Source organism: Marmota monax, unplaced genomic scaffold (genome assembly GCF_021218885.2).
Source record: "Marmota monax isolate L192 unplaced genomic scaffold, Marmota_monax_Labrador192_F-V1.1 WCK01_AAM20220418_F8-fsc00298, whole genome shotgun sequence".
Taxonomy (NCBI): domain Eukaryota; kingdom Metazoa; phylum Chordata; class Mammalia; order Rodentia; family Sciuridae; genus Marmota; species Marmota monax.
This window is the reverse complement of record NW_026694888.1, coordinates 265,117-404,095: the sequence shown is the minus strand read 5'-3', so window position 1 is coordinate 404,095 and position 138,979 is coordinate 265,117. Positions and strand designations below refer to the sequence as shown.

The 138,979-nt window shown below is 51.8% G+C and overlaps 5 protein-coding genes and 1 pseudogene across 12 annotated transcripts; 3 read left to right on the top strand and 3 right to left on the bottom strand.

Annotated features, from left to right (window-relative positions):
• The first annotated feature begins 28,426 nt into the window (after positions 1-28,426).
• Positions 28,427-37,368, top strand: Bok (BCL2 family apoptosis regulator BOK). 3 transcript variants are annotated; one of them, XR_009225158.1, is made up of 6 exons: positions 28,445-28,649; positions 29,105-29,356; positions 31,381-31,509; positions 35,177-35,340; positions 35,941-36,225; positions 36,406-36,535. XR_009225158.1 is itself a non-coding variant. In XM_046426782.2 (5 exons), the coding sequence occupies exons 2-5, from the start codon at positions 29,134-29,136 to the stop codon at positions 36,529-36,531; spliced, it is 642 nt and encodes a 213-aa protein (XP_046282738.1). In that variant the 5' UTR covers positions 28,453-28,649; positions 29,105-29,133; the 3' UTR covers positions 36,532-37,368. The 3 variants fall into 3 exon arrangements, 2 of the variants coding, with proteins under 2 accessions (XP_046282737.1, XP_046282738.1); XM_046426782.2 differs by lacking the exon at positions 35,941-36,225 and having other exon boundaries at positions 28,453-28,649; positions 36,406-37,368; XM_046426781.2 differs by lacking the exons at positions 35,177-35,340; positions 35,941-36,225; positions 36,406-36,535 and adding an exon at positions 33,054-33,970 and having other exon boundaries at positions 28,427-28,649.
• A 4,392-nt stretch (positions 37,369-41,760) lies between these two features.
• Thap4 (THAP domain containing 4) lies at positions 41,761-66,006 on the bottom strand. 3 transcript variants are annotated; one of them, XM_046426843.2, is made up of 7 exons: positions 65,836-66,006; positions 62,824-63,974; positions 51,390-51,549; positions 48,715-48,824; positions 47,723-47,826; positions 42,153-42,314; positions 41,761-41,988 (listed from the first exon to the last, which is right to left on the bottom strand). In XM_046426843.2, the coding sequence occupies exons 1-6, from the start codon at positions 65,910-65,912 to the stop codon at positions 42,186-42,188; spliced, it is 1,731 nt and encodes a 576-aa protein (XP_046282799.1). In that variant the 5' UTR covers positions 65,913-66,006; the 3' UTR covers positions 41,761-41,988; positions 42,153-42,185. The 3 variants fall into 3 exon arrangements, with proteins under 3 accessions (XP_046282799.1, XP_058429440.1, XP_046282800.1); XM_058573457.1 differs by lacking the exon at positions 65,836-66,006 and adding an exon at positions 64,273-64,360; XM_046426844.2 differs by lacking the exon at positions 42,153-42,314 and having other exon boundaries at positions 65,836-66,004.
• A 230-nt stretch (positions 66,007-66,236) lies between these two features.
• On the top strand, positions 66,237-89,306 carry Atg4b (autophagy related 4B cysteine peptidase). Of its 3 annotated transcripts, XM_046426845.2 has the most exons (14): positions 66,313-66,346; positions 67,505-67,593; positions 74,039-74,140; positions 74,267-74,338; positions 76,640-76,738; positions 77,310-77,411; positions 77,994-78,066; positions 80,484-80,563; positions 85,350-85,543; positions 86,633-86,711; positions 86,876-87,021; positions 87,950-88,006; positions 88,382-88,475; positions 88,863-89,306. In XM_046426845.2, exons 2-14 carry the CDS (start codon positions 67,536-67,538, stop codon positions 88,934-88,936), a joined length of 1,230 nt encoding a protein of 409 aa, XP_046282801.1. In that variant the 5' UTR covers positions 66,313-66,346; positions 67,505-67,535; the 3' UTR covers positions 88,937-89,306. The 3 variants fall into 3 exon arrangements, with proteins under 3 accessions (XP_046282803.1, XP_046282801.1, XP_046282802.1); XM_046426847.2 differs by lacking the exon at positions 67,505-67,593 and having other exon boundaries at positions 66,237-66,346; XM_046426846.2 differs by lacking the exons at positions 66,313-66,346; positions 67,505-67,593 and adding an exon at positions 70,919-73,644.
• Positions 89,307-91,467: 2,161 nt separating this feature from the next.
• Dtymk (deoxythymidylate kinase) lies at positions 91,468-99,082 on the bottom strand. Its single transcript, XM_046426804.2, has 5 exons — positions 98,929-99,082; positions 97,304-97,412; positions 95,899-95,989; positions 94,612-94,809; positions 91,468-92,893 (listed from the first exon to the last, which is right to left on the bottom strand). Exons 1-5 carry the CDS (start codon positions 99,056-99,058, stop codon positions 92,783-92,785), a joined length of 639 nt encoding a protein of 212 aa, XP_046282760.1. The 5' UTR covers positions 99,059-99,082; the 3' UTR covers positions 91,468-92,782.
• A 2,394-nt stretch (positions 99,083-101,476) lies between these two features.
• Positions 101,477-102,117, bottom strand: LOC124080774 (signal peptidase complex subunit 2-like; annotated as a pseudogene).
• A 12,810-nt stretch (positions 102,118-114,927) lies between these two features.
• Positions 114,928-134,933, top strand: Ing5 (inhibitor of growth family member 5). 2 transcript variants are annotated; one of them, XM_046426779.2, is made up of 8 exons: positions 114,928-115,047; positions 116,744-116,815; positions 117,539-117,705; positions 118,979-119,090; positions 119,263-119,356; positions 126,236-126,371; positions 126,493-126,554; positions 131,929-134,933. In XM_046426779.2, the coding sequence occupies exons 1-8, from the start codon at positions 115,011-115,013 to the stop codon at positions 131,969-131,971; spliced, it is 723 nt and encodes a 240-aa protein (XP_046282735.1). In that variant the 5' UTR covers positions 114,928-115,010; the 3' UTR covers positions 131,972-134,933. The 2 variants fall into 2 exon arrangements, with proteins under 2 accessions (XP_046282735.1, XP_046282736.1); XM_046426780.2 differs by lacking the exon at positions 114,928-115,047 and adding an exon at positions 115,376-115,477.
• The last annotated feature ends 4,046 nt before the right edge of the window (positions 134,934-138,979 follow it).

Here is a 138,979-nt window from a genome sequence, read left to right as displayed (position 1 = left end):
CTGAACAGGATGAAAGGAACAGGAGGCCATGCTTTGATGCCCTTTTGGAGATGTTAACGGGAACTGGGGAATTTGCAGACCTAGAGAGACAACTGAATTGTGATCTACCATTTATAATCAGATCACTGCATGTGCCAAAAGGGCGTGGTTCAAATATCTTCCCAACATCAATAGAAATCAGATTTTAGTCTGATTAGAAGAACAATCCTCCGATTTTGTAGCACACCTGTACCAGGCAGCGAACAGATTTATCAAAGACTTGAACACCTCAGAATTCAAAGTGAAACAGCTAGCATTTGAAAACACCAATAAAGTTTGTCAGGACATTCTCCAACCCCATCAGAAGAAAACAACAGTTTCTAAATTCATTCACCTTTGTGCGGATGTTGATCCTACACAATTAAAAGGTCTTATGCTCACCACGGCTTTAAAACAGGTATGTCAGCCCCAATCCTGGAGACACCATTCTTGAGGGTGGTGTTTTAATTGTGGCAGGACTGGGCATTTGGTGCGGGACTTCAAATCTCCAAGCAATATGGCAGAAACCTCCCGGGTTCCGGCAGGTGGTGCTACCAGACAGAAAGCCGCAGGGCGAAGGGGGATGGGAAGAGAGATGGCTGTGGCCCACCTCCATTTCTGACCTCACTTCCACCTCCTTCAGGGCCAAAAAAATGGGGATGGGGCCTACCCCAGGCCTGACAAACAAGGGGGCTCTGCAGAATGTGGGGAGGAAGAGGAGGAGCTCAGGCCCTGACCTCCTCAGAGCCGGCATGGAGGATCGTCACTGTCACCAGCCAGCTCCACCCAGCCATGGTAACAGATTTAACACCTCAAATGGGACCACAGCGAGCTCCTGTTGGACTCCATGGGCCATTACCCCCATGTACCATAGGCCTGATTTTGGGATGAAATAATTTAAAAGAGGAAATTCAAGTAATGCCAGGGGTTATTGATTTGGATTTTAGAGATGAGATTAAAATCACTCATCTCTAAAAATCAGAGCATGCCATTTGGCTCTCCACAAAAGACTTGCTGCACAGTTAGTACTTCTGCCTTGCCTTCCTCAGACAGCCCACTCAAGACCCCAGTTTCCTGGTCCCCAGAGTGTACTGGGCTCAATTATTCCAGCAGGAGCGCCCCCTACTGGAACTTAAAATCAATCATAAAAAATTTCAAGGTATCATAGACACTGGGACAGATAAATCTGTTTTATCTTGAAGATTTGGCCTTTACATATGGTGCCTGCCAATTTTAGAAGGCATAGGGAAGATCTCTCAACCTGCCCAGAGTGCCCAGTATCTTCACTGGGAAGACCAAAAGGGTAACGCTGGAATCTTCAAGCCTTATGTTTTGGATGCATTACCGGTAAATTTATGGGGTAGAGATATTTTAAGCAGCTCAGGATTATTATTAGTAACTCCAAATACTATCATGTCATTTGAGGGACTTAACCAAGGATCTGCTCTTAGGGAAATTGGGGGAAACTTACAGGGCAAGTACCTACCTATGACCCAACCTCTTCCACAAAGATTAATTAATGCACCCACCAAAATTTTTGGTAGGGGCCCTGACCTTTTCACTGACCAAAAAAAAACAACAGAAAAAAAAGAATTGGCTCACAGAAGAGCCAATCTGGGTTAGTCAGTGGCCCCTAACAGGGGAAAAACTTAAAATAGCCCACATGTTAGTTGAGGAACAGCTTCAAGCTGATCATTCAGAGCCTATGCTCAGCCCTTGGAACACACCCATCTTTGTCATTAAGAACAAATCTGGTAGTTGGAGATTATTCCAAGACCTTAGAGCTATTAATCATGTCATAGAGCCCATGGGAGCATCACAATCTGGGCTTCCTTCTCCTCCAGTTATTCCTTTAGATTATTATTTGATAGAAGTAGATCTAAAAGACTGTGTTTTTTCTCTATACTTTCCATCCATATGACTGTAAAAAGTTTGCCTTTAGTGTCCCAGCAATTAATTTTAAAGAACCAGTTAAAAGAAATTGCTGGAAAGTGCTGCCTCTGGGAATGCATAACAGTCTACCCTGGGTCAGAATTCTGTGGCACAGGCTATTGCGCTTGTGAGGGAAAAATTCCCTGATGCGTGTATTATTCGTTTTATGGATGACATACTTTTAGCTCGTGCTAATTTAGATGTCCTTTTAAAAATTTTGCCCATTTAGAGACTTCACTCACGGCAATGGGTTTGTACATTGCAACTCAGAAGTGAAAAAGACATCTCCTTTTCAATATCTAGGTCATGTGATTGAAGGACATAAAATCCATCCTCCAAACTTACAAATAAGAGTCAAGGAGCTACACCCCCTAATGATTTTCAAAAGTTATGAGGAGATATTAATTGGCTGAGGCCATCTTTAAAACTAACTACTTCAGATTTAAGTCCTTTCTTCCAGATGTTACAGGGAGATCCTTCTCCAACTTCTTCTCATCAGCTCACAACAGAGGCAAAGTTGGCTTTAAAGAAAGTTGAAATTGCTATTAAAAATACTCAACTTACTAGAATTAATCCCCAGAGCCTGTATATTTATTGTTATTTCCAACTGCTCATGCTCCTACAGGGATGATATGACAAACAGTGGGAGTTATTGAGTGAATCCATTTAGCCCACTCTCCTCAAAAGTCATTAACTCCTTTTTATGATTTTGTTGCTCAATTAGTGATAAAGGGCAGAACAAGAGTTTTACAGCTAGTTAGATCAGAACCTAATATTATAATCATTCCACTTTCTGCTCAACAGAATGATTGGGTTTTTCAAACTTCTAATTTTTGGCAAGTAGGTTTTGCTAATTTTCCTGGTCAGATAGAGAGTAATTATCCTTGTGATAAAATTATTCAATTCACATTGGTAACTCCATTTACATTTCCAAGGATTGTATGTGCACAACCAATAGATGGTGCAGTAACAGTGTTCACTGATGGCTCAAGCTCAGGTAAAGCAGGTTTTTATAGTCACGCTCATACAGAGGTGAAACAAACCTCATATGCTTCTGCCCAATGAGCAGAATTGCAGGCTCCTGTTTGTGCTTTAAGTCATTTTGCAAATGAACCCATCAATATTTATTCTGACAACTTATATGCTGTTGGAGTTACAAAAAATATTGAAACTTCAATTATTGGGTACACATCAACACAAGAGTTATTCAATTTGTTTCACACCCTACAAAGGATGGTGAAATTCAAAAGCACCCATGTTTTATAGGCCACAAATGGTCCCACACTCATTTTCCAGGGCCTCTGACATCTGGTAGTGATAAGATTGATAAATTGGTTGCTGTTTGTCAGCAAATATCTTTGTATGATGGTGCACAAGCTTTGTATTCTTTGCATCATCAAACTGCTTCTAGCTTACATAAAAATTTCAATATTACTAGAGAGCAAGCTTGTCAAATTTTACACACTGCCCCCAGTGTGTTATACATACTCCATCTTTACCATCTGGGGTGAATCCCCATGGATTAAAACCAAATAAATAATGACAAATTGATGTAACTAACATTCCTTAATTTGGTAAACAATGATATGTACACGTAATTATAGATACTTATTCTAGATTTATCTTTGCCACAGCCCAAGCAAAAGAAAATACTCAACGTGTTATTTCCCATTGTTTAGCTGCCTTTGCAGTATTAGGATGTCCTTTACACATTAAAACTGATAATGCACCAGCTTACGTAAGCTCTTCTTTTCAAAAATTTTGCCAAGAGTTTTGTACTGACCACAAAACAGGTATTCTTTCCAACCCTCAAGGTCAAGCCATTGTAGAACAAGCTCATTTATCTATTAAGCTACAATTACAAAAACTAAACGTATGAAATAGGACTAGGACTCCCCAAAACAACCTCAATCGTGCTCTGTTTATTTTAAATTTTCTAAATTGTGACTCTGAAGGTCATACTGCAGCTGTGTGACACGTCTTCCACAGCCACAGGCCCTTTAGGCTGAGTTGGTGGAAGGACTTACATACTGGTCAATGGAAAGGACCAGATCCAGTGGATTATGTGGGGTAGAGGTCATGCCTGTATTTTCCCTGAAGGTGCTTTTTGTCCTATTTAGGTACCTGAATGTGCCATCAGGCATGGAGAACATAGACCCAAGATTCAAATGACTGAAGATCAACCCAGAGATGCCAGATCTGACTTCCCTCAAATAGAAGAACTCTCAAAGGAAGAGAAGAAGAAAGATGGCCCAGTCAACCTGAATGAGGAAGCTACCCTCATGGAAGGACCTGAGGAAACTGATGCTGCAGGCTGCAATAAAAAGTTAAATCTCCAATGATGATGCTTGCTACAATATTAGCTCTATTAAGCTATCAGGTAAAAGGGAATCAGAGAAAAACTTATTGGACATATTTTCCAGACCCACCTTTAGTACACCCAGCAGTGTGGACTGAATAATCCATCCCAGTATTTGCTAATGACTCATATATGATGAGAGGATTCACAGACACTCATATTACTCCCAATCTTGTGACTGGATTTAATTATTCTGTGCCCAACTACCTTGTGTTGGTCCCATGATAAACATACTGGCTGTCTCAAAGTGTCATTTGAGGAAAAGACAGCAGTTGGGAGACCTAGACCAGTGAATTGTACTGTTACTGGAGACTCAAAACCTTTTATCAGATCAGTTATTAAAATGGGACTTTCTCAAAACAAACCAGTCATCTCACCAGAACGTCCACAAACACCTCATGGTCCTAACCATTCTGTAATAGAAGTTGGCACCTTTCCTCAGTGGATGGATTGTATAAATACTTTCCCAATACAACATAAGGTGTCTAGAAATAGTGGGTATATTTTGGACTGGTCTCCTGGAATTGACAAAAGGCAATTGTGCAAGGGTACTGACATGACTCCTAGAGGATTTGTTAGCAACATCTTGACCTTCAGCGAAGGTGGCATTCAAAAAAAGATGTTTGGTACTTAATTGCTGCCTCAGAATTCTTACATTTTACTGACAAACCTTTACCAGATTTTATACAAAAACTGTAAGAAAGGTTCTTATTATGGCTTACAGGCCTGTGTTCAATCTCCTTACATTTTAATTATTGGAAATGTAAAAGTTGAAAGGAAAGATGATAGATATCTTGTAACACGTAATAAATGTAATTGACTAACTGTATCACTAGATATAATAGAGAAAAAGGGACGATTATACTTCATCAGCTCTCTTTTGTCTTATTTCCAGCTAATATTTCAGAGCCATGGTACACTGATGCTGGTTTTCAAGTCTTACAACAAATACATGCCCAGCTAGCAAGACCTAAACATACACTCATAATAGTGGGAGTTGTTGCCTTCGTTTCTTTTATTGCTTCAACAGTTACAGCTTCAGTGGCCATATCTCAAAATATTCAACATGCAAATTCTCTTAATAATTTGGCTCAGAATACTTCCAAGGCTCTTCATAATCAAATAAATATTGATGAAAGGACTGAGACTAAGCTAAATGTCTTAGAGGCTACTACTGTCATAAATATTGGTAATGAACTTTCGGCTTTGAAATTCAAGAAAACATTTAAATGTCACGCTGACTATAAGTATGTGTGTGTTACTGCTGCGAAATACAATACTTCCCAATGGGATTGAGAGAAGGTTAAAAACCATTTGTTAGGTATTTGGCAAAATAATAATAACATCTTGGATCTTTTGGAGCTCTAATCATCATATTCAAGATATACAAAAAAGTAATATTGATTTTTTTGGATCCTACTTCTTTAGCTGATCAAATACTTAAAGAGTTGAGGGACTGGTGTTGTGGCTCAGTGGCAGAGTGCTTGCCTATCATATGCGAGGCACTGAGTTTGGGTCTCAGTACCATGTATTAATAAATAAAATAAAGGTCCATTGACCACTAAAAAATATTTTTTAAAAAAGAATTGAATGGCTTTAACCCTGGAAACATTCTTAAACATTCTGCATGTTCTCTTTGCTACTAATTCTCTCTTGTATTGTAATTGTAGGATGGCGAACCTTCAAAATAAGGATTTGGGGACTTGAAATAGGACCATCACCTGCTTTTTCAAAGAAATAATGGGGAACTGTACCTCTAGATTGAGTGTCCATCAATCCCCCATGAGATCCCCAATGCAACAGAAAGATTCATGGATAAGGTGTGACGTATTCAGGCCATAGTAACAATTTATGTGGTTATGGGGAAAGCATGGGGATCTGTTTAATGAATAGTCAACATTAACTTTCTGCCAGGCAGAAAAGCCTCTGCCTGTGAGAAATGTGAGCCTGCCCTCTTGATCCTGTTCTTCAGGGTCATGATGAACCCAGGTTTGAGGCTTGGTGTGGTAACAATATGAATTATTGAGAGAAACGCAAAGTGGAGCTTAGGAGGACAATCCTGAGTAATTAAACAACAGTTGTTGGGTGGACCCTGTAGTCAACAAAGAACCAGGCAAAAAGGGGTGGCATTAAGATAGCTTGAAGGGGGAATATCAAAGCATGTTACTGGGTGAGCAGGCTGTGGAATATGGGCCCAATAATCCTCTGCCATTAGCCATGCTCACAGTTGTGCATATTACGAAAATCAGCATGACAAACCCATTAACAAGAATAGTAAATTGATCTATTTTCCATATTTCAGGTGGTCCTGGAGCTATTTAACCTTGTCTCTTCCCTCCCCTTGGGTTTACATAGAAACAGCTCTCTTTCCCGACTAGTTTTGCAGGATGACAGATACCAGGGAGTCCAATTAATTTGTAAACTCAGTACCAAACCAGTGATATGTTGGATATCTGCAATGACCTATGCTGACTCTTTTTACAGTGAATAGAGGTTCCAATCCTGCTGCTCCTGTGTTCGTCTAGCCTTATGAGTAGGAGAAATCTGGGAGCTCCCACATCTGATGTGTGCTGTTATTGGAATGGATGGACTTTGGTTGTGGGGTTAAATGTCAGTCAGAGGAATAAGGGAGACTAAGGGACAGAGGCCAGTTTAATTTTGGTAGGCAGAGATAAGTATGAGCTTCACAAAGAAAAAACCTAAAGTTTGGGGACATCAAGGCCGTGGAACTGACACGAGATACTCCTTAAGTTCTATTTAGAAGAACTGTTTTTTTTTTTTCCTAAAGTGCCTAGGTATGGCTGTACTTTGGTTATACCTGTTTTGCTAGGTGTTTAAGACCAAGCCTGTCAAATGGACCTGGTTCCTATCCGCTGTGAAGAGTCAGCTGAGTTCCCACAGGGGTCACTCTTGGGAAACTTAGAGCAGATTCTTAGCCCTCTTAGCCATTTGCTTGCCAGGATGGGTTAGGGCCTCCTTGATGAGGTGCTTCTCTGGGAAGCATCAGGGATGTCTCCCTTCTCCAATGACTCCTCTTTGCAGCAGGTGCACTGATTGGCTTTCCTTCTTAAGTGGCCTCATTAATCTCCCCGATTGGGAGGTCATGTGGCCCAGGGTTGCAAAGCTCCTTAGAGAAGTTTCCTGTTCCCTGGGTTCAGGCCGACTCAGAGGGCAGGAGCCAAATATTGGTTTTCCTGGCCCTTTTGTTTGAGCCTTGATCTTTAAGCCTTGGTCCTAAACATCCAGCAAGCCAGTCTCACTAGTCTTAAAGTAGGAGAATTGAGCTTTAAACTTAATGTGCATTACCTTACAGTCATTTACCCTTTTATTTAATTGAGGTCTGTATTAGTACTGGAAGTTAGCCTTATATCCTATCTGTCTTTGTAGGTGATGGTTCATTATCTCAAATTAACCCAGGCTGTGTGTTCTGGAAGTAATACCTCTGCAAAATATTAACAGGCAATAGTTATAGAGTTTACAAGGAAAGTACAAAATGAAATCAACAAGAGTAAAAACATGTTTAGTTTGTGCAATAGCTATCTTGAATTTTGGCAGAGTTATACACCATATCCCCTGTTTGAGACCACAGTAATCTTTATAATAAAAATCAATCCTTTGAACATAACTTTAAATGAGCTGAAGGCTGACCTGTTTCAGAGCCATTCTGACATGCAGTAAGGTGGGTGGCAGAGCTTTATCTCAGGTAAGGCGGGACTCCTCACAAATCTTAGGTAAAGTGTTCTAGTTCTTTTTTAATTTTTTAAAATTTTAGGTGAACACAATATCTTCTTTATTTTTATGTGGTGCCTCACACATGCTAGGCAAGCACCCTACCACTGAGTCACAACCTCAGCCCCCAAGAGAGCTTTTAACTTTTCTTTTGTATGGAAAAGTGACAAAATGCTTTTATGTTTTACTATATTAACCTTTAAACAGATTAGGGTCTCATTATCTTTTAGAAATACATTTACATTTTTACTCCAGTGTAAAAAGTAACATAAGATTTTTTAATTGCTTTTATTTTTTAAAATACATGACAGCAGAATGCATCACAATTCTTATTACACATATAGAACACAATTTTTCATATATCTGTGTATAAAGTATGTTCACACCAATTCATGTCTTCATACATGTACTTTGGATAATGATGTCCATCACATTCCTCCATCATTGCTAACCCCCTGCCCCCTCCCTTCCCCTTCCACCCCTCTGCCCTATCTAGAGTTCATCTATTCCTCCCATGCTCCCCCTCCCTACCCCACTATGAGTCAGTCACCTTCTATCAGAGAAAACATTCACCATTAAAGTAACATAGGATTTTGGTTCAGTTACAGAACATTACATGATATAAATAAATCACCAATCAAATTTGCTATTCTTATAAGCCTAAAATTACCATTGCAGACAATTTTAGTTTGGAAAACATTAGTTTGGTAAATGTCCTTTTAACCCTCCTGCTCTAAAGACTTGGATGCCTGAAAGATATGAACATATTTAGAATGCTATACTGATGTTTTTGTATTAACCAAGGTTAGCTTTTTTTTAAAAAAAAAATTATTAGTTATTTTAAAAAACTTTAATTGTATTTGGATCTTTGTTTTATTTGTTTATTTATATATGGTACTGAGAATTTAACCCAGTGCCTCACACATGCTAGTCAAGCGCTCTACCACTGAGCTACAACTCCAGCCCTTTTATTAGTTATTTATGGATCTTTATTTATTTGTTTGTTTATATGTGGTGCTGGGAATTGAACCCAGTACCTCACACATGCTAGACAAGTGCTCTACTACTGATCCATGACCCCAAGTTTAGCTTTTAAAGAAAAATTTAGACTCTGTAATGTAGTGTAATACTTTAAAATAACCATTGTTGCTATGTAAGCTTAATTCCTTTAAGACAAGGTGCTCTAAAGAATAAAACTTTAACAGACACAGTGTTAAGAATAAATTAATGTTTTGGGCTGGGGATGTGGCTCAAGCAGTAGCGCGCTTGCCTGGCATGCGTGCAGCCTGGGTTTGATCCTCAGCACCACATATAAACAAAGATGCTGTGTCTGCCGAAAACTAAAAAATAAATAAATAAATAAATATTAAAATTCTCTCTCTCTCCCTCTCAAAAAAAATTAATTAATGTTTTAAGAAATCCTTGTCAGGTTAACCTATATATTAAACCTTGGTTTTATTTCAATAATTGATATTTGACCTTTGGAAAAAAACTTAAATAGCTTTAACTGATTGTTCCACATACATATAACCAACTTAGTTACAGATACACTTGTTGAATTTTGTCCTTAACTTGCATGGATCCTCATGTTTCTTATTTCATCACACAAGATTTTCTTACCCAGAAACATTTTCTTTTTCCCTTCTACTAAATGTATTTTCATACCTAGAACCTTCTAATTTCTTTTCCCTATCTGTTGACCCTTCTTTTTGTTCACACTCTGAAACAACCCTTATAAAATTTCTGAATTTAGACAAATTATTCCATTTTAATAAGAAAAAGTACTTTATGTTATTCACAGTACTTTAATTGAAACTTGAAATTTTTGGACCCTTTATACATAGAATCATGAAAACACAATGTTCAAGTATATCATCCCATGGAATTCAAGAAGAGTACTTGATATTATATTTAACAGTTAGCATTTTAATTTGTAAATTAATCAGATGCCTCTAACAAATATATTTATGAAGATTAATCCCATGTATGTCAAATCTGATTTATTTATTGACTATAAGAATCAAGGTATCAGACAAGTGTATGGAACAGCATTCACTTTAAAGACACCCTTTACCCTCATTTGTTTACCCAGTTCAAACTGGACCTTTTAAATCACATGCATCAGAGGTCTTTGGATCCATATTTTTGAATTTTAGTTTAGGAGCACTCTATATGTTGGTCTTGGTACACAGACACATGTAGACAGAACAATGCCAAGAACAAACAAGCAAAGACCTTACAGGTATTGAGACCTATTAGATTAAGAGCCAACCCTCACAAATTGGCCTCAGAACAAAGCAGAATGAAAACAAAACAAACAAAATGTAAGGGTCCAGCGAAGCATCGGAGAAAGAGACCACCAAGTGACCACTCATGCAATTGGCAGAAGGGGATTTATTGAACCAGCATGCTGGGGCTCCGTGCCCACTCAAGAAGGGAAAGCAGCCCAGAGCCCCGAGCAGGGACTGAGCACTGCTTAAGTACACTTTTTTTTGGGAGGGCGGGGATTTTACATACATCACAGTCTCCTTTAACAAATCATTATACACCGCGGGAAAATCAAACAACAATTCCTAAACATGATTAGTTCATTCATTGGCGGGAACAGGTCAGGCTGGAGTGATAGGTCATTCCTAAGGAAGGTACACATTCAAACTGATTGGTTTAGGCCCTGCGATGCCTACGTGCGACCACACAGAGCTCTTCAGTTATTAAACAACCAAGCAGTCAGGGGAAATGTTTACTGGGCGGTTCCAAGCATTGTCTTAACAGCTACAGAAATTTCAGGTTTTGCAGGTAGCATAGAAACCTAACAATACCTAATCCTTTACATTTTAACTCAGACCTTGCAGCTTAGAAACTTTACAATACCCGGTCTTTTACCCTTTAACTTTTACGCTTTAACTTCAATTTCTTTTACCCTTACAAAAACAAAACAAATAAAGCCTTTGTAGTTGGATAAAATAGGTCTGACCAGAAACGTTAACTGAGGCACACAGAATCAAGATCATGAACTCAAACAATACGGAACGGCTGGGTTGTGCTCAGTGGTACTGCACTTGCCTAACTGAGCGAGCCACTGGGTCTGATTCTCAGGACCCATATAAATAAATGAAATAAAGGTCCATTGACAACTAAAAATATTTTTTAAAAATATAGAATTAAAAACAAGAGTCCTAAAAATATGACATGACCACTAAATATTTCAATAAAGTGCCATATAGATTACCTTTTGCCTCAAATTAGCATGAGTTCATGGAGAGAGAGAGAGAGAACCCTGAAATCATCGTTCTCCCTGGGCCACAGCCCAGTCCCAGTCTCCTGCTGTCTCCCATTCACATTCCAATGTAAGTTGACAGGTTCTGGCCAGGGAAACCCTTGCTCAGGGCTTTTTAATGCTTTCCCCCTGAATGGTAGTCAGGCCAGGTTTGTATGCAGAAAATCCTGGAACCTTATTTCCCATTGCTTTTGAGAATGAGGCTGTTTACGTATTCTTCCTCTCAGTGACAAACAGGTTAAATTGTTGCTACAAAGGAAAGTCGAGGGTAGGGCTTGGAAAAAAGCTCCTTTTACATGACTTTGGGCTGGGACCTCACTCAGAATGGAGGATGATGATCAGCACTTTGATAATCGATTCAAGTTAAGGGAGGAGATTTACCAGATAGTTATACCCTGACAATCTCCTCAGTAGGGGCTATCTGCCTGCTGCTTGGCTGTTCAGATCCCTGTAACCTGAGGCTCTTGGATGGGCATATTAGGGGATTTGGGAAGCTGGCTGCACTGAGGGGGGGCATCCCCATCCGGGTACCCAGCTTCCAGGCCTGGAGGCTTAAGAACCCTAAGGGGTGTCTCCCTTTTGCTGTGCTGTGTCAGAGTGTGAGCCTGTGGGGAGCTGGGGGAGGCCCAGTGGATCTCCACTGCCCCTGACTCTCTTCTCCACTTCCCAGGGTGCACAATGCATCTTCAGGTGGCAGCTTCCCAGAGGGGGTTTCCCTGGGAACAGTCCACCTTCCAGTGTCCCTGTTGCCCATAGATGGGACAGGGCTGGGTGGAGGCCTTGGTCATGTTTGGTTTTGTCTTCCCCATTGTTAAAGTCTTGAAAGCAGTATCTAGAAGTTGCTTCTGGGAGGCTCTGGCCCTCTTCTCTGTGAAGTCTTTTATGGGTATCAGGTGCAGCCTGGCTGATAAATTGGACAGGGAGAAACAGGGTATCAGCAGGAGTATGAAGACGGAGGGTGGTGCATTTGGTAATTTGTGGAGAGCGATGACAGAGAATGGGAGAGCAGGGTCTGACATCGGGGTCACTGATGGCCTCATGGCTGTGGCATGCCTGGTGCCTGGGAAAGTTTCTGGGCAAAGGTGGGGGATCCCTAGTTGCTATGGTAACACCCTCCATGAGGAGGCTCTGTGGTGGAGTCTTATCAGCCTCGACCTTCACCTCAGGCACACAGCTCCTGGGGATAGAGGAACCTTCTTGCTAGACAACCACAATGTTTCACCAGCTCACTGCTCCTGAACCTGCCTGCCTAACAGTAACTTTGAACAACGGACTTTCTGGAGAGTAGCACCATTCTCCTAACATTGCACATCGCAATTGTAGAATGCAGCTGCAGAAAAGCTGCATAATGTTGCAGCCCTGTAACTTTCTGGGTACAAAGAATAACACTTGTCTAGTCTTTAATCTGATTAATGAGACACATATAATAAAGATTGCTGGTGTGATTCTTTAGACCTGCTTCTCCATCAGAGAGCAGTGCTCCACCTGATCCCAGCTAAATAGATAAGTCATGCCTCTGGTAGATCCACTTTCCTGGTGAAAAATGGGCCACTGGACACAGGAGGGGACTGGGCTTATATAGGTTATACTCAGAGGTGACTTGATTAGTGAGTATGTCAGCTTAAGCACTCAGAACTTTGGGGTCTGCTTTACAAATTAATGAATGTGTCAGTTTAGGCACTCAGAAATTTGGGGTCTGTCTTACTGGGTGAAATGGGAGAGGGTCTGGGGTCAGCAGTCAGTATCTGGGATTCTCTTCAAAATCTGCATTTTTGAGTCTCTATTTTCTAATCCTCCCATACCCCCTTGCTGGAACCCACAAGATTGGCAGCGCTGGTAAGGGCAGTAATTGAGTGAAGGAAAAAGAATGCTTGGAGGTAGAAAGCTCAGACAACCTTGCCATTCTGTAAATCCCAGACAGTTTTGCCAATCTGTAACAGGTAATTTGTAAATTTTGGAGAATTTTTTGATCAAAGGTTTCAAATTTGAGCCATCAGTGCAGATTATCTAATTTGTATTGTGGCCAAATTTGAGTGCTGAGCCTAATGAGGCATTTGATTTCGATATCAGTATGGGAGTAAAGGGTCTTACAATTGGTAGACAGCCCAAGTGGGTGTCTCTGGGAACTGACTGACATATTTGTCACCTCAGGCCTGACTGAGGTGACAGCTGAGGGCAAGCCTCCTCTGCACTCTTATGTCACTGGTGTGCCAGTCTCTGGGGATCGGGGAAACATCTTTACCTTAATCTCAGTGGTGAGGGACCCCTGGGGTCCCAGTTAGCCAAAAGGTGGTGGTGTCTACTTGGTAGAAAATGGATGAATGGGGTCTTACCTCTCCCGAGAGATGAGGAGGCTGTGGTGGATGCAGAAGCATAATGGCAAGGAGGACCCTGGATCTGAGGTTTGCAGGGTGCACAAGGAAGATTGGGGAGAAGCAGGTCAGAGAGATGTTACTTCCAGCACCATTAAAGGATTTGATACAAACCTTGCAAGGCTGCAAAAACCTAGCCCAGGGCTGGGTTCATTACAGGTTGCATACCAGCAGCTGTTCAGCCAAACAGAGGGTGTGGACGGTTGGTTTCTGTAGGGTGGAGAGGGAGAGGAGGGATGCAGTCAGTCTGGGGATTCAGCTGTAGCTGATGAGCTGTGGCTGAGCATCCCCAGAGATCCTTGGGGGTGCTGGGTGCTTAACAGCCACTTCCAGGTCCCATTGGTCATTTAACTTAACAGCAGGGGAAGGGGAAGTGTCATTTCGCCTTACTTTTATTCCTAGTCAGGGAACAAAATGTTAGCACAAAAAGACCGGCCAGATGCAAACTTCATGGATCAGCCAAAAGCCTTTATTTAGGAATGGAGTCATCCTCTGATGGACCCGCTTTCCTGGTGGAAAGTGGGGCATTGGACAAGGAGGAGACTGGGCTTACATAGTATTGGCATCAGATTCGCATTTTAGGTCAGGAGCCATTTTATCTAGAGGCTCCAAAGTTTTGATTCTGAAGTGAGAACATGTGCCTGCTAACCAATCAGCCCCACCCAGCTTAGGATGAATCCTAAGCAGCACATGAGATTCCTCTTGTGGGCTATAAAACTGTTCTGGAGGCCGACAGGCTGCGCTCTCTGTCAGAGTCCAGTTCCAACAGGGGGTCTCAGGAGACCAACCGGATGGTGAGGAGTCGGGAAAGGGGGTGGAGAAACAACACAGACACAAGAGTGAAGGTGCCGAATCCCCATCTTTACTTGTGAGGTTTCGTATATACTTTTCATTTTGGCAGGCTCACAGTACTTTGTGGTTACAAAACAGGAATCATTATTCAAAGAAACAAAATTTTATGTAGCTACAATTAGAATAGAAGAACGTATCTTGGCTTACCCATAAGCAAGCATTCTTACTTTCAGTTTGTGTTTTGCTTTGAGCTGTTTCTGCTTAGTTAGCTTTTAATAATAGTTAGAAATGTCCCAGACTATTGGCCTACACCTTGACTATTCTTTCTTGACTTACTGACTAGAATCAGTGCCACGCTTATGGCAAGGGGTTAACTTGAAAAGAGAGGCTACCAATTTTAATCAAACAAGAGTAAGAGCACAAACCATTGTGCACAGGAACAAGAACAAGTTGCCAGTACCAAGCACTAATCTGTCTTCTTAACATGAATTCTTCTTCTCTAGATTTTAATTTAATTTCTCAAAAAATTCCTTGACTGTTTTTTCTACAGGGGATTTCCTCATTAAACATTAACAATTTACGTTCCACAGCTGAATCATTGCATTTAGAGCAAACAGATCCATTCTTTAGAAGTAGTTGCATTAATTGGGAAAGTCATGTTTTTTCCTTCAAACTTAATGGTCATATGAGAAGTCGCAACTTATTAAAGGAATACAGAAACAAACCAGCCCATTCCCAGAAACATGCTGCGCTCCTCCAGAGGATGGACGCCTGGCGCCATCCACCTCAGTAGGGCCTTGCCGTTGCCCGAGTCAGGGGAGGGGCGCAGCAGCTCTCCTCGGAGGGAAGCGACAGCCTTGTTGGTTTGTCCCATGCTCCTGACAAAGAATCTCTTGCATGAGATTCTGGTGTGTGGTGTGGTCTGTGAGTGTCCTTTCATTCAGGAATTTGGGGTCTGTCTCACTGGGTAAAATGGGAGGGTGTCTGGGGTCAGTGGTCAGTATCTGGGAATGGATTTGTGTAGAGAAGGATCAATGCTTTGGCCTCTTCCCAGAGGCTGTCATTCCAGACTTGATGGATCTCTCCTCCCTGGGGCCCGCCTTGACACTGGGAAAGGATCGATGTTATCAATGTATGGCTTTCTCACTCCTTTTGCACAGGCCTCATTATTTAGTTGTTCACTTCCATTCCACCATGCGACCAGCGCTCTGGTTTCATTAAAGAGGTTCTTGGCATAAAAGTTAACTAGTGAGATTGAAATAAAACACACAGACTCAGTTACCTTTTTCTATGACCAGGTCCGAGATGGCTCCCCCTCTGGCTCCACCCTCAAACCACCCGGTAGGGTAGCAGGGATTACTCAGGGCTAGCAGGAGAGAGAGAGAGAGGGAGCACGCCAAGGAGTAGCCTTTTATTGGGGAACAAGAAATTCAGGGGAGAATTCCATCCAATGAAGTTTGAGGGGGGCCGCACTCCAAGGTCAGGGTCAGTGATTGGCCCCAGGGTCAGTGGTCAGTCACACCCCCACACGGACAGGCTCTCGCACCAGGAGAGGGTCGGGAAAGCTCCGACACAGTTCAGCCAGAGCGCCTCAGACCCAAACCGGGAGTTGCCCAGTCACGTGTGAGAATGGCTCCCCACACTTCCATATCTAATAAAGAGGATCTGACCTCTGCCCTGCCTCTTCAGTCCCCTTTTCCATTAGGAATGAAACCAAAGTTTGAGAACAGGGCTTGTAACAGTGGTTAAAATGGGGCATTTCTTTCCCTTCCTCTCTCCCTTTATCTCTCTCCCTCCCTAATCTCAGGGGGAACAAGATTGCCTTTCTTCCCCATTTTAGGCAGACTTATCTTTCCTTGAACACACACTCTCCATAGGAAGGAAGCAATCCAGACTTTGGGGATGGCACCAGAAGATCTCAGATATTACTGTCTCCCAAATTAACAAGTCAGTTACAACTCCCACAAAGAACCCTTGAAACGCAGCCATGAGTCCCCTCTGTGAAGCCTGTTCCTGCTCACACTCTGGCGCAGGAGTCCCCTGTGTTTCTTCTTTGCTAGCAAAGCAGTAAAACTTTTTTTTTTTTTTCTCAAAACTGTCCTAATTACTGGATTGGCATTGGGGACGCAGACCAGGCTTTTGGCAGCAGGCCCAGTTCACCACTTCTGCTGATAGATGAATCTATATGGGCTATAGGACTCACTGATTTCTTTCTGGGTTCTTGTCTCATGGGTCCAAAAATAAAATCTATGACAAAAATGAAAGGAGAAAGATCTGTTTGGATGAGAGAAGACGGAGCTCCTCTGATGTGGGGGGACCTCACAGGTTTTTCCCACTTGGTGTGCTAGTCTGGGAACTATGGCTTCCGGACAGAGACACTGATCAGAGTCCATGCTGAGCAGATATGAGAGTGCCGGGCTGAGGGTTGAAATCTAAGAGGCCCAGGCCCTGGGAGGGTACCAAGACCACTGCTTGGCCATGACTTTCTAATTGACCGTGCCCTTTCAGTCCTTGAGGCTGAATTTTTCTGTAACCTCCATCCGGGTCCACTCCCACTTGCATATCCCCACTGCTCTGGGACAGAGGAGTGGACTGGAATGTCTGACCTCACAGGATGGCCTTTACATTTGGGAAAAACCTTGACTGGGGCCCATCACCCTGACCACCTGAAGGTTAACTATCCTATCTTATTCAGGGCCTGAAAGCTGTTAGTCACAGAGGACACAGCAAAGGGTTCCAGCACTATTAGGTTGTAACCTGGGGACAAAAAGGGTCTCCCCTTTTAAGATCTGGCTGATTGGCGCATTTGGTCAGGGGATACTTCTGGAAAGGTCGGGAAAGTGTTTTGCCTGTTGCCCCCAGAAGTAAACTACCGGGGCCTGCTGAAGTCTCCGTATGCAGGCATCTATGTCAGGGCCATGCTCGTTTCTGTAGAGAGCGGCCCCTAACAATCTCTGTAAGGTCGATGTGACCTTCACTGGACAGAGGGGAAAACTAACCCCTCACCACTAGTTGACAATGCCTTTATGGTATACAATGCCTGGGAGGGACGGAAATAAAAGTCCACCTGTGTTTTGTTGGCACCTATGCAAAGGGATCCTCAAGGAAACCTAAAGAAAATGATAGAAAGGGCTCCTCCATTGGATACCAATATGCCTAGGGTAAGAAAAGGGGCCAGAGGAACCTCTGGTTACAAATGACAGCGGGGAACCCACTAAAATATCCCTGTGCTCCAACCGCCTCAATGAAGCCCGATGGGGGGGGGACACAGTGTTTTGTTGTTGTTTTTTGTATAAGCTGGACTGTCCAGCCCTTTCCTGGGGTAGGACCTGTTGTGCAGGAGTAAATGTACAGGAACATTCTCACCTGGGGAGCAGCAACTTCCTTTCCAAGTGCCTCCCAGTGAAAGGGAACAAAGCCCGCTCTCCTGGGAGAGTTAGAAGTGAGTGAGGCCCTTTGGGCCAGAGGGACATTGAGAAAGATGATCAATGCTATGTGACCAAGACTTTGTTTAAGGAGGAGTTAACCTGCCCCAGGAAAACACACACACACCCCTTAAAAGAGAGGCATTAATGGGGATCCATTCTCTTCTGGACAAATTTATAAAACATGAATTGAGCCAGCTTTGCCAGGCACCTACTCATGTACACATCTAAAACCTAGGAGAGCACTTTCCCAAGGGAGTTCTGCAAACTAAAATGGGCTGTAAAGGGAATCTCCTTCAGATTTACACAGAAATAGCAAATTTAACTGGGGATTTATTTATGTCTTTAATGTTCTGTAACTGGACAAATGTAACCTGTTATCAATAAGATATATGTAGAATGTTGTGCTATTTTTCATACTGGGATAGGAATTAAAATGTATTTTTGACAGTTAATAAGGAGAACATGATTTGTTTAAAGGTTGACATTATAAAACATGGAAGCATTTTGCTACTTTTTCCACAAAAAAAAATTTAGGAGCTCTCTTAGTTTTTTGATTCATGTTTCAGATGTAATGTTGTGTTATTTGTTAAAAACCCCCACTTCACCTAAGATGGGCTCTGCCTCTCATGCTACTCCATGTTAAGATGACTCCAAAGTAGGCTGGACTTATGCCCATTTAAAGTTATGTTCAAAGAATAGATTTTTGTTGTAAAAATTTCCATTATCTCAAAATGGACAAGAGATATAATACATAACTAAGCACAGGTTTAGGATTATAAAAATTATGGTTCATAGCTATTATATAAAGTGGATGTTTTTAGTCTTGTTAATATCATTTTGAATTTTCCTTGTAAAACTGTATCTGTTGCCTGCTAATGTTTTGCAGAACCACTGTTTCTAATAAAATAACCTGAGTTAATTTGGACAATACACCATCACCTATAGTATGGTAGGATATAAAGCTGACTCCCAGTATTAGTACTGACCAATTAAATGAAAAGGGTAATTATGAAATAAAGTTTAAATCCCAGAACTCCTACTTCAAGACTGTGTGAAACTGGCCTGCTAGATGTCTAAAACTAAAACTTGGAGACCAAAGTCAAGGAAGTAAAAGGGCCAAGGAAAAAGAAGCTGATATTTTGGCCCTTGCTCTCTAAGGTCAGCCAGGATCCAGGGAACAACAGGACACCTCTATGGGGCTTGTGACTCTGGTGAGTTACCCAATCTCCCTAGCAGGGGGATAGTGAAGACCCTAGAGAACAGGAAGCCAACCAGTGCACATGCTGCAAATAGGAGGACCACTGGAGAGGGAAATGGCTCTCATGCTTCCAAGGGAAGCCACGTGTGGTCAGCAAGACACTGACCCAACTTGGCAGAAGGCACAACTGATAGAGGAAAAGCTAAAGGAGCAAGAAGCTTCTCACAAGTTCCCAAGAGTGATCCCTGACAAATCTCAGCTGACTCTAACAGTGTAGAGGAAAGAGATTGACTTTGACCACCTTGGTCTTAAACACCTGGAGGAGAGTATGAGTAAAACACAGCCGTGCATGGACATGTAAAAGATAAGACAATGGCTCTTTTACTTGAGATGTGCATTTGTGTCAGTGCTCCTAAAGTTAAGTCAAACTGGGAGGTTGTAAAGGAAATGTTTTTGCATGGGAGTGCCTGATAAATATCACAAAAACCTCTGTAAGACTCACAGTCTGTTCTGAGTCAACTTGAGACCTTTCTGTGTATATTTTTTTATGGTATGATTATTATGAGCTGCTGCTCAGACTCTTTTTTTTTTTTTTTTTTGAGAGAGAGAGAGAGAGAGAGAGAATTTTTTTAATATTTATTTTTTAGTTTTTCGGCAGGCACAACATCTTTGTTTGTATGTGGTGCTGAGGATCAAACCCGGGCCGCACGCATGCCAGGCGAGCGCACTACTGCTTGAGCCACATCCCCAGCTCCAGAATCTTAATTTTAATCAAGACCTGGAAAGAAGACAAGCTACAATGGAGCTGGGAAGGGCCTTACCAAGTGCTCCTGATCATTAGGACAGCTATCTGAACTACTAACCAGAGGCAAACTCATTACCATGGGTCATTTCCACCCCCCAAAAGTTAACATGTCTAGGATGGATGGCAATGCCAGAGGGCACATGATTCTCATGAAAATGAGACCAAAAGGTATAAAAGAAAAATGTGGGAAATACAAATTTCAATGTTCCTTTCTCAGAATATAGCATTTATCCTTAATTGGGATGTAAGACCCAATCATAGCCATTCTATTTTATTAATTTTTTTTGGAACAGAAGACTTTTTAGAGTTTATTCTTTGAGTTATTTTTCATATGCATTCCCACAAGTTTTAAGTATGAAAAGTTATTGGTATGAAATACTTCTGCAACAACACAGTTTACTCTTTTCCTTTGTATTACCACAGTTTAATCTTACCATTCATTGTTTCTCAGGACTGGGTCCTCTATCGACTCCTATGATTGCATCAAGCAAGCTCAAGTTGGCTAAAGCAGAGGATGCAAGAAATGAAGGCACATCAGTGTCCCACATGGGCATGGGAAATTAAGAATTTTTATTGATTTTTTAAAATAAATGACAGAGGAATGCACTGCAATTCATAGTACACATATAGAGCACAATTTTTCATATCTCTAGTTGTATATCAAGTATGTTCACACCAGTTCATGTCTTCATACTTGTACTTTGGTTAATGATGCTCATTGCATTCCATCATCATTGCTTACCCCCTGCCCTCTCCCTTCCCCTCCAACCCCTCTGCCCTATCTAGAGTTTGTCTATTCATCCCATGCTTCCCCTCCCTACCCCACTATGAGTCAGTCACCTCATATCAGAGAAAACATTTGGCATTTGCTTTTTTAGGATTGGCTAACTTCACTTAGCATTATCTTCTCCAACGCCATCCATTTACTTGCAAATACCATGATTTCATTCTCTTTTATTGCTGAGTAATATTCCATTGTGTATATATGCCACTTTTTTTATCCATTCATCAACTGAAGGGCATCTAGGTTGGTCCCACAGTTTAGCTATTGTGAATTGTGCTGCTATAAACATTGATGTGGCTGTGTCCCTGTAGTATGCTGTTTTTAAGTCCTTTGGGTATAGAATGAGGAGAGGGATAGCTGGGTCAAATGGTGGTTCCATTCCCAGTTTTCCAAGGAATCTCCATACTGCTTTCCATATTGGCTGCACCAATTTGCAGTCCCACCAGCAATGTATGAGTGGACCTTTTTCCCCACATCCTTGCCAACACTTATTGTTGTTTGTATTCTTAATAGCTGCTATTATGACTGGAGTGAGATGGTATCTTAGAGTAGTTTTGATTTACATTTGTTTAATTGCTAGAGATCATGAACATTTTTTCAAATATTTGTTGATTGTATTTTCTGAGAAGTGTCTGTTCACGTTCTTGGCCCATTTATTGATTGGGTTATTTGTTTTGTTAGTGTTAAGGTTTTTGAGTTCTTTAGATACCCTAGAGATTAGTGCTCTATCTGATGTGTGAGGGGTAAAAATTTTCTCCCAATATGTAGGCTCTCTATTCACCTCACAGATTATGTCTTTTGCGGAGAAGAAATTTTTTACTTTGAATCCATCCCATTTATTGATTCTTGCCTTTAATTCTTGTGCTATAGGAGTCTTTTTTTTTAAATTAGTTATAGATGGACACAATACCTTTATTTTATCTGTTTATTTTTATGTGGTATGGGGGATCAAACCCAGTGCCTCATGCATGATAAGCAAGCGCTCTGCCACTGAGCCACAACCCCTTCCCTTTGGGAGTCTTATAACAAAGTCAGGTCCTAATCCCACATGATGGAGATCAGGGCCAACTTTTTCTTCTATTAGATGCAGACTCTCTGGTTTAATTCCTAGGTCCTTGATCCACTTTGAGTTGAGTTTTGTGCATGGTGAGAGATAGGGGTCTAATTTCATTTTGTTGTATATGGATTTCCAGTTTTCCCAGCACCATTTGTTGAAGAGGCTATCTTTTTTCCAATGTATGTTTTTGGCACCTTTGTTTAATCTAAGATAATTGTAATTTTGTGGGTTAATCTCTGTGTCCTCTATTCTGTACCATTGGTCTACCAGTCTGTTTTGGTGCCAATACCATGCTGTTTTTGTTACTATTGCTCTGTAGTATAGTTTAAGGTCTGCTATCGTGATGCCTCCTGCTTCACTCTTCCTGCTAAGGATTACTTTAGCTGTTCTGGGTCTCTTATTTTTCCAGATGAATTTCATAATTGCTTTGTCTATTTCTGTGGGGAATGCCATTGGGATTTTGATCAGAACTGCATTAAATCTGTATAGTGCCTTTGGAAGTGTGGTCATTTTGACAATATTAACTCTGGCTATCCATGAGCAAGGTAAATCTTTCCATCTTCTGATGTCTTCTTTGATTTCTTTCTTTAGGGTTCTGTAGTTTTCATGGTATAGATCTTTTACCTCATTCATTAAGTTGATTCCCAAGTATCTTTTTTTTTTTTTGAGGCTATTGTAAATGGGGTAGTTTTCCTCATTTCCCTTTCAGAGGATTTGTCACTGATGTACAGAAATGTCTTTACCAATCATAGCCATTTTAACTATAGCCCTTCCCTTTGCCCACCAATTTTACAATTAGCCAATTGTGTAGGATGTCACACCTGGCTCTTCCTGTCAGAGCAGGGGGCAGTGCTGTGTTAGGGATCAAGGTAGGGGACTGCCGCCCAGCTGTGCAGGCTCCCCAGATGCCTTTCTGCAGAAGTAACCTTTACCTCACTGAGCGGCTTCTGAGCACATGTTTGATTTCTGTGGCACCCTGGATTTCTAACAGCAGGGCCAAGTGCCCTGGCCACTACTGTTGCAGAGAAGGGTGGATTCTTCAGAAAGTTCAGGAGAGACCACCAACCCCATTTAGAGAAGAAGAAAAGTGAAGAAAACCTTTCTTTATTCTTGTGTGTGTGTGTGTATGTGTGTGTACGTTGCTGAGGTTTGAACCCAGGGCTTTAGGCAGGCAAGGCAAGCACTCTTCCAACTGAGCTACGTCCCCAGTCCCAAAAACCTTTCTTTGTAACATTTGCAAAACTGTATCTTTAAAACCACTTCAGGGGCTGGGGCTGTGGCTCAGTGGTGGAGCGCTTGCCCAGCACGTGTGAGGCCCTCATGGGTACATCCTCAGCACCACGTAAAAACAAATAAGTTAAACAAAGTTGTCGTGTCCACCTACAACTAACAGACAAATAGACAAACTGCATCAGAGCTGGACCCTAACATATGTCCTTTTCAAGTATATGAAAATAACATGGAGTGCGACCAGCACCAGAGGGCAGGAGAAGGTCAGGAGCAGACGGGAGAGGTAGCTGGTGGACATAGCAAGGCCCCGTGCAAATGCAGGGTGGGTCCAGGTACCCACAGCCAACATGTGCACTGGTACCAGGAATGCAAGGTTTGAGATAACAGCCTGGGGAGGTGTCCACACCACTGAGAGCAGAACAGGACCAGACTCCAGAGTTAGGACAGTCCATGAGAAAAGAAAGCACCCCGGAGAGCCAGGGTGACCTCCACCCCTGGAGTCCAGGTTTGAATGAGCCACAGAGGACAGACTGGAAGATGCTCCACGTTCTGACCAGGACTGTGCCACTCATAGCAGCCTGGGGTCCTTGTCTACCCGTGGACAGGAGTATTCTGAACCCTCCCTGGCACCAGGCTGCCCAGGGCACCGTCAGTGGGGGAGGCACTGGGATGGCCAGACCCTTGCAGACAGAATGGCTGCTCCCATGGGTACTGACTTGAGCCTGCAGCTGGCTTCTCCTTCCCAGGTGCCCATGGGAAGTGGGGGTCTCGCTGGGGAAATGACACACAGCCATGCCAAGGGAAGAAGGGACAGCCGATGCCGGTGGCACTCCATCCTCCCAGTTGGCTTCGATTTTCTGATCTTCGTGGAGAGTGGTAAAGGTGAGAGAAGCAGGAGCCAGCAGTCAGAACAGAGGCCAGTGTCCTATGCACACAGTGGCTTGGACAGGGGCTATGGTGGGCACTGGGGCAGGAGGCCCAGGAGGACATGGAATCTTGGTGAAAGCACAGGCCCACCTGCCCCAAGCTCCTGGGTCACTCTGCACATGCCCAGCAACTGGTCAGTGAAACCCTACCCACCAGACAAGCAGGCCATGCAACGGTCAGGAAGGCGACCCAGAGGGAACACCAGGCCCTTCTATTCCCACGGTGGCCCATTGTACTCAAAGGCTCCAGCCCCTTCTGGAACACCCAGCCCTTTCGTGCCCCTGCAGACCACCCACACTGCCCAATGCACCCATTTTGTACCCATGCATATGCTGCCAGCTCAGTACCCTTATGAGGCTGGGCTCAGGAAGTGGCCTACACTGACTTGGGGGTGGCTGGCAGCACAGACAGGCGGCTCAGGGGCCTAGGTGGTAATGCCTCGGAGGAGGACTGACCCTGTGAGCACAGAGCCTCCAGTGTGGCTGTGGGGGACCCGGGAGCAGTGGGGCCAGGCAGGGGCCCTGCCCACTCCAGGGGGGTCTCCCCTCCCATCTCCCTCAGGCCTTTCCTGTGACACTGCTGGGCACAGCTGCCTGTTACAGCGGGCTCCTGGCCATCAGCAGAGGAGGCTCCCTGCTCCTGCATGCTCTGAGCATGCCCATCCTGGCGAGGACAAGACCTGCAGCGACTTTGTGGGCCCGCCAATCCCACTGGACGGGCCTCAAGGCAGGCCTGGCCCTGCTCGGTGTCCGCCAAGCCCAGAGCGTGTGCAGGCTGCTCCCCAGAGGGAGGGGCCTGCTGGCTGCTGGCTCAGCTGCTTGGTTCCTGGTGAAGGAGCTCTAACCCTAAGCCATCAGGGGAGGGGAAAGCCCAGTCGTGGTGAGACAGCTCCCCAGAGTCCAAGGACTCTGTGTCCCCTGTTCCCTGGGGCTGATGCCAGCTCCGCACCATTGCCAGCCCCCGCAGCTCCCCTCTCTGTTGGCCAGAGCAGTAGGCTTTGCCCCGGGATGGGGCTCCCTGTGGGGGCGGAAACCACAAGCGCAGGGAGAAGTCTCCCAAAACCTCCCCAGGACCCCAGCAGACCCCACTGCCCACCCCAGAGTAGGAACCAAGCCTCAGACTGGCCCCAAGCCCATCAGGCAAAGAAAATGGCTGACAGTGCACTTGAGCTGGCTGGGATCCACTGCTGCCAGGTCAGGTGGCCACCGAGAGGAAGCACCCTTCTGCTGGGGCACCCACTGTCCGCCATGGGGAAGGCTACACAAAGCCACAGTCGCCTGACTCTCCCTCTGCCCCCAACTGTGCCAGGGCCTGAGCAGGAAGGCAAGTGCCCATGTGTACAGCAAACAGAAGTTATAGGGGCCAGCAGGGTGGAGACAGGGGGAAGCAGGCTGGATCTGGGTCATGAATGCGGGAGGCACTGGGCTATGGACCCCTCTGCTCCCCACACAAGATCCATGACTCAGGGTTAGGGTTGGGGTTAGGGATTTTGTGGAAATTCTGCCACTTCCCACAGGAGTCCGCATGGAATCGACAGCCCCTGTCCCTGTCCAGGGCCAGATGTGACCCAGGCCTGGCAACTGAACACTTCCTGCCCCCAGCCACAGCTGGGTCAGAGAAGGACGTGACACAGAAACTGCCCCCCCCCCCCGCCCCAGGATATCCTCACCCCTCCCAGAAACTACCTGGAAGGACTGGCGTTTTTTCACTGTTAGACTGAAATTATGGTGTGTAGGCAGGGATCTGTGGAAGTTATCCTGCAGTGGCTCCTGGACAGTCTACATGAAGGAAATTCATCAAAGCAGAACACAGATCCACAGATGGACAGACTCCTGGATTTAGCCATGCCTGAAACCAGCAGACCTCGCTGGAAGTCTTAGTCACACAAATCAACAAACCTCCCAGTGCCCTAGCCAGTTTGGGCTCGTGCTGGCACTCAGAAGGCTCATCACCAACCAGGGACTGAGTTCCAACCTGGGTCAACACCAGGCAGACAGAGCCATCAGATGCAAGACAAGAATGGAGAGCATGAATTCCACAGCCACATGAATTCCAAGCCCAGATTGAGTGGAGGAAAGAGAAGTCAAAATAATCTTGGGGAGTTGGCGGCTGGGGTGCAACTGGGTGGATCAGACCAGCCACCTCTAGGTTCAAAGGACTGGGAGACCCTGCTGACAGCAGCACAAACTGGCCTTTTAAAGGTCTGGACAGGGTTTGTGGTCACGTTGGCTCAACCCCACCTGGGTCATTTTCAATTCCTGCTCCTGTCAGTATTCTGTATGGGACACGTTGGGGCTTGGTGCTAACTTGGTTTCTCCAGCTCCTGGAGGAGAGGGGCTGTGTCCCCTGATTTGCCGTGCCCCATGATTCAGTGGCTATGCCAGAGCCCAGGAAACAGGAAGCAGAGCACATGAGTCCATTTTGCATGGGAGAAAACTGAGGCTGTGAATGGGGCTGGAGCTGCCTGCAGGAGGCCGGGAGCGGGTGTGAGCGACCACACTCAGGTCAGGACTGCCCTTCCCAGGGGTCACCACCAAGGCACACAGTCTGGCTGTGGCCAGGCCTGCAGCAATTCCAAGGATCAGTCTCTTTCCTGCTCTGAGCTTCTGTATTTCTATGTATAAACTACAGGAAATCACAATCCTGAGTGCTCTTCAGAAATTCAAGACATTCTGTGTTCAGCTCTGCATTAAAGAGCTCATTAAGCTGGGGTAGGGGCACAAACCTGTGATCCCACTGATTTGGTGATCTGAGATGGTGGTAGCAATTTTGAGGCCACCTGGACAACTTAGTGAGACCCTATCTAAAAAGAAATAAAATAAAATAAAAATAAAAAAGGTCTCAATACATTTTCAATCCCCAGAACTGGGGAAAAAACTTTTTTCATTCAAATTTACTCTTTCGTTTTTTTAGCACAATGGCTTTGGTGCAAAGACAGATAACAGGCACTTACTACAGGATGATTTTTTACATAAATCAGTGATTCATCAGAGACCACATGAGTTAGGTGTTTTTTTTCTCTGTTCCACAGATGCCACAGCAGATGGTCCACAGGCCTCTTAGCATCCCACAGTGTGCTCAGCAGTTTTGGACTGTAAGATTGTCCTCACAAAATGATTTTGGGAAACATATCCTCATTTTCTGTATTTTGGACAGGTTTGTGTAAAACTGAAGATATTTCTTCAACTATTTAGAGTAATTCCTCAATGAAACAATCTAAAACTAAAATTGTCATTTTGAGAAGATTTCAAATCATGCACTGAATTTATTTAATGATATAGGACTCTCCAGGTGTTCAGCCTCTTCTAATGTCAGTTTTGTATGTTGTGTTCATCTAGAATGTTCAACATCAAGTTGTTCACGCCTTCTTCTTCTGACCCTTTCCATGCCTGCAGCACTCCTGAGAGTGGAATTGTTTTCTTTTACTCAATCTTTCCTATCAATTATATTGATCTCATCAAAGAACCAACTTTCATCTTCGTTGAATTTCTCAGATTTTTTTAGAAAAGTCTTTGTTATTGTTTTCTGCTTTTTCTTTACTTTCAGCTCTTAATTCTTCTTTGAGTTTGTCATTCTTTTTGTAGCTTTTCGAGTTGGAGCTTGAAGCACTAATTTTCAACTTTTTCTCTACAGCTAAAGTACCACTTTAGCACTTAAAGGATGTGTGATATTTTGCTTCTGTTTACTTGAACATATTTTACAACTTCCATCTCGATTATTTTACCCCTGATTATTTACAAGTATGGCATTTCACTTCCAAGCAATTAGTGACTTTCTAGTAGTTTTCCTGTAATTTAGCTTTAATTCAGAGAGGACACACTATAGGATTTCAATTCTTTGAAATTCGCTGTCACTTGTCTATGACCCAAGATATGGTCTATTTTGGTAAATGCCCTATATGCACATGGAAAGGATATGTATTTTACAGTTGCTGACTCAAGTGTTTCATATACATGAATTAGATCAAATTGGTTAACTCTATTGCTCAAACTGTGTGAGATTGGTCCAAAGATAAAGAAATAGGTGAGTGGGATAGAACAGACCCCTACATATGATGCTTTCAATAAGTGATGCTGGGTTACTTGGAAATCCAAAAGGGCGAAATAGATCTCTGACCTCCTGCCACGCCATTTACAAGAACTTGTGATCCATCATACATCTAACTGTGTACCCTAAGTCATTTAAGCTTCTAATAGGAAACAGAGAACACTCTAATAAAAGCGGCTAACCGCAAAAGAAGACATTGATTGAAGAGACTGGACTTCATTAACAAGAACTCCTGTTCGTTAAAAGCAAACCCAGTGCGAGGTGTCTTTGCTACAGTAAAAATCTAAGTGTCCGACGCAGTCCTCGGACACGAGTCCGGGCGCACCCACCCAGCCAGCCAAGTGCCGCGGGACGGCACTGCCCGGCCCCCGCGTGCCAGCGCCTCCCGGGAACTCGCCGGGCCTCCTTAAGCCGGGAGGCTGGGGCGCTCGGGCCGCAGCTCCGGGCTCCGCCCCCGGGGGTTGCCTTCTCCTTAGAAGGCCAAGCCCCAGCCTCGCCTCTCGCAGGCGGGCGTCGCGCGGTGCGTTCCGCGCGGCCCGGCTGGGACCAGAAGCCCCAGCGCGCGGGAAGCGGCGGGACCCTGCGCGTAGGTCCGGGCGCACGCTGGACTGGCGCGAATGGAAGGCCGGAGGCCGGCGGAGGAGGCGCGGAGCACAGCCTGAAGCCTGCGCGCCCGCGACATGCGGCGGGAGAGGTGAGCGGGCTTCCCGGTGCCTGGCCGCGGGGACGCGGGGTGCGGAGGCGGCGGCCCCGGAGCCTGCAGGCCAGCGGGTCCCGGCTGGACGGCGCGCGTTCCGAGCCGGCTGGGCAGCCTGCGCCGCGTCCCCGCCCGCCCGCCCGCTCGTCTTGGAGCTTGAGCACTGCGGCCCCAGGGAGTTCGCTGTCATTCAATTTGGAATCCCAAAGCGTATAACATCGTGTTTTTAAAGATCGGGGCACAAAAACGAAAGGGTGCCGGCAGCCGGCCGCGGCCCCTCCTGAGGACCGCGCCCAGCCCGGCCTCCCGGTGCGCCCTGGCTCGCCGCGCCGACGCGGCCCGGGCGCACGCGGTGGGGACCGCGGTGTCCCGCGCCCTGCCGCGCGCCCGAGAGCGGGCGCGGCCTCCCCGCGGCCAGCCAGTGAGCCCGGCTGAGCGCTGTCTGCCCACAGGTGCGGCGCCCCCCGCCCGCGTGCCGGTCATGGAGGTGCTGCGGCGCTCCTCGGTCTTCGCCGCCGAGATCATGGACGCCTTTGACCGCTCGCCCACCGACAAGGAGCTGGTGGCCCAGGCCAAGGCGCTAGGCCGGGAGTACGTGCACGCGCGGCTTCTGCGCGCCGGCCTCGCCTGGAGCGCGCCGGAGCGTGCGGCGCCGGCCCCCGGCGGCCGCCTGGCCGAGGTGTGCGCCGTGCTGCTGCGCCTGGGTGAGTGCGGGCCCTGCGGGCGGTCCCCGGCTGTCACTCCAGACCCGGCCGGCTGGGCGGGCCCGCCGAGTCTGGGGTCCGCTGAGCCGGCGCTGGCACGCCTGTCGGGCGACTGCGCCAGTTGGTTACACCCCTGGGCCTCCGTTTCTCCGGGACAGAGAGGGGGCTTGCCCGGGTGCCCCCGTGTGCCTGGAACGGCCGAGGCGCAGGACAGGCCCGCCTTCTCGGGATGACCAGCTTGCACCCGCCGGCACAGCCCCCACCTCTAGCCCTTCGCCATAAACCATAGAAAGCTACAGAATGATGTTTTAGTGTCTGAGCTTCAGAGTGACCCTTGTACTCAGCAGGGCTCAAAAATCCTTTGTGGGACCACGTGTCCGATGTTTGTTTTGGAAAATAGGTCTTTTGGTCGCTCTTTTCCCTTGATCTGGAGGTTGGAGGAGGCCGGCCCCTGGGAAAGTTCCGGAGCACTTGTTTCTGGGGCACAGGCTGCCCAGTAACTCCCATCTTTCCCAGGGTCTGCACCCAGAAGGGAGACCCAGGCAGACTCTTGCCCTGGGCTGTCCACCTTGCCCCAGCCGGACGCTGGGCCAGGGGAGGAGCCTGCGTGGGTGTGAGGAGAGCCGGGCCATTGGGGACAGGGGTACCCAGCTCCCTGGGCTAACACTGGCGTGTATGGGTCAAGGAGCAGGACTGTGCAGACCTGGCCTGCCCAGAAGTGTGCAGGGTAGAGGGTCAGATGACGTGGGGACCAGCACTGAGCCTCCAGGAGGGTGGATCTCATCTGGGAAGGGAAAGAGGGCCATATCTCAGGTGTGCAGAGGCAGCAGCGTGCAGGAGTTTGGGGACAATCTGGCTGTGGGGTCCTGTGACACCCACTTCTGCTGCCTCTTCCAGCTGGGCTGAGGGCCACTCCAGGACATCCCTTGTCCCCCCCAGAGCCTGCCAGACTTCTGGGATGGCTGGGAAGACATCCTGCCTGGCCCTGACCTGCTGTCTCCCTCTGTTCCCTCACTCCTGCTCCCCCCCCCCCCTCAGGCCTTTGGCCAGGGCCCTTTCCACTGCCCAGCTCTGCCATGTGCCCAGCCAAAGGGGACCCTGGAGGGAGGCAGTTTGAACTCCAAGGTGTTCTTATTAATGTCTGCCATCTCAGCTATTCAGGGTGAATGCCTCCACAGCCTGGCACTGTCTGCTGACCCCCAGCATGTCCCCAGCCTGGCTTGTGTCCCACATCAATCCCCAGGACTAGTCCCCAGAGGCCCCCAAGGTCTGTTTGGGAACAGCCAGGCCAGCTTTGGGAATTTCCATGCCATGTCCCCATCCTCTGGCTGGCCTCTGGGTTCTGCTCTGGTTCCAGATCTTAATTAATTGGATGGAGCACAGCTGGCCCCAGGGATGTCCCGGAGGCTCTCATTGGCTGACTGGATAGTCAGCAGCACCCTGTTTGCTTTGGCTGGAGAAGTGGCCCGGCTGGGACACCCGACCCAGGGCTGTGTGGGGTTCCCAGCACCATCTTCCCAGGGCTTCCACCTCACCTCAAGGGCCTGCCGCCAGCAAGGCAGGCTGGGCCTGTGGGGGGCGTTTCCCCCAACAGGGCTGGGCTGACTCGGTGCCACATGACACACCCGCTTGCTACTGGGAGCCCAAGTTGGAGAGTGGGTGGTGCTGGTAGCCCCCCAGCCATGGCTTGGTCTCTCCAGGTCCTTCACCAGAGCCACCACCAGGGGTTCTGGGGCCTGGACTAGGACCCCATGTGAGGCGCCCACCTGTTGGGGTCTCCCTGCCCAGCCCCTCCCCAGGTTGGGCTCTGGCCGCCTGCCTGAGCAGCCCGGCTGCTTGCCTGCCAGTGAGTCACTAGGCAGACACCACCCACGCTGGGCAGGATTCCCACCCCACTGGCCCAGCCAGCGTGGCCTCAGGGCCTGGCCCGTCAGAGGCACCCACAGCACCTCCGTGGCCTGCTTCCCTGGGGTTTGAGAGTCAGGCAAAGCCAGGGGCGCCTGACCTCTTGTGTGCCCACGCAGGGGATGAGCTGGAGAAGATCCGGCCCGGTGTGTACCGCAATGTGGCCGGCCAGCTGCACCTCTCCATGCAGTCGGAGCCCGTGGTGACAGATGCATTCCTGGCTGTGGCAGGCCACATCTTCTCTGCAGGTAGGCATGTCCACCCCAGGGGACCTCAGGGTGGGTCCAGTGGCTGTGGGACCCCAGGAGGCAGCCTTGTGGTGCTCACAGTACTGTCTTGCTGCTGGGGTTGTCTGAATCTGGGAACAGACCAGCTCAGATGGTGCTGGCTTTTGTGGTCTCTAGTGGTTCTGAGAGCTGCTGGCCCTTGGGCAGCTGGCATGGGCCTCTCAGGCAACTGTGGTCCAGCACTGGTGGGCATGGCCTGCTCCGCAGGACTGCTGGGCCCCCGGTCCTGGGGCTGCAGAGCCGGCTGTTGGCTGGATGGGCCGGGTGCCCACCGCCGGGCTGGGACTTTTCATAGTGAGGTGCTGGGCCCAAGGGGAGTGTCCAAGAGGGAGCATCCTGGCCTCCAGTATGAAGTGTTGGGGTGGGCTGGGCCCAAGGAGGAAGCCTGGGGCACAGGCGTCCTGGGCTGGTGGCACCCTCACCCCACTCCACCCTGGGGCTGCCCTCCAGATCGTGCCCTGTGGGTGGCCTCCTGGGTCTGTCTCCGGCCTGTAGCAGACTGGTTTACAAGCCACGGCCTGATTTTTCAAGTGTGGCTCTGGCCTGCTGGTGTCTGCCATGGAGCTGGGGCCCTGCGTGGTGGTGGGTGTGAGCCCAGGAGGGGCCCGGGGATGCGGAGCCCATCTTGGCCCTCAGCCTGAACCAGAAAGCAGCAGAGTACAGGCTGGGTCTGGGAGGTCCTGCGCAAGGCTGGGGTGGAGGGGAGGAAGGCAGGAAAGCTGGCAGGGGAGGGTCCCGGAGCACTAATTTCCTCCCCGGGGTCTGCTGCCTCATAGGGTCCAGGGGGAGCCTAGGCCACCTGCCCCCCTCAACCCATTGCTTCAGGCCCCTTGTGACAGTGTCCTTAGCCCCATGTGGACTGTGTGACCTGCAGCTATTTCTTGATCTCTCTGAGCCTGGGAGAATTAGGGCTTTGTCTGCCTCTCCAGTGGCCAGATGGCTCTTAGGACACTCCTCAGACCAGCTTGTGGCTGCCTGTCACACTTAACCCCAGCCCTCCTAGTCCCAGGGGCTCTGGGCCCTCAGCCTGCTGGCTGGGCCCCCTCAGCCCTCTCTGCCTGTGGCGTGCCCACTCTGCCTGGACACTGGCTGCTTTCCTGCTGGGAATGCAGCCCGTCAGCTTCATCCCTGCCGGGACGCTGCCACCCTGGCCTCCTCTGCTGCGGCCACCCTGGGTGGCTCTGTGGAGCTTCTCCTGGTCTCCAGCCCCAGGTGGCAGGAGAGCCCAGTTGTGGTGCAGCAGCGACCACTGGGGCCCTGCCTGTGCTCTCCCGGGGCCCTGCCCGTGCTCTCCCGGGGCCCTGCCTTCACGCTGCTCCTTTCTTTTTCTTCTTTCTTTTTTTAATATTTATTTTTTAGTTGTAGTTGGACACAATACCTTTATTTTACTTGTTTGTTTTTGTGTGGTGCTGAGGATCAAATCCAGGGTCTCGCCCATGCCAGGCAAGCACTCTACTGCTGAGCACAGCCCCTGCCCCGTGCTCATTTCCCTTTCTGGTCAACAGTCAGCAGTGGTGGAATATCTTACCACAGAAGACAGGAAAACAAGGGAACCCTTAGAAATCACTACCAACAAGGCACCCACCTGAAAGATCAGCAGAGGAACTGGGTGTGGTGGGCACACCTCGAACCCAGGTCAGCCTCTGGGAGGCAGAAGCAGGCAGACTGTGAGTTCCAAGCCAGCCTGGGCAGCTCATTGAGGCCCTGCTCAGAACAGAGTGAAGAAGACTGGGGATGGGGCCCAGTCCCTCGTGCCGTGTCGTGTGTCTCTGTGCATGCATGTGAAGAAAAGGACGATGTCTAAGTGGCCACCACAGGGCTGGGGTGTACCTTGGGCAGAGATAGCCCAGTGCTCCAGGTCCTGGGCTCCACTCCATCCAGACGTGCACACACAAAGACCAGCAGGCACATGAGCCTCTATCCAGCACCACCAGCCATTAGGCATCCTCATTCCACCAGGATGGCTTGACCTGCAGCTGCAGGTAACGGCATCTGTGTGAAGCGTCGGAACCTGGAGAGGTGGTGTGGGCACGTTGGAAACAGCCTGACAGGTCCTCAAAGCATTATGTGGAGTTTCTGTGTAACCTGGCAACTCTAGGCAGATGCCCAAGACCTGGAAACACGCAGAGAGGTGGGAACAGCCCACAGGTCCCTCTGTTGACAAACAGATATGGACACCATTCAGTCATGGACAGGAGGGACAAGTGCCCTGCACCAGGGCGGCAGGACCCCAAGCACCCTGCTGGCATCCTGCTGAGCACAGAGGTGGAAGTCGGTTAGGAGTAGCCATGGGTCAGGGGACATGGGAATGGTCTGAAATTAGATAGTTGTGAACTGTGGGAATGTCTAGAAGGCGATTCTCCATGTCTGAACGATTATGGTAATGGAATGATGTCTTAATAAAAGAGAACAGGAAAACCCAGGGCAAGCAGAGCTACCAGACCAGCCCTGGACACCCCTCCTGCTGGCCCCTGTGGGCTCCAGCTGTGGGATTGTGGCCACCCATGAAACATGCTGTTCTCTGCACATCAGGCCCCACAGAACACTCTGCCTTTTCCCCTTACTAGTGCCTGCTGCAGGCATGGGGCAGGCGCCACGGGCACGGGGCAGTGGGTCTAGAGACCTGCCTGGGCATGGTCAGGAGGTCCTGGGGCGCTGCTGACCTCGAGCAGAGTCCTGGGGTGGGAGCTCAGCCATGGAGGACCAGGGCTGACCGTGTGCACTGTCCTGGTAGCAGCTGGCCCATGGAGCCGTCTCAGCCAGGCTTGAGACTTGGGTTTGTCTGATAGGATGAAAGGGTTTCACACAGGGTGGTCCATGGTCTGTGCTCAGTGCTCAGAGCTCTTTCTTCCTGTTGAGGTGGGATGAGTGTGGCAGTGTCCCCGGCTGAAGTTGTAATTTGGTACTCCAGTGTGGTGACCCACCACCGTCCCTGCGCCCAAGCCACGGGTCCGCGTGGTCGCTGCCCGTCTGTTCTGGACGTTGCGCACGGTGGTCGTGCACGGTGGTCTCGCCCAGTGTGCATGCTGCGCGTCTGGCTTCTTCCACTTGCTGTTTTGAGACCCTCACTGTGTTCACTTTGCTCTTCTCTGTGCTGGGGTGGAACCCAGGGCCTCTCACTTTATATATTCAGGAAGGCATCTAACAGGTGGCTTGAGAGTACTTTCCCCCAGGGTCATTGGTCTGTCTTCCTCGAGGTGGCCACAGCTCAGTTCTCCTGCTCCATGGGCTAGTGGTCCAGGGAAAGCTCTTTCCATGGGCCTTGGCTTCTTCATAAAATGGACAACGGTGCTGTCCAGCTGCAGAGGGGTGAATGTGCCCTGGGAGTCCTGGCTGCTTTCTTCGTCCAGCCCCAAGGCTGCTGGACCCTGTGCTGAGCTGCCTCCCTGAGGCCTCCTCTGTCCATGAGGCTGGACAGGTTTCCTCCTGGGCCAGTGCAGGTGTGCAGGGGGCTGGGAACCTTGTCTGCCCTCAGGGTGGGCGGGACTGACCCATGGGAGACGGTGGCCAGGCTCGCACCAGGCTATCAGCTGGCCTAGTTCCACCGGGGTGCGGGCCTGTGGGAGCCACCTGACGACTTCTGGGTACCTCCCACTGACCAGCCACTCACCAGTGACTCTCTCTGCAGGCATCACGTGGGGCAAAGTGGTATCCCTGTACGCAGTGGCTGCAGGACTGGCTGTGGACTGTGTGCGGCAGGCCCAGCCCGCCATGGTCCACGCCCTGGTGGACTGCCTGGGGGAGTTTGTGCGCAAGACCCTGGCAGCCTGGCTGAGGCGGCGTGGTGGATGGGTGAGCCCCTGGGTGCGGGGCTGTGGGAGCTGGTGGGGTTATGGCGGGCTGGGTCCCTGACGCAGGGTAAAGGAGTGGAAAGCGCTCTGGGGCAGGCTCTGGGCTTTCTGCTGCTGCCTGGACCCTGCCACCCGCCCCAGTCCAATCTTGCCCCGCCCCAGCTGCAGACCTGCTGTCCCTAGATGACCTGGGAGAGGTAGGACTCTGGCCCCCTCAGAGGGGAGATCCTGGTCCTGCCCAGAGCACCCTCACCTCCTCGGAGCCTAGCCTCCCCCCACGAGAGGAGGGTCACAAGGCCTCGAGGGGTGGGTGTCAGACCTCCCCTGTCTCCACGCTCGACTGGCCACCTGGGCCTGGGCATACCATGGGTACTGCTGGACCTCGGCATGGAGGTGGGCTGCACCTGTAAAGGGGGTGGCAGGGCTCAGTCCCCCCATTGAGCCTCTGAGTCAAGGTCTCATGAGGTTGAGTTAAGGGTCAGCTGGGAGTGTGGTCCCAACTGGAGGCTGGGCTGCGGGGAGGGTGTACTCCCAGAATGACCCCTGCAGAGACACCAAAGCTGCTGACCCCTCCTGTTGTCTTGTCTGCAAACCCTGGCAGGCGCCCTGTGCCCAGCAGAGAGGACACTGAGCAGCACTGTGGCCAGAGTCAGCTGAGGAGCCTTCCTTTCCTTAGCAATAGAAAGGAAAGGGAGGGTGAGGACTAGTCATGCACCATCCTCCAGAAGGACTCGAGTCCCAGGGCGTCTCCACTTCTGCAAAACTCAGCCTCTGTTCCCACTCCAAGGGCGGGTCTGAAGCTGTCCAGTGGCCCTGGACGCCAGGCTGTTGGAGACTCCTTTGGGGCAGCTGGCAAGCAGGAGGGTGTTTGGGAGCCCTGGTGCAGGTGGCTGCTCTCCTTCCCCACCCTGAGCTCCTCCCTGCTGCAGTCCAGCGCCCTCACCGCCTTCCTGCCCCAGGCAGCCTGCGGGTCACAGTGTGCTGGCTTTGTGGGTTGGTGCTGCTGAAGCTTGTGCTGGGCTGGCGAGGCCGGGCTCTGCTCTGACAGTACCCTCTTCCCTCACAGACTGATGTCCTCAGGTGCGTGGTCAGCACGGACCCTGGCCTCCGGGCACACTGGCTGGTGGCTGCGCTCTGCAGTTTCGGCCGCTTCCTGAAGGCTGCCTTTTTCATGCTGTTGCCGGAGAGATGAGCTGCCCATCTGGACAGGAGCTGTGGCTTGGCCCCCTGGATCCACCCCTGGAGGCCAGCAACACCTGGGAGGCATCTCTCCTCTCTGAGCCCCATCCCTCTGCAGACCCAGGCCCCTGGAGGGGTGAGTGGAGAGGGCTGCCTTCAGTGCAGCTGTGGCCCTTCTAGGGGACCCTGCAGCACCGGCTCCCTGATCCCCCTGCCTCAGGAAGGGCCATCCCAGATACCAGCTGGCTGTGGTCCTCGTGGGCTGCGGGCCCTGCCCAGTCCATCTGAGGAGTCTCTGCCTGCTGAAGTGGGAGGACTGAGCGCTCTGACCAGCTGTCAACAGCATCAGGCTCCCGTGCTGGTGGCCTCACCCATTTCTAGAGGGGGGAAGTGCCCTGATCGTGGCGGAGTACTCACGTAGGTTCCAGGCCAGTGTCCTGACCAGTGGACCTGTGATCCTGTGGGCAAGTGGGACCCCCGGAGCTTCACCTCGGTGGAGGACGCTTGTGTGCCCTGCTTTCCTTGTGTCCCCCTCATCCGGCTCCCAGAGAACTTGACACCAGGAAGCCCAGCCCCGTGGAGTACACTGGAGTCCAGGCTGGCCCAGGCGTGCTCCTGTAGCCCCAGCAGCCCAGCCCTGCTGAGTGGGGCCTGGGTGGCTGCGCTAGTGCCCTTCCTCTCTGGCTCCTGTCCCCACCCTGCAGCTCCACTGGCCTAACAGCCTGTCCCCAGGCCAGGAGCTGGAGCCTGCCTGCCTGGCAGAGAGGGCCCTGCAGGAAGCAGCCCCAGGGTCGTGCATGGGGGATGGGCAGAGACTGGACAATAAAGTCCCAACTGTGGTTTCATTTTAGACAGCCGCCCTCCTGCCTGGGGCACAGAGGGAGGTGTGTGGTTCTCTAGTCTGCTCAGATGGAGAGGTGGGTGCCTGTTCCTACAGCAGAAGGCGCTGGAAGTCCAGGGTGTGTGGGCAGTAGAAATGCACAGGACATTGCCATGGGTCACTGGTGCCACTAGTCAGGCCCCAGTAGGGTCCACGGCCCTGGACTTTGCACACCTGGAATTCTGTCTGGGGCCTTCGAGGGCAGGGCTGGCAGCTATTTCCCATGAGAGGTTTCACTGGACCCTGGCAGCTGAATCAAAGGGACAGTCAAGTGTGGGTGCCTCTGAGACCTCCTGGGGGTGCTGTCCTCTGCTCCTGTGCTACCGGAGGGCCCCGTCGTCTGCTGCTGTGCTACCGGAGGCTCCCATGTGCACACACACAGTAGGAACTGAGGCCAGGCTGCTCTGCAGCTGTCCCCTGGGCCTCTTCCACTCTAGCTCCCTCTGTCTAGCTGCTTCCAGGCCGGCTTCACTGCAGGGGTGGGGTCCCACGCAGGCCTACACTCCCTGATTTTCTGATGCAGGGACCTTCTCCCAAGGCCCATCTGACTCCAGGTTGGGCCACAGGATACTGTGCTGGCAGGTGGCCACATGGCCTCAGTTTCCCTTCTGCACAGCACAGGATTGAGACCGCCGACTCTCAAGGTTCTCTGGCCCTGCTGGCTTCCTGATGAAGCGAACCCCTCAGGTCTCTGCAGCCCATCCCCACCTTGTCCCCTCCTTCAGGGCCCCTGCTGCTGTCCTGGCCCCTTTCCCTTCCTGGGAAGTCCCACCGGCTGCTGTCACATCCCCCAGCCCCTGGCAACAAGCACAGGGTTCCAGAGGCCTCTTGGCAGCTGTGTGAAGTCAGCTCAGGGTGCGCACTGCCTCTGCACGGCCACCAGCTGGGTGGTCTTGGCACTGCCTGTCTTGTGGACAGCAGCCTGGGTGCAGGGCGGAGGAACTGCGCGGCTCTGCAGGCTCCCATCTGCATTTCCTGGAGCAAAGCCTGTGGTCTGAGTCCAGCACAAGAGTGTCTCCGTGCTAAGGACCCAGAGAAGTGGCACTTTGAAGAGGCAGAGAACAGTGGCCTGGCTGCAGGCCCCGCCAGAGGACATGGAGGAAGAGATGACCCATCCTGGCAGTGACAGACTCAGCATCAGTGGAACAAGCAACGTGAGCCCAATGTGAGGAAGACCAGGAATACCTTCAGGGCCTCAAAGTGGACATCAACAGGTAGAAAGAGAAACGCAATCCTGGGGGCCAAAAAACAGCCATGATTCAAACATAACCCTTCTAAAAGCAGCAGACAAATCTAAGTCCCACAAATCTAAGCAAGCTGACTATAAAGATCATGAGAGGAGTAAAAATAGCCTGGACCACCCTGGAACAGAGACGTGGGGAGCCCCCTCGCCAGCCACTCCAAGACCATACCAGGCGGCTCCAGGACAAGGGGGCAGGGCAGGAGCTGACCTCCATGCCCAGGAACTGAGTTCAAGGCAGGTAGCCTCTCCCCACCACAGGAGGAGGCAGCTTCTGACACTGACCCCTGCCACCAAGCAAGGCCAGGGGACTGCGGATCCTTAATAACTGGGGAGTGACCGGAATTGCCTACATGAGATTTTAAATCTAGGAGCAATAAATACAACACAAACTGGAAAAAATGTCAGCCGCAGAAAGCACACGGCCCTCCGGGCCCAGGGCAGGCATGTGAGGATGCTGGCGTGGGCTCCCTTCTGGGGTGAGGATCTTTGGAAGGAGAGTGGAGGCATAGTATTATGATAGCATTGAATGCCACTTTTAAGATGTGAGAATGTGGGGCTGTGGCTGTGGCTGCGGCTCAGTGGTGGAGCACTCACCTAGCACGCATGAGGCACTGGGTTTGATCCTCAGCAACACATAAAAATAAAGATACTGTGTCCACCTAAAACTAAAAAAAAAAAAAGATGCCAGAATGTTGGTTTTATGTAATGTGTATGTTATCTCAATCTAAAAAGGGTGACTTACGAGAAAGACATTAGCGTCATTATTCCAATTCAAGAGTTCATGAGCTCTGAAAGTCAAGAAAAAAAAGAAAATATAAGAGAAATGCAGACCAAAACTACCCCCGGGACTTCATTTCCCACCCATTAGCTTGGCCCAGATCCAAGCTGGACAGCAGTCCCTGTGGTCCCGGGGTGGGCAGCTGTGGTGCCAAGGCCAGCTCTGTGGAGGAAGGGCCACCTCTGAGCTGGCCAGGCAAGCCTGTACTGAAGTCTGCCTTGATCAGACTGCAAGAAGCCAGGGAAACGCTCTGGCCTGGGGACTGCAGGATGGGCAGGTCCTGCTGCCCCCAGTGCAGCTGGCAGCCTACGGAGCATGGGCAGTTCCCGCATGTGGACATGCATACAGCTGCCCGGACAGCACTGACCCCAGGCAGGAGACCTTTTCTAAACTGAACAGCTGTGTTGGTGACTTAGGCACAAAGAGAAATTAATTATTCCAACTGTATCATATTTTAATTTTATGCCTTCAATGGGAAAAGTATAGAGTAGCTCCCCAAAATATCAAACTTCAACAGCAGTCCTTATTGTAACTATTATTATTTTGAACGAATTATATTATCCTGTAGGATAAAGCAAATAGTGCTGTGATAAACCACTGTTTTCAGCTTAAGAGAAATGAGGTAAAGTCCAAGTATATAAGTAAAAAGTCACTATAATCTTAAAATGTGAATTGGAAACATTAATATGAACCCATAATTTTTTTCCTTTTTCTTTTTGTCATTCTTTTTTTTTTTTTTCTCTCCATACTGGAGATTGAACCCAGGGGGGCTCTTCACCACTGAGCTATACCCCCAGCCCTTTTTATTTTTTTATTTTGAGATGGGGTCTAAGTGACCCAGGCTGGCCTTAAACTTGCCTCAGCCTCCTGAGCTGCTGGTATTGCAGGCATGGGCCTCGGGCTGGTCCTCTGCCAGCAGAGCTGGGGAGGAGGGTCCTGAGCTCTGCAGGCTTGGGGAAGGCAAACGAGGAAGCTGTCCTCCAGGCTGGGGGGAGGTCTGGAGGAAGAGCAGCCGCCATGAGGCTCTGTACCCCACCAGTGGGGCCAGGCTCTGTGGGGAGGGCCTCTGGGTCGGGGACCTACAGATGGAGGGCTCCTGGGCCAGACGGCGTGTGATGTGGGCCCTGCACTGATCAAAGAGAACTGAACACCTGGGAAGGTCAGGCAGAGCATCAGCAGGAGTGGAGCCTGTTGGATAGCCCTGGAGGGCCAGCCACCTGCTGGAACAGCACACCTGTTAATAGGGGGAGGGGGAGCACCCACACAGGGCACCCAGGGTGAATGGGAAGGACTTTGGGACTCCCAGGACAGCCAAGAGGGCTTAATGGCAGGAGGGAAGAGGGGCCACGCAAGGTGGAAGGGTGACAGCCCAAAAGGGCACCCTGTCCAGGTGGAGGGGCAATAGCTTCAGGTTCCTCAACGTGGGCCATAGTGCCAGCTCAAGTCCTCGCCACTGGCCATACCTGCCTCAGAGCTGGACACAGGCCTGGGCTCTCCTTGAACTGAGATGTGGGCCACCCAACCTGGTAATGCCTCTTGTCCCCATTCCCTGACGCAGGGCTGCAGCTGCCTGAGCAGATGTCATCCCCTGCAGCCAGAGCCCCCTATGTCTGCTGCCCATCACTCCCAGGGGAGGCCGTTGGTATAGAGGGGTTTGGAAAAGGGCTCTTCCCTGGTGTTTAGGTGCATGCCAAGTAGTGCAGACCTGGGCAGCCGCCATCATGTCTGGAATCCACTCACACCCAGCATCAAGTGGGGGAGGTACAGATTCCCCGGGGCTGGAGCTGGGTGGAGGGAGGGCTCACGGCAACAGAAGCAAGCCTTATGGAGTATGAGTGAAACAGACACGATGCTGGCAGTCCCTGCAGGCCTGGCTCCCAGGGCACCTGACTTGGGGGAAGAGGCCTAGACTCTTGATCCTGAAGGTGATGGAAATGACCTCGACTCTTTCTCTTTTTGGAGGCAGCGGGATGGGCTCAGGTGGTCCTCCTGCTGCAGCCTCAGAGGCTGGGACCCCAGTGTGGCCACTGCACCCAGGGCTGGGATCCTCCCCTTCACCTTTTGTCTACAATGCTGAGGGCTGCTCTGCTGAAGACTGTGGGTACTTTAGATGGTGTTAAAAAAAAAAAAAAAAAAAAACTGCAGGAAGACAGAGAGAAATGTGTCTATTCTGTAGATTTTCTTTTGCAGGGCAGGGGATGGAACCCAGGTCGCGCTCCACCGTGGAGCTCCATCCCAGCCCAAGAGAAAGTATTTAGGGAAAAGACTTTGTGAAGAAGCGGCCAGCAGCAGATAGAAACGTGTGCAGTCTACACAGGAGGTGACATTCAGTCCTCAGCCATAAAAATAAAGGCCTTTTATTTGGTTTCTCGACACCACTCCAGGAACATCTGGACAGCGCAGCCCCGACAGCCTGCAGCCATGCAGGGCCCGGGCTCTGGAGTGCTGGCTACAGGGTCACCTTCTTGTAGGTGACATGAAGATGCTGGGTCAGTGGCTGCGTGGTGGTCGCCATGGACACTGTCTGTTCAAGTTTGCCTTCAGAATTCAGCCTGAATTTTCGGGTAATCTGAGTAGAGAACAAAACAAGATGCCTTAGTTTTATTTACAAAAGATCCACTCACCCAGGCCTCAAACCAGTGGGTGATGCTGGGCCCTGAGCCCCCGCAGGGCACCAAGGTCCTGGTTTCCCACCCTAGGCCTGCGCCCACAGGTGAAAGTGGAGCTGGTCACCTCAGGTTGAGATGTCATGTTCTCGGTCTCCACTCAGCACCTCACGTGCTTCCCTGCTGTGACCTCCACCTTCACCTGCAGCCTGGATTCAAGGCCAACGTGTCCTTGGGAAACCCCAGCCAGCACCTGTGCAGCCACTAGTCCATGAGAATCCCGATGAGGCTGTTTCCACGAGAAAGGAGCACGCAGTAATCAGGTGTCGGGTCAGAAGGTCCCGCCTGCCCCAATGCTTGCTGACCCACCAACACTCTTGTAGGGTTAGGGTTAGCTGGAGAAATCTACCTACACCTGCAGCCCCAGACCAGCCTAGAACTCAGCCCCGTCTCAAAGTAAAAAGGGCTGGGGTATGGCCTGGTGGCAGAGCACCTGCCTAGCATGCCCCAGTGCCAATCAATCAATCAATCAATCAATCAACAAGGGCACCAGAGAAATAGTAGGCATCCAGGACCAAGGCCCAGAGAGAAGAAATCTATAAAAAAAAGTCAGTGAAGTAAATGATTTTAACAAGATTATGTGATAAAAGAATATTTTAAGAGTTCATTGTTATTTCTACATACTAGCAAAAAAAATTGGAAAATTAAAAAAAGTCATTTATAACAGCACCCAAAACCACAAAATCCTTAGTGATAAATTCTACAAAAGATGTATAATACCAATACATTGCACAGGGTCATGACATCTGGGACAGGAGAGACCTAGACCTGTCAGAGTGCAGTGCCACGGACGTCCCTGGCCTCATGATGGGTCTACAGACCATCTCCTCTCGCTGCAGGCCTCTGTGTCCACGGGTGACAGCCCCACAGGGCTGGAGGCTGCAGCTGCCCCTTCTGCTCTGCTGTTGGGGGCACACACCACACACCACAGCACGACCAGACTGACCACAGACTGCACCGAGGGCTCAGGTGCCCCCTTGCACATTCAGCTGGAAATTCTAGTGACCCAAACAAATGCTCCTTTAGAAACTAACAAGCTGGTTCTAACTGGGTCCTAGAAGAGTCAGATGAATTCTGGAAAAATGGAAATGCTGGACCATGAGTATTAGTTAATTTAATAGAAAGCACAGGGTCCACCCAGCGTGGTGTTAGGAGGAAGAAAAGTGGAGTCCAGTGTCCGCCCTGCACACGGACAGACTCACAAACATCGAGTGGAAGGCAGTCTTTGAGAAACGAGAAATGGTGCTGGAGCCGGGGGGCTGATGGGGGGAACCTGGCCACCCCACATGATAGACCTCAAGCCAAAGGAAAGGCCAAGAAGCCTCCTGAGGAGCGTGAGCTGTAAATCTCTCCAGCTCTCCTTAAGTAAAAAAATCCGACAGGACACGGAAAACACTAACTGCAAAACAAAGAACTGGTAACAGCACTAAGATGTTCTGTTCTTTCAAAAGCACTATTTAAGAAGGGGAGGGAAAGGCGCAGGAGTGGAGCACAGACCCAGAAGACCCCGAGAGCAGCAAGGTGCCACTGGCCTGGCGCAGCAGAGGGCAACAGGCACAGTGCCACCTTGATTCAAAATGCGGTATGATATGCGCAGGTGGACAGACAGAATGAGAGGGCTGGGGCGAGGCTGGGTAGAAGAGTACCCAGGGTCCAACCCCAGCACCAAGACAATGGCCAGTCGGGTGCAGTGGCCACACCTGTGATCCCAGCAGCTCAGGAGGCTGGGGCGGGAGGATTGTAAATTTGAGGCCAGCCTCAGCAACTTAGTGAGATCCTGTCTCTAAATAAAAAATAAAAAGGGCTGGTGTGTGTGTCAGCAGTTAAATACCCCTGAGTTCAATCCCCAGCGCGCACACACACACACACACACACACACAAATAAAATAAAAAGACCCAAAAGGTAGGCACCAGCACTAGCCCCACAGAACCTGTCCACACCCCCCCATCCCTTTGTCCCCAGCCTCCAGATGCACCCAGAGACAAGCACCCACACAAGCACCGCAGAGGAGCCGTGCAGCCCGCAGGCCACGCTCCCCAGGGACCCCACACTTGTCTCCACTGGTCCCGCTGGGGAAAGAGCAGACACACACAGGTGGGCACTGTCTGGCCACTTGCCAGCCTTCCAGCATGGGACATGTCCTACTGGGGACCCTATGGGCATCTGAGGAACAGACAGACGTCCTGTGAGGGCCTCGTTTTTCTGTCTGTCCACCAGCATGTAACATCCTGCACACAAGTGTGGATCGTATGTGACTGACTGCACGAGCACAGAGCATCCAACAGCCAAAAGATGTATTCCACCAAGAAAATGGGGCACATGACGGGGTCCAGTGATGGACAGAGGTGGCAGGGCCGTGTGGGAGAATCCTTGCAGGTGTGGGCAGCTGACCCCCCTGGGAGGGCAGGCATCTCCCACGGCACACAGGCCCGTCAACGCAGCGGGGTCAGGGACACCGAGGGAGGGTCTAGGTTCCACTGTGCGGCTTCCAGGAAGCAGAGCCTGTGTTAGTAGAGAGACTGCTTCAGTAAGACACCAACACAGAATCTAGGAGGGACAACACTGGCAACTTGAATCAGATAAAATTAAAAATTTGTTCTCAAAAGCAAGTTTAAAAAACAAAAGCGATTCCGTCTGAAGAGGTACTGGTGACTGACAGAGGCAGGGTCCCCCCAAGGAGAGCTCCTGCTGGACACTGGGAAGAGTGGCTCTGGGTCCTGGGTCCTCTGGGTCCTGGGTCCTCTCTGAACCTCAGGGGGCAACGGGCAGCCCTGCTCTGGCCAGGCTGTTGCCAGGCCTGACGGGCTGCAGCACAAGGAGTCAGACAGCAGGACGGCACAAACGAGGGGGTGGCCAGACCTGGGGAGCAGTGCCCGCAGGTGGCCTCCAGAGGCTGGGCTCCTTGGTATCTGCAGAGGGCACCAGGAGGCACCACCCAACCTCCTGGACCTGGGTGGCAGCTGGGAACATGCAGCCTAGGAAGAGGAAAGCCCGACTCCTACCACCAACAGCACGACCCCAGCCTGCCCATCAGAGACAGACGGACAAACAGAAAGCTGCCTGCCCTGGACACACCTTGAGGACGTCGGGCCTAGTGAGAGAAGCCACACCCAAGAACATGGCCCCATCTTTGGAAGCGCTCAGAACTGGCCAGTCTGGAGACACAGATGAGCGTCTGTCAAGGGCCAGGGAGGGTGGGGACCTGAGGGAACCAGTTGGTGGCACAGGGTTTCTTTTGGGATGTGAACATGCTGTAAAATCAACTGGTGATGGTTTCACAACTCTGGGTACACTAAAAATCACAGAATTGTGCTCTTTAAGGGACTGACTGCTGCAGTATGTGGATTATATCTTTAACATTCAGAGAGCAGGGCATCAGTGCCTCAGAGCACCAGCGGGCCTTTGGCTAGGCCCAGAGCACAGGGCCATCAGGAGGAGATGCCCAGCCCTGAACCCGGCAGCTGGGCTGGCTTCCAGCAGCAGGACAGAGTCTCCTTCTTAGGAGTCCATGCAGAAACCTCTTTCCTCCTGGGGTCTGCACTGACACACACACACACACACCGGGAGGGTGCTGTGGGACCAGCCCCAACAACCCCAGGTGTGCAGCCTGCAGTGTTCTCCCTGGCCTCACTCTTATGGGGACTGGGGTGTGTTCTGTCAGAGAGTTGGTGCCTGTTTCCTCCAGACCTACCTGCCCCTGTCCCTTTCCTGCCTTCCTTGTGTCCCTTCTGTTGGGGGTGAGGGTGCCTTGGCTTCCAGTGCTACTCTGCTCAGTCCTACTCATGAATCTGGCTGGGGGTGGTCTTGGGACCCCCGCAACACATCATGCATCTGAAGAAACCTCAAAGAGGAAGTGCAGAATCAAAACAAAACAAAACATTATAAAGCAACTTGGGAGGAACAGAAGAATGGAGAAAGAAGAAAACTAAGACCACAACCAGCACCTCAGTGAGAAGCAAGTGTAGAGGCAGCGCCCGCAGCCCCAGCTAGTAGGGAGGCGGAGGCAGGGGGAGCATCCCAGGCCAGAGTGCAAGACCAGCTGGGGCAGCACAGTGAGACCCCATCTCAAAAACAAATGTTCTCAGAGGGAGCCCAGGAGAAGCTGCCGAGCCCACGGATGAAATCAGAGAAGTCGGTCTAAAAAGGACACAAGGGGAACAGAAGGCAGTCCGTGGAAAGGAAGTCTACCAGCAAAACTCCAGATGCAGCACGACAGCTGGGAGACAAGGACAGCTCCCTGAGAGCAGAGCAAAAGGACCAGGACAGAGAGAGCAGAGAGGAAACGGAGACCCCTGGAGAGGCGCCCGCACGGCCACACCAGGCCTCGCACTCTGACATGCGGAATCGGGCCATGATAACTGGCAGACAGTGGGGCTGACTCGGGAAAAGCACATAACAGAGCAGACTCAAGGGCCCTCTTTAGCCTGTGTGTGAGGAAGGAGTCCCTTCTGGCCGCAGCATAGGTGGCCCAGGAAACTCGGGGTGCTCGGGCATGAGGTTGAGGGAGCACAACCTTCTTGTCCAAGCTGTGTCTGTGAGGTTCACCAGCAGGACATTCACCAGGAGCAAACAACACACCGTCAACACAGACGGCCCCCTGAGCTTCAGGAAATACAGTGGGACGCTGGGGCCTGCTGAGCATGATTCCTACCACAGGACAAGGCGTAGAACAGGACAGTGTGCGAGTCCTGCAGCTAGGAGGGAGGCTTCAGGATACAGCAGGGCTCTGGACCCAGCAGGGGACACATGTGCCAGTGGGCTCAGCAAGGTCACTTACCCGCTGCACATTTGGCTGTGAAGGAATTCCAGGCTGGTGTGGTGGCACATGCCTGTCATCCCAGGGACTGGGACCCGCTGTAACAGCCTGCCAGCCCCCACCAGCCCTCAGGCTTATTTGCATTTCGATGTGATCTTGATGCTTAAGAACAATAAGAAACTTGTGGACAGAGGCGTGTGGGAACCTCCTGCAGACACGGAGGGGCACAGGAGTCCTGAGCCCCTGCACCAGGTATCCCTGGGAGAGGCTGCGTGCCTCTCTGCTCAGTCCCTTTGGCGTCAGGAAGGGACCCTGCTCACCCCCTGGGGCGCCAGAACTGCAGTGCGTCACCAGAGCACACACGTCTGGGAGGTCAGGGTCTGACTGTGCAGGAGCATGGGAGCCCAGGAGAACCTGGCAAGAACACAGGCCCTGCCAAGGAAGGGAACTCAGAGAGGGCTGCAGGGGAGCTTCCGCCACCATCCAGCCAGACAGAGCAGAGCCCAGGCAGAGCTGCCCAGGCCAAGCCCTAGGCAAAGCGGAGGCAACGCACCAGCAGAGTTGCTGCGGCTCCACCAGGGGGCGAGCCCTCTCCCTCAAATGCTGGGTTCAAAAGTGAACAGTGCTGTCACACTCAAAGGGACTGGGGACAGCAGCATACAGGAAGAGTGCCCACAAGGAGGGGCAGGCCAACCTCCACCAAAACGCAGAGCACATGTGTCCTCTGACCCAGCAACACAAGGGTGATCACGAGGGGCCAGCAGCCTGGACCACCAACCACCTACACACCAGACAGGGAGGAGTGAGAAGGCACAGAAGGTCGCCTGGGGAGGCAACCCAGCCCCACACACACCACAGACCGCGGGAAAGGCGGGCTCACCTGCTCCACGTGGGGCTCCTTGGCGAAGGAGATCCTGGCGATGGAGTGGGATGCGATGCACAGCTCCTGCCCATTCACCTCACCCTCCTCCACCTCCACGACGCCTGCAGGGGGTGGAGCTCAGCTGCAGCCTCCCCCCACCAGGAAGCTGGTCTCTGAACCCCCCCACCAAGAGGCTGGCCTCTGAACCCCCCCACCAGGAGGCTGGCCTCTGAGCCTCTCCCCCACTAGGAGGCTGGCCTCTGAGTCTTCCTCCCCTCACCAGGAGGCTGGCCTCTGAGCCTTCCAGTGCAAGGCCCCCCTGGCCTGCACATGGCCTTCCGGGTTTTGAATGTGTTACGGCACAGGACCAGTGCTGGGGGGCTGGCTTCTACAGAGGTGCCCTGGACCCAGCCTTCCTACCAGAACCCCCGGCTGGAGCACTGTGTGGTGGGCACACCCTCTGACTTCCTCAGTTGCCATTCCCACCAATGCCTGGGCAGCTCCGCTCCAGGCTGGGTGCTTCCTGAACACCCAAATTGAGCAGCTTTTGGGCAAGTAGGTAAGGTCAACAGCTATGCAAGCTAAATGAGGGTAATTTCTTTTTCATTTTTGGTACTGGAGATGGAATACCACAGCTCAAAACCTAAGTTGCTGAGGCTGGTCTTGAACTTCCGATCCTCCTGCCTCAGGCTCCCGAGTCATAGGGATTTCAGGCATGGGCCAGGACACGTGGCAGTCTTCTAAGTCATGGTGTGGCTGGGGAACTACTTCAGAAGGAACTCATGCTGGGGCAAGCCTGCCTTCAGGAAAGGACCCTGCCACACACCTGCCTGCCCTCGCGGAGCCCTGCTCCTCAGCTGGCACCTGCAGGCTGCAGCTCACAAGTACACCATGCCTCCACTGTCCCCAAGCAAGGATGCTTGGGAGGGCATCTGCGAGCCCTGCTTGCCACACCACTGGCCAGCGAGCTCTGTGGCCCTTGCCCCTGCTCTGCTGGGTGTAGGCAGTACCTGTGTTCTGGGCGCTGACGAAGGCCACCTTGTTGGTGTCGGGCTTGAGGCGGATAAAGCCACACTCTCTGTGCATGGGTTTGCGCGTGTCAGGGTGGAAGGAGTTGAACCTGGAGGGAAATTGAGATGTCAGGCAGGCACTGGGCTTGCCAGCGCCCACACCCAGATGTGAAGCCACCCCAGAGGGGCCATGGGCCACAGCAGCCAGTCTCACCTGAGACAGAAGTGGCGCTTGGAATCTGCCACCTCTACCACTCTAGGACTCGGCTCTTTCATGTCCACCCCTGGTGCTCTGTTCCCCAAGCCTATTGGTCACCCACCTCCTGCACAGTGCTGCCCAAGCACCTATGGATGCTGGGGGCAGCTCCAGGACCTCCCTCTGTTGAGCTATACCTAACCCAAGTCCAGTGGTTTGTATGGGAGAGACATAGCAGGCACTGGGCTGGGGCACGATCCCTAGCCAGCATGTGCCCCTGTAGCAGGCACAGGAGCACAAGGAAGAGGGGTCCATGGCTCCCACGGGGCATGTGCCCACAGCCTGAAAACTACCTCCCTCTACATCTCCAGGCAACCTGTGTACGACTCTCACAGGTGAACTTCTAACAGGTCAGGGTCAGCAGTGCACCTTGCCTGGGGCATCTGCTCACAAGAGAGGCATCGTTGAGTCTAGGGGACGTGCATGTCTAGCACTGTGTTCACACGAGATCCCATCCCATTGTTCTTTCATGCTAGTTACAAGGTGGACTCGCCAGCCCTCTGGCGGCAGGCCATAGTTTAAAGAGACTAATGACATGTGGGAGACCAACCTTGCACGTGACTGAGTCACACTCCCCGGCAGGGTACTGAGGCGCTCAGTCGCAGAAATGTGGCAGAGCTTTCCCCACTCTTCTTGGGTTTGAGGGATGGTGTCTCATGCATGGGTGTCTTGCTATAGCCCCATAGGTGGAGCTGTGCTCACCTGTTCCTTTATAATCTAACCCCTTGCCTTGTTTAGGATGGAATGTTCCATGGAAGAGCCTTGTGTGTGTCCCCTCCTCTTACTGTGCCATTGCGTGTGGCCTACCTAGATGTCATCAACCTGCTGACAGTGGACATCATGAAGATAGATTTAGCCCCTTGAAACCTGACCCCTTGCCTCATTTGAATAGCTTTTCCTCAATACAAGGGGTCAGCGCGTGCTCTCTCTCTCTTCCTGGAGACCTTAAAGTCAGAGGAGCCGTCACAGTGACCCCAAAGAAGAAGGTGTTTGTGTCTCTTGTGTGGTTTTACACACCTAGTTAGCCCAGTTTACCTGAAGTGACCCATGCGTGTTTTAGTCGTGAACGGAACCCAGCAATGACACTGGTCTGCATTATCTGTATCACCCAAGATCCCACTGTTACAGGTTGGACTGTGACGGCTGTTCCCTGGTCTGTCCACCCTGTGTGAATGGCTGGCTGTGGGGACTGTGGAAGGTGGGCATGGCTGCCCTGCAAGGTGTGTCCTCCCTATGCCCCACCCCCATCTCTCTGCTTCTTGGTCACCCACCTCCTGCACAGTGCTGCCCAAGCACCATGGATGCTGGGGGCAGCTCCAGAACCTCCCTCTGTTGAGCTACACCTAGCTCCATGGGACCTTTCCTTATGAATACTGCCTCACCTCGGCCCAGGAGAAGGCCATTTGTGGGCTGAGACCTCAGAAACTGTGAGCCCCCTGGACTTGCCCTCCTCTAAGTGCCATTGGGTCTTCTGGTCACAGCGAGGCAAGGCTGACACAGACACCCGTTCTGGTTCTCAGATACTCACTCTGGTTCATAGGCCCTGTCTGCTCAATCTAAAACACCACATCTGGGCACAGATAGTGCCTGTGTCCAGCGGCCTAGGAGGCCGAGGTAGGAGGATCCCTGAGCCCGGTGTGACCTTCTAAATCCCTCCAAGACTGGAGGTGTTACACAAATACAAGTGGAGCTCCTAAAATCTGAAACTCAAAGCGGCATAACGTCAGGGCTCAGGAGTGCTTAACTTGTGGAGCACTCCAGATTTCTATTTCAAGATTAGCGTGTGCAACCGGAAGTCTGTGCACACGTCCCCAATCTAACACTATGCAGCTGGAATAGGTCTGGTCCTGAGCACCTTAGAAGAGGTCCAGTGCGCCAGGCTGAGTCACTGCCACTGCCACTGTCAACAGACAGCAGAGGCAGGAGGAGGTGCACAGCTCCCTCCTCATTTCTGAGACCATGGGAGCACTCTGCCCCCAGAACAGAAGTGTTCTCCCAGTGAGTGTGTCATGGGACACGGCTGAGGACCTCAGAGGATCTCTGCTTTCCTGCAGGCAGAGACTCTGAGAACCACAGTACTAACAGATTCTTCGATCCTTAACTAGCTCATGGGTAAATATGAAGGAAAGCCTCACCCCTTGTTCTCAGCAATACTGGGGTGACTAACTTCCACACGGGAATTCAGCTTGAAATCAGATTTAAACAAGCTCTTGCTCCACGCTTGGTTAACAAGCCTACGATTCTGTGGTTTGCCTAACATCTTTCTATAAGTGATGGGACCAGACAGACCATCCCGCCACTCCTGCCTCGGCCACCAGGTTCCGGAAGCCAAGAGGCCACCAGGTTCCTGCTGTACCTTCCTGCTGGTGTCTCTGTTTTGGATCAGCCCAGACTCAGGAGCCTATAGTGGAGGACTTACGAGAAGTTCAACATGGGCTGGCCCACATGGGAGATGTGCACCTCTTCCAGGTACTGGAAGGGCTGCAGGGTCGGAAAGGTCCCAGCTCCCGGAGGGTCAGACAGCCAGGTACCCAGCATCCAAGACAGCGGCTCCACCACTGGGTTCATCTTGGGAGGCTCTGAGGACAGAAGAACAGCAGAGTAAGTGGCATCCTCCTATACACCTTGCTGGGCTTACAGGGAAAATGCACACGTTGCCAAGAGCATGGCTCAGACAGGTACAGCTGAGCACCAGCATATGTCATGTGCAAGACCCATTGTCAGAACCTCTTGAGTGACCACAGAAAACAGAACCCAGAGGAGCCTGGGTGTCCAGGGAAGGGCCAGAGGTCCCCCAGGTTCCCAACAAGGGTGGGTAGCAGCTCCCACACGGGATCAAGGACCCTGGGCAAGGACCTGGAGATGGAGAGCAGGGGTGAGAGGCCGGGCAGGGCAAGGTAAAGAGTACAGGGGTGTGGGGCTGGAAGGTGAGGCTGACTAGCTTATGGAGCAGGCTCTAGGTCTTCCCCATTGTGCATCATCAAGCAGCACCTTAGCTGGGCTGAGAGGCTTGGGGGTGGGCAGAGGTGGGATGGTGGTGGTGGGGACAGAGTGGCTTCGAGTGACCCAAGGTCAGCTGGGTGGAGTGCCTCTATGTCCCCTACCTCTCACTGCCTGTTGGGGCTGCCTCCAGTGAGCCAGGACACTTTTCCCCAGTGTGGACCCTGCCTTCCCAGGGCCTGTGCTTGGAGGCTGGAACATGACACCAGGGAGCAGCAGAAGTGTGGGGGGCTGGGCTGACCCCACCCACCTACGGCCAAGGCAAGCACCCGTGATGCCCTCCAGGCCAGCTCTGCCAGGAGCCTTGAGTGGCAGTAGGGGAGGTAGAGGAAAGATGAAGTCAGGACCCCCGGAGAGCAACAGCTATCGACAGCTTAGACGTGTGACACAGAGTGGCCCTGAGGGTTCTGGCCTGAGCCCCTGGACAATGAGCTGCCATCATGAATGCCAGAGATACAGACCGAGAACAGGCTGCAGGCCCAGCGCTGTCAACCAGCGTCCGGGGCAGCCTGGGCCTGGTGTTCAGGCCAACAGCTGTGGCTTTGAAGAAGCCCAACCCCGAGTTTCTCAGACTCAGCACTGAGACGGAATGTCCTCCTCACACCTCAGGCTCTCCAGGCTCTGGCCCCTGAGTGCCACACATGGGGTGACTGTCAGAGCCGCTGTCACAGCCCACCCTGCCTCTGCACCAAGCAGGGCCCACTTCACGAGACCCTGTTCTGGACAGGCTGATGTCAAAGCCCTGCCTGTGGTTCTTACCAGCTGACCTGGCCCTGGGCTAGAGCCCAGGCAGGGGCCGGTTCAGGCCTGGCCAACTCAGTAGCCTGGGGTCAGGGGAATGGATGGGAGCTGGTCTGCCTGTGAATCAGTCCAGGGCTCCAGAATCTGACCTGCTGCTCCTCGAGTGGTGATCTGCAGCCTCAACCCCCAACACACCTGAGCCTTCCAGGGAGGGAAGCACAGGTGTCCTGCTGTGGCCCTCTGCAGAGGTCAGCATGAGCTAGCAGCAACCATGTCCAGGAGTCAGGGCTGGAGTACAGCGTGCCTGCCCTCATAGGGAAAGTCCTGCACGTTCCTGACTGCTCACACACTTGACCCTGGCACACGAAAGCCGGTCCTGTGGACCAGCAGACCAGGGCCTGGGATGAGCCACAGCTGCCCCCTGGTGGGTAAATGCTCAGTGGCAGCAACAGAGCTGGATGCTACTCAGGAGGCAGGACTGGGGCCACTGGCCTGGAGGGACTACACACTCACTAGTGGGACATCTGAACCCATGCTTTTGGGGGCACAACTCTGCCCTCCCCAGACCCAGAAGCCACCCTCTCCCCAGGCAAGAAACCCCCCCAGCTGCCCTCACTTCAGCCCCTCCAGAGAGGGCACACTCACACCTGACCCAGCACTAGGCAACAGGATACCTCTACCAGCAGGCACTGCAGCTGACCGAGGAGGCCCGAAGGAGGCCTGTTCTTAAAGCCTGGAGGGCAGTCCTCAAAGATAGGGCGAGGGAGACAGAGAGCATGAGATGCACACTGGCTTTTGAAAACAGAGAGTGGGCAGGCGGCTGGGGGGCAGCCCTTGTGGCCCTCCAGGCTGCCAAGAAGAGAGGCCAGGGAGGCTCCATATCTGCTGAGGTGCAAGGCAAGCCACTGGCCACAGACACAGAGCTGTCCTGGGCCCTGGGAGCAATGGGTGTGCCACCCCTGGTTTGTCTATTCACATTCTGAGATGGGGTCTTGCTAAGTTTCCCCAGTTGGCCTCAGCCTCCAGAATCACTACAGGTGTACACGCCGCGTCTGGCTCACAGTGAAGAAAGACCATTCACCCTAAGTGCAAGAACTCAGGGAAGAAAACACAGGCTAGGAGAAGACAGGGAAGGAGGAGGAAAACCAACATGGAACACCACCTATGCGGGTCACGGGACAGCACCCAGGAGAATTCAGAAACAGAAGGCAAACTGGCCCCCAGTGGAGTGCAGAGCAGCGACCCTGCTCTTAGGCACAGGACAGAAGAACAAGAACCACATTTCCTCACCACAGCCAGGAGCAAGTGCTCCTCACAGCACAGGCAACTGTCTTCCTGCCTGACAAGAGGTGAGTGGACACGGTGTGCAGACAACACAGCCAGGCCACAGCAAGGAGTAAGATGTTGGGCAAGCAACCAGACCGAGCACACTCTGCACTGGCCGGGCTACACTGTGGGGGCATGGTGGGGCTTCTCCACACAGAAGACCCAAGGTGGACCCAGCCATGCTGAGAGGCAGAGGCCACAGACCTAATGGTCCAACAGGGTGGCAGATGCCATGCACAGGCACCAGAAAGGTGTGGTCCACTGAGACGTGCTCAATGCAAGACACATACTGGTGCTGGACAAGAGCAGAAGAGGCCCGCACACAGGGCCTGGACCACTGGCAGTCACCTATGGAAGATAGGCCTATAGCAGACAGCTGAAATCAGTCTCCCATCTATGCTAAAGGGCCACTGGGCATCCAGGGCGTCCAGGGCGTCCAGGGCCCACGGGCCCAGCAACCAGGTGCCAGTGCCATGCCCAGACCGAGGCCAGGTACTGCTCCAATCTTCTGATTTTAGGAAAAGCCAGAAACATTGATTTTGGGATAAAATATTTCTAAAGATATTTCCATACTAAAACAGAGCTCCTGCTGTGGTGTGGACCACACACGCTTATCCCCGACTATCCTGTTCATGAGCCCAAGGAGCTTGGTCTCACGACACAGGCAGGTGAGCTGGGCCTGGAGCCCCACAGTCAGGGCCAGTGGTGCCCACTGGCTGCAGTGTGGCCCAATGTCAGATGCTGCCCCTCCCCACCCTCCTCCCTGGTGGGTAAGAAAGCTGGTGGTCACCCCAAAATCCCGTGTCCTGACCAGTGGCTCCTGAGGATCGAGAGAAGCCTGCACTGCCCCAGTCATGTCTGAGAGGGTGGTGTTGAGCCGTGGAGGTACACAGGCAGTGGGTTCCACAGCAGGCCCGTGCCCACCCTCACCCGCCCGTGCCTAGGGGTGCTGGCCCTGGAGGGAGGCGTTAGGTTACCAGCACTGTTATCCATCCAGTTGTTATCTATCCCACTGAGCAAGTGCGACAGATCCCAGCACTCGCCAGGGGATACCTGTGAAAACCTGGCAGCGGTAGCTGGGGAGAACACAGTCCAGACGATCTCAGCTGGGATTCTGTGCCTTGTGCCCTAGAGGCAGACTTGTCTATAACACTCTGCCTAGAAGGGAAAAGAGCCCAGGGGTTTCTGCTGCAGCCCTCCTAAGTGCTAGGCAAAAGCTCAAGAGGACTTGGCATACACATGAGGTATCTTAGGGAGACGGAAGAGACGCAGGAGCCTACAGATGGTGGAGGGTAGTGGGCCTGGGAGGGAGGGGAACTGTGTGACAAGGCCTGGGGATCTTGTGGGCATGGCGAGGCCTTGGCTGGGCAGGGCTCTCAGAAGCCATGCTTCCCAGGCCCATAAGCTGCTTGGTGCCCAGCCAATCCACGGGCCTGGTGGAGTGAGGCAGGGCAGTGTACTGCCCCCTGGGTGAGAGCAGGGTTGCACTCTGTCCCTTCTGAGCTCTGTGACATCGGGTGGCCAGGTCTGAATGAGACCTTCTCAGATAGGGGCTGTGCCTGGGGGCTCAGGTGGGGAGAAAACTGGAGGGGAGAGGTGGGAAGCTGCAGGTTAGAAGCCTGGGGCCAGCAGGACAGAATCACCAGAGCAAGGGGAACACTTCTACTGCGCCGTGCTCAGGGAGGCTCCCAGAGGCAGGCAGTAGGAAAGTGACAGTGGCTGCCTGCACAGGACTGGCAGCAGGAACAGGTGGGCAAGCTCAGGGGAGACACAGGGCAAGGTGCATACAGGGGGCATTGGCTGGAGACCCATGGCTGGAGCCCCTGGACGAGGTCGATGGACAAGGCAGGCAGGTAAGGCGTGCCTGTGTGTCTGCTGAAGTCCAGAAGGCACAGGCGCTGCTCAGGGCCCTGAGGGTCGCAGTGGGACACTGCAGACCACGCCTCACCTTCATTGCCCTCCCAGCCTCCGCTCGTAATGGCCTTGATGTGGACACCAATAGAAGGCTGGGTGGGGACAGTCACACCTTGCCAGATGCTGGCAGCTGGCTGGGCACAATCAGGAGCCACTTGTCAAAAGAAACTAACTTTATTTTTAGAACCACACACGACAAACAAAATAGCCTCTCAGGAAAAACCCTCAGAGCCTCAACTGCCACCACCGGCTTTTCCCAAGCCTCTCTCTCCCACCCCATAATGGGAAACCCATACCCATGCTTATATATAGTATTCTCCAGAAACTCTTGGAAATATCCGAGATCCAGCATCTTCACTAGGATTCACTTCTCCCACACATTATCTCATCATCCATCACAGAACTCCAGTCCAAAATGTGGAGCTCTTAAGTGTCTTTTCCCTGAATCAGAACATGCACCTGCATTGTGGCCTGCGACCTTAATAGCTCCGTGTGTTCCCAGAACACCATCTTGAACTGGGTTCCCTTTCTTCCTTTATTCAGCCATTGCAGTTGTGCTCTTTCTGGTGCTCCTTGCTATCCTTATCATACAGCTTCACCTTGTAATCTTCAACTGCCAAGTTCTTACTTCAGTTGTGTACAGGGTATACAACTGAGCTTGGTTCCCATTGCTGCCAAACCTTCCCCACAGCAGCAGTGCAAGCCCAAGCTTGTAAAACTGCATTAAGCTCTACCTTTTGAGCTGATTGTTTGGGTACTAAAAATGTAAAAGTTTGATCAGGGGTAACTACTGCTGCTGTACCATTATTTGACCCATCAGTGAATATATTTGGAGCATTCATGTGCCCAGCCAGACTGCGGCAGCCAGACAGTGCTCTGGACACCTGGGGCCTTGGTCCCCTACCCACCCCTCACTTCCTGTGTCCTGGCTACTGCCTCTCAGCCTTGTTCTCAATGAAGCCTGGGGTTGGTGGTGAGGACACTGGAGCCTGAAATTTGTCAAACTGTATGCTCAAGAGTTGTGAGCATAATCAGACTTCGTTAGAAAAATAAATTTTAAAATGAAACAAAAGTTGGGGCTGAGGCTGTAGTTCAGTGGTAAAGTGCTTGCCTCGCATGTGTGAGGCACTGGGTTCAATCCTCAACACCACATAAAAATAAATAAAGATACTCTGTGTTCATCTACAACTAAATACATATTTTTAAGAAAAATGAAACAAAAGCATAATGAATGAGACCTAACGGATTTGCAACTTTCAACTCCTCAAATAAATCCGGCAGGCTTTTCTATGCATTTTTTTCTGATCTCATTTTTCTTTTATTAAAATCTAACCAAAATGCAAAAATAAAAATTTTAAATTTTGTACAAGAAATTTAAACTTTCATTTCCTAGCCCGAGACATTGAAAGCAGGCTTACCCATTCCCAAGTTTTTAGAACTCCAGCACACCAGCAAGGTTCCTCAAGGTTGTTTTCTGCCAACTACCAGAAAATGTCTGCACCTGGCTGTGGAGGCGCTGCGGGAAGTGGGTGCTAGGTCCAGGAGCATTCTGGGAACTGTAGTTCACTCAGAAGATCACTTCTCACAGGAAGTGATGCACACAGGGCTGCAGAGCTGGAAGGAGCTTTGCAGGACAGGCCAGAGATTAGGTGTGCCATGTAGAGGAGGAAACTGGCCCCTCTGCCACCACCACTGGCCACAGCAAAGGGAGCTACCACGAGCCAGGCACATTACAGCCCCTCCACTCATCCTACACCCATCCTGCTGGTGGAACAGCACAGACAAGCCCTGGGCCCTAGGGCAGAATCCTTCCTGGGGGGCCACTTCATATCACTCTGTGCTGGCGACCAGGTTGTCTCCCACTGTCACAGGAAAATGGCACTGACGGCACAGTATGTCATGGAGGAAGATGCTGAGGCTGCGGGCCAGCATGGGCTGGACCAGGGAGAGGGGCTACCTTGCCAGGGCACCCAGGAGCTAGGGGCTCTTTCCAAATGCTACCAAGGCCCTGGCTTTACCACCCATGAAATGGAGGGGCACACACAGATACAGAGGAAACCAGAATCCACGTGGGAAAATAGAGCAAGTATTTCTATAGCATTAAAACAACACAAAAGGGTCGATGTAATTATTATATGCGAACAACAGGTGTGACCATCTAGTTAGTCAAAAGACTCAAGAACGATTAGAATTATAAGAGAATCTGCTACAGTGACTATGTTCTACATTAAGCAGCCTTTTCATATATTATCAACAACCAGACTAAAACCAATGGTGGGGGAGCTTCCAGTCTCAACTCCAGCAAGTAGTGCATTCAACACACCCCATCTAACAAGAAAAACAAAAAAGGGACAAACACCAAACAACCTCCTGTGGGCTCACAGGGAGGGAACAGAAATGGCCCCGAAACACGGAGCACCAGAGGAGGTGCCACAGACGGCCCCTGAACATGGAGAACCAGGGGAGGGGCCACAAATGGCCCCTAGACATGGAGAACCAGAGGAGGGGGCCACAGACGGCCCTTAAACATGTAGAACCAGGGGAGGGGACACCGACAGCCCCTAGATATGTAGAACCAGAGGAGGGGCCACAAACGGCCCCTAGACATGGAGAACCAGAGGAGGGGGCCACAGACGGCCCCTAAACATGTAGAACCAGGGGAGGGGACACCGACAGCCCCTAGATATGTAGAACCAGAGGAGGGGCCACAGACGGCCCCTAAACATGGAGAACCAGGAGAGGCCACAGACGGCCCCCTAACACAACCACAGCCAGGTCTGCTAACCTGGGCAGCAGCCCTAGGGCCCTAGTGCAGGGGCCCCATGGTGGCAGTGGTGGGGGAGACTGAGTGCATGCATTCAGGGGGGCTCTCTGGGGCCACAACCTGGCACCTGCCTCTGCAGGGCTCTGTCTCCAGCAAGCCTCACCTCAGGTCTCTGGCTGGGTGCTGCAGTCTTCAGACTGAGTTTGTGAAGCTGCGTCCAGCACGTTCTGTGCTATGCGAGAGAGCACGCAGCCATGTAGGAGACGCCCAGGAGGATCCCAAGAAAGTGCTCAGATAAAGATGCTGCCGCAGAAAGGACTGCCCTCAGTGGTTCCTCAGGGCCGAGGGGGGGTCACCAGAAACCTCGCCAACTGAAGGGCAGAGGAACATGGGGCACTACACAATCAGTCCAAGTCAGAGCACCAGCAAGCCCTGAGATAGTACCCAGAGCGCCTCACAAGAGCAGTGGGAATACCAGAAGAGCAGGAAGGAGCACAAGAAGCACAGGGAGGAGAATGGCTGAGGATCTCCCCAAACTAGCAACAGACAGCAGACCGCAGAGGCAGGGGAGGCAGAGAACACTGAGCACACTGGCCACCAGAACACCCCACATAGCACAGCACACTCCGACTACAAAAGCCCAGGGACAAGGAAGGTCTTCAAAGGAGCCAGGGGGAAGGCCTCGCCCACGGAGCAAAAGCTTAGGGACAGAGCAACTTCCCAGGGCTGGAGGGGGCTCAGTGCAGGAGGAGCAGTGTGGGGGAGGGAGGGCAGGTGGGTGCTCTCCTCTCCTGCTGACACCAAGCTCGACTCACAGGGAGGCAGGGACGGGGTTCTGTCACAGGCCCGCGCTCCACTCTCCAACACCACAGTGCTATGAAAAGTGGCCTCATTGTGAACGTGAAGCACAAACTCCAGACGGCCGCCAGAAGCCAGACTGGTGTGCTAACGAAGTGGGGACACAGGAAGCGGGAGGAGGAGCAGGGGGCGAGCTGGGGGAGGCCCACGCTGACCCAGCAGCTCCTGCGACTGCCCCAAGGGGGACTGGCCCAAGCACACCAGCTGAGAGAGACACCATCAAAAATACAAGAGCACAGGGGCTGGGGGCGTGCGTGGCTCAGCGGTAGAGCACTTGCCTATCTTGCGGGGGCCCTGGGTTTAATCCTCAGCATAAATCAATAAAATAAAGGTATGTGTCCAACTACAACTGAAAAATGAATATTTTAAATAAAAGCAGAGCACAAAAGGAAAAAAATTAAAACCTAAAAAAAAAAGGATAGGCATCAGAGCAGATTTAAAAATAAAATCCAATGATGTGCTATCCATAAGAAGCCTACCATAAATAGAGACACATGAAAAAGAGAAAGGTATACATGCTAATGCAACCAGAGAAAGCAATTAATGCAGAAAAGACCACGGGTCCGCAAAGTCCTAGGGACCATGTACCCCCTGCTCCCAGGCACTCACAGAAAGAGCAGGCCTGTTGGGATGGGTTCACCCTCACTCTTCTCAAGTTCACGGGGGCATTCACCAAGAGAGCCACATTCCAGGCCTAAGACACACCTAAACCTATGTAAAAGCAGAAATCATACACTGTGTGCTCTTGACATGATGGAATGGAACTGAACATCTGGACCATGGAAGGAAACATGGGGGAGGATGCAGCATGTCCTGGCCCTCCCCACCTCCAGTGCTGGCCAGTATGGCAGCTCTCTGGACCGTTAGGTCTGTACAGGGCCTCACTGTGTGGGCACTACTGATTCATCACTGGCCAACAGTGGTTAGCTTAGTCTGTAGCCCACACCCAGGGCAGGGGTCAACGGGGCTTTCGGCTCCAACCCTCTTGTGACCATTACCACCCCCAGGAGTAGCCTTAGAAGCACAACTGAGGTGTGGTTGAAAGGGCTTCTGAAAAATAACAAAAGACACTCCTTTCAGCCACACTCAGGAGATGCAGAATCTTAAGAGCACTGTGCCAGGAGTCAGGCAAGACCAAACTCTCAGTTCTCAAGTCATGGCACCACAGCGCTTGGCGTGAGGATGGGGGAGCTTTCCTGCCAAGACTGGGCGCTGGGCAAGTCTGCTCCCTCTCACCATGGCTCACCACCACCCCGAAGGCCTTGCTGGTGCCACAGGAGCAAAAACAGAAATAAAGACATATGGTTTAGGAAGGAAAAAACAGAACTGTCTGTGGACAATATGAATGCAGAAAAAGCTCAAGAATCCACAAAAAATTCCTGGAACTAACAGGAACTTTAGCAAGGCTGCAGAATATGCAGTTTACATACAAAAAATTGTTTGCTTTCCTGTATACTAGTAATAAGCAATTGGATCTTGAAACTAAAACACAACAGAATTAATATTTGCACCCAAAGTGGAAATATTTAGGTATAAATCTCACGAAATATATATATATTTTGTTAAAAACTACAAAACTAATAAAAATGATGTTATATAAGAGCCTAATAAGTGGAAGTATCTCACGTTCATGAACTGAAAGACTCCACATGTTAAGATGTCAGTTGACTTGATTTACGGACTCAACAGACAAAACCAAAGTCCTAGGAAACCGCTTTCTAGATGGTACAGACTACACTACAGGTAGAGGGAAAGGCAGAACACCTGGGGCAGCCCACAGTGCAGTGAAGAACAAGGTGGGCAGCTGCCCCACGCAAGGCTCCCAGGAGGCTACAGGAATCAGCCCAGCATGGAACTGGCCGAGGAACACAGATCATCGCCTCTAGGTTCAGTCCCCAGTAACCCCCCAAAAATAAGTAAATAAATTCACAAACCAGAAGAATAGAAAAATAAATTTTAAAAAAATTAAACAATAAAAGGCAGACCCAAATTCCAACATAATAGTAATCACAACTGCAAGGGATTACTCAATAAAAATGATGATTCTCAGACTGGATTTTTAAAAAGCTATCAAATAAAATGATAGGAAAAGACTTCAAACATAACAGAGGGTTTTTCTGTGTTGCTAAGTTAGGAAAATATAGGCATCTAACAACAAGGTCTTAAAACCTAAAGCAGAACTTGGCAGAGGCACAGGAAGAAAGGTCACCTCCAGAACCCCAGGAAAAGGCTGACCCCTCTGCAGAAACCCACAGCCTGAGTGCCTGACAGGAAGCCTGCAGAGAACAATGTAACCAGCTGGTAGAGAAGTGCATTCCAAGATCAGACCCTGTCTTAGCACAAAACCTCCAAAGATCTCAAAAATCAGATTGCTTTAAGAGACCACATCATTAAAACTTAAGCAATAAAATTAATAATTCCAAAAGATTAGCTGCAGCATGTACTGGAAACAAGTTCAGGAGCCCCGGAAACTCTCACCCCACCAGCATGGGGCAGGAAAGCGCTTTCCACATGCACGCCACAGGGAAAGGACACTATCCTTAACACATAAAACATTATACCTTGAAATCCACTTTGAAAGTACATAAAACTAAAACAAGGTGAAAGCAAACAGCCAATAAATACATGACAACACAGGGAGAAACCTGTGTGCAATGGCCAAGAAGGTAACAGGGAAGAGTACAGACCAAGCTTTTAATGCTAACAGAGACCAGAATTGGAAGGTAGGTGAACTAGGGAATTCTCAGCACTTCTTAGCCCATATTTCTGTGGTGTTTTAATTTTTACAGAACAGACTGTGTCGTACTTGAATAGATGTTTCAACACTGGATAGATGTTTAAAGAAATGATTATGGGTGTTCAAAATGATTTAGCCTCAAGGACGTTCAGAAAACAGTAATGGAAGCGTGTCCAGGGGCGCGAAGGGTCTCCTGCATTTCTCTGAGAGTTCACTCACTCTGCTTTATCTCTGTGAGATTCTAACTTGCCTGGAGCTTGGCTCTGGGAGCATGGACAGGGAGCAGACTTCTGGGATCCACCAGAGGCCCACTGTGCAGTGGGGTGCAGGCTGACCTTCAGTGGACTTTCCACACACCCAGGAGCAAGTGAGGTCAGCTGTCTAATCTGAGTCCCCTGTCCACAAAGCGTGGCTACTACCAGGTCCCATCCCAGACCCAGGGAGTAGGTCACCCGGCCCTGCTGCAGGAAAACCACCTCCGGGGGAGGGAGGGGACTCACGCTCGGTACTGACCGCGGCTGGGGGGCAGCAGGCCGCTCAGGTAGGGGAAGCTCGCTTTCCTTAGCTGGTCCAGCTTCTCGCGCAGCTTGCGCACCTGGCTGTCGGAGCGGCTGACCCTCTGCCGCAGGCTCTTGAGCTCGCCATTCTTCTTCTCCACCTGCTCCCGCAGGCAGCACACCTGGCTCTTGCTCTGCCGGGCAGAGAAGCAGTACGAGTGCAGCGAGTCGATGAGCCTGCAGGCCCCTGATGCAGACAGGATGACCTCGTTGATGGACATGGGGCTGGCATCGCTCTGCTGGCTCTGCACGGCCTCCGCAGCTGGCTTCGGGGTGACATCCGTGGGCGGGGCGGAGGGGCTCTGGGCAGGCTTCTGTGGCGTGGCAGTGAGCGAGGCCCTCGGAGGGCTGTGGGCCACACTCTGGTCCGGCCCCAGGCTACTGCCGCTGCCGCTGGGCTCCACGTCTCTCTTCAGCCTCTTCCGGTCAATGGGCTCTCGGGGAACGGAAGGCCTCTCTCGAGTGTGTCTGGAGGAGAAGCTGTAGGAATGCAGTGCGCCGATGAACCTGCAGGCTCCAGACCCGGGGGGAGAGAAGTCTTCCGCCGACACCCCGCCGCGCTCGGCCCAGGCGGCGCCAGCAGGCTGGCCCCTGGCTTCCTCCGCACATGCTCCTTCTTCTCCCTGGCTGCCGGCCCTGGTGGCCGATGGTCCACCTCCTGGGGTCTTCCCCAGACACTGCTGGGCCTGCTCCTGAAGGCGGGGATCTGGGGGGGTCCTGGGTGTGGCATCACCCTGCAGAGTGGCTCGCTTCAGCTTGCGGGGCTCTGGCTGGGCCATCAGGGTTCCACTGGAGGAGGGAGAGCTGCTCACGGCCCCTCTCCCGGCTGCTGTGCTCCCGCGGCCCCTCATGGCCCCCGAGGCCTTGCTGGCGTCCTTTCTCCGAGTCCGGCCATGGCCTGCAGCCCCCCTCTTCTTCTCAGTCAGGTGGAAAATGGAGGGCACTGCTGTGGGCTTGAGCAGGCGGTGCTGGTCCTCCAGCCTTTTGGAGAAGCTGTCTTTGGTGAAATGTTCACTACAGAGGAACGAATACTTAGTGGGGGTCCAGTTTTCCCTCTGAACAGCTTTCAACCACTGGATCAGGCGTTTTGAGTCCTTTAGGGGGAACCTGCGGGATAAATGATAAAAGTACTCATAAATAATTAAATGTTCCCCCCCCAAATTACCAATTATAAAATCAAAACAAGTGTTTTGCAAACATGGAAACCTGCACTGACTTCATCTGCTTAAGAAACACTCCATGGGCTGGGGCTGGGGCTCAGTGGTAGAGCACTCACCTTGCATGTGTGAGGCCCTGGGTTCAATCCTCAGCAGCATATGAAAAAATGAAAGTATTGTGTCCATCTACAACTAAAAAAGAATAACTCCTCTACAGACTTAAAGGAGCTAGGCATGGTGGTACTCACCTATAATCCCAGACACTTGACAGGCTGAGGCAGGAGATCATGAGTTCGAAGCAGCCTCAGCAACTTAGCAAGGCCCTAAGCAACTTAGACCCTGTCTCAAAATAAAAAAATAAAAAGGGCTGGGCATGTGGCTCTATGGTTAAACGCCCCTGGTTAACTTAAGGAAAAATGTGTACTTACAAGTTACTACTAGAATAGGATAGGGAAAGCTCAACAGTCTACTCTTTGGGAGCCCACAGTCTATAGGGCAGAGAGGAAAAATTCATTGCTCCTCACCGGCTGTGACAGATGCCCTATGGGCACACAGGAAGCTCCAGCAATAAAGTACCAGGACAACTGGAAGTAGCTCTAGAAGCTGACCACTGACCAACCCTGAGGGTGTGCCTAGAAGGTAGACTATGGGCACTTAAACCAGGGAGGCTGATTCCTCTATTGAGAAGCCAGGCAGTTTGGCTGCAGATGTAGGGGCGCAAGGCCAGAGAGTGAGCCTGGCATGGTGACTGCCCCAGCATGGACCCAGCTCTAGAGCAAGACTCAAAGGCTGTATTTCTGTGCACTTCCACCAGCCAGGTGAGCGTAAGGATGTAATGAGTGAAATGAGCCGGTCACAGGACAAGTACTGCCTGTACTCACGATCCATGCTACAGAGCCATACAGACACCAAGACACATACAGCAGGTACTGAGAGTACCCAAATTCCCAGAGCCGGCAGGTGGGAGGAGTTTTAGCTTGATGGTGGAGATGACCGCATACAGTGTCACCGTATTTAGTGCCACTTAGAGGAACACTTAAAAATGGTTAGGATAGTAAACATTTTGTGCATCATGCCATAACTTTTAAAAATCAGAAAAAGAAAAATAGGGCAAGCTGTCCTGGGAGGTGCCGGAAGGGACGGTATTATAGCTCCTCCATCAGCTAACCCAGACCCTCGACCACCACTTCATCGTGGCGCAGAGGCGCCCGCACCACACCTCTCCGGGCTCGGTCCACCTGGGGTCCTCCAACCCACCTGAGGCTGCTGTGGGCCAGGACGGGCCGCAGCGGAAGGTGCGGACGTCGGGGCCACGTGACCTCCTAACCCCTCCCGGCGGAGGCCCCAGTGGGCCCGGCCGCTGCGCCTCAGGCCGTTACGACCGCCCGCCGCCCGCCGCCCGCTCGCCTCGGCTCGGCCTGCGCCGCCAACTTCTGGGGCACGTGCTCCGACGCGGACGGGTCCGGGGTCGCCGGTCTCCCCGGCCCGCGGCGGCTGCGAGCCTGCCGCCGCCGCCGCCTCCCACCCCGCCCGGGCTGCACACGCCGAGCCAGTCCCCGACGCTCGCGCAGGTCCCGGGCGCCGCGGCCGGGTGCAGCGAGGGCCTGCGGCGCGGAGCGGGACGCGGGCTGTAGACGCCGAGCGGCCTCAGCGGCCCTCGGCTCGCGGCGCCGGCCCAGGGACGGCGGCCGGGCCAAGGTCATGCGGTACCGCGTCCGCCGCCCGTCCTCCCGCGCCCGCCGCGCGGCCTCAGTTTCCCCGCGGGCCGGGCCCGGCCGGGGGCGTGGCGGGCCGAGCGGCGGGTCGCGTACCTGTGGAAGGAGACGGCGCGCTTTTCTCCCTTGCCCTGACGGTTGGAGCAGTTCACGGCCGCGCAGCAGATCACCATCGCGGGCTCGGCCCAGGGCGCCGCCAGGCTCCGGCCTCGCCGCCCGCCGCCCGGCCCGCCCCGAGGGAGTGCGGCGACACGGCCGGGACGTGGGCCGGCCGCGCCGTACGGCAAGATGGCGGCGCGCTTCGCCGGCCCGCCGCAATCGGCGGCCGGCGCAGAGTCGCCGGGCCGGCGAGGCCGTGCGGCAACACGCGTGCGCGACCCGTCGTCCGGCTTAATGGCCACGCCCGCCCGCCCGCACCCCAACACCGCCAGCAAGCAGAGGTTTTGAGCCCCACGAGCCCCGCCCCATGCGGCTGCCGTACGCCGACATGGCGGTGCCCGCGTTCCGTGGCGCACTTGGCCCCCGCGGCTTCCCGTCGCTGTGTCGCGCTGCGGCCGTCGGAGCGACGCCGCGGTCAGTCGGCCGCCGCCGGGGAAGATGGACGCAGGTGAGCAGTACAGCATCGGGCCTCTAGCGGCGGTGCTCGCTCGCTCGCCCGCCCGCCTTCCCGGCCCGGCCCGGCCCGGGGCCTGCGGCAGGCAGAGACAGTACTCACCGGTACCGCGCCCTCAGCCCGCGGGAGTTCCCGGCCGGGCTCGCGGGCTTGAAGGCCGCGGAGGGCAGCGGAGCGGCTGGGTCCGCCGGGTGGGGACGCCGAGCGCCGAACTCCCGCGAAGTTGTCGGGCGGGCCCCCGAGGCGCCGCGCTCCTCTCTTCGCAGGAGGGCCGCTGTTTCGTCGGCCCGTCCTGCCTGCGGGGTCTGGCGAGCCGCCTCGGGGATGGATGCCGCCGGGCGAGGTGGCTCGGAGGCGCGTCCGTACCCAGGCGTCGTTCGCCCGTGGCCCCGGGCACGCTGTAGACCGGCTCTTTGACGTTCCCAGCGGCGCCGGTTCTGCCTTTCCTGGGGATCCAACGCTGGCCTTCCTTCAAGGGCCCTGCTCGGCGCGGCCGGGAGCGCTTCCGTGGGTCCCCCGAGAGCGTGGCGGGTGCTTTGTTCTGTTCACGGCCGCGGCGGAGCTGGCTAAGCCCGGGAACCGAGGGCACCGTGAGGCCCTCCTCACCGCTCCGCGTCCGCGGCTGCCCGAGGAGTGTCGGCCAGATGTGCATTTCCTGAAGTTTGTTTTTTTAGAATGAGTGTCAGACACTGTCAAACTGGTTTTTGGGGACATGGAGTGGGGATACCTAAGGTTATTGAGAGAGGTGGTTAAGGTAGGAAGCACAGTTTAATGTCATGTTACCTTGAATATGAAAATCATGTTCAAGTTGATAATTTATTATAATAGAGTTTTGTAGTCATATGATAAAGACACCTTAATAGGACATCAAACGCTGCTGCTCTCAGGATCAAAGTAGAAAAGTTGCTTGCATTTGAAAGTCTCTGTTGGGTCTGATAAAAATGTACAATAAGATAGCTGTGCTGGGCGGCATGTGCCTGTGATCCCAGTAACCCAGGAGGTTGAGGCAGGAGGATTGCCAGTTTGAAGCCTGCCTCAGTAACTTAGTGAGACCCTATTTTAAAAGAAAGAACTAGGGATATAGCTCAGTGGTACTGTGTTCAGTCCCCAGTATAAAACAACCTAGAACCTAATGTGTGTGATGTTGTTAAGGTATGATGTTCTCCTTCTGACGCAATGTGGAATGGCCCACCTTTCCCTGGTCTTTGAAGATCTGCCTTCCCTGGCCACATGTAATGCAGGTACTGATTGTTCTTATAGGTATTTCTTCTTCTGTAAACTGCGTTTACTGTTGAATGCCAGGTGTGTGCTGGTCATTGTTCCAGATCCTGTGACTCCAGAAGTGGACAAAACAGATGAAAACCACTGTCTTGGGGCAGCTAACAATCCTGGTGGGGGACCAGGAGGAGCAGCAAGAGGTGTGGCTCCTGCAGACTAGAGAATGTGGACTGTGCAGGAGGGCTTTGGATTGCAGCCTGGATAAGTCCCACTTTGAAGGTTACATTCTAACCAAGACCCAGAGCAGTGCAGGAGGAAGGGCAAGTGGGCTGATCTGAGAGCAGCAAGGAAGCTGGAGTCGCCAGGTGCCTGGTGTGAGAGAGGTTGGAGCAGAGAGTGGGAGAGTTGTTAGGCCCAGCCGTGGGGCCCTGCTGGGTCACAGTGAGAACTTGGGCATTTGTTCTGAATAGGATGAAACCCTTTGGAAGGATGGAGAGGAGAAGTAGCATGACTGGACTTGGGTTTAACAGAAGTGTTGTGGCCCTCCATTGAGAATATGTCTCAGAGGGATGTTGACAGAACCGTTCTGATAAGCAGGCACAGAAGAGGGGCTAAGACTTAGGTCGGGGTGAGGAGAAGAGGTTGAATTCTGGACATGTTTTGAAAATCGGGACAGTAGCATTTGTTTACAGATCACAGGTTGGGAGAAGGGTAGGTAGGGAGGAGAGAGAGATGGCACCAGAGGTCACTGCCTGAGCTGAGAAACGTGGGGAGGCCCTGCTTCATGGGGAGCTGTCAAAACTTTGGCTTTGTGTGTGCTGAATGTGGAGCAGTGTCCAGGGAGCCATTGTTTTACTGGCTGGGCGCTAAGGGAATAAAAAGCCTATGACAAAGGTGTGTATGAAGCTACATCAGATGAGGTGGCCCAGAGGCCGAGTAGGTAGACAAGAGAGGAGGCCAGGGGGGCAGCCCAGGGCTGCTGCTCTTGGGGGGGGGGGACGGGGGACACTTTCTGCTTTCTCCTAGCTGGCAAGCACTTTTTATAAGAACATGCTCCTGGTTCAAAGAACTGTCAGGAGCCAGGACCTAGGTAACTTTATTTCTATTCCTTGGTGACAGAACCAGTGTCATGTGCCTGTGTCTCCTGCGCCTCACATTGTGTCTGGTACATGTTTGGTACTTGATGAAGCAGAACTATTGAATTAATAGTTTATATACTTTCTACTACAGGTTGAGTGTCGTTAATCTAGAAATGGAAATGTACCAAAACTCCTCAAAACCAGAAATATTTTGAGCACTGGCATGACACCACAGGTGGAAGAGTCCCCACCTGCCTTGTGAGACAGGCTGTGGTCTAGGTGCAGTCCATTGGACGTGGTATGTCACTTTGCCTTGAGGCTGTGTAGGTGTGTGTGAAACGAAAGTGGGTCCCAGCTCCAGTATCTGCATCTGTACATGCAGGTGTTCGAGAATCTGAAAAGCAGAGGGGTGTGCGACCTGTGTAGGGGTGTGTGCTGGGTCTGTGTGGAGTGTAAGTCTGTGCTGTTAGCATAAGGCTCCGTGACTGCAGGGCAGCGGGTTCGATGTGGACATTCTGTCCTGTGTATTCACTAAAGCAGTGTTGTCTTACATAGCTAAAGCCCCCACTGTCTCGGTTGTCGTCATTTCTTTTACATTCAAACTGCTGTCTTAAACTTGAGTTTTCTAAAAGGGGGAAATCCCGTCTAGATTTATTTATACAGTATAATCTTTTAGTAAATATCTTCAAAATGGGGAATATTATAGTAAACTCTAAAAGAAACGTTGGTCATATGTATGTTTTTTGTGGTTCTCTCTGCATGACAGTGTAGTTGGTACTAAGAGAGGTTAAATTCATTGAGCATATTTCCCTATATTTCTGCCTGTGAGATTAATAGCATTAAATCACTTGCTTTTTTAAATGTAATTACCATATCATTAAAACACTTTCTGCTTTCTTCTGGGTTGTGATCACAGAAGTCCCAAGAGGAGGTTGTGGGGGCTAGGGACACAGCTCAGTTGGTAGAGCTTCCCTCACATGCACAAGGCCCTGGGTTCCATCCCCAGTACCACAAAAAAAAAAAAAAAAGAAGAAGAAGAAGGAGGAGGAGGTGTGGGAAGCCGTGCCTCTGGGGTGCAGGTGGCCGCGTGGGACCCCTTTGGGGAGCTTTCCTCCTGGGTGAGGTGCTTTGCTGTCCTCTCCTCCCTGTGCTGTGCGTTTGAGTTGGCACCATTGTCTGGCAGTCTGGAGCCTGGCTTTCTCTTTGAGGGCTGCCTTCTCAGCTCAGGAGCTTTGTGCCTGCTCCATAAGTGGCATGAGGTGGTGTGTGAAGATGGTGCCATCATAGTAAGGGCTGTAGAACAGTGCTGAGGACCCACTGTGGACAATGGAGAGCCTGCTGGCTTTGGGCCCTGTGAGCCCAGAGAGTGGAGTAGCCCTGCTTGCTGGTCAGTCTGTCAGTCAAGACTGTGAGTTGTGGTTTGCTTTCATCCTGGATTCTCACGTATACCTGGGCAGAGCTAGTGCTGTTGCCCCACTCCATGGTGAGGAGTGTGTCTTAGAGGCAGTTCAGGTGTATGCCATGCACCTGGCAAATGGGCTTTCTGTCTCCAGAAACAAACCTCAGTAGAAAACAAAAGTTTATTTGAAGAATCTCTCCTTTGTCATTCAGAGCAAGATCCTGAGGCTGGGGGCTCTGCCTGCCATGGCCTCGGCCTGGGGTTCCTGGTGGTGCCTTGTTCAGGCACCTCAAATGTAGGGCCTGGCTTGTGCATTTCCTCCTGTCCCCAGTGCAGAGGCATGGAGACCCTCTAGGTGCTCTTCTGGCAGGAATGCTGCAGCTCCCTGTCCAGGGCAGAAGCTCAGGCGTGGACTCCCAGCATATGGGATGGCTGCCTTCTGCTCTTGACATACAGTTGCCTCTGTTTGAAACAAGTTCGCAGTGTCAGACTCTATTTGGTGAAGAGGCTTACATGTTTGGTTCCTGCCTCGCTATGTCTAACTGCAGCTCGGGCCCAGAATGTCACTCCACATCATGTCCTGACCTGGTTACCAGTGTCCTCAAACCCCGTCCAGTAGCTCGGCCTTGACCACCATGCCACGCTTCTGGGAATGTGTTCAAGGCCCTATGGCCCTGCAGTTCTGCCCTTGTTGTTGTCGGACACAGAGGGGTAGCAAGCCTGGCCCTGAGGAGGGTACAGCACCCACAATTAGTCCCAAGGCAGCTGAGATTCTCAGACGAGGCAGGGCAGGATGCAGAGGAGGCTGCCTGATTGTCTAGTCAGGAGGGGTGTGGAGTGTGGGGCTGGGGCAGGGACCCTGTGGATGGTGGATGCTGTGCTCTGTGCTCCATGAAGCTGAGGAGAGCTCTGGGTATCTCTTGATACTTGTGTTCCCTTTGGGGGTGGTGTTTGACTCTACCACCAATCTGCACTCCCATCCCTTTATAAAATGTTTTGAGCCAGGGCCTCGCTAAGTTGTCTGGACTGACCTTGAACTTGGATTCCTCCTGCCTCATCCTCCAGAGTTGCTGGGGTCACGGGTGTGGCCATTGCACCGGACTGCTCCCTATAGTTTCTGCTTCCTCAAGCTGACTCTTGATTCATGAGGCCACATAGCCCATAATCTTCACAGTTATGGTAGCAGCTTTGGTGAGGGTGACCGTGCTTGTGACCTTCACTCTGAAGTTGGCTTCTTGCCTGTAAAGCTACCGAGCCACCCGGGAATGTGGTGGCTCCGCGTTTTGCTGCTTTGGAGATGAAGGTGTCGACTTCAAAGCTGTCCTGGCCTGGTGCCCACTTTCAGAGTGAGAATTTGTCCTCTGCTTCCTCATCTGCCTGTCTGCTCCCTTTATTGTTTATATTTTTAGCGTGGGAAGCTGGATGTCATAGAAGTTTCCCAGTTTCCTGATTGAGGCCTTGGCTAACTTGGTGATAGTGTCCTTTACCCGAGAGCAGATGCCACGTCCTATGAACTAGGGTATGGAGATGCCTACCCAGCTTGCTCCTTGGTGCTCCAAAGCCTTAGCAGATAACATGGCTTTATTAAAGCCTGTGCCTTGGCAGGATCGCAGGCATCGGTAGAATGTTCCAGCAAGGTTGGCATTTCTCTCCTCTGGTGTTATCAGTTGCAATTCCCCAAGGTTGTTTGCATCCTTTCACTTGAGAATAAGCTTTTTGGATTTGGGTTTGTGCGCTGGATAGCACTGAAGTGATGAAGACACGGGTAGTCTGGAGAGCAGGGGTGACCCTTGGCCTTCAGCTTCTTGAAGATAGGCATCGACTTTAAAAATTCAGCTGGGATGAATTAAAGTCTGTGCCTATCTTTTCAGGAAACTAAAAGAACATCCAGAGATTGTGCAAAATCAGTCTTATGTAAATAGTGGGAGACATAAACCTGGACTTCATTCATGGTAGCCCAGCTGCATGGTTGACATTGTCTCTGAATGCAGAGCCAGACAAAGCTGCTATCATGCTGGGGAAGTCTCAGCAGTGCTCAAAAGAGGGCGGAGCTGGGCAGGAACACAGCCCCTGTCCTGGGTTTGTGGGTTCTGCCCCTGCTGCTGGCTGAGCCTGCAGATGAGCTGCGTCCAGGTAAGCCTTTGGGCATGGTAAGGTGTGTGTGCCTTCACCCCCACTCTTGATGTTGATGACATTGCTGACGCCGGTGCCCTTCTGTCTGCCAGCCTGTATCTCTGGAGGAGTCTTCCATGGAGACATCACAGCCACATAGCAAGGCTGTTATTACACCACTTTATGGATGAGAGATTGTCCATGCTTAAAAGTTAAATAAATGGCCCAGGAGCCTATAGCCTCTGAGTGCTGAGCTGGAATTTAAACCTTGATGCCAGGTTTCAATGCCACCCTGCTCCACACCTTTGCAGAGGAAGCAGTATAGAAGCAGCGTACAGGGTTGGCCATGCTGTAGCCCACAGCGGTGCTCTGAACTAGCTACAGTGTCACTGCTGGGAGGCCAGGGAGAGCTGTGCTCATGCAGAGTGATGGACACAAGCAAGGCCCCCAGGCACGGCTTGCTTCCCACCGGGTGTGCTCCAGGTGGTGATACCTCAGATGTTTATTTATTTATTTATTTTTATCTTTGCACTGTTCAGCATTTTCAAAAATCATTCAAAAAATAAATTCCAGCTGGGCTTGGTGGCATACACCTGTAAACCCAACAACTTGGGAGGCTAACGCAGGAGGATGTGAATTCAAAGCCTTAGCAATTTAGCAAGATCCTGTCTCAAAATAAAAAATAAAAGGGCTGGGGATGTGGCTCAGTGGATAAGTGCCCCTGGGTTCAACCCCATCACCAACAATAGAAAAAACTCCAACATGGGAGCAATGAGTGGAGTCAGGTCTTCAGAAGGTCTTCGTGAAGTTGCAGGGGAAGCTCGTGAGTGGTTGTCACCATTGATGTTCAAGAGGCAGCAGGTGAGCCTGTGTGCTCGGAGTTTTCTGAGGGGCAGCTGGAGAGGCCTTTAATGTCCCTGAAGCATGCCCTGTGCAGCTGGCCTTGTGGCTTTGGCTGCGTGCCCTTTGCTGGCTGGTGGAGCATGGGCTTCCTCAGCCATCCTCAGGGTTCTGTGGACAGGAGGAACCTGAGCCTTTCTGGTTTCTTCACTAAAACAAAACAGACATGGAGCTCTGTGGCCAGCACCTCCTTAGCCAGCAGGCTCTGCTGCCATAGAGCCCTTTGGTAGCAGCCTTGAAGTGAGCATCCCTTCCAGGCCTTGATTGAGGCCTCAGGGCACCTGCCTTCCTTTGGGGACTTTGCAGAGAAATCCATCTTTCAGTTTCCAACCCAGGAGTACCACCCTCTCCCTCTGTAGTTAGGTGCTTCTAACTAGCAGAAATCAGATGGACCAGGATCCCCAGGCTTCTGAGGGTTCTGATCCTGCCATCATCACAGCATGTCTGAGTATGCTGCCAGGGTGACATCTGCTAAGGCTTAGGATGCCACAGTGCTTCACGTTTTGAACATGCTGCCAGGGTGACAGTTGGTGACCTTACGATGGCCGTGGACTTCTGTGACCTTCTTGGTCCGTGGAGACAAAGTGCGTGGCTTCATTTTATTTTATTTTAGCTTTAAATACTGTAAGTCTGAAACAGTCGAATGCTGAGGTCAGGTGGCTATCCCCAGCTTTGTTCCCTTAAACACTGGCCCTAACTTTGTCCCCATCATGTCAGTTGCCAGACAGTCACACGGTAGCTAAGCATCTGAAAGGGGTGACCACCTCCATCCCCAGTCCTCAGCAGGCAGCTGTGTGGCCCTCTGCCCTGTGTATTTAGGCATCAGCTTTGCGAGGATGGTGCTGGTGCCAAGAGGCAGGGCGTGCCACCTGCCTCTAGAGGCTGCTGGTGCTCTTTGATGGTGTAGAGGTGCTGTGGATGGTCTCTTTGGCATCTGTGAGATTATGAGAGTCAGATGGATGTGTCTGGTTCCCACAGCCACTCTGACCTATGACACTCTTCGGTTTGCTGAGTTTGAGGACTTCCCTGAGACCTCAGAGCCTGTTTGGATCCTGGGCAGAAAATACAGCATCTTCACAGGTATTGCCATGTCATTGTCCCTCTGCTGCCTGCAGAAACATCTGGTGATAGCAATCGCTGACTCCTCTGTGATTTTTGACTTATAAACTTAAGGCTTTATGTGTCTTCCTCTTTTAAACAATCCAGAAAAGGACGAGATTTTGTCCGATGTGGCATCCAGACTTTGGTTTACCTACAGGAGAAACTTCCCAGCCATTGGTGAGTACCCCACTGTCTGTGGCAGAGCACACGTGCCAAGTGTGGCCCTACAGAGACGGCTGCCTGTGTTGGGGTTGAGGGCAGGCACAGATCCTGTGTCTGCTCCCCACTGCAGTGTGGAGCCACCCCTGCCTCCGGGAGCACGTAGCTCCCCCGCCACAGGGTGGCTTCGGAGTGCCAGATGTCTCTTTCAATCCCCATGGCAAGCCAGTTGAGCCATGGCTGATGTCCGGCCCCCTGACAGGAAGCTGGGCTTAGGGCTGAGCTCTGGGCTCCTGGGGGCAGTGCTTCTCTGCCTGCGAGTGAAGCACTGCCCCCTCGTGGCTGGAGCTGGAGTTTGGCATCAGGAGTTGTGATGGGGTCTGAACTTGAAGACAGGCGATGGGGAGCAGCTGGGCCAGGAAGAAGGCAGGCCTAGGGCATGGGCTGAGTCTACACTTGAATGCATGTTCTTGTGTGGTTCCAGCATGTTTGGAAGACACTTAGCTGTGGGGGTCCGAGGGAAGGGGTTGTGGCCCGTTTTCCTGTGAGCACTAAAGTTCATGCCATTCATTAGTGCTCTGTTGTCATGTGCCCTGCAGGTGGAGAAGGCTGGGGCCAGCCCTCCACCTGCCTTTTATGGTCAAAGGACCCAAGGCTGGATGTTAGGCCCCAGACCAATACCACGTCCCCCAGAGGTCGGTCACCAGTGGGTTCCTCCCCAGTGGTCTTTCACCCTTCTCAAAAGTGTGGTAGAACTAGGTGTGAGGATACATACCTGTAATCCCAGCAGCTTGGGAGGCTGAGACAGGAGAATTGCAAGTTCAAGGCCAGCTTCAGCAACTTAGTGAGGCCTTAGGCAACTTAGCAAGACCCAGTTTCAAAATATAAAAGGGGCTGGGAATATGGCTCAGTGGTTAGGTGCCGCTAAGTAAGATCCCTGGTACCAAAAATAGTGAAGGTGGAGGTAAAGTAGACCCAGTGGCCTGGCATTCTGGGACAGCAGAGTGCGGGGGTGAGGTGCAGCTCCCTCAGGCAGGTTCCTCGTGGTGAGACTGTTAGGATGGTCTGGACATTGTCACTCCTAACATAGTCGCTCAGTCGACACCTTCAGTCAGCCACGCGACCAGCACGCGAGCTTCATAATAGAGGTTCGAAGCATAAAGATTAACTAGTGAGTTTTAAAATTAAAGAGACATAATTCTCGTTACCTTTATTGTCCAGCTCCAGAGATGGCTCCTCCTAGCTCCCGCCTCCAGCCACCTAATGCGGTGGCAAGGTTAACATGAGGCCAGCAAGAGAGAGAGAGAGAGCACGCCAGGGAATGAGCTTTTATTGGGGAACAAAAAATTCAAAGGAAAATTCCATCCAATGAAGGTCGAGGGGGGCAGCATTCCAAGGTCAGGGTCAGTGATTGGTCTTCGGGTCAGTGATTGGTCTTCGGGTCAGTGGTCAGGCACACCTCCACACGGAGAAGCCCTCATACCTGGGACAAGGTGGGGAAGGCTTTGACACAGTTGTGTCTAAGTGCTTCTCACCCAGCCAGGGAGGTAACTCAAATCACGTGCAAGAATGGCTTCCCACACTCCAGGCCTGCTCTAAGCATGGCCTTGTCCATGATGGCAGGGTGCTAGGGAGGAGGCCCGAGCTGGAGAGCTGCCTTCCTCACTGGCCACATTGGTGAGAAGAGGCTGGAATGAGTCACTGTGGGCGAAGCAGCCTGGAGGTCCTGAGTGCCAAGTGTGGCCCTACAGAGACGGCTGCCTGTGTCAGGGTTGAGGGCAGGCGCAGGCCCTGTGTCTGCTCCCTGCTGCAGTGTGGAGCCGCCCCTGCCTCCGGCCAGCATCAGCAGCCCCTCCTCCTCGTAGGACAGTAGGGCGGCATTCCATGAGAGTCCTGCTGCAGGCTGGCAGGATGTTTCCCACGTCTGTTACCTTACACACTGTCCCGAATGGACCTGATGTGCTGGAGAGGGAGTGGTGGTTGGCCACTGCTGTGCTAGCCCCGCTGTGCTCAGCAGTACCAGTGTTGTGGAGACTGTGGCCCTCTGCTTTCTAGCAGGTGGAAGGTGGCCTTCCTCATTCAGCTCTGCCTTCTGGGGCCTGAGCATTCCTGTGGCCTGCTGACCAGGCTTGCTCACACTTCACTCCTCTCAAGGGCTCATGTGTCAGGACGTCCTGCTCCCCAGCAAGTGCAGTCTTCCTGAGTGCTCAGAGGTGCATGTTGCCCAGGACAGCTGGTGTGTGAGGGGTCAGCAGCTCCTGCCCCTGGCTCCAGCCTCTGCTGGAGCCTCTGGTCTTGAGTGCTTCTCTCTCATGACAGGGGGAACTGGCCCCACCTCGGACACAGGCTGGGGCTGCATGCTGCGCTGTGGACAGATGATCTTTGCTCAGGCCCTAGTGTGCCGGCACCTAGGCCGAGGTGAGTCTCGGCACCAGGGGAGGGGACTGTGGCAAAAGGTGTTTCAGGGACATCATACCAAACCATAGGCTAGAGCAAGCATGAGGTTTCCCTCATTGGTGACCCACTGGTCTTCACAGTTCAAAACACAGTTTTCAGTTTAAAAAATGCTGGTAAGTGTTAATTTATTAGAAATTACTGTTAAACCATTTTCTGTTTTCTCTTTGGGTTTGTTTTGATGTGTTGGTGAATAGATTTGAAATTCTGGAGAGTTTGGCTTTTAACTTTGGAAAGGCTCAAAATTTCAGAGCATGCCTATAATCCCAGTGACCTGGGAGGCTGAGGCAGCAGTATTGCAAGTTTGAAGCTAGTCTCAGCAACTTAGTGAGACTCTGTCTCAAAATAAAAAGTAAATTAAAAGGGCTGAGGTTGAAGCTTGGTAGTAGAACACTTGCCTAGCATGATGAGGCCCTGGGTTCCATCCCTAACACCACCACCAACCAGAGCCTGAAGACTGAATCTTGCATGGTGTGTGAAAGGACTGTTTCTCACATTCGTACTTGAACTGATCTTGGGTGTTTGTTTCCAATAGATTGGAGGTGGGTGCAGCGCAAGAGGCAGCCTGACAGCTACTTCAGTGTCCTCAATGCCTTCCTGGACAGGAAAGACAGCTACTACTCCATTCACCAGATAGGTGGGGACCTTACACACATGCCGGTCTGGCTCTGCAGAGGGCAGTGGCGCTGGGCCTTCCCCAGGAGCTGGCTGGTCTCGTGGAGTTGGAGCATGAGGCTGTGGGGTCACTCTGGCCTCTGACCACTGCCCTGGGTGTGGCCTGCTGTGCTGCTGCTCAGAGCAGTCTCTGGGACCCAGATGCATCCTGAAGGTTGGCTCTCCTCTGCTGCCACTGAGGCCGAGTGCTCAGGCAGGAGTGAGTGAAGGGCTGCACGGTTTTGGCTGAAGCAGGCCCAGTTGGAGCTCTGAGTCCTACCTGCAGGAGGAGGAGAAGGGTGGACCCGGCCCCCAGAACCTGGAGTTGCTCCATATCCTCCAGCCCCTCCTTGAGTTCATGGGCCAAGTGAAGGACAGCACTTGTGATGTCCTCTGTCCCTGTCCCACCTCCCTTTTTAGCACGTGTTCTTGCATCTCACCTGAGCACCCTCCATCTGGATGGTGTCCTGTGTAGGCCTTCCTGCCTCCACATGTCACAGAGGTGGGCAGGAGTTTTGGGTGCCAGGGGAGGCTGCGTGTCACTGATCCAGTCTGTTCCCTGCAGCGCAAATGGGAGTCGGCGAAGGCAAGTCAATAGGCCAGTGGTACGGACCGAACACGGTGGCCCAGGTCCTCAAGTGCGTACTGAGACTCAGCCTTATGCTTCTTTGGGGCAGCGTGAGTTTTCCTTGACACTTAGGCCTTCCTTGTTCTTGTTGCCTCAGGAGATAAGGGTCCTTCCTGATCCTTTGCTTGTAGGCCTCTGGGGGTCCTCGGAGGTGACTGTGCCAAGTGGGATTTGTTTTCTGGGGAAAGAAAACAACTCAACCCGACCCCACGTCATGTCTGTGGCCCTGGGCCCTTGTTCTTGGCTCATGGATCTGCACATGGCAGGATTCCCCTTGGTCTGGAAACACGGAAGTGCTGGTGACCCTCTGTATGGGTGCTGTGGTCTTCTACCTCACAGGCTATGGTCCCCTTCCCACCTTGTCCAGGGTCTGCTGGACTCCACTCCTGTGCCCTCCATGCCGGAGGTGTCCAGTGACTAGAGCAGAGCCTGTGCCCACCTTCCTGGTGCAGGGGAGGCAACGCTGGCAGCCCCCAGCACTGTCAGTGCCTCCAGTTCTCCCTGCGGCTGCCAGGAACACTGCGCTTCTCAGTCCTGGACCTGTCCTTTCTGCCTGGCCTGCCTCACCCTTCCCTCTGGCTATGTGCACTGGTGTCCTGGCAGCACTCGGGCCTCTTTCCTGCTGCACTGAGGCCATCATCTCCCAAGTCCTGCTTCAGCTGTGACTGTCCCTCAAAGACCTGCTTGCTTGCAGGGTCTTGCTTGAGGGTTTCTTGCTTTATATCCCCTCGAGGCCAGCTTGGCATCGGCTACCCTGCGTTTCTAAAATGACCCTGCTATTCGTCCCTGCCAGCCTTCTGCTCTCCTCCTCAGGAAGGGTTTCTGTCTCCACCAGCTCCTTTTGTCAGGTTCCTTGGGCTCCTCCTGGACGCGTCCTTCTGTGCCACAGCTGGCTGCCAGCCGTCCCAGGCCTGTACCTTCTCCCTGCCTCCTTGGCTGGGCCTGTCTGGCATCCACTGCACACCCGGGACACCTCGTGGGGTCTGCAGGCCCCCCACCCCTTTCACGGATGCCCTTCTCCTGCTGCTGCTCTGGCAGCCCTGAGAAGGTCCGTCAGTGCTTCATCACATGCAGAGCCACACTTGGTCCCCGACTTGCCCAGTGGCAAGTAGCCCTGGGTTCAGGTGCTTGTACCCTTTCTGGAAATGCCAGGCCAGGCTGCTCCACTCCTCCTGCCCTCTGCCCTCCTCTCTGTCTGTGTTGGCTCCTCTTCCCTGACCTGTGAGGGCTGCAGGCCTGGGTTCTGGCCCGAGGCTGCTGGTGCAGGATTGGCAGAGCTGTTCTTCGAGCGCACAGGCTCAACTCGGCTCACTGCAGACCCCTTCCCTCAGCACCCCTGAGGCTCCCTGACTCTGCCTCCTCTCCCCACCCCTGTCTGCGTCTTGGTTCTGCCTCCTTGTTGGCCTTCCTTCTGTCTCTGCCATCCTGATAGACTGCTGCTCTGGGCCTCCCTGCTGACTGGTGGTGTGCCCATACCACTCCGGCTGGCCTCGCTGCCCTGTTAGCCCTCTCACTGTGCCCTGCACGGTAACCTGGGCCCCATACAGGTGCACTCCTGGGCTTTTGCTTGGGCCCTGGTTTGGAGCCCTGGGCTGCTCCCCATCTCTGCCTTCCTGCAGGGGCACTGGCAGCATCTCCCCCTGTAATAGGGCTCCCTGATTCTTCCATCTGCCCACTAGCTGCTTCTCGTCCATGTTCCCTCCGGGTCAGCGCTGGGAAGTGCTGCTCAGTCTCACCTGTGGTGGACTTGGAGCACCAAGGTGGCCTGGAGCCTGTGGGGTGGGCTGCTCTCCCACGGCCCTCGAGGCTCTACATCAGAGGGGGCTCCACATGGCTACGCCAGGGACTCCCAGACACTGGCTGGTATTTTGTCCTCATAGCTCAGGGCCTGAACATATGTCCCTGTGCCGGGAGTGTCCCTTCTTTCTAGTCATTCGCTGTTTTTTTTTTTTTTTTTTTTTTGGCGGACACTACATCTTTATTTTATTTGTATGTGGTGCTGAGGATGGAACCCAGCGCCGCCCGCATGCCAGGCAAGCATGCTACCGCTTGAGCCACATCCCCAGCCCTAGTCATTCGCTATTGAACTGGTTCTCTGCCCCTCCCCGCAGCACCACCATCAGGGCAGATCCTGACTGCCATCTGTTCCTCCCTTAGAACCACCAGCTGCAGCCATAGCTCCCCCACCACAGTCGCAGCTGTGCAGCTCAGCAGGCTGGAGGCTGGTGGCCAGGGGCAGGGCTGCCTGCACAACAGTGAAAGCTCTGCAGTCTGAAAGCTGGGCTCATGTCCACGCCACCTTTGTGCAGCCCAGGGGTTCTTGTGGGTGTGCCCTGGACTGAGAGCAGCTCTGGCAGAGGTGGGCGTGGGTGTTGTGGAAGTGGTCTGGGTAGGGGAACTCACCGGCATGCTGTCCTGCTCGCCTAGGAAGCTGGCTGTGTTCGACACCTGGAGCTCCTTAGCTGTTCACATCGCGATGGACAACACGGTGGTGATGGAGGAGATCAGTAAGTGGCTCATGGTGTCAGCTGGGGGGCGTGTTGTGGGTGATATGTTTCCTGCTGAACCCAGGAAGGAGCCCTGCCTGGAGAGTTCTGTCTCAGCAGCACCAGCACTCCCTTTGGGTGGAGGGCCTAGGCTTTCTCCAACAGTGAGTTACTTAATACTCCGTGTCATTTTTTTTTTTTTTTTTTTTTTTTTGTATCTTTATTACAAATAATATGTTAAAGCCAGGGGCACTGGCCCATACCAATAATTCCAACAGGAGGCTGAGGCCAGAGGATTACTTGAGTTCAGGAGTTAGAGGCCAGCCTGGGCGATATACTCTGAAAAAAGCAAAACCAGGGGGCTGGGGCTGTAGCTCAGTGGCAGAGCACTTGCCTAGCACATATGAGGCATTGGGTTCGATCCTCAGCACCACATGAAAATAAACAAATAAAAAGCAAAACCAGAAACCAGTAGTAGGTCAGAGCATCCATATTCAGCCACCCCTGTGCAGGGATTCTGGCCGAGTGTCTCTGCATCCACACCCCCTGGTAGGTTGCCAGAGCTTTTGCTCAAGCAGATGCAGCCCTAAAGCAAGTGGATCACACAGCCTCTGGAAGGAAGACCCACCAGGAACCTGAGAGAACCTAGGCGTGCCAAAGTGGGGTCCTGGAGGACGGTCCTATCCTGGCTCAGCAAGGCTTTGAGCCTACTGGGCTCTGGGCCCTGTCCTCCCTGCCATGGTGCAGCCCCAAGGCCTCTGCTGGTATGCTTGGTGCGGCTGCGCACAGCAGTTCTCTTCTTCCTGAAGGACCCCCCAGTGCTGGTTCAGCCAGCTTTGGAGTACCGCCTGTGGGCTGTTGCCTTGAATCAATCTATCTCTCTCTTTCCTTCCTTCCTTCCTTCCTTCCTTCCTTCCTTCCTTCCTTCCTTCCTTCCTTCCTTCCTTCCTTCAGCTGTCGTTGGAGACAAGACCTTTATTTTATTTATTTATTCTTATGTAGTGTTAAGGATTGAACGCAGCTCCTCTCATGTGCTACGCAAGTGCTTTACTACTGAGCCCCAGCCCCAGCCCCTTGAATCCACTTTTGCTGAACAAGAACACATTGGGAGTGTAGAGGGGAGACCCCTTCCACTGTGATGTGCAAGCCACTGTAGCAACCTTGCATCAGAGCAGGTCCCTTCTCTGCCAGCGATGGCCCTCCTGTCCCCCTTCCTCATCCAGGATCATCCTGGGGGTCGCTGCTGACAGTGCTCGGAAGGAGCAGGACCTGGCACAAGTGAGGCCCTACGCGGTTGCTTCACTGTAGCCAGACTTGCTGTCATGACTGTGGGCCCTGGAACTGCAAGCTCGAGACCATTAACAAAGTGTGTGTTTCCCTTCTGCCTTTCCCTCTTTCCTCTGTTTCTTGACATCTCTATGAAACCCATGAAAAGTGCAAAGAAAGAAGCCAGATTTTTTCCCCTGGCAATACTGGGGACTGCACCCCCAGGGGCACGACACTGAAGTATACCCCTAGACCTTTTTCTTTTTCATTTTGAGATAGGGTTCTGCTAAGTTGCCCAGGCCGGCCTTTAACTGAGGTTCCTGCCTCAGCTTCCTAAGTAGTGGGGATCACAGGTGTTCAAAACTGTGCTGGTTTAGAGTCACTGATTTGGCCACTCAGACACTGTGACATGTTCTCTTCCAGTGGGGTGTTTTTGTTTTTTTTTTTTTAATATATATTTTTTTAGTTGTAGGTGAACACAATGCCTTTATTTTTATTTATGTGTTTTTATGTGGTGCTGAGGAACGAACCCAGTGCCTCAACTGTGCTAGGTGAGCGCTCTACCACTGAGCCACAGCCCCAGCTCCTCTTGCAGTGTTTTTTGATGCTTTTCAAGGATTAAGTAGCTGGGCACAGTGGAAGCTACTTGGAAGGCTGAGGTACAATGATGGCAAATTTGAGGCCGGCCTCAAAACTTAATGAGACTCTGTCTCAAAACAAAAAATGAGGGCTGGGGTGTAGCAGAGTGGTAGAGTGCCCCTGGGTGCAATCCCCAGTGTAGTAAAAACAAACAGGAGCTCCGTGGTAGGCAGATGTGGTGACTGTCTTACTAACTGGCCGCAGTGTATCAGTGTGCTTCCACCACCACCACCACCCCACCTGCCATTCAGGGTCCAGCCAGCCACACCCTCAACTCCTGGCTTCACCCAGAATCCTGAGGCCTCCAGTTGTGAAGCAGCATTGTGGAACTGGCAAGTCCATGAGCCCAGGTCTTGCTGGGAGGGTGCAAATCAGGTCCTGGGAAGAGCCAGAGTCTGCATGTTTTAACAGCTCCTGGGGGACTGGAGGTTCTTGAAGCTGACCAGGACCCCTTCAGAAGTGATGTGTTTATCACAAGGACAAAGGCGAGAGGCCTGACTCCTGTGTGTAAGGGTGGCCCAGACACTGAGGCAGATGGGCAGGTGGGATTGCTGAGCATGGCGTTGCGTGGCCAGGGGTCACATGAGGTAATTCTGATAGTCTTTGGTGCTCCAGGAGATAGGAAGTTAGCTGCTTTTCTATCCCACTACCAAGAGATGTCCCACTAGCCTAGAAGAGACGGCAGCAAAGCAAAAGCTGGACAAAACCACGCCTTGGCTGTGTCTCAGAGCTGCTTGTGGAAGGAATATATGTTCAGATGCTCCATCGAGGCCTTTCTCTCCAGTGGGAACTGGCTCATCTCAGCCCCACCCAAGTCAGGTAGTCTAGGAGGCAAGGGGAAGCCAACCACGATGTCCACAGCAGCTGCACCTGCCTTAGCAGTGCTAACTGTGAACCTTATGGCTTCAGTAGACAGTGGTGAGTCCCCTGATAGGGGAAGACTGCAGATGAAAACGGCGTGGGTTTCCACTGGGACAGTGTGAGTCGGCACGACTGTCCCAGTGCAAGCAAGTGGAGCCCCTGTGAGTGCAGCCACATTGAGAAGAAGGGTGGAGGGAAGAAGTGCAGGACTGGAGTTAGGCTTCCTGTGTTGAGTAAAGTGGAGCTGGTCTGAGTTGCTGAGGGCCTCACTGAATTGCTCAAGCCGGCCTTGAACTTGTGATCCTCCTGCCTGTGCCTCCAGAGTTGCTGTGATTACAGGTGTGCACCTTTGCTTCCAGCAAGACCCCGTTTGTTTGTCAACTCAGGAATACCTAAGTGTATACATTCCTGGTGCTATTTCCACATAGCAAAAGTAGAAACTTCCATAAGCATCCACATAATGATACCTGCCTTTTAGGAAAGGGGTTCCACTGGTCCTGGGTCCCTCTTCCTGCTGTGCCGGGCGTTCAGGGTTCTGAGGAGAAGGCTTGGTGTCTGGGAGGCAGGCAGGCATGCACACCGCAGAGGTGAGTACCTAAGAAAGGCTCCATGGGTGACAGGGTCAGCAAGTCCCAGCTCACAGCAGGCCCCCTTGCTACATGTGCTGACTGAGGGCAGAGTGACAGGCTGCTTGCTATCATCTCATGGCCTGCTGTGGTCACCTGGAGTGGAAAAGGTCTAGCCAGCGAGGAGACCACCATTGACACAGAGCTTTGCCTCAGAGTCCACAGGGCAAAGTCCTCAGGAGGGAAGAAATTGCATAACGCAGAATAGGCACTGGAAGACCAGAATCACAGCTAGAGCACTGGATGGACGCGTGCCCCAGGTTCTGGTGGTGGGTGGCCCTTGGAGAAGAAAGGGCAGAACTGGAATTGGCTGTTGGGAACAGTGATATGCATTTATCAATCAGAGCTAAACAGAAAGTTCAAAAAAACTTTTTTTTCTAGTGAGCTATCTTGAGAAGTTTTAGTCCTATAAAAAAATTCCAGTGAATGACAACTACTTTTTAGTCACCTTTGATCTGGAAAGTTTTCGCTCTCTTTTGGGCCTTCTTAGCATTGATGGTTTTGAAGAATCCAGGTTGGCTAACATCCCTCACGCTGTACCTGTTTCCTGAGGCTGCGTTCAGGTTAAGTGTGTAGATTGAGAACACCTCTGGGTGGCACTCTGTCCTCAGTGTCCCCTGTCAATAATGCCATGCCAGGTCACCTGGGCAAGGTCGTGTCTGTCTGCAGGGACCTTCTCTTGTAAGTACACTTATGAGCAGCCTGGCTGATCTCAATAGGCAGTGGTGAGTTTAGTCTGAGCCATTTCTTGCCTGCGGCTGAAGGTAGTGTTTCTAAGTCGTCCCTTCTGCACATGCTGGTTGCCATTCTTAAGAAGAGTCTTTTCTCCTTTCTCTTCCTGTCCTTTTTTAAATTGGAAGACTGTTTCTTCTGTGTCCAGGACTTTGTGGATTCATCTTTACCTGGGATGTTGCTGCCCACCTTGTCCTGCACATGCCCCTCCCCACCTCCTCCACATGCCTTGGCCCAGGGCAGGCCTGCCTGCAGGCAGGCTCCGTTGGTGATGTGGAGCACATCCTTTCCTTTGGCTCCTCCTGCACATCCTCTCCCTGGTCCTGGAGTCAGGCTAGATCAGGCAGGTGCCCTGCTGCGGGGCCTGTTCACTGCCGGCCTCCACCTTCCTGGCAGGAGTGTTCCCTCAGTGCCTTCTTGCTGGGGAGCACCCAGCAAGCCAGCTCTGGCCAGGTGCTGGTTGCATGCATATTTTCCTTACGTTATTTTTCCCTGCATACACGTGATTTTCCCTTGCGCTCTTGTGGTTGTGCTGTTTCACGATGAGTTTCTAGTTGTGTTTTTGAGTGGTGGGGTTGTTCCAGGGCAGCGCTATGCCCATGCTTGACCTCCCATACCTGTGGCAGGAGGTGCTGTGCCTGCTCCTTGCAGAGGCTCCCTCCTCTGCTTGTCTCTCCTTCCAGGAAGGGTGTGCAGGGCCAGCCCTCCCTGTGCAGGGGCTGCCGCGCTTCCTGCAGACCCTGACGGGCACTGTAATGGATTCCCTGCCGGAGCCGAGATCACCAACCGGCCACCACTGTGGAGGCCCCTGGTACTCCTCATCCCCCTGCGCCTGGGTCTCACGGACATCAATGAGGCTTACGTTGAGACACTGAAGGTGGGTCTTGGGAGAGTACTCACCCCAGCCCTTCCACTTCCAGCCCTCTATGCTCTGAGCCAGCTCCAGGGGACAGTCTACAGCCAGGTCACCAGAGGGTGGCTCTGATGGTGGCATTCATCAGTCAGGTGAGGCAGGAAAGGCCTGCACATTTCAGCACTGATGGAGAATCTGCCTGTCAGGGCGTCACGAGGGCCCTCAGGACCACGTGTCCTCGCCTGGCGCTCCAGGCTCTCTCCCCCTCCAGTGCCTCGCTATGTTCTGGGTGTCCTCTCTGCTCTCTTAGCGCCTCCTGAGTAGCACTGTGAGGAAGGGTGATCCTGACAGGCTATGGGTGACAGTGACTGCTAAGGTCCCTGTGGAACTCTGTCATAAGAGCAAGGAAAGCCCATCTGTGTTCAGCTCGCTCAGACTTCAGACCAGCCATCGTCCTTCTGACCTCTCCCTCTGGAATGGAAACACTGCCGTGTATTGATAGCCTGGGGCCACGGCACACACCTGTACTGAGTGACTTGGGAGGTGGAGGCCAGTCTCAGAAACCTAGCAAGGCCCTGACCAAAATTAAAAATTCAAAGGGCTGTTAAAACAGGGCGTGGTGGTGCCCACCTGCAATCCCAGCAGCTCAGGGGGCTGAGGCAGGAGGATCACAAGTTCAGAGCCAGCCTCAGCAACTTAGTGAGGCCCCAAGCAAAACAAAATGGGCTGGGGTGTGGCTCAGTAGTGGAGTGCCCCTGGGTTCACTGGCCTGCCCCTAATACAGAAGAAAAGAGCCCTTCACTGCCTCGATCTCACCCCTTTCTCCAGCCCTCTGCCTGCCTTGTGGTATCTGGCTTCCTCCTGCCCTCACCCTGTGTCTCCCTCTTTGCTCTTCTTCTTGGCGGTCCCAGCACATCTGGCTGGTCTCCCGGCTCCAGTTCTTCCACTCCAGCCCATCAGACCCCCTGCCCGGCCTCCACTGCCCCTGCTCTGAGCCCCCTGCCGTGGCTAAGGCTTTCCCACAGCCCTGTGTGGTGTCCTTCCTATGCTGGAAGCCCCCCGGGGACCTCAGGGGTACAGGGCCACATGCTCATCAGCCCCCTCTCTCTGCAGCACTGCTTCATGATGCCCCAGTCCCTGGGCGTCATTGGCGGAAAGCCCAACAGCGCCCACTACTTCATCGGCTGTGTTGGTGAGTCGGCCTGCCTGCCTGCCTGCCTGCCTGCCTGCGGGGGACTCTGCTGTCCAGGGGGCAGTGCCCACAGCTGTTGGAGTCCAGTTCAGCAGCCTGGGCCTGGGGGTCTGAAGGTGGCCTGACCTGCCCTCTGTCCCCTGCTGACCTTCATTCTCACCCAGGGGAGGAGCTCATCTACCTGGACCCCCACACAACGCAGCCTGCTGTGGAGCTGACTGACAGCTGCTTCATCCCTGACGACAGCTTCCATTGCCAGCACCCTCCTTGCAGAATGGGCATCGGGGAGCTGGACCCATCCATCGCTGTGGTGCGTCCTGACTGCAGGCTCCTGGGCAGTTGTTTGGAAGACCAAACCCTGTTTTAGAGTGAAAGGGACACCTTCAGATTTGTGGGGTTTCTTCAGCATTTTGGAGTGCTGTGTCCACATGGTGCAGAGTCCAGGGCAGGAGAGTGAGCTGTCTTTGAGCCCCTCCCTGCCCTCGAGAGGGGGCCTGGCCTGGCATGGGTGTGCTGTGCTGTGCAGAGGGTGGGGGTGGCACACAGGTAACCTGCAGACGCCTGCCTGCACGCGTCCTCCGTGTTCCTGGTTTCTTTGTGTGGGGGGGAGGTGGTTCTCTAGGAATGGGCTCCTTAGGGTTCTCAAGGTGTGGTCCATGCAAACCTGCCTGTTCTCCACACGTACTTGATGGGAAAGAAGGCCAGATGAAAGGCTCTGATACCAACGCCCTGCTTAGGACAGCGTCACCTGAGCTGTGTCCCAGTGTTCTGTTGACAGATGGGGCAGGTCTCTTGACTGGCCACAGGTGCCTCCTGGGGAGGGTGGTGGGCAGAGGTGGGGCTGGGGCGGTGGGGCTGACTCCCTGCCAGCCTGGCTACCCTCCAGGGCCTGTCCTGTGGTGAGTGTCTCTAGTGCACAGTGGCTGACTCTGGGGCACTACGGGCAAACTTGACTGCGGAAGGGCGATGTGTGCAGGCCAGCCAGTGCCAGAGTGCGAGGGCTGCACCCCGGCCAGAGGTCATGCTGTGGAACATCTCCCCGTCCTCACTGTGGAGAGCAGCAGGTGCTGGGTTGCTGGGCCAAGCTCCGGTCAGAGGTCACACTGTGGGACAGCTCCCTGGTGTCACGGTGGGGAGCAGCGCACACCACTGCTCTCAGAGATGAGCCTTCCACGGTTTCGTGTCTCACAGCCCAGCTCACGGCTCAGGGCTCACTGCTTACGCTGTTCTTGTTCCAGGGATTTTTCTGCAAGTCTGAGGACGACTTCAATGATTGGTGCCAGAGGGTCAGAAAGGTGTGTGGCCACATGGGCGCTCTGCTCTGCCTCCGGGTGCAGGTGGGAGGTGCCCAACAGGGCTGGTAGTCTGGTTGTCACGGGAGTAGAGATTGCTGTCATCTCCATGCTGGGGGCTTCTGGGGCACACACTCCTCTCTGTGGACCAGGGCACTGCTGAGCTGTGCCCTGCAGGGTGCCCGCCCCTCCTCTCTGCCTCTGGGGGCAGATGCTGAGCTGTGCTCTGCGTGGCCTTGGGAGTCACCTCCCCTCATCAGCGAGGTGGGGTGAGAGCAGTGTCCACCATGGCCGTGCCAAGTGGCCCTTCTCTTAGCAGCAGTGGCCTCTGTGGGGCAGGGCTGTGGTGACTGGGCTGCCCTCACTGTTTCCCTGCAGCTGTCCCTGCTTGGGGGCGCCTTGCCCATGTTTGAGCTGGTGGAGCAGCAGCCCTCCCACCTGGCCTGCCCCGATGTCCTGAACCTGTCCCTGGGTGAGTGCCAAGGCTGCAGGGCCACTGCTGGGCGGTCCACCCCATCTCGTCTGTGCCTACCTTGCTGCCCCTGGATCAAGGCCACTCTGCTGGAGGAAACTGCCCACGTCCTCCAGACCGTGGCCACAGAGGGTCGGGGCCAGCTTGGGACAGCAGGCTAGTGGCAGGGTGCTCCTTCTCCCTGTGCCCTAGCTGGGCTCAGGCGGCTGCCCCCTTCCTTGCCCATCCCCCATCCCTCCCATCCTGCTCAGACCTTGCAGTTCAGAAGAGGCTGGCACCTGGTTGTGAGGCCTCAGGGTAGGACAGGGCTGTCCCCTCTTCCAGTGTCTCACCCTACAGTCCCAGTGGCCACAGGCATCTGAGGAGGTTTTGCCTTGTTCCTTCTAGATTCTTCTGACGTAGAGCGACTGGAAAGATTCTTTGACTCAGAAGATGAAGACTTTGAAATCTTGTCCCTCTGAACACCCTGGGCTGGGGGCCCAGCCTCCTTGGCCCCTGCTGCAGGCGCATTTGAGAACCCAGCTCGGCCTCATCGCGGGGCCTCTGCATTCCATCCCTCCAGCCTCCCCTGCCAAGAGCTGCGCCCTGCCGCCTCTGCCCAGAGGGCTCAAGGACTGCGCTGCCCTGCAGGCCTTACCACGGGAATCATCCAGCCAGCCCCAAGCACACCAGGGCCTCCACATGGGCTTCCTGTGCAGGGATCAGGAGCCTCCCGAGGTCTCCAGGTGGCGCTGCCAGCCAGCCTCAGTGCACTGGCTCTGGCCCTGCTTCCTCCTGGGCACTCGGGCCTGTGGTTGGTTTGGAATTAAAGCCCTGTTTGAAGCTGTTTGACACAGACATGAATTTCTGGGGCACTTCCCAGGTCAGAGTCTCAGGACCACCAGGTTGGCATATGCAGAGCACTGGCCGCAGTGGCCTCACACTGCTCGTGCTGGGCAGGGTGAGCTGTGGGACCACATCCCCTCTGTCCAGCATGGCTGATCAAGGGCTACCTCGGTGGGAAATCAGGTGAAGGAACGGCGGCAAGGCTTCTCCCTGTTTGGGGGAGAAAAGTGTTCAAGGAACAGGTCACTGAGAGAGCCAGGGATGCCGGTGGATGCTGAGCCTCGGGCAGCTGGTGTGTCCTGGGCGTCTCTCGGAGCAGGGCCCAGCCGTGCCTCCCTCCGGTGGTGGTGATCTGCCTGCTGCTTGCTTGTCACCCTACTGCCTGGATGGGGAGGAAACCGGTGCAGAGCTGCCCTCGGCCTGGGACGCCCACCCCTCCTAGGTCACTGAGGTTCTGCCTGGTTTGGGCTGGAAGGGTGAAGGCACTGGCTGTGGTGGTGTGTGGACCATGGGGTAAGCAGAGCAGCAGGCTCCTCAGCACTCCTCCAGCGCCTCCCCTCACCCTGGCTCCCGGCCCTCAGCTGGGACACTGGTCCCGACTTCTCCAGACCTGATGCATCTGATGCCAGAGACGGGAAGCCTGGGGCTAGCCCCTGAAGGAGCCATTCCTAAGTCCTGGAGCTGGCCTGGTGGGCAGGACTGTCCCAGTTGTGGCTACTCTAGGCAGCTCCCAGCAGCCCACCCAGGCAGTGGGGGATACCTCGGCCCCCCAGGTATGATGACATAATTTATTTCCTCTTACTGGCCCTTCTCTTTTCCACCCTCCCTATTCTCCTTCAGAGACAGCTGGGGCCAGGGCAGGAGGGAAGGCTGGGACCACTTCCGTCCCTCTGGGGCTCCGTGCTGTGGTGCCCCAGGAAGGTCTCTGCAGCTCCTGCTACTTGTGGGTTCCCAGGGTGGGTGGGCAGAAGGCCCCCTTCAGGGGGATCATCACTGAAGAGAAGCATCCTTAGTAGCATAGTTTGCAATTCTTAATGGCAAATAATAAGTTTCAGTAGAAAACAAAGTTTGTGTGTCTGTTGATTTCTCCTCCAGTTGTAGCTCAGGTCACAGGTTGTAGACTTCCCCAGGCTGGGCCAGTGGAGCCTGCCTTGCTTCCCGCCTGGCCCAGCGAGGAGCCTGAGATGTCTGTCCTCGTGCTGGGTGACATGTGATCTTAAAGATTAGGAGGGGAAGTTGTAAAAGCACCCGGGGTATAGGGTGGCTTCAGGCTCCCATCAGTGTCCTGAGTGACAGCCACCCACCCTCCATGTTAGTGCCCAGCACCCAGACAGGAAGGGAGCTGCTGCTGGCCCTGGTGCTATGACCTGAGGACAGTCACACCACTCAGGACACACACAGAGGCTTCTGTGGCCAGGCCTGCACACCCAGCCCTGGAGCAGCTCTTTGGGGCCTAGAGGGCAGAAGTCCTTCATGCTGTGCAGACAGACCTCTCTGGAGACTCCAGGGGACAATGTGTTTCCAGAGGCACCAGCATCCTCAGCTGTGTGCTGCCCCCCACCGACCCCGCAGTAAATATGCTGCAGTGGTCCTAGACAGCTGCTCACATAAGGTCCTCCACCTAATCCCACTTGCATAGCCCTCAGTATCCTGTTTAACTGGGGGGGGGCTCTGTGGTAGGGACACAGAAAACCCAGAAATTTTTCGGTGGAGGGCAGATTCTACCAGGAAGTTTCCACAAACCATTCTCCTCTGGAATTGTTTAAAAAGGGATTGAACGAGCCAAGCATGGTGGAGCACACCTATAACCCCAGCTTCTCTGGAGGCTGGGGCAGGAGGATAGCAAGTCTGAGGCCAGCCTTGGCAATTTAGCAAGGCCCTGACAAAAAGGGGGTAGGGATGTAGTTCTGTGGTAAAATATCCCTGAACACCCCCCTTCCCCAAATAGGGTAAAAGGAGGCCTGAGAACGAAAAGCTCTAAGGCTCTAAGAACAGCAGCAAGGGGCAACATCAATGTGTATGGGGTGCAGGGCCTATGCCACTTGGATGATGGTGCCCAGTGGGCTAGGATGCGGGGATTCCCTCTAGCAGCAGGGCCCTTCTCCATTCAGACGGGTCCCACTCAGCCAGCCACAGTGGGCATCTGAGAACAGAAGAGCCCTGTGGACACATTTGTAGGGTAGTTTTTATTGGAGCTTATAAGGAATTCAGAAAAACTGCAACCACTTATCATTTTCAATGATCTCAATGATAACTGCTCAGAGTTATTAAAGTTTAATACAAAGGGTGCAGTGGGGCACTCCTATAATCTCAGCTACCTGGGAGGCTGAGGCAGGAGGATAGTGAGTTCAAAGCCAGCCTCAACAGCTAAGCAAGGCCCTAAGCAACTTAATAACACCCTGTCTCAAAATACAAAGTAAAACTGGGCATGGTGGTACATACCTGTGATCCCAGCAGCTCAGAACAGGTAGGAGGATTATAAGTTCAAAGCCAGCCCCAGCAACCTAGTGAGGCCCTAAGCAACTCAGTGAGACCATGTCTCTAAATCAAAATGGCTGGGGATGTGGGAAGGACTCGGTGGTTAAGTGCCCCTGGGTTCAATACCCACCACCACCACCAAAAATTAAAAAGGACTAGAGATGTAACTCATTGGTAAAGCACCCCTGGGTCCCATCCCTGGCAACAAAAAAAGTGTCCTAAGAAGCCAACTGTGATGGAGCCCACCTGTAATTTCAGCTACTCAGGACTGAGGCCAACCTCAACAACTAAGCAAGGCCCTGAGTAACTTAGAACATTTCAAAAAGGACCGAGAATGTAACAGTGGTAAAGTGACTCCATGTCTAACCCCTGGTAACAGAAAGTTTAATATGAAGCCAGCAGTGACGGAGCACAGCTGTAACTCCAGCTACTCAGGAGGCTATGGCAGGAGGATTACAAGTGTGAGGCCAGCCTCAGCAACTAAATGAGGTCCTAAGTAGCTTAGACTGTCTCAAAAAAAAAAAAAAAAAAAGGATGGGATGTAACAGTGGTAAAGTGCTCCTGGGTTTAATCCCTGGTAATAAAAACAAAGTTTAATAAGAAGCTGGCTGTGGTGGAGCACACCTATAACCTCAGCTACTTGGGAGGCTGAGGCAGCAGGATTGCAAGTGCGAGGCCAGCCTCAGCAACTTAGACCTTCTCAAAATAAAAAAGGACTGGGGATGTAACAAGTTGGAAGTTAGTCTAGGACAATGTAGCTCAAGAAAGGCTGGGGTGTAGCTCTGTTGGGAGAGCTCCCCTGAGCTCCAAGCCCTGTGCCACACACGCAACATACCCACACTCAGGACATGGGAGTGGGCAGAGGAGGACCTTCTGCCACCCGACTTGGTACCCACACCTCCAAGGTCCATGGTGATGGGATCCCTGGCATACCCCAGCCCTAAATTCCCAATGAGCTGAGGCGCACCAGGAGCAGGAACCCCAGGACCCCAAGGCGGGCCCGGTCACTTCCACAGCGCCCCCAGTGGCCTTTGCGCAGCATTGCGGATGGCGTCCTCAGAGAGCACGCGGATCTCCTCGTGCACAGCCTCGATGCTCCTGGAAGCGTCGACTACCTGTTCCACAGGATGCAGGAGAGAAGACCATCACCACCTTACTCTGCTCCAGGTGCACGTGGTGACTGGTGGGCCAGAAGCTGGAAGGGCCAGATTAAATCCCCAGCACAGGGTGGGGACCCCTGGGACCCTTCACCCCACCTCCCTCTGAACCCTAGCCTCACTGGCATCCACTCTGCTCTTAGGCAGGCCTGTGCTGTCCACATGAAGTGGGCATGGACGCAGGGGTGCCCACTGGAGCCTATATCAGTGGGCAAGCTCAGAGCAGAGCCTGAGGGCGCCTCCTGCAGTTCCTAAGCTAGGACACGGAGGCGGTCTCGATCGAGGGCAGCTGCTCAGGCCCAAGGACGCCGCTCAGAACATGGGTGTTCTGAAGAAAAGGTGCATCTGCTTCCTGCACTATCCCAGCACAGCCAAGGGGCACCTGCACAGGACGGCAGGAGGAGCATCAGGACCAAGGGCCAGCCCAGAGAAACAGAGACAGACAGAAGTGCCAGAATCTCCCATCAGTCTGCTCTTCTGCTGAGGGGCTGGTGGGGGCCTCACATCTGTAGGGCTGACAGAGACCCTGGGCAGCAAATTCTTGAAAATACCAAAAGTGTACACGGCTCACAGAACCTAAGGCTTTCATGAACATGGTTGTGCAGGATGGAGGATAGTTTAGTTTCTCAGGTGGCACCTCCCAGCCCCTCTAGGATGAGGTTAGAGGAACCGGCATCTATTCTAGAAAGCAAGACAGACTACAGAACTCAGGATGCTCTGCTCAACAAGACCCAGAGGTGAGACGCACTCGCGAGCACAGACAAAGCCAGGCCAGCAGCACTGTCTACAAGCGAAGCCGGCTGAGCACCTCACCCTCACAGCTGCTAGGCTGAGCCCTAGGCCTGCTCTGGAGGAGCTGGCCGCACAGGTGGTGCTGACCTACAGACTTCGCTGGCTGCCTGCCAAAGACACTCAGTGACAAGTGTCCAGGAGAAGTGGAACTGGGGTCAGGGTGGGAGTACACAGTGGAGCAGGGGCTGCTGGGAGGGCAGAGGCACATCCTGGCAGGGCAGGGAAGGTGGGCTGACTCCTGGGATGGTGGGTGCAGCAGGTGTGAGGGCTGGAGGAGCAGGACTGGGGAGAAGCCAGGGCACGACACCGTCCCGAGCACGGGGAGGTGGCTGAGCAGAGCCCCAGAGGCCCTGCGGAGGGGACAGTGTGAGGCCCTGGATCACATCTTTGCAGGAAGGCCAGTGTGACCACGGGTCAGCCAACGCATTCCATGAGCACAAGGAGTGAGACAGGCTGAGTACTGGGACTGCTGCGCCCCACCTTGACCATGATTCCTGAGTGCAGAGACAATAAACCCAGGTGCTGCCCCTGGGATGGTGTGAAGAACGTGCAGGATGCACACCCTGTGGAGCAGGCTGGGCACACGCCCACGGGGGCCTGCAGAGCCGCAGGCCACTGCCTCCCGGGACGGACGACTCCTCAGACTCAACTGGCCCACCAGATGAGGCGCCAGGCCTCTACCCCACAACTCATGGGGATCAGGGATGAACATGAAGCTCAGTGGCAGAGCTGCCTGGCAAGCTTGAAACCCTGGGTTCACTCCTGAGCAAACCACTAAACAAAACATCCTGCTGACACCCAGCAGCCTGCACAGCTGCGGGTTTCCATGGGTGGGAAACAGACGGAAACTACAGCAGCCATGCCCTCTGCAATGCTAGACACACCTTCCAGTTCAGAGTCGAGTCTCCCATGAGCTGCTGGAAGCTCTGCAGTGCCCGTTCCTGGAAAGCTCTGTCCTCGTAGCGCTCACGACCAAACTCTCCCCGTGTGGCAGCATCCGCCAGCCCCAGCTGAAGGAACAGGATCAGATCAGGCTGGGGAAGGCCGACGTCCGGCTGTTTGCACCAATCCAGGGAGAAGTTCTGCCAACAAAGAACCCATCCATCAGAAAAAGAATGTTTTGCTTCAAAAGTCATTAAAAGGGGGGAAAATGAGCCGGGCATGGTGGTACACACGCCTTAATCTCAGCAGCTCTGGAGCCTGAGGAAGGAGGATCACAAGTTCAAAGCTAGCCTCAGCAACTCAGTGAGGCCCTGTCTCAAAATAAAAAGGGCTAAAAGGGCTGGGGATGTGGCTCAGTAGTAAAGCATCCCTGGGTTTAATCTCTGTTACAAAAACAAACAAACAAACAAACAAACAAACAAAAAACCCAAGAGCTACCATTTAGTAAGATACCAAAAGATAAGAATTCTTTCTTTCTTTCTTTCTTTTTTTGGTGGTACTATGGATGGAACACAGGAGGCACTCTATCACTAAGCCATACTCCTGCCTCCAAAATAAAAACCCTGAAACTGCTAATGCAAGGAAGGGATTTGGGAACGTAGACATCAAAAAAAATGTAAGTGGTCCCTCCCATGTGGACCCGCATTGGGGTTGGATCCAATATAACTAAAAACTCAAACTGATGAGATGCCTGAGGACACTGGGACAGCTGCTAACGGTTTTTTTTTTTTTTTTTCAGATGAGATTCTCTTCCTTAAAAGTCGTTTTTTAGATGTAGACTGAAACACAAAGGAACTAACAGTGTCTGATGTGGCAGACAGCAAAGGTCCCTGAGACCAGGGTGGCGGTATTGGTGGCACTAAAACTCCTCAATGACAAGCAGGAAAAGGGAGCAGCAGTCCCACAGTCACAGATGCGTGGCAACAGCCTGACCATAAGCTCAGGAGACATCTGCAAGCTGCTGGGAAAGCAAGGCACCGGATGAAAACACACTGGACCACCCTGAGAATACCACAAAACGGACCACCAAGTAAAACACGTGGCTCCGCCTTGAAAACAAGCTGCAGCAACACAAGTGTGTTCTTCCTGTCAACAACAACCAAATCACTCACCGTAGCAGGCAGAATCACAGACTCCAACGAGTGCTTTCAGGTGTGCTAGCATATGGTGCCTTGAGCAGGGCAGCTCCCGTCCACCCGCCTGGCATCCGGAGGCCAAGCAGCACTCACCTTCTTTGCACTTGTGAAGGCAACGCCAGAAAACGCATATCTGTCCACAACGAGGGTGACACCCTGGTCCAGCTTCTCCCTCATGGATGGCCTAAAACACAGAGGGCGCTCCTGAGCCCTGCTGGCCCCCAGGCCTGAGCGGTCATGTTCAAATCACCCTGCTTATGCAGCTCAGAAAACCCACAGGTACTGGCCGCAGCACAGCACAGACACAGAGAGACGGAGAGCTGGTGCCCCAAGGGCACTCCCAGCAAAACCTGCACACAGCAACGAATGCTGACACAGGCAGCAAGGGGCAGGCACACTCACCGTCTGCCAAAGAGAATCTGGGCACAGGGAGCAAAGAAAGGCTGAGCAGTTGAATGCTGCCAGCAGGGACCCATCCACACTCCTGCCCACAGGCTGGGACTACAAGGACAGGGTGTTCTCAACCAGACAGACACAGGTCCACCATCATGCCCAAGGCTCAAGATCTCAGAAGGACATGGAGTCAAGAGGCCTGGCATCAGTAAGAAGCCCAGCTGAAGCCAGGAGACTAGTGAGGTGCACACAGACCTGTGCCCAGAGCCCAACTCTCCCCCGTGTGCAGGGTCTGTGGCAGCCAGAGAGCAAGTTGCACAACCACATTAGTGTTTAAAAAGCACACTGCACGTGTATGTTGTTTACACATACATGGAAGTGGAAACGTCTCAAAGAGTGTGCCCCAATAAATTCACACTGAACTAATCTGCCACAGAGGTAGGAGGAACGTGAGGACCACACCCTCGAGGGAGTCTGTGCCTGCCTACAGTGATGAGGTGCACTCAGGGAGGTGGCATATGGTTCACGTGAACACAAACTGTGAACACTGGTTGACACACACCAACACTGCCACCAACCCTCATGGATGAAACACTGTAACACGACAGATACATCACAGGGGAAACTGGGGAGGGGGTATGCAGGAACTCTACTATTTGATCAGTTTTTCTGTGTATCTAACACTATCTTTTAAAAAATTAAAAACTAGGGCTGGGGCTGTAGCTCAGTGGCAGAGCGCTTGCCTAGCACGTGTGAGGGGCTGGGTTCGATCTTCAGCACCACATAAAAAAATAAACGAATAAAATATAGGCATGCTGCCCATCTACACCTACAAGAAAATTTCTTAAAAATCAAATCTATGGGGGGTCTGTTAGGAGAAGGCAAGGCAGGGATGTCCTTGGGGAACTGTGCCACCTCTGCCCACAGGACAGAGGTTTATTAGCACCACTTCTTTGTCAGTTTGTGCTTTATGGTGGTGCTTCATGTGTGAGGGAAGACCCTCACACATGAAGATGACACCCAGGCAGGGTGTGCAGGGCCATTCTGGGCGAGAGACGTGTGCTCTGAGGAGCACAGCCAGGCGGCCGCAGTGCGCACCACTCACACGTGCTCCCAGCGATTTGCAGAGAAGAGCAGGTGCACCGAGTGGTCCTCCAGTTCACTTTTCTTTTCCAAGTAGGAACTCAGAAGTTTGCCAATTTCGGTTGATCTTTCTAGGATAAAAAGAAAAAAAACACAAATATTTGTGAGGTTAGTCCATTTAATTTAGAATACAGTTTATGTTAAATTTCTCATCCTGGACTCAAGTCTAATTACTCAGTTTTACTTTACTAAATCTCTGGACAGGTTCAGATTGTCCCAGGAAGCCAAGGAGTTTTCCTGAGAAAAACAGTAATATGCAGAGGCCTTGAAGAAAGTAATTCAGGAAGAAGAAAGGTTGTGACATCACAGAAATGAGGTCTGAGGACTAGCTGGCTTGAAGACTGGAACCTGTTAAATATTCAAGAAATCCCCCCCCCCACCCGTTTCCTAACCCTGTTTTATATGCTATCTCTTGATGGAATAGTGGTGGTTATATTTCCATAAACCTTTTCACAGTCAATGCTTTCCTTTACTAACAATATTGGGCTGGGGGTGTTGCTCAGTGGTAGAGGGTGCTTAACATGCAGCGTCTTGGGTTCCATCCCGCATACCTAAAAAATTAAAAACAAAGACGAAACCCAAAAGTGACAGTGAAGAGCAGATTGTGCCTAGCCCTGAGTCACTCCACCTTGTAAAGGAGCTGTTTGCCACAAGCTGCTCTATCATGAGCACTGGTGCCAGAGTAGGTGACTCCACACCTTGTTAGCACAAGTGAAGAGCCACCGTCTGCCCAGCACCACCATAAAGCACAAACTGACAAAGAAGTTGTGCTAATAAAAACGACCACCTGTGAACTTACTGATCAGAAGCACTTGGACGCATGGGTTGGGTTTATCCACCCCATAAAAACAAAAACAAGCCCTTGAAACCATCTAAAATACAAAGTGATCCTCTCACATGAAATGCACAAGAGGAGGAGCACCCCAAGACTGGTTGCCGCACACAACCAACCAGACCTCAGATCATCTCAACAGAGGGCAACAGGTAATGAACCTGCGATTTCTGTCCACCTCCCTACTCCAACTGGACCCTGGCTTAGTGTTAGTTCTGGGCCTTCCAGCTCCGCACCCTGAACAAGTTCTTGTTCCTGAGCTTATCTGACCACATACAGTGACTCTTTGCTTTGGTATCTGCTCTCTGACTTTGGTCGGCTCAGCCTCCTGAACCCCCTGTGGTCACCTTAATCTTGAATTTAGCTTTCTGTACTTTACTTATATATTTTTATATAAATTGTGAGTTGCGAGTTGAGTGTTGTAGCGTTAGGAATTAAGGTTGGAATAAAGAACTTGTGATTGCCTGTCCTATGACCACCGTGCGACCCGAGGACCCAGTGCATAGCAGCTGATGAAAATGGTGCAGCCTCTGAATTTACTGTCGTTCAATAAGTCCTGACACTGTGGAAAGACACCAGCGTGTTCGGTCTACGCTAACAATGGGGTGGCTCCTGCAAGACAGTGAGGCTGGGATGCAGCAGCCACCGGCTCGCAGCGGGAAGGGGACGCGCGGCAGCTCCCCACCCCCCCACCCACCCCACCCCGCGCAGCAGCTCCGCGCAGTCGCCCACCCGCCTCGCCGGCCCGCGCGCACCGGGGAAGCGCAGCAGCTCAGCGCGGTAGCCCGCGGCGCACAGCGCAGCCACCAGCTTGCGGCCCTGCGTGCTCTTGCCCGCGCGGTCCACACCCTCCAGCACAATCAGCGCCCCACGACGTCCCGCCATGTCGTCCAGCGCGCGCTCTGCGGAGCTCCCGCCAACCCCCGCGCCCGCATCCGCGGCGCACGCCACGATTGGCTGGGGCCGGGGAGGGGCGGGCTGGCGCGTGCGCCTCGGGCTGCACCGCCTCTTCCGGGCCTCGGTCGGCGCGGGGAGGACGCAGGCGCCGGCCGGGGCGGCTGGGCCTGCGCGTGCCCGGCGCCTCCGGGCTGGCTGGGTGGCGGCAGTGCGTCTGCGCGCGCGGCCGCGCGTGGGGCTGGAAGTCCTGCCGTTCCGACCCGCAGGATCCCGGCTGGCCTCCTGGCAGTTCCAGAAACCCGGCGGGTTAATAAAGCTCCCCTACTCCCCCAGAGCACGGGCCTGCGGTGCCTTGGGAAAGAGCGGCTGGGGTTGGCTCCCTGACCTCCGGGCGCACCGGCCGAGCGGCGAGGGCTGCCGCCTGCCCGGGTATCGGGCGGCGCCGACTCTCAGTGGAGCTCCTGGCTTGTTTCGGAGGTCCCAGACACTGGCGTCCTGCGCCCCGTGGTCAGCAGCACCTCGGGCTCCTGGCTGCCCGGCCTCGGCTAGACATCGTTTGGTGATGGTTAGGGACATTTTGTCCCTTCCGGCTGCCCGCGGTCTTCAGGACCTCAGGTTTCTGGCCGCCCGACCAGAGAGACCCCGGGAGCCCGGTGTCCGTCCTTCCCGGACCTCTGGAGCCCATCTGCCGGCGGTCGGCAGGACATCACTCTGCAAACGGCCGAGTAGGGGCCGCGAAGTCGCAGAAGCTTCTCCGTAGCTTGGGCTAGATCTTGGCAACTCCTACAAAACTTTGAGGGCATTTTTCTTGGGAGGCAGTCAGAAATGTGAGAAGCTTGAGGCTGTTCTCTAGTGAGCTCTTTCCTTTTTTTCCCACTTAAAAAAAAATTTTGTTCTGATTAGTTCTACCTGACAGTAGAGTGCACTTTGCATCATACATATATGGAGTGTAACTTCTGGCTGTACAAGATGCAGAATCACACTGGTCGCGTAGTTGCATGTGCACATAGGGTAATAATGTCCACTCCATTCTACTATCCTTCCTACCCAGTGTCCCTCCCCTCCCTTCACTCCTAATCCAAAGTAACTCTCTTCTTCCCTAGCCCCCCACCCCTTATTGTGAATTAGCATCCGCATATCAGAGAAAACACTGGGCCTTTGGTTTTGGGGGATTGGTTTATTTTGCTTAGCATAATAGTCTAGCTTCATCCATTTACCTGCAAGTGCCATAATTTCATTCTCCTTAAAGGCTGAGTAATATTCCATTGTGTATATGTACCACATTTTCTTTATCCATTCATCTGTTGAAGGACACCTAACTTGGTTCCATAGTTTAGCTATTGTGAGTTGAGCTGCTATAAACATTGATGTGGCTGGGTCACTGTAGTATTTTATACCCAAAGGACTTAAAATGCTGATTTTAAGTCCTTTGGGTATAAAATAAGGAGTGGGGTAGCTGAGTCAAACGGTGGTTTCATTCCAAGCTTTCTGAGAAATCTCCATACTGATTTCCAGAGTGGTGGTACCAATTTGCAGATCCACCAGCTATGTATGAGTGTACCTTTTCCCCACATCCTCACCAACATTTATGGTTAATTATATTCTTGATAATTGCCATTCTGACTGGAGTGAGATGGAATCTTAGAGTAGTTTTGATTGGTATTTTTCTAAGTGCTAAGAATGTTGAGCATTTTTTCTTTCACATCTTCTTTCCTTTTATTGAAAAAAAATTTTAGAAAATGGGATTGGCCTTAATAAAGGGCGCAAACAAATCAACAGGGATATACTATGGAAAACAGACAATATAAAATCAAAAATGTCACTGGCTTCTTCAATTAGTTAAGAACACAAAATGTTTAACAGGCAGGTCTGTTTTAGACAAATTTAAAAGCTATATTTTGTGGGCTTTTTTGTAGTTTCCCCAAGTCAGATATATACACACCCACAAAAATGGTGTTTGAGGAAAGCTGTCATACACAAGAAGTTGTATCCTGAATTCTTCAGGAAACAGTTGTTGAAACAGGAATTAACACGAAGTCAGCAACAGGTTAACAATTTTTTAAAATTGAGTCTTCAAATGCTGCATGGCACGAAGCTAAACTATAGAAAATAATACTAGGTACAAAAAAAAAAAAAGTTTTGTACAGCTTTTAGCAAGAATGCTTTTCCAAAGCAAGTCAAAACAACACAATCAGCAGACCAAGGAAGCTACAGCTAGAAATAAGAGCTACAACTTCTCGTATCCGTGCTAGAAAATCCTACTTTTCCAGAAGAGACTAAAGTTTCAGGACAAAAAAGGGACATTTTAAACATTTCTTTCTTTACCTATTTTAAGTTCTGTTTCTTCCCCCACCCATCCAGTAATTCAGCATGATCCAGCAGAAAGAGGGCTGCTTTTAGAATTGGCTATATTATTTTTCTTTCTGTGGCAAGACTGGATATTTCAGGCTCCTATTCATCCAAGACCAGTGTCCCGCTGTGGCTGTGGTCAAAAGACTTGGTGAATTCGGCTTCCTGCTGCTGCTTTGTTCTCCCACTGATGAAGGTCAGTTTCTGTGTATATTTGTCATCAAACCTTTTGAGACTGGAGGACAGTTGCCAAATATCATCAGGATCCATCCCAGTAGGATCCTTCCTGTGAGCCACAAGAAAGATGCTCTTCTCCTTATATGAGGTATAAATGGTCAGAATCCCCATCATCACAAAATAGGATATGACACATAGAGCCAAAACTGGCTTGAACTCTGGAAAGGGTGCATATAATCCCAAATCAAAGCCACTATGGCAAAAAAACAGGAGATGGTACAGGTGGTGAGGCAACCGTCAATTAGCCCAAAATTCTCCACATACTTGTACTTTTCCAGAAGTACCTTTTTGGCAGAATCATCCAAAGAGTTTTTCACAGCTGATCCATCCCATTTGTTAATTTTTACAGGCTTATCATCAATTTTCCACTTATCTAACAAGCCCCAATGGCTGCCGCCTGTCCCACAGCTGGGGCCACCACCACTTCTCCCGCCCTGTGCTGCCGCCACCGCCGCCGCCATCTTGTCTCTGAACATTTTTTTTTTTTATATTTGTTGATTGATTTTATTTCTTCTGAGAAGTGTATGTTCAGTTCCTTAGCCCATTTATGGATTAGGTTATTTTATTTTATTTTGGTGTTAAGTTTTTTTTTTTTTTTTTTTTAGTGTTAAGTTTTTGGAGTTCTTTCTTTTTGCCTACCTGGGGTAGAACCCATGGACAGGGGCATGCTGAGTACACACCAGAGCCCCTGCTGAGGGAGAGACTCTGGGGAGCTTTCCAGGTGAATAGTAGGGGCATCCAGGGCACTGGCAAGCCGGGCAGAGGTTTCCAACTTCCTTGCTGCGTTGCTGCCTAGGAACGGCAGAGCGAGCATGCCGCAGCTTCATCTCTTAGGAATAATGTCAACGTGCTCACCACCAGCTGCCTTCCTCCCTGTTATTCTGCTTCTGCAGATGGAGTGGCTGAGGCTGAAGTTTATTTTCTCACAGCTCTGAACATGCAAAGTCTAAGAGCAGGACAGATGCCTGCTGAGAGCTGTCCTGGTCACTGCATTCTCACTGGGCAGAGGGCAGCACCCTCTGGTGTCTCTTCCTCTTATTAGGCACCAGCCCTATAGAGTGGCTCCCATCCTTGTGACCTTTGTTTCCACCTGAAAGTCCTAACTCCACAGTCACAATGGGGCTTAGGGCTTCAACAGAAGGACTTTGGAGGGACATTAATCTACTTCCCAAATAGGACTGTTTCGGGCCTGTCTCTGCCAGCCAAACCCCGCTTCCCAGCCAGCCCTCCTTGCCATTAGGACAGGTGTTTGAGTTCCTGTCCATGGAAAGAGCACATGCAGCTGGTGTACACCTCAGACCTCCGGTGGGCATCCTTCCTGCTCCGTCTCCCAGATACCTTGTCATGCAAAGGTGAGCCCTTTTGTGGGCAGACACTGCCAGAAGGAATTAGGGCCCTGAGTGACCCCATGGAGCAGAGCTGGCCTCCTTCCCTGAGCTATTTACACGAGGATGCTACATAAAGAAGCAGTCTGTCTTTCCTAAGCTTGGGTTTCAGTTGGATTTCTTTGTTAGAATAGCTTGGGCTTCCCCAGTAATACTGGTTCTCAGTTGGTGATTTTACCCCTAAGGGGGCATTTGGTGATGTTTAGGGACACTTTGTCATGACTTGAGGGGTGGGTGCTAAAAAATAAAATAAAAATAAAAACACAAGATGACCCTCACAGCATAGTTATTGAGCCTGTTTGGGGGGGGATACTGGGGATTATTTTTTATTTTGAGACAGAGTCTCACTGAGTTGCTGAGGCTGGCTTTGAACTTGCAATCATCCTGCCTCAGCCTCCCACGTTACTGGGATCACAGGTGTGTGCTTGATGAGTTAGGGAGCCTCAAAGGTCAATTGTGTGAGGGTGGAGACACTGTCTTATAACCATAGTAGAGGCACAGGGGGTCTTCCTTCTGTCAGTCTCTAAATCAGGATTGCAAGAGGGGTTGGCAGTTGTCCTGTGTCAAAGAAGGAAGTAAAGTTGAATCTGGAAGAAGTTATTTTCCATATATGTTATAAAAAGCACCAGGGACCAAACCCAGAGCTTCAGGTCTGCTGAGCTGGCCCTCTACCACTGAGCTACATCCCAATCCTCAATGCCACAGTCTGGCTGGGCACAAAATCACGAGCCACTCAAGCAGGAACAAAGTTTATTTTTTGAAACTGCCGCCAATGTCCGGTACCGCCCGGGCAGCTTTTTTCCACCCACGCCGCCTCCTCCCACAGAGAGAGCTCCTCCCCCGGAACTCCCTCCTCCTGTACTTCCCCAACCAATGGGAACTCTCCAGGAGTCCCATAGCCGGCCTAGGTGAACAGCAGGAGTCCAATATCCATATGAATGCAAATCTTAACATAATCATATCATCTCAATGGCTAGCTGGTGTCACCTTTCAACCAAAAATGCCATGCATCATATACTTGGCTCTTAGCATCTCCCCCCTTCTGTTTAAGTAACAAGCAATCTGGCTAGGGACCCTGCCTGTTAGGTTTGTCCAATTCAACATATGGTTCTTACCCGTCATCGGAAAACTGACTTTTAGGCGTCAGCCTCCTGTCTTAGGTTGATACCACTGCAATTGGATCATACCCGTCACTGACTACCTGTCCAGCATATAGCCATACTTGTGGATAGGACTATGTACCAGTGGGGGGGTGAGGTTCTTTGCCTCACCTCTGTTGGCCCCCAAATTTGGCCTTGGTGCCGGTGGGGGGGGTGAGGTTCTTTACCTCACCTCTGTTGGCCCCCAAAATTAGACCATCACTAGTAGAAGGGAGGAGGATACAGAAATGTCGTGACACCAAGTCAATTAACGGCTCCTAGGAAAAATTGCATCACTGGTGACACATCAGCAAAGATACGCTAGCACTACCATAATTCACTGCATCAACAAATAGATCACAAAGCATACAAGTGATACATAGTCCAGGCAAGTTCTGTAAGCAGTTCAAAGCAGAGGAATCTATCAATATGTCCATATCCTCCCCAAATAAAGCATACAAGTGATACATAGTCCAGGCAAGTTTTGTAAGCAGTTCAAAGCAGAGGAATCTATCAATATGTCCATATCCTTCCAAAATAAATTGACGCATTGATTGAGCATTACTTGTTGAGTTATAAATCATTGATGTATCAGTTTACACGGTTTGTTGTGATAACTCTTGAAGAAGTTGTAGTTTGGTTTTATCTTTGTCTTCACCGGCACTGGGATGAAAATAGGAATTTTGACAATGATGCTAAAAAAAAATATGTAACATTTCAACAGGTACTAAGAAAACAATATTTAGAACAATTTACATTATCCTGAACAGAATTATTAAATATAATGAAAAGGAAAGGTGAAAGTGAACAAACAGATATGTTAACCTTCTATTTGTTCATATATTAAAACAGTCCTCAACAGCTGTTTACCCAAATTAAATTAAACTATTAAAATCACGTGAATAATAAAAAAAAAAATTTTTTTTGGATCCATGTGCATGAGCGCTCCTCATATGTGATATATGGACATACGCACATACAGACATACAACACAAAACAGAAGTGTGCACACGTAACATATAACACATAAGACAATAGTAAAGGCCTTGTAGCTTTACCTAGGTGAAATCTCCATTGCAATGTTCAAAAACTCCACAGTCAAAAAATAAAACTGATCAGAAAAAACATTAACCTAGGTCTGTATGAGCTCAAAAATAAAATAGAACTTTATGATGTGGGAAAAAGCAATAATAAAATAGATATTGAAAAAAGCATCCTGGTTAATCACTGTCACAGATGTAAGAATAGCCAAGCTGGAGCTCTGGATATCAGCTGTTATGGATTTGAGTCGAATCATCTTCCTTTTGGTCTGTAGAAATTGCTTTGGTTAGTCTCTCTGGAATCCAAATCGGCTGCTGTTCTCCCTGTGGAAACACACAAACAGACCCCCCGACTCCAGACTATCACTGGGTCAGGACCTTTCCATTGTCCTGTTAGAATATCCTTCCAAAGTACCTTAGGCTTATGTACATTTTTTGGATACAAATGTCTTTCCGCAGCACTAAGCCCTGATGAATCCAAATTTAAAAAGTTTAGAGTAAAAAGGGTTATTTTAAGTTTATCTTTGGGGGATATATACCCCTTTCCAATTCCCTCCTTTTGTTTTAATAAGTACATTTTAATAGTTTGATGAGCTCTTTCAACTATGCCTTGTCCTTGTGGATTGTATGGAATTCCTGTTATGTGAGTAATGCCAAATGATGAGCAAAATTGTTTAAAAGAGGTGGACGCATAACCAGGACCATTATCGTTTTTTAACTGTTTTGGAACGCCCACAGTGGCAAAATTTTGTAAGCAATGAGCTATAACATCTTTAGTTTTTTCTCCGGCATGAAGGGAGCCCATCAGAAATCCGGAAGAAGTATCAACTGTAACATGTAAATATTTTAATTTTCCAAATTCTGGCAAGTGTGTGACGTCCATCTGCCAAATATGGTTAGGTATCAGTCCTCTAGGATTGACTCCAAGATTAACTTGTGGTAAAAAGGTCACACAATTTTGACATTGTTTTATTATTTGTCTAGCTTGTTCTTTAGTTATTTTAAAACGCTTTTGTAAAGTATTAGCATTGACATGGAACCTTTTATGAAAATTTATAGCTTCTTCTATTGTGGAGAAAATATGTATGTCATGTGCAGATTTATCTGCTAACTCATTGCCCAAACTAAGGGCTCCAGGCAATCCTATATGTGCCCTGATATGTCCTATAAAGAATGGATCTTTTCTGTCCCAGATTAGACTTTGTATAGTGGAAAACAAAGAGAAAACAGTAGAGGAAGGGGAAATCCTACCAGCATCTTCAAGGGATACTATAGCATTAACTACATACTGACTATCAGAAAATAAATTAAATACAGAATCTTTAAACATCATAAAAGCTTGTAATACTGCATTAAGCTCTACCTCTTGAGCTGATTGTTTGGGTACCAAAAATGTAAAAGTTTGATCAGGGGTAACTACTGCTGCTGTACCATTATTTGACCCATCAGTGAATATATTTGGAGCATTTATGATAGGGTTTTTTTTTTGTCATCTTCGGAAAAACTACAGGATGTTTAGACCAAAAAGACAACAAAGGATTAGATGGTAAGTGATTATCAAATGAAACATTAGATTTACACATGATTATTGCCCAAGTATTTAACTCATTAGCTAACTCATCAATTTGATCCATAGTATATGGAGTAATAATTTTATTGGGAGAAATTCAAAACACTCCCTTGGCTGCCTTTATTCCTTTGAGTATTAACTGTCCTACAGCCTCAGGATATCTAGTAAGAATAGTGTTAGGAGAATAAGATAAATGTATCCACAATAATGGACCTTCTTGCCAGAATATTCCTGTAGGAATACTTTTTGTTGGCAGTACAATAAATAATAAAGGCAAACTTATATCAATTCTATCCAAATGCATATTTTCCATATATGTTTCAATGATTTTTAATGCCTTTCTTGCTTCAGGCGTCAACATGCGGGGTGAATTTGGATCTGATGGACCTTTTAGAATATCAAATAAAGGTCCCAACTCTCCTGTTGGTATGCCTAGACAAGGCCTTATCCAATTTATGTCTCCTAATAACTTTTGAAAGTCGTTAAGTGATTAGAGTTGATCTACTCGTATTTGAATTTTGGGTGGACGGACCATGGTTGAGGATAATAAAACCCCTAAATAATTAATTGGAAGATTTAATTGTACTTTATCTATTGCTATCTCTAGATTATAATTTTTTAATAAATTTGTAAGTGTGGCATAACATTCTAGCAATGTGTTTTTATCTTTATGTGCCAATAACACATCATCCATATAGTGAAATATTTGTAGTTCAGGATTTTGATTTCTAAGTGGCTGGATTACTTTGTTAACATAAATTTGACACATAGTTGGGCTGTTAGCCATCCCTTGAGGGAGTACTTTCCATTCATATCTCTGATCAGGACCTTCATGATTTAGTGCAGGGATAGTAAATGCAAAATGTGGACTATCCTCGGGATGAATTGGAATTGAAAAAAAAAACAATCTTTAATATCTATAGCTAAAACATACCAGGTTTTTGGTAAAGCAGACAATTGGGGAATCCCTGATTGAGCAGGTCCCATAATAACCATCTCATTATTAATGGCTCTTAAATCTTGCAATAATCTCCATTTACCAGATTTCTTTTTAATGACAAAAATGGGAGTATTATGGGGAGATACGGAAGGTTGTATATGTCCCTCCGCTAATTGTTGTTTGACCAGGTCATGGGCTATTTGTATCTTTTCTTTAGTCAGGGGCCACTGAGGAACCCACACTGATCTTTCTGATTTCCAAGTAATTTTGATTGTCTCAGTGGCCCTTTCTGAAAACCCAATCCATGTCTATTTGTTTCTTGATCTATGTGAATTGGTGCTGTCATACCTTGTTCTTGTTTTTCTAATCTTTTTCCTTTCCTAAAGCCTTGTCTAGCCCTAGTAGTGGGCGCATTAGGATTGATGTTATTTGTTAATGTCAAACCTAATTGATCTAGGACATCTCGTCCCCATAAATTTATAGGAAGATGATCCAATACATAGGGCTGTATAGTTCCTTCACATCCTTCAGGATCCTTCCAATCTAATACCATTGCACTTCTATGGGGATTAGTTGCCACTCCTAGGCCTCGAAGCGTTTGAGTGGCTTGTTGTAATGGCCAATGTTTCGGCCATTCTTGATGAGATATGATGCTAAGGTCTGCACCTGTATCAAGTAGCCCATTAAAGTCATGTCCTTGAATATTTAGTTTTAGCATGGGGCGAGAATCTAGATTTAAAGACAGCATAGCCCAATCTACACCTGTGGAGCCTAATCCCCTGGAACCTCTTTCTACAGTACGACTGGAAAATTTATCATGCAGGCTGGGTATTATTAGTAACTGTGCTATTCTATCTCCTGGTGAAATTACTGATATATCTCTTGGAGAACTAGCTATAATTTTTATTTCACCTTCATAATCGGGATCAATTACCCCAGGACTTATCATAAGTCCTTTTAGTGTTGAAGAACTGCGTCCCAATAATAAGCCTACTGTTCCTTGGGGAAGAGGTCCTTTTACTCCTGTGGGAATGATTTGAACTCCCATCTCTGGAGTTAGTACTGCTCTGGCAGAGGCGCAGATGTCCAACCCTGCGCTCCCTCTAGTTTGTCCGATGAGGGATTTAATGGATAATGCATCCTGGGCACTACCTTGATGGTGTTGCTGGGTTCCTCCACTGCCCCGTATATTTGTGGTTTTGGGCCCCGGAGCATTGGGCCCTCCAGTCCGTTTTTTGGCAATGGAGCCTGATGCCTTTCTCCACGATATCGTGGGTAAACACTTGGTCCTTGTCTGTTTTTTGATAACGGAATACCCTCTATGGTGGTTTGAGAACGGCATTCATTAGCCCAATGTTTCCCTCTATGGCATCGTGGGCAAATACCCCGTATTCTATTCCTTTGATACCTAGCTTTGTTAAACCCTCCTCCTATGGGGCAACTCCTTTTAAAATGTCCTGTTTGATCACAATTATAGCATGTTTTTGGCCTGGCATCTAAAGCCTGTTGTACTGCTGCTAAGACTTGCCCTTGTTCATTAATGTCTCTACATAATTTAATATATGTGTTTAAATCTTCATGTTTCCATGGTCTGATGACCTCTCTGCAGCAACGATTTGCTTGGTCATAAGCCAGTTGTTTTATAAATGGCATTGCCTGTTCTGTATCTCCAAATACTCTAGATGCTGTCTGAATAAGCCTATCTACAAATTCAGCGTAAGGTTCATTAGCTCCTTGTATTACCTTAGATAATTGTCCTTGTAAATCTCCATGCCCCTGTAAAGTTTTCCATGCCTTAATTGCATCTACAGCAATTTGTGCATATACGCCAGGATCATATTCAATTTGTTGCCGTTGACCCTCATAAGGTCCTTTTCCTAATAACATATCTAGATTTCTTTGAGGGTAACCGGCTGCTGCATTTCGCCTAGCTGTCTCCATGCAAAATTCCTCATTGGCAACCTTCCATAACAAATATTGTCCTCCATTTAGCACAGATCGACACATGTTAGCCCAATCTGCTGGCGTCATGTCTAAGTTGGTAATGGATTCGACCATGCTCACAGTGAAGGGTGCTTGTGGCCCGTAGGTTGTTACAGCCTCCTTTAATTGCTTCACTGTTTTGAAATCTAAAGCACGGTGAATTCATTGCCCTCCTGCCTGCTCAAGTACAGGGCATGCCAATCTTTAGGGTCCTGCCTCAGGGTTCCGTCCATCAACTATGGGAGTTGAGGGCCGCTCAGCTGTAGATGGAGCTGTTGGTTGAATTACACCCTCTGGTGATAGAACGGGGTTAGTAGCAGCCTCCTGTTGTAATTCCCCGCCTGATGGTTGTTTTTCCTCTAAGCTTTCTTTCTTCAAATCTTCCTCTGTCTGACTAGCTTGAGAGACCTTCTCTTTCGCTTGACCTAACATGTTTTCTACCATAGTCTGGACCTCTAACAATTTACTTAACAGTCTTTCGGTTTGTTTTTTACTAGTTTCTAATCTACTATAAAGGTAACACAACCCAATAAGATAGCATAAAACAAAACCGAAACAGAATGAAACAAAAACCGAACAAAGAATAGTTGTATCAATTTTCTCTTTCTCAGGGCCGAATAACTTCAAACCTTGAGCCAACCATTTTTCCCAGTTTGCCTGAGAAAATTCTAGGGATAGGCAGCTTGAAACAAAAACAAGATAAATCAAAACGAGAACACATTGTATTTTGAAATGGTCACCCATTTTGTTGCCTTCCCTCAGGGGCGAGCAATTTTACTCACCTCCAAGCTTCAGGCGTTCCCCGTGCAGGCCGCCAGTTGCCTCAGTCTGGCTGGGCACAAAATCACGAGCCACTCAAGCAGGAACAAAGTTTATTTTTTGAAACTGCCACCAATGTCCGGTACTGCCCGGGCAGATTTTTTCCACCCACGCCGCCTCCTCCCACAGAGAGAGCTCCTCCCCCGGAACTCCCTCCTCCTGTACTTCCCCAACCAATGGGAACTCTCCAGGAGTCCCGTAGCCGGCCTAGGTGAACAGCAGGAGTCCAATATCCTTATGAATGCAAATCTTAACATAATCATATCATCTCAATGGCTAGCTGGTGTCACCTTTCCACCAAAAATGCCATGCATCATATACTTGGCTCTTAGCACCTCAATAACTTTATTTATATTTTATATATATATTTAGAAGAAATAGGTAAAGGGCATACAGAAGAAAATGTTGGAAAGGATATAAATAGCCAAACAATATGTAAATAATACTTAGCATCTCTTCACATTCCCATTTAGGAATTACAATGAGAGGGGCTGGAGTTGTAGCTCAGTGGTAGAGCACTTGCCTAACATTTGTGATGTGCTGGGTTTGAGCCTCAGAACCATACAAAAATGAATAAAATAAAGGTATTATTTCCATCTACAACCCAAAAAATTTTTTTATAAAAGAATTACAATGAAAACTTTGAAGTTTGTTGCTGCTACTTTTTCTTTTGTTCCTCACAAGTTAGAGTTTTTTTTTTCTTTTTTCTTTTTTTAAGCCTGATGAAACCTGGAGTTGGTGAAAATACAAAAAGCACAGGTGGTGGGATGTCACCACCACCTGTCTGGTCCTCCCTGGTGGGAGCAGAGTCGGGTACCCTTCCCTGGCAGGTGTGCAGTGTCAGTTGGCCTAAATATCCTCAGCTGTTTGAAGCGTCATATTTAGAAGGTGGTACAGTCTTTGAAGCAGCAATGCTGTTTCTGATGTGAATCTTGAAGCCCTGATGAGCCCATGTGGTAGGCAGGCGATGACCTTTTCAGCCTTGTATGGTTACCTAAGATCTAATTCCCCCCTAGGTACTTGGTTGGCCCCCACGACTCTCTGGGCCAGTGGAATATCATCAGATGAAGTCTTGGAACAACCATGGTGCTGTCCTGCAGCCCCATCCTAGCCTCCTTTGGACCTATTTCTGGAGTCCCCGAGCATCAGGTAAGGTGTCTACTAGCTGGGACTGCTGTGCTGGAGAGGCCACAGGTAGGTGTTCTGGTCCATGATGACAGCTGAACACAGCCTTCTAGGCCCTCAGTGACTGCTGCTGGGAATGAGATGTCAGTAGATGTACATGGAATAGGATTCCACAGTTGAGTCCTTATGAAATCCCTGCCTGAGAAACTCTGGGACATAATACAGTGGTTCTTTTACGGCATTAGATTTTCAAGCAGTCCATCATTCGGTTCTAGATAACTGGACTGAGGGATACATACCGCTATGTGTATAAGCTTGTTCACGGGTCATAATACATGTAAATGAGAAATTGGAAACAAAGGAAGTAGTGTCTGTCACTAAGGAGTTTGCGCAGGGGTGTACACCAACACAGTGGAGTGTACCTGGTAAGCAGGCTGAAAGAGTGGTGAAGGGTGGCCACTGTTCATGGACAGTGTTCACAACATGAGAAACAGAAGCTGAAATCCCAGTGGCTAGAGAGGCTGAGGCAGGAGGATCACCAGCTCCAGGCCAGCCTGGGTAACTTAGTGAGACCCTGTCTCAAAATAAGAAATAAGTGGGCTGGGGCTGGGGCTCAGCGGTAGTGCACTTGCCTGGCATGTGTGAGGCACCGGGTTTGATTCTCAGCACTGCATATAAATAAATAAAATAAAGGTCTATCAACAACTAAAAAAAAAATATTTAAAAAAATAAGAAATAAAACAGCTGGGGGGTGTAGCTTAGTGACAGAGCATCCCTGGGTTCAAGGCCCAGTTCTGGAGGGGAAAATAAAACAGACCCGAACTGATGACCTCACCAAACAAGATATTCAGATGCCAAATATACATATGAAAACCTGTTCCACACCAAGGTCATTAAGGAATTGCAGATCAACACAATGAGGTACTTCCCCACCTTTATTAGAATGGCCCTGATCCAGAACTCTGACTACACGGGACACTGTGAGAACAAGGAGCTGCAGGAGCTCTCATTCATTGCTCCTGGGAATGAAAGATGGCACGGCCCCTGTGGAAGACGGGCTGGGGCTGTAGCTCAGTGGTGGAGCGCTTACCTACCATGTGTGAGGCACTGGGTTTGATTCAGAACCACATGTGATAAATACAGCCCACTGACAACTAAAAAAAAATATTTTAAAAAAAGAATGAACTATCCAGTCACAAAAAGACATGGAGGAACCTTACGTGTGTATTGGTATGTGAAAGGAGTCATCTAATAAGACTGCACACTGTATGATTCTGAAAAAGGCAAATTTTCCAGACATGGAGACAGTAAAATGAACCATGGATGCAAGGTGCTGAAGGGGAAACGGAGCTGGGTGAGTGGGTGGAGCACCGGAGACTTAGGGCAGTGAAACTATTGTGTGTGCTGTGGTGGGGATACTTGACATGCACCTGCCAAAATCCAGACTATTTCACACCAAGAGTGAACCCGAAATGTAGACTATGGGATGTAGTTAACAATAATGTATCAGTATGACTTCATCCATTGTAACAAAGGTACCCTGAGAATGGAAAATATCTGTAATACAGGAAATTGTGGGGTAGGGGCCATGGAAACTACTTTCTGCTCAATTTTTAGGAAATCGGAAAAAAAATAGTAGTGATAATAGATGAAGTGGTAGCATGCAGCCGTGTGTGTCTGCTTTCTTATTAGGCGTTAGATGTGTCCAGATTGATGTACCCAAAATAACACCTGGATCCATCCCGATGACATCCCAGGCTGGCACTTTAGGGAGGTGGGAAGCTTTACCACTTCCTCTATGGTTTGATTGTTCATAATGAGCACAGAACTGGCAAGAATACATGCTTCTGGGCTGGGGATGTGGCTCAAGCGGTAGCGTGCTCTCCTGGCATGCGTGCGGCCCGGGGTTCGATCATCAGCACCACAAAGATGCTGTGTCCACCGAAAACTAAAAAATAAGTATTAAAATTCTCTCTCTTTAAAAAAAAAAAAAAGAATACATGCTTCTGTTTCCCAATAGTTGGGAAGGGGAAGAATTTACAGAAGGGAAGAAAGCCTTAAAAATGAACTTTATTTTGGTACTAGGGATTGACTCTGGGACACTTTACCACTGAGTGACAGTCCCAGTCCTTTTTGAGAGGGTCCTGCTAAATTGCTGAGGTTGGCTTTGAACTTGCTGTCCTCCTGTGTCAGCCTCTGGAGTCAAAGGGATTACAGGCATGAGCCACCATGGTTGGCAAAAATGAATTTAATTTAATTTTCACAGTGCTACGGATGGAACCCAGGGTTTTACTCATGGTAGGCAAGTGCTTTACGGAGTGCCACCCGACCCCTTAAAAATGCTGCTGCTTTTGTGTGTGTGTGTGGTGCTGGGGATTGAAAAAATACATTTTAAATAATGAAAGTCCTGATTCTTTAGTCAGTTATGCTAGCTTTTTCAACCAACAACCTTGAGTCTCAGGGGTCAAGGGTGACAGCCAGAGTGTAGGCCTTCTGCAACTCTCTTCATCTAGGGGAACTTGGAACCTCAGGATATCATCCACCTCTGACTCCCATGAAGTAACAAGTAGAGGCAGGGCTGGCACTTCACCCAGGAAGCTCTGCTAAGATTTCTCGCAGGGGATGGACTGGAGGAGGACAAATGCAGAGACTGGGTAGCACTAGCCATGATACCCTGGACATAAAAAAAAAAAAAAAAAAAATCACCCTTACTTGGTCTACCCAGACAACACAAAACACACACATTGGGTGCTGGAGATTGAACCCAGGGAGCTCTACCACTGAGTCACATCCCCAGTCCTTTTTATCTTTATTTTAAGAGAGGATCTGGCTAAGCTGCTTAGGGCCTCGCTAAATTGCTGGTGCTGGCTTTGAACGTGCGATCCTCCTGCTTCAGTCTCCGGAGCAGCAGGGATTAAGTGCGTGCGGCGCCAACCACGCCCGGCTCACCACCTAGACACGTTCTGACGGCCCTTTCCGGGTAATTCTGCAGGCACTGTGGTGTGCAGCTCTGCACAGCGTCTTCCTGGGCTGCATCCTTCACACTGCTACAGAAGCACCTGCGCGCCAGGTGAGATCGGGCACCCAGGTGAGCGTGACGTTCTCCTGCGCAGCACGGTGCGGGGAAGGGCGGCTCCGCACGCGGCCCCCGGCAGCACGCGTCCTGCCAGCGCCCGGCACACCACGTGTCAGCGCCGTCCCGGGGCGCAGGCCGGCCCCGCCCCCCGCCGGCCGGAAGCGGGGGGGATGGCCCCGCCCCCGCCGCCGGCCAATCCGCACACGCGGCTCATGAATAGTGAGCGCGCCGCCGCCCCGCCCGCTCGCGCAGATCCCGATCGCGGCCGCGGACGAAGATGGCGACTGCCATGTACTTGGAGCACTACCTGGACAGTAAGCGCCCGGGCCGCGCCTCCGCGCGCGGGCCCGCCCCACCCCGCGCCCCACACCCGCGCGCGGACCCCGGGGCTCGGGCGGGAGCCGGGGCGGCGGGGCGGTGGCGGGCCGGTCGGGCGGCGGTGGGGGGGCGGGCGCGGGGGGCGCGGTGCGGGGTCTGCCGCCTCGGCCGCGCCAATTCCAGGTGCGTCACGGCGGGGCGGGGCTGGCGGGTCGGCCCCGCCCCACCAGGCCCCGCCCCCTGGCTCTGCACCTGCGCGCGGCTCGCCCCGCGCTCTGGGCACCCCGCTTCTGCCCAGCTGCCCGCTGGCCGGGTGCGTGCGGTCGCGGCCTTGCCGGCTTCCCACCGGTGCCGTCCCGCAGAGGCCGAGGCAGGGGCGTCCTGCTTAGTGGGTTGACGTCCAAGGCAGGCCCGCGCAGTTTACAGGTGGTACCAGCTCGGGTCCCCTGAGAGCGGGAGAGTGATTATTTCCCTCATTGCACAGAGGAGTAAATGAGGCCCCAGCGGGGCGTGGGGTCCATCCCTTCCTCAAGGGACGCCCGGTTCCACCCTTTGCCAGAGGAGCGGGGCCGTCCCTGTTCCAGTGCCCACCAGGGGGCCTCCTAAGGCTAGTTTAAAATGAGGTTTTTCCTGTGCTAGTCCCCAGAGCACCTGCTGGGTGCAGGTCGGGAGCGGGACTCCCGTTTCCCTGCAGCTCTCTAGCAGGTATCACGGGTGGTTTAAAAGTTAACAGAATATTACGGGACACAAAGGAACGACAGATCAGGTGCTGCGGGTGCTGTCCCCTGGGCAGAGTGGAGAGGGCCAGGGGAGAGTATGGGGAGACAGATGCTGCTGTGAGTTTGTGCCCTGGGCCAATTGAGGAAGCCACAGTGCTTGACACCAGATTTGAAAGATTGGATTTAGGCTAAAAAGTATTGCCTTGGGGTAGACCAGAAGAGGGAGCCAACGTGGACATCTGCTGGGGGAGTGTCCCGTTGGACTAGGGGTGCAATGCAGACAGGAAAGCAGGTTGGTGTTCTCTCCAGCTGTCTCACAGGGTCACTGCTGGCTGCAGGGTCTATCTGTCACATGGGCTGCATTTCCAGTGCTCAGCTGTCATATGTAGCCAGTGGCTGCTGTGCTGGGCAGGGAGGAGAGAACATGCTTGCCTTGTGTCCAGTGCCTGGTGCATTGCACTACAGGGCAAGGGAGAGATCAAGGAGGATGGGGTTCTGGCTTTGGAGATCAGAGTTCACTGAGGGGAGTGATCTGAGTTGAGTGGGTGGGGCTCCTGGGAGGAGCTGTGGCTGTCTCCCTGCCTCTGCTGGCTTGCTGGCTGTTTCTGGCATTCCCTGCTAGCTTCTCCAGTTTTGGTGGCTTTTCAAGCCAGCCAGTACAATTTGGGACCCACCTCTAGAAGGAAGTCTTTTTTTTTTTTTAAATATTTATCTTTTAGTTTTTTTGGTGGACACATCTTTATTTTTTTATTTTTATGTGGTGCTGAGGATCGAACCCAGCGCCCCGCGCATGCCAGGCGAGCGCGTTACCGCTTGAGCCACATCCCCAGCCCCTAGAAGGAGGTCTTAATCTCTCTGCTCTCAGACATGAGCAGAAACAGAAGCCAGTGAGCACATTGTTACAGACACCCAAGAAAGGCTAGGTGGCAGATCTTGCCCTCCTGGGAGGTACACGACTCCATGTTTGTTTCAGGCATTGAGAACCTTCCCTGTGAACTTCAGAGGAACTTCCAGCTGATGCGAGAGCTGGACCAGAGGACAGAAGGTGGGTTTAGCAGAGCTGGGTGCTGACTCCAGCCAGCAGCTCCCAAAGCCAGAAGAGGAGGCAGTGGGGGATTGGAGGGCAGCCAGGGAGCTGAACCACTAGTGTCTTTGAGAGAGCGCTGGTACTGTTAAAGTCAGTTGTAGCTTCTTGGAGTTTTACACGTTTTCACGTCACATCTGTGTGTTTACACATGCGTGTGTACATATGCTGAGGGGGGGAGTGCTGGGGCTGGAACCCAGGGCCTTGCTTACGCCAGATAGGTGCTCCACCTCTGAACTGCATCCCATGTGAATGACATCTTAGCCATCATCATTTTCAGTCACAGCACTTCTTGCTTTTTTCTTTTCTTTTAAAAATTTCCTACTTCCAAACTGTACACGTAGGTTGAGTATCCCTTATCCAAAAGAAGAGTTTGAGATTTTTCATGTTTTCCAATTGCAATATTTGCATATGTATAACGAGCTATTTTGGGGATGAGACCTAGTCTACATACAAAATTTACATTTAGTGTGTACCTTGGACCCCTGACCAGTCAGAGTGCTAGAGAGTCCCAGAGCTCACAAGTGCATGCCATGAAGTGCACACCCCTGGAACACAGCTGCTCTGTGGGCAGTGGTGGCCATGTTCCAGGCAGGGCTTGGTTCTTGTTGGGCCAGCTCTTGCCACCACTTGGCCTTGTAACGCTGCTTTTAGCCTGGTGACATGTGGTTCATCTTCCACCAGATAAAAAAGCAGAAATCGACCTCTTGGCTGCAGAGTATATCTCCACAGTGAAGACCCTTTCTCCAGACCAGCGTGTGGCGCACCTGCAGAAGATCCAAAGCGCCTACAGCAAGTGCAAGGAGTACAGCGATGACAAGGTGCAGCTGGCCATGCAGACCTACGAGATGGTGAGGCTCTGGGTGCTGGGCGGGGGCTCCCTGGGGCACTGCCTCCTGGGCCAGTTTGTCCATGTGGGTGCATGCTATATGAGCACGGCACCCCTGATCTGCTCCAGCCCCAGCCTGGGCTCTCTGTTGCCCCTGTGGGCTGAGCTTGCAGTCTGTCCCTGGACCCCTGTGGTACAAAGTCATCTTGTGATGCTGTGGGCTCCTGGAGTTTGAAGCTCACTCTGGGGTTCTGCTGCCTAGGTGGATGCCTCAGACTGCCAGATTTGGGGATTAAGCAGACTCTTTCTAAAAGGTTAGATTTGGGGCTAGAGTTGTAGCTCAGTGGCAGAGCATTTGCCTAGCATGTGTGAGGCATTAGGTTCGATTCTTAGCACTACATAAAAATAAGCAAATAAAATAAAGGTATGCTGTCCATCTACAACTATGAAAACAAACAAACAAACAAACAAACAAAAGTTAGGTGTGGTTCATTGTCAGTACGATGCACAGTAGAGTTTGAGGTTGTAGGTCATCTCCAGGTATGGAAGAGTGCTGTCTCTCCGCCCCGTGGATGGTGGTGTGGCAGTGTGGATGAAGGAGGTCGGGTTCTGGGTGTGATGGCTGTTGCTCCATAGGAGTGTCTCCTCTCAGGAGCAGGGCAGCCACGTTGTCGTCTTCTTAGGTGTTGCTCCCACTGGTCCTGTGCCTGAGGCACGGTGGTTCTCTTCACGGCTTTTGTTCCTTCAAGAGCTTCTCATTCTTTGGGTTTTTAGGCTAGGATCCTCCCCCGGGGAGGCTGTGACCGGGAGCCGGCAGGTGGCGCGCGTCCCTGCTCTGGGTTCCCGCGGGCCCGAGGGGTGCTCTGGGTGTGGCTGGTGTCCTGGGCTGGCCGGGGTGGGGGCCGAGCTTGCAGAGAGATGCTGCTGTCACCTGCTGAAGAACAGCTGTTCTGGCTCCTCCTGAGGTGGAGGTCCACTTTGTTTTTTGGTTGCTTTGTGGTGCTGGGGATAGAGCCCAGGGCCTCATTTATGCATGCAAGGCAAGTGTGGCCCCTGCACCCAGCAGTTGTCCCCTGCTTACCTTTGCATTTCACACCTGTTACTCTTTGTTGCCTATGCTCAGGTTTTTTCCAGGCAAGACTCTTGTTAGGAACATGTGGTTTCCAAAGGAGCCCTGCTTTGGCCTGTCCAGCTCACCCATGACTGGAGACCCAGCACTAGGGCTCCTCATGTGCCTCAGTCTCCAGGAGCTTCACTTGGACCTTTGAGTCCAACTTCCCAGTGTGTGTTTGCAGGTGGATAAACACATTCGGAGGCTTGATGCTGACCTGGCACGCTTTGAAGCCGACTTGAAGGACAAGATGGATGGCAATGACTTTGACAGCCCCGGAGGACGAGGGTTGAAAAGCAAGTGTGGTGTTCTTCCTGTTTGTCCTTGTTGGCTGGGGTTTTGAGCAGTTGTGCCTAACAGATGCGTTAGGAACTTGGTGGTGGACATCGTATTTGGGTGAGTCTTGTTCTGCTGTAGTGAATTAGTGAAAGAGATTTGGGGTGATTTGGGTCTTTTCCTGTTTTCCAGAAGGACGAGGTCAGAAAGAAAAAAGAGGCTCCCGGGGCCGTGGCAGAAGGACCTCAGAAGAAGATACTCCCAAGAAGAAGAAACACAAAGGAGGGTAAGGGGCTTTCTGCCCTTTTTTATCAAGGAGCATGGTGCACACTGGTTAGGGTGTGGAGGCAGCAGGACCGTGAGCCTTGTGCTCGCCCAGGCCAGGTGGCTCCTGGTCTGTGGAGCTTGGCATGTGCTGAAGGGTCCATCCTGCCAGCACGCCAGGCCGGAGTATGTGTGCAGTAGCCAGTGCCTACAGAGCCACTCTGCCCCTCATGCTGCCCTCAGGAACTGCAGAGCCCTGGGTGCCACAGCAGGTGCTGGCCAGGCCCCTTTCCAAAGGGCGCATCTGTATCCCTCTGTTGGTTTTACGTACATGTGTTTTGCATGTATTCACTGTTAAATTGTGTGACTGTGTTTATTAAATGTATGTGTCATTTATCTTGAACTTCTTCAAGATATTTTATTTAGCGGCCCCAGAGGCCTAGCGTCTCTGAAGTGACCTTCGCACTAGAAAGAACACAGCAGCTGCCCGGGGCCTCTGCAGGCATGGCTGCGGGCTAGGGAGAGGGCCAAGCCGTGCTCTCCTGACACAGGTTATCAGACTGGGCCTCACTGCTTTTCCTTGTGTTGGGGTGGAACCTCCAGGCTCTGCCCTGTGAGGCGAACATCCCTCCACTGGTCACACAGCCCCTTACTTATACTTCTAGATTGGCTTTACCAGGGGCACATGGACATGCAGTGAGATGTTCTCATCTCAAGTGTTCAGCTTTGTGCTGTAGCCAGGGTCTTTGTTACTGATTCAAGTTATTCTTGAGTCAGGTTTGGTACTAGGTGTTTTCCAACAAACTTGTCTGTCTTGATGAGTACAGTGGCACACGATACCAGCTGCTTCAGAGGCTGAGGCAGGAGGATCGAAGGTTTGAAGCTAGCCATAGCAACTGAATGAGACTCCATCTCAAAATAAAATAAAATAAAGGGCTGGGTATGTGGCTCAGTGGTAAAGTGCCCCGGGTTCAATTCCCAGTACCAAAAAAGCAAACAAAAAACCTGATAATTTATGAGGAATTTTTTTTTTTTTTTTTTTTTGTGGTATCAGGATTGAACCAGAGGGTGCTTTAGCTCTACCATTCACATCCTACCCATTCTTGCATTTTTATTTATTTATTTTTGGTACTGAGGATTGAACTCAGGGGCACTTGACCACTGAGCCACATCCCCAGCCCTGTTTTATATTTTATTTAGAGACAGGGTCTCACTGAGTGCTTGGTGCCTCTTTTTTGCTGAGGTTGGCTTTGAACTTGCGATCCTCCTGCCTCAGCCTTCCAAGCTGCTGGGATCACAGGTGTGTGCCACTGCACCAGGTGGTTTTTTTTTTTTTTTTTGTAGTTGGACAGAATGTTTTTACTTTATTTATTTATTTTCATGTGGTGCTGTGGATCGAACTCAGAGCCTCACGCATGCTGGGCAAGCGCTCTACCACTGAGCCCAGCCTCGCACCTGGCTTTACATTCATTTTGAGACAGGTCTTGCTAAGTTACCCAAGCTGGGCTTGAACCTGCAGTCCATGTGCCTCAGCCTCTGGAGTCACTGGGGTGACAGGTGTGGCCACTGTGCCTGGCATATCCTCAGGTTTTTTGACAGCAGACTGCCATGACCTCATGTTATTGAGGGTCTGCTGTGGTGAGCCGTGCTGATGACTGCCCTCTCCTGGTCCTGTTGCTGGTGGTCTGCTCTTGTCTGTCCTGACCTCGAGAGAGCTGGCCTTCAGTCTCTGTGGCTTCTGCTGGGGGTTTTCCTCTGTGTCTGTGTCTGCTCTTTGTTGTGTCCTTCCATCTGCTCAGCTTGGGTTCAATTTGCTTTTCTTTTTCTGGCATTTTAAGATGTGGGTTGCCTAGATCATTTATTTTTATACCTTGTAATTTGTTTTAGTTGCAAATTCCATACATTTTGATATGTTGGGTTTTAATTTTCATTTTATTTGAAATATTAAAAAACTTTCATTCTGATTTTCCTTGACCTAAAACTCATATAGAAGTATGTGTCTCAATTTATAATTTGGGATTTTCCTGATAACTTACTGATTTTACTTTTTTAAGTGTGTTGTGATCAGAACATCCTGTTCTGAAACCGTGTGCAGGCAGTGGAGATGAGCGTGGTGGCCCCACGCAGGGCACTTGATGGAGTGTGGTCCCACTCTGCTGGGTGGTGTCCTGAGGGCCAGCCGGGCCCCAGGCCCACAGTGCTGCTCAGGCTGTGTGTCTTGCTGATGCTCTGGGTGTGGGGCCTCCCACCTCCAGCTCAGGGGAAGGTCTGTCTCCTCTCCTTCTAGGGCTCTTTTCCTTTTTTTGGCACTGGGGATTGAACCCAGGGGCTCTTTACTACTGAGCCACATCCCAGCCCATTTTTATTTTTTGTTTCGAGACTAGGTCTCACTAAGTTGCTGAGGCTGGCTTTGAACTTGTGCTCCTCCTGCCTCAGCCTCCCCAGTCACTGGTATTACAGGTGTGTGCCACCATATTTGGCTCGCCCTTTATTTTCAACACATTTATTTTTTGTTTTGAGTGTGTTTATTTTTCTCTCTTTCTTTTTTTTGGGTACATAACCATTGAGTTACACCCCCAGCCCTTTTTTATTTTTATTTTTTGTGGTGCTGGGATTGAACCCAGTGCCTTGTGCATTCAAGGCAAGCACTCTACCAACTGAGCTATATCCCTGGCCCCCTTTTATATTTTTTATTTTGAGAAAGGGTCTTACTAAGTTGCTGAGGCTGGCCTCAAACTTGCCATCCTCCTACCTCAGCCCCCTGAGCTGCTGGGATTACAGTTGTGCACCAGTGTGCCTGGCGAGTGGGTTTCTTACATGCAGCAAATAGCTGAGTCCTTTTTTCCTAGACTGGCGGTCTCTGCTCTGTGATTATGCTGTGTGGACCCCTCACATTTAGTGTAGTTGATAATGTGGTGTGTCTAGATCTCCTCTCTTGTAGCGTTTTCTGTTTGCCCATCTGTTTGTTCCCTGACAGTTGGATTCGTCAGGCATGTTCTTAGTGTTTTCTTTCCTGCTGTTGTACTAGCTGATCTAGGAGGTGTGCTGTTGTGTGAACTCACACAGAGGACCCCACATAGTGTGCTGGACACACTGGGCATGTGGATACCGTGCTCTGCCTGTGTCCATCCTGCTCTGTGCCAGTCAGGCACCGTTCTGGGTGTAGCATGAGCCTTTCCTGAGTTCAGTCTCCCAGGCGCACCAGGTTCTGACCTGGCATATGTGTGTTGGGGGGCTGGACTCTGGTGGTGGATGGTGGGCAGTTAGCAGGGGCTGAGGGGCTGGGAGGTGGTGGCCATGCTCCTTTGGGTGAGCAGGACGTCAGGGACCCCCTGTGCCAGGTGGTGCTGTGTCAGGTGACAGTAGGTGGAATCTTGAAGACTGAGTCGACCCTGCAGCTACACATAGAGGTCACCCCTGGGTGCTGTCTAGGCCCCTTTGCCTGGACTGTCTTCTGCGGTCGGTAGTCACGGGTCACCTGTGGAGACAAGTCCTCTGGGTTCTTGTTTCTCTGGAAATGTCTTTGTCTTGCCTCTTTGTTTTTTGCATGGTGCTGGGGATTGAACCTGGGGGCTCTGGGCCTGCCCGGCAAGCTCTGTGCTGAGTCCCAGCCCCGCTCCTCTTTTCCACTTTTGAAGGACAGTTCTGCTGGAGGTAGATCTTGAGGTTTGTCTTGCTTTCTATTTTCATTAATGACGATGTTCTATGTTCTTTTGTCTCCTGTAATTTCAGATGAGAAGTCAGCAAAACCTTTGTTCCCATTATTATTGACATTTTTTTCTGTAAGATTTCTCTCTCATACTGACTGATAGCAATTTGAAAATGATGTGTCCCCCGACCCCCTAGTACTGGGGATCGAACCCAGGGTCTCATGCACATTTGGCAAGCACACTACCACTGAACTGTACCCCCAGCCCTTTAAATATTTCGAGTCAGGATCTCACAAGTTCCAGGGAAAGGACTTGAACTTATGACCCTCCTGCCTCAGCCTCCTGAGCAGCCAGGATCACAGGCAGAGTTCTTATTGCCTGTCTGACCTTGGGTGTCAGGGAGACGTGGGCGGAGTCAGCACTTTCCTGGCCCAGGCAGGTTGAGCCGGGTGGATGGCTGTGTCTGCAGCAGACCCAGTGCCCCTGGGGCCTCAGGTTGCCAGGTGATGCCTTCCTGGCTCTGAACCCTGCACATGTCCTGTGAGTGGCAGCTGCATGAAGGCCCTGGCATGTGGTGGTGATGCTGGCTTGTGTGGCAGGGTGGGCTCTTGGTCCCAGGAGGTGGGTAGATCCTCCCTCAACTGCAGGTCTGTTCTCCTTGCCCCAGTGCCTCTGACATCTGTAAATGGTTTTTTTTTTTTTTTTTTGGGGGGGGGGGCGGTTTACTGAAGATTGAACCCAGGGTGCTTAACCACTGAACCATATCCCCAGCCTTTTTTATATTTTTTATTTAGAGACACGGTCTCGCCTCACTAAGTTGCTGAGGCTGGCTTTGAACTCGTGATCTTCCTACTTCAGCCTCCCAAACCTCTGGGATTACAGGCTGAGCCACTGCGCCTAACTTAAATGTGGTTTTGAATTTCCTGGACTTGATTTTTCCGGCTTGGAGGGCAATAGCACATGGAGCCTTTGGCCTGCTCCTCACTGAGAACGCTCCCCAGGGCACCCTTGGCGAGAGGATTTGCACTGGGGTTTCCAGGAGGCGTGGGAGCCCTAGCCCCTCTCTCTGACACTACAGGAGGGACCCATGCATGGTGGGACCGGCTCTCAGGTTGCAGCTTAGAGGTAGCCATGGGCCCGCCCAGCAGGAGCTGCATTGTGCCTGGTGCCAATTCCTGTCCAGTAGCAGGAGGAGGCCATAGCTCACTGCTTCCAGGCTTATCTGCTGGACAGGTTGCAATAGCCATGTGGATGGTGTGGTGAGGGGCCTGTGGGACCTGGCTGCATCTGCTTATGTGCAGGTCCAGGTCCTCTGTGGCCCCTGAGTGGCCTTGCTGCACCTGGGCCATTTTATAGGTGTTGAAGCCAGCGGGGTGCCCTGAGGCCCCAAGCTCTGTTGTGTGCAGCCATTGTGGAGGACTAGAGGGGTCCCAGGAGGTAGCCAGGTGGATGTGAACCCAGGACTCCTGGGGCCAGTATGGGAACTGGTGTGGCTACAAGGACATGGCCCTACAAGGACAAGGCGCACAGGAACTTGCCTGTGCAGTGGGTTTTCACAGTGTGGGCTTGGAGTCCCTGCTTCATTCCTGGAGCCCTTTTCCCTGGGGGACCTAGGATGGTGCCTGGTTCCAAGTTCCTGTGGCTCACTTACCTCCGGGGCCAAGCCAAGGGGCCATCCTGAGAGGAATATCCCAGATCTCAAACTGCTTCCCGTCTTCGAGACGAGCGCCGCAGAGCCTGACTTTCTACTAAGGCGGGCCTGCATGGGGCCAGAGGGCCGTTTCTTCTGTAGCCTCTGATCCCAAAGTGTGGACACTGGGGCTCCTGCAGTGCTGGGAGGCACACTGGCCTGTCTGGCAAGCGGAGCCCGTCACACCTGGAACCAGTGGAACCAGCGCTAGCTGGTGGCCAGCCACTGATAGCTGGGGTTGCCCAGCCCCTGAGGATCAGCCGCCTGTGGGGTCCTTGCTGCATGACAGGGATCTGGAGCAGCAGGGCAGGCTGCTGCTCTGGGGTGTGGCTTTCCAGTTGAAGGAGTTTGAGTGGACAGACAGCGAGACCTCTGTTGTCAGAGGGTTTGCCACCCTAGAGGCTGCAGCCAGGCTGCGTGATGACGCAGACAGGAAAGGTGACTGATCCACGGAGTGCCACATGCCTCAGGAAAAAACAGAACTGTTTCCAGACCTGAAGGACGATTGTGACGTGCTTGGAAGCAAGGTTGACAGAGCACGTGGACTTGGACAAGTGTTTGTGGCATGGATTTCAGATATAAGAGAGAATCCTTTGTTTCCAGAGATGCAGAGACGGTGGAAGAGCTGATTACCTACGGGGGAAGGGGCTGGGCTCCTGGAGCCCTCTTGAGCTCTGGGCGGACATTGTGCTGGAGTGTGTGTGTGTGTCTGAGTGGGTGGGAGGTGCTGCCGAGCCTGTGGTATGGTGTGGCCACAGTGTGGTGGCAACAGGTTGGGGGGAGGGGGGAGGAGGGAGGGGTCTGGGCCCAGCTGCTGCTCAGAAACCCAGGGAAGGCTGAGCAGGAGTGGGGTGACAGGCTCCCAAGCTGCTGGGGCTGTGGATTTGGGGTAAAGGTATCTGTGTACATGTGTGGAAGCCTGGGCACAGGATGCACTGGACTTCTCATGGGGGCATGGCACATCAGGCAAGTGGTGGGAGTGCTGGGGAGTGCCATGACCCCGGATCAGTGTGGGATGGGGTGCGGGCAGGCTTCTTGCAAACGTCAGCTGTCCCTGGTGGGTAGGGTTGCATGTGAGCCCCAAGGGAGGTGGCTGGGAGCCGAGGAGGGCCGACAGGACTGGTAGACCTCAGGGTCCTGTCCCCTAGTCCAGCGGCCTCGGCACCCTGGTGGTGGGAGGGGGGTGCACCCTCCTATCTGCTGCCCTCACTGCCCCTCTCATTCCTGGTTGGGGATCTGGGGGTCATCAGGTGCAACGTCGCCTGGTGGCTGCTCACATCCACACCAGTTTTCTCGCCACAAACTCCTAGGAGAGCACGGTGTGGTCAGAGAGGGTTAGAGGTTGTCCTTGAAAAATGTGCCTGCAGAGCAGCACTGGGAATTTCACCAGATCCTAGCTTGCGGTAGGGAAGCTGAAGGAGAGTTGGTGAGTAGCCTGGAGCCCACCGCAGGTTTCCTCCGGGGCAGCGTCGTCTGTCTGCGCAGCCACTGGCGAGGGGACCGGGCCGCAGGCAGAAGGTGGCGCCCTCCCGCCCCGCCATCAGCGCCTTGCCTCCCGCAGGTCTGAGTTCGCGGACACCATCCTGTCCGTGCACCCCTCGGATGTGCTGGACATGCCTGTGGATCCCAACGAGCCCACGTACTGCCTGTGCCACCAGGTGTCCTACGGGGAGATGATCGGCTGCGACAACCCAGATGTGCGTGCGGAGGGCGGGGCCGTGGGAGGGGCGGGGCCCTGGGCGCGGAGGGGGCTCTTGCGGGCGGCGCCGGCATGCGAGGCCTCTGACCCTGTGACGTGGCTTTCCCTTTCCTTTCCAGTGTCCCATCGAATGGTTCCACTTTGCCTGCGTGGACCTCACCACGAAGCCCAAAGGAAAGTGGTCAGTATGGGGTGCTGCAGGGAGCCTGCTGCGCCGGCCTCCCCCGGGGAGGCTGTGACCAGGAGCCGGCAGGCGGCGCGCGTCCCTGCTCTGGGTTCCCGCGGGCCCGAGGGGTGCTCTGGGTGTGGCTGGTGTCCTGGGCTGGCCGGGGTGGGGGCCGAGCTTGCAGAGAGATGCTGCTGTCACCTGCTGAAGAACAGCTGTTCTGGCTCCTCCTGAGGTGGAGGTCCACTTTGTTTTTCGGTTGCTTTGTGGTGCTGGGGATAGAGCCCAGGGCCTTATGCATGCGAGGCAAGTGTGGCCCCGGCACCCAGCACTGGTGGTGAAAATCTGAAATGAAGGTGCTGTTCTTGTGCCCGGGGCATTCTGGAGCAGGTGGAGCATAAGCCAGAGTCCCCGCAGAAGGGCTCTGCCTGATGGACAAGTGGCTTAGGAGGTTCATGCGTACGTTCACGCGCATATGTGGTCCGGTGCTCAGCAGCGGCAACTGTTCAGCTGTCGTTCCTAAGACTTCATTTATTTATTTATTTGTTTATTTTGGGGACAGATACTGGGGATTGAACTCGGCGGGCACCTGACCACTTAGCCACATCCCCATCCCTATTTTGTACTTTATTTAGAGACAGTGTCTCACCTCCCCGCTGCTGAGGGTGTTTTGAACTCGAGATCTTCCTGCCTCAGCCTCCTGAGCCACTGGGATTATAGGTGTGCACCACTGCAACCATCCAAGATTTTATTTTAGAAAATTTTGGTTTTAGTTAGGCACTGTAGTGAATGCCTTTCATCCCAGCAACTGGGGAGGCTGAGGCCGGAGGATGGTAAGTTCGAGACCAGCTTCAGCAACTTAGGCCCTGTCTCAAAAAAAAAAGAAAAAATAAGAAAGGACTAAGGATACAGCTTGGTGCAAGAGCACCCCTGGGTTCAATGCCTAGTAACATGAAAATGGGTACACGGATACACAGGTGGGACTGGGATGCAGCTTGGCCTAGTAACATGAAAATGGGTACACGGATACACAGGTGGGACTGGGATGCAGCTTGGCCTAGTAACATGAAAATGGGTACACGGATACACAGGCAGGACTGGGATGCAGCTTGGCCTAGTAACATGAAAATGGGTACACGGATACACAGGCAGGACTGGGATGCAGCTTGGCCTAGTAACATGAAAATGGGTACACGGGTACACAGGTAGGACTGGGATGCAGCTTGGCCTAGTAACATGAAAATGGGTACACGGATACACAGGCAGGACTGGGATGCAGCTTGGCCTAGTAACATGAAAATGGGTACACGGATACACAGGCGGGACTGGGATGCAGCTTGGCCTAGTAACATGAAAATGGGTACACGGATACACAGGCGGGACTGGGATGCAGCTTGGCCTAGTAACATGAAAATGGGTACACGGGTACACAGGTAGGACTGGGATGCAGCTTGGCCTAGTAACATGAAAATGGGTACACGGATACACAGGCAGGACTGGGATGCAGCTTGGCCTAGTAACATGAAAATGGGTACACGGATACACAGGTAGGACTGGGATGCAGCTTGGCCTAGTAACATGAAAATGGGTACACGGATACACAGGCGGGACTGGGATGCAGCTTGGCCTAGTAACATGAAAATGGGTACACGGGTACACAGGCAGGACTGGGATGCAGCTTGGCCTAGTAACATGAAAATGGGTACACGGATACACAGGCAGGACTGGGATGCAGCTTGGCCTAGTAACATGAAAATGGGTACACGGGTACACAGGTAGGACTGGGATGCAGCTTGGCCTAGTAACATGAAAATGGGTACACGGATACACAGGTGGGACTGGGATGCAGCTTGGCCTAGTAACATGAAAATGGGTACACGGATACACAGGTGGGACTGGGATGCAGCTTGGCCTAGTAACATGAAAATGGGTACACGGATACACAGGTGGGACTGGGATGCAGCTTGGCCTAGTAACATGAAAATGGGTACACGGATACACAGGTAGGACTGGGATGCAGCTTGGCCTAGTAACATGAAAATGGGTACACGGGTACACAGGTAGGACTGGGATGCAGCTTGGCCTAGCTAGTAACATGAAAATGGGTACACGGGTACACAGGCAGGACTGGGATGCAGCTTGGCCTAGTAACATGAAAATGGGTACACGGGTACACAGGCAGGACTGGGATGCAGCTTGGCCTAGTAACATGAAAATGGGTACACGGGTACACAGGCAGGACTGGGATGCAGCTTGGCCTAGTAACATGAAAATGGGTACACGGGTACACAGGTAGGACTGGGATGCAGCTTGGCCTAGTAACATGAAAATGGGTACACGGGTACACAGGTAGGACTGGGATGCAGCTTGGCCTAGTAACATGAAAATGGGTACACGGGTACACAGGTAGGACTGGGATGCAGCTTGGCCTAGTAACATGAAAATGGGTACACGGATACACAGGTAGGGCTGGGATGCAGCTTGGCCTAGTAACATGAAAATGGGTACACGGGTACACAGGTGGGACTGGGATGCAGCTTGGCCTAGTAACATGAAAATGGGTACACGGATACACAGGTAGGACTGGGATGCAGCTTGGCCTAGTAACATGAAAATGGGTACACGGGTACACAGGTAGGACTGGGATGCAGCTTGGCCTAGTAACATGAAAATGGGTACACGGGTACACAGGCGGGACTGGGATGCAGCTTGGCCTAGTAACATGAAAATGGGTACACGGGTACACAGGTAGGACTGGGATGCAGCTTGGCCTAGTAACATGAAAATGGGTACACGGATACACAGGCAGGACTGGGATGCAGCTTGGCCTAGTAACATGAAAATGGGTACACGGATACACAGGCGGGACTGGGATGCAGCTTGGCCTAGTAACATGAAAATGGGTACACGGGTACACAGGTGGGACTGGGATGCAGCTTGGCCTAGTAACATGAAAATGGGTACACGGATACACAGGTGGGACTGGGATGCAGCTTGGCCTAGTAACATGAAAATGGGTACACGGATACACAGGTAGGACTGGGGTGCAGCTTGGCCTAGTAACATGAAAATGGGTACACGGGTACACAGGTGGGACTGGGATGCAGCTTGGCCTAGTAACATGAAAATGGGTACACGGATACACAGGTAGGACTGGGATGCAGCTTGGCCTAGTAACATGAAAATGGGTACACGGATACACAGGTAGGACTGGGATGCAGCTTGGCCTAGTAACATGAAAATGGGTACACGGATACACAGGTAGGACTGGGATGCAGCTTGGCCTAGTAACATGAAAATGGGTACACGGGTACACAGGTGGGACTGGGATGCAGCTTGGCCTAGTAACATGAAAATGGGTACACGGATACACAGGTAGGGCTGGGATGCAGCTTGGCCTAGTAACATGAAAATGGTTACACGGATACACAGGCAGGACTGGGATGCAGCTTGGCCTAGTAACATGAAAATGGGTACACGGGTACACAGGTAGGACTGGGATGCAGCTTGGCCTAGTAACATGAAAATGGGTACACGGATACACAGGTGGGACTGGGATGCAGCTTGGCCTAGTAACATGAAAATGGGTACACGGATACACAGGTGGGACTGGGATGCAGCTTGGCCTAGTAACATGAAAATGGGTACACGGATACACAGGTGGGACTGGGATGCAGCTTGGCCTAGTAACATGAAAATGGGTACACGGATACACAGGTGGGACTGGGATGCAGCTTGGCCTAGTAACATGAAAATGGGTACACGGATACACAGGTGGGACTGGGATGCAGCTTGGCCTAGTAACATGAAAATGGGTACACGGATACACAGGTGGGACTGGGATGCAGCTTGGCCTAGTAACATGAAAATGGGTACACGGATACACAGGTGGGGCTGGGATGCAGCTTGGCCTAGTAACATGAAAATGGGTACACGGATACACAGGCGGGGCTTGGATGCAGCTTGGCCTAGTAACATGAAAATGGGTACACGGATACACAGGCAGGACTGGGATGCAGCTTGGCCTAGTAACATGAAAATGGGTACACGGATACACAGGTAGGACTGGGATGCAGCTTGGCCTAGTAACATGAAAATGGGTACACGGATACACAGGTGGGACTGGGATGCAGCTTGGCCTAGTAACATGAAAATGGGTACACGGATACACAGGTGGGACTGGGATGCAGCTTGGTGCAAGAGCACCCCTGGGTTCAATGCCTAGTAACATGAAAATGGGTACACGGATACACAGGTAGGACTGGGATGCAGCTTGGCCTAGTAACATGAAAATGGGTACACGGATACACAGGTAGGACTGGGATGCAGCTTGGCCTAGTAACATGAAAATGGGTACACGGATACACAGGTGGGACTGGGATGCAGCTTGGTGGCACGGTACCCAGGTTCAATCCCCAGATCCAAAGACAACACAGCAAAACTTGGTTTTGTCCCCTTATGTGAAGTGCGTGGTCTTCAGTGCAGTTGTGGTAATCCTGCCTCAGCCCCAGGGCTGGTTACAGTGATCTGCTGGTGTGTGCATAGATGGATGCTCCCACAGAGAGCGCTTGGGTGTCAAGTGTGTGTTGTTTTCCGGGGTGCACACTGTGTCTGCCTAGGGGTGGCTCACTGGAGTTCTGAGAAGGGGCGTGGCAGGTACCTGGCTGTGCCCACCGGGTAGGATGGTGGTCCGGGGCTGAGGAAGGGGCCTGGTGTAAGCAAGTTTGTGTCTGCAGAATCTGCAGGTGGGACTGCTGCCTACCTATGTGAGCAGGACTGGGAGCTGCTGGTTGTCCATCGCTGTGCCTCCAGGCAGGACTCGGGTGGGGCACAGTGCCCTCTTCCTGGTCTTTCAGATCTTGGTGTGCAGCTAGTTGGGTGAGGTGTGAAGCTGGTGGCTGCTGGGCAGGCCTGTGTTCCTGACTGCGGGAGCTCGGAGCCTCTTAGTGTGGAGGGCCCTGAGTGCTCTCAGGCCCACAGCCTGTAGGAGGTGATACCAGCTATCAGGTGTGAAGGGGAGCCTCCTGAAGTCATGAGTGGCCACCGGATCCAGGAGGTCCAGGAGAGTCTGAGGATTCAGAGCACAGGGGCCCTGTGGGTAGTGCGGGTTCCAATCCACCTGACAGGCCTGCACCCACTCCACACCCACATGTCCTCCCCTGCCTGACTGGGTGTCATCTCCAGGGTGGGCACACAGCCCTGCCAGTGACCAGGGCCGGGTGGCCACTGCTGATGTGCATTATCCACTTCAAGCACCTGTGGTAGCTTTTCCCCGAGGGAAGCTGCCCACTGTGTCTAGTCTGCCCCGGGAGGTGTGGGGGCGGGCTGGGTGCCCTGTGCACTGGCAGAAGTGACCCAAGGGCCGATCCATGTGTCCTTCTTGCCGCAGGTTCTGTCCACGGTGCGTTCAGGACAAGAGGAAGAAGAAGTGAGGAAAGGCTGTGTTCCTGGGGAGATGAGCCCACCGGCTCTTTCGTCCACGTCGCAATACGTTTTTGATTTTAAAACTACCTTATTTGACTGATATTTAATAACTCAATGGCCAGTTGTAATTCTGGATATTTCTTAAGCGAGAAACCACCAGGCCCTGTTTGCACAGAGGAGCAATCTCACAGGACCTGCCACAGTGACTTTCTTCAGACCCTGAGCTGAGCGTGGCGGCCACTGAGCCAGCCCAGGGTCCTGGGGTGGGTGTTGGTGAACTTGGGCTGCCAGGCCAAGTGCTCAGTGTGGGGGACGTTTTACCTGGTACACTGCCACCACTTTGCCACCAGAATTACCATAAGCACATCTGACTTTCTGAGAGTGCAGTATGGCTGGGTGCCGGGACCTGACTCCAGGGACCGTGGACTGGGCTCGACACCTCCTGTGTGTCTGGTGCCGGAGCTCTTCCCAGGAGCTCCGGCCTCAGACCACGCCTCTGTCTCTGCACTGCCTTTTCAGTCTGGACGCAGGTCTGGTCCTCCCGGGGATTCGCCTCTGGAGTGGCTGGACCTGCCTTGGCCCCAGGCTGGGTTCTGCTGCTCTGGGGCCTCTTTTTACTGTGAAGATGAAATTGTTGTAAGAGCATGAAGACCTGTGTCTGTCTGCAGTGAGTCGTCTGCCAGGAGCTGCTGGGGACCCGTGCTGCACACCTAGGGCTTTGGTCGTGCCACTGTCTGTGAGTCTGCTGTGCCCAGCAGCAGGGCTACGATGGAGCCAGGTCGTCGGCATTCGCACACCAGCACTGCAGCGTCTGGGGACGTTGGGGATGTGACATCCATGCCAGGACCTCAGGGCGGCTTCCAGGGGCCTCCTTAGCTGCAAAGCCTCTGGCACGTACACCAGAGTCCAGGGTTTGCTGAGAACCCAGAGGCTGCTCCTGTTCTCCCACCAGAGGAAGAACCCAGGGTGGGCGGGAGGCAGCCCAAGGAGGGCCTCGTCTGTCCACGGAGGTCACTGGGGCCACCTGCTTGTCCCCTCTGCTGGCCATGTCTGTATTTTCCTGTCAGTGCTGTGGCCCTGACTGTGCCGGGGGAGCACTCTGCCACTGAGCCACACCGGCCCTTTGTACCCCTCCCTGGGGTTTCACTGAGGGGAGGAATCCAGCAGGACGGCACCGGGCAGGCACCGGGCAGCCCTGTGTCCTGGGCTCATGTCCATGTGGAATGCAGGCCTCTGTGGTTCCCACAGCTCAGTCTGGCAGCTCGCTCCTAGTGGCCTGCCTTCAGGGCACAGGGGGAGGGCCTGCTCCTGTGCCCACGGTGTGAGTGGCCGGTGCTGGCCGTTCGCAGAGTCAGGTGCCAGGTGGGTGAGGGTGGAGGGCTGGCCATCCATCCCTGTCAGGTCTCCAGGCTAGAAGCTTCCTGAATCCTGGCCGTCCTGCGCTCAGAAGCAACAGGGTAGAGGCCCGCTTAGTCTCCGCCACAGCTGTGACACGGGACGTGTGCTTCCATTTCATGGTTGTGGTTGACACAGGTATTTAAGGATTACAGAGAATAAATTGTGGGAAACTTTTCTTTGCTCTTCCTCCTCCCGGGTGCTGGGTCACCCAGGGCCTCACGTGCTGCTGTTACCATTTTTTTCAAGGACAGGAATTTTCACCGGAGGCTGCCGACCCTACCTCGGGCAGGCTGCTCCCGTCTCACGTCCTCACATCCTCCCTGGGGAGTAGGTGTGTGGCCTGTGGCGGGCCCAGGCTGGTCAGTGTTCTGTTCTGGCATCCTGGAGGTGAGGACTCCCCTGCCACTGTGTGTCCCTCTCTGTGGCTTTGGTTTTTTTTTTTTTTTTTTTTTTAAGTTTTTGTTTTTTTATGTTTACTTTTGCCAGTTAAAATAATATCACCAAAAAAAAATATGCATATAGCTTTGGGAGAAACAACAGGAAGTGCATGCAGAATTCTTTGGGGGTGTTGTCTGGGCCCTGATGGGCTATTGTCCCACTGGTGCTCCTGTCTGGGTGGGGGAATCTGGGGTGGTTGGCTGGAAAGGAACTTGGCCCCAGACACTGCTCCAGAGGCCTGGCTGCCTTCACCTGGAGCCCTGCAGGTGGCCGCAGAGTCGGCCCACCTGGTGCACTGAGGGCATCTGCCAGCCCTGGGTTACTGGCAGTGTCCCCCCATGAGGGTGTGTGTCCTCTGTGGTGTGAGTCCCTGTGGGCGAGTACACGGGAGGAACGGGTCTTGCTGCCTCTGAGCTGTGTCCATCGGCGATCCCAGAAAGACGGCCTGCTGGGTGTGCAGGGAGAGGCTGGTAAGCACCCTACACCTGCAGGTGTGCTGGTCTGGAGTGGCTTAGACAAGGACCTGGGCCAGATGACACCCCGAGCAGCTGGTTGCCCCCGGTCCCTTCCCCTGGGCAGGTTGGGACTGCAGGCAGGGACTTGGGAGGCTGTATCAGGCAGGCCTGCTGGAGCAGCGAGGAGCCTGGCCTGTCTCTGAACCCAGGCAGGGACCACTTTGAGCAATAACACCAACCAGGGCACGGCTTCCCAGGCAGAGCATGGCCCAGGTTACCCTCGTCGTGCTGGGGGTTGTGGCTGTAGTTTGAAATAGCATGAGGGATGTTCGTTCTGGGCACTGAAGACTTGAGGTTTTCCCAGATGCTCAGAGAGCAACCATGGGCCTCCGCCAACTGCGCTGAGAGGAATTTCACAGCAGGGGAGTAGTAGGAAAGTGTCCTTCTAGGTGTGCAAAGCCTTTCCCTGGCTGTTCTTTGGTTGCTCCACCATGCTTCATCCAGCTTTAACATGAATGTCACTTTTTATTTTCAAGGAATTATTATCTATGTTCCCTTTGTAAAGGAAAGATGCTATTGTAAATCTTTTTATTAAATAATGTAAAGATGCATATCTGTATTTTTGGATCATGTTATAGATTATGGATATATTGTTTAATAAAGTATTTTTTGGAACAAATGCTTACAGGTGGATCCTTTTGAGAAACAGTTGTTACGTTCCTGATTTGCACCGGGCAGAGTCACTAACTCTGAAGGGCTGTGCAGAGTGCTGGAGGAGAGTTGTCGGGAACTTCATGGTCTGTGGCCTGGCTGGGACCTGGGCCTCACCTGGGTTGGGTGCTTGGGAAGGTTGGTGTCAATCCGGGCCTGCTGTGTTGAAGCCGTTGAAGTGGGTCCCCACCTCCCAGGGGAGAGGTGCATAAATGGGCCGGCACGGGTGGGTGGTGTGCGGGTGGATGGTGTGCGAGGGAGGCTGTGACTTCCTGGAGCAGGAGGCTTGCTCTCCAGGACAGCATAGGTGTCAGGAGCCCTTGGGGAGCTGTCACCACAACATTACCTCAGACGGGAGGCTTAACAGAATTAATCTCCCAGTTCTAAAGGTTGGAAGTCCGAGATCAAGGTGCCAGCAAGGTTGGTGTCTGTGGGCTCTTCCCTTGGGCTGCAGACAGCCACCTTGTCACTGTGTGCTCAGATGGAGGGCAGGAGCACTGGTGTCTTTCATGGGCACATGGCCCTATCTAGTCAGGGTGCCAGCCATAGAACTTCATTGACCTAATTACCTCTTTGAAGGCCCCGTTCTTAATATTGGGCTTAGGGTTTTCATCTAAGAATTTGGGGGGCGGGGGAGACGTAAGGAGCTGCGTAGGACTATTCCCCCAGGCAGTGTTAGCAGAGCAACCTGGTTAGATGGGCTTCCTGCTGAAGAGGAGGTGAAATTCTAGTGCAAGGGCCAGCAGCAATTGCCACCAGTGCTGCTCTGTCCTCTGGGCATGCCCCAGGTCACCTGCAACCGCCTGCCAGGTGCTGAACCCTGGGAAAAGGAAGACCCAGTTCTTTCTTGGGTTGGTCAGTTTTTCATCACTGTGACCAAAATTCCCCACAATAAAATGCTTGTGTTGCATGAATGGTGCTGGGCTGAGATGCTTCCCACATCCCTATCTGACCTACCTGCGCAGGTGGGCAGCTCTTAAGGAATGTGGTCACTGAGACACAGGACATGGCCCCAGCTGAAGCTGCAGGTCCAGTAGGGTGTGGCTTCATCCATGTCCTCCTGGCCTGCAGCAGGCCACTGTTGGCTCGCTACAGTCTGTGAGATTATGGACCCACTGGCTTCCAAAGGTGGAGAAGCAACCACACACCTCTGTGACCCCTGCACGGCCCTGCGTGGGCTCCTCGGCATGCCGAGGTCTAAACGTCCCGTGGAACATCCTCTGGTCTTCTTCACTGAGGACAAGTGGAACTGGATGAGTTGGACAGACAACACTGGAGACCCGTGGGAGACAGGGTGGGAGATGAGCCCTTCTCAGCACACTGTCAAGAAAGGGGACAGTTGTTTTAAGGATTCAGTTTAGGGTGTGGTAGGCTCAAAGGGCAGAAGGGAACCTGGAGGCAGCAATGATCGAGGGAGCAGCAACCAGCGACAACCTGGCCAGGCCCCAGTGGGGCATGGGGGAGGGCTGCCTGGACCCCAGCAGGGATTGTCTCAGCAGAACCTGCTGATGCTGCCATGGTGCCCGGAGAGTAGGCAAGGCTCAGCTGGCCTTAGGGCTGGGCAGGTGCTCAGGAGAGGGCCACCCTCTAAGCTCCCTGCATGGAATCCCAGGTGTGGGCCCTCCTTCAAGGAAGTGTTCCTGCTGCTGTAACTTCCTGGTGTCCAGGGTGCCAGTGACCCCTGGGGAGACAGGCTTCTAGAGAGGTGGAGACCCTTAAGGGGACAGAAACCTCTAGAAAGATGGAAACCCCTGGGGACTGATACCCCTAGAGAGATGGAGACTATCTTGAATGAGCTGTGCCATTGACCAAACACGTCTGTGTCTTTCCCCAGAGTCAGGATTTATTTATTTTGGCTCATTTGTGGTCACAGCTGGGCAATCACACCTTCTTCCATTCTGGTCTTAATTCCACATCCACACACTCAAGTCACACATCACACTTCACAAGGATATACAGATAGGTCACAGAAAGACCGAGAAACAGTTAAGACAGCTGTGGGGTCACAGGATGCTGAGTCCAGGGCACAGGCAGAGAGAGGACTGCAGAGTCGCAGGGCCACTGCAGGTGGTCAGATGAGGGCGGTCAAGGCAGGGGTTCCCGACAGCCTACAGTGTCAGGCCGTGTCAGCTTAGAGTGTCAGTTCAAGGCTCGGAGTGGGACTTGGGTGGGGGTCAGGGGACTCCTCTAAAACCGGAGGATGAGCTTCAGAAGTTTGTTGCTGTGGCAATTTTCCTGGGCAAACCTTGGTGACCAGGTGACCAGGCGACGGGGTGAAGGTGCCTCCATGTCCACCCCTGAGGTGTTCCCCTTTTATGGACCTCGAGGGAGGGCTTGATTCGTTTGGTGATCTGGTGTGTTCAATAGCCCAAGAGACTGGTTTTTCACGCCTTCTGTCAGGACACAGGTGGTCACTTTTACTGAACAACTAATTTATTCTCAGTTTGTGCCTAAATCGTGGTGCCAGGGAGAAGGTGTTGTTCACTTGAAAAAGCACAGTACGGAGTCATCCACCAATGCAAAATGAAACAGCTCATGGCAAACTACCACCTAACAAGATGGAGGACTAAGGTTTAGGCACAATGTAAGAACTGTCCACACCCCAAGGGGGCACGGAGCACAGGTGAAACATGAGGACTGCTGTACACCATGGAGTCACTAGGCAGGTGCGTCATGAGAGTTGCTGTTCCACACACCACAGAGTCACCCAGGGCAGTCTCCGCCTGAGGTCTGCTGTTGCACACACCATGGAGTCACAAGGGCAGACACGGCCGGCTGGAGAGTTGCTCTTCTACACACCATGGAGACACCCTGATCAGGCACAGCTGACAGTCGCTGACCCATACACCATGGAGACACCCTGATCAGGCACAGCTGACAGTCGCTGACCCATACACCATGGAGACACCCTGGTCAGGCACAGCTGACAGTCGCTGACCCATACACCATGGAGACACCCTGATCAGGCACAGCTGACAGTCGCTGACCCATACACCATGGAGACACCCTGATCAGGCACAGCTGACAGTCGCTGACCCATACACCATGGAGACACCCTGATCAGGCACAGCTGACAGTCGCTGACCCATACACCATGGAGACACCCTGATCAGGCACAGCTGACAGTCGCTGACCCATACACCATGGAGACACCCTGGTCAGGCACAGCTGACAGTCGCTGACCCATACACCATGGAGACACCCTGATCAGGCACAGCTGACAGTCGCTGACCCATACACCATGGAGACACCCTGATCAGGCACAGCTGACAATGGCTGACCCATACACCATGGAGACACCCTGATCAGGCACAGCTGACAATGGCTGACCCATACACCATGGAGACACCCTGGTCAGGCACAGCTGACAATGGCTGACCCATACACCATGGAGACACCCTGATCAGGCACAGCTGACAATGGCTGTCCCATACACCATGGAGACACCCTGATCAGGCACAGCTGACAATGGCTGACCCATACACCATGGAGACACCCTGATCAGGCACAGCTGACAATGGCTGACCCATACACCATGGAGACACCCTGGTCAGGCACAGCTGACAGTCGCTGACCCATACACCATGGAGACACCCTGATCAGGCACAGCTGACAATGGCTGACCCATACACCATGGAGACACCCTGATCAGGCACAGCTGACAATGGCTGACCCATACACCATGGAGACACACTGATCAGGCACAGCTGACAGTCGCTGACCCATACACCATGGAGACACCCTGGTCAGGCACAGCTGACAGTCGCTGACCCATACACCATGGAGACACCCTGGTCAGGCACAGCTGACAGTCGCTGACCCATACACCATGGAGACACCCTGGTCAGGCACAGCTGACAGTCGCTGACCCATACACCATGGAGACACCCTGGTCAGGCACAGCTGACAGTCGCTGACCCATACACCATGGAGTCACCCTGATCAGGCACAGCTGACAATGGCTGACCCATACACCATGGAGACACCCTGATCATGCACAGCTGACAATGGCTG

Excerpts from the sequence above, each read along its gene's own strand:
- Bok (XM_046426781.2), top strand. The coding sequence starts at position 29,134 with ATGGAGGTGCTGCGGCGCTCCTCGGTCTTCGCCGCCGAGATCATGGAC. Across the intron at positions 29,357-31,380 it reads CGCCGTGCTGCTGCGCCTGG|GGGATGAGCTGGAGAAGATC; the intron begins GTGAGTGCGGGC and ends GTGCCCACGCAG. Across the intron at positions 31,510-33,053 it reads AGGCCACATCTTCTCTGCAG|TCAGCAGTGGTGGAATATCT; the intron begins GTAGGCATGTCC and ends TCTGGTCAACAG.
- Thap4 (XM_046426843.2), bottom strand. The coding sequence starts at position 65,912 with ATGGTGATCTGCTGCGCGGCCGTGAACTGCTCCAACCGTCAGGGCAAG. Across the intron at positions 63,975-65,835 it reads CGCGCCGTCTCCTTCCACAG|GTTCCCCCTAAAGGACTCAA; the intron begins GTACGCGACCCG and ends TTTATCCCGCAG. Across the intron at positions 51,550-62,823 it reads CCTGCTGCCCCCCAGCCGCG|AGCCTCCCAAGATGAACCCA; the intron begins GTCAGTACCGAG and ends TTCTGTCCTCAG.
- Atg4b (XM_046426845.2), top strand. The coding sequence starts at position 67,536 with ATGGCCCACCTTTCCCTGGTCTTTGAAGATCTGCCTTCCCTGGCCACA. Across the intron at positions 74,141-74,266 it reads AAAATACAGCATCTTCACAG|AAAAGGACGAGATTTTGTCC; the intron begins GTATTGCCATGT and ends TAAACAATCCAG. Across the intron at positions 88,007-88,381 it reads GGTGCCAGAGGGTCAGAAAG|CTGTCCCTGCTTGGGGGCGC; the intron begins GTGTGTGGCCAC and ends GTTTCCCTGCAG.
- Dtymk (XM_046426804.2), bottom strand. The coding sequence starts at position 99,058 with ATGGCGGGACGTCGTGGGGCGCTGATTGTGCTGGAGGGTGTGGACCGC. Across the intron at positions 94,810-95,898 it reads CCTTCACAAGTGCAAAGAAG|AACTTCTCCCTGGATTGGTG; the intron begins GTGAGTGCTGCT and ends CTTTGTTGGCAG. Across the intron at positions 92,894-94,611 it reads ACTCGACTCTGAACTGGAAG|GTAGTCGACGCTTCCAGGAG; the intron begins GTGTGTCTAGCA and ends CCTGTGGAACAG.
- Ing5 (XM_046426779.2), top strand. The coding sequence starts at position 115,011 with ATGGCGACTGCCATGTACTTGGAGCACTACCTGGACA. Across the intron at positions 126,372-126,492 it reads TCGGCTGCGACAACCCAGAT|TGTCCCATCGAATGGTTCCA; the intron begins GTGCGTGCGGAG and ends TTTCCTTTCCAG. Across the intron at positions 126,555-131,928 it reads ACGAAGCCCAAAGGAAAGTG|GTTCTGTCCACGGTGCGTTC; the intron begins GTCAGTATGGGG and ends TTCTTGCCGCAG.